Source organism: Teleopsis dalmanni, chromosome 1 (genome assembly GCF_002237135.1).
Source record: "Teleopsis dalmanni isolate 2A chromosome 1, ASM223713v2, whole genome shotgun sequence".
Lineage (NCBI taxonomy): Eukaryota > Metazoa > Arthropoda > Insecta > Diptera > Diopsidae > Teleopsis > Teleopsis dalmanni.
Window position 1 is genome coordinate 114,862,476 of NC_051846.1, and position 144,179 is coordinate 115,006,654.

At 32.0% G+C, this 144,179-nt stretch overlaps 4 protein-coding genes and 1 long non-coding RNA gene across 6 annotated transcripts; 3 read left to right on the forward strand and 2 right to left on the reverse strand.

Annotated features, from left to right (window-relative positions):
• Positions 1-4,579: 4,579 nt before the first annotated feature.
• On the reverse strand, positions 4,580-99,229 carry LOC119665891. Of its 2 annotated transcripts, none has more exons than XM_038075144.1 (8): positions 98,462-99,229; positions 42,162-45,434; positions 41,346-41,728; positions 7,177-9,703; positions 6,984-7,120; positions 6,330-6,927; positions 6,115-6,262; positions 4,580-6,057 (listed from the first exon to the last, which is right to left on the reverse strand). In XM_038075144.1, exons 1-8 carry the CDS (start codon positions 98,821-98,823, stop codon positions 4,705-4,707), a joined length of 8,781 nt encoding a protein of 2,926 aa, XP_037931072.1. In that variant the 5' UTR covers positions 98,824-99,229; the 3' UTR covers positions 4,580-4,704. The 2 variants fall into 2 exon arrangements, with proteins under 2 accessions (XP_037931072.1, XP_037931071.1); XM_038075143.1 differs by having other exon boundaries at positions 42,162-45,443.
• LOC119665892 lies at positions 36,800-38,922 on the forward strand. The gene is made up of 2 exons (XM_038075145.1): positions 36,800-37,299; positions 37,404-38,922. Exons 1-2 carry the CDS (start codon positions 36,863-36,865, stop codon positions 38,890-38,892), a joined length of 1,926 nt encoding a protein of 641 aa, XP_037931073.1. The 5' UTR covers positions 36,800-36,862; the 3' UTR covers positions 38,893-38,922.
• Positions 45,880-47,700, reverse strand: LOC119665893. The gene is made up of 2 exons (XM_038075148.1): positions 46,458-47,700; positions 45,880-46,387 (listed from the first exon to the last, which is right to left on the reverse strand). The coding sequence occupies exons 1-2, from the start codon at positions 47,369-47,371 to the stop codon at positions 46,249-46,251; spliced, it is 1,053 nt and encodes a 350-aa protein (XP_037931076.1). The 5' UTR covers positions 47,372-47,700; the 3' UTR covers positions 45,880-46,248.
• Positions 99,230-116,872: 17,643 nt separating the features above from the next.
• LOC119665896 lies at positions 116,873-119,273 on the forward strand. The gene is made up of 2 exons (XM_038075151.1): positions 116,873-117,294; positions 117,503-119,273. Exons 1-2 carry the CDS (start codon positions 117,120-117,122, stop codon positions 118,096-118,098), a joined length of 771 nt encoding a protein of 256 aa, XP_037931079.1. The 5' UTR covers positions 116,873-117,119; the 3' UTR covers positions 118,099-119,273.
• An 83-nt stretch (positions 119,274-119,356) lies between these two features.
• Positions 119,357-119,745, forward strand: LOC119673303. Its single transcript, XR_005252038.1, has 2 exons — positions 119,357-119,389; positions 119,535-119,745. It is a non-coding gene; the product is annotated as an uncharacterized LOC119673303 (long non-coding RNA).
• Positions 119,746-144,179: the final 24,434 nt, after the last annotated feature.

Consider the following 144,179-nt stretch of genomic DNA (forward strand, 5'->3'; position numbering starts at 1 on the left):
GTGCATTCTGTTCATAGAAGAAAAAAAGAATGACAAACATTAGATGTAGTTCTTGTAAAAAGCCGATTTGTAGAGAGCACAATCGTGATACATGCTTTAAGTGTATTTCTGCATAGGATTAATTATTATTATATAACTAAAATTAGCTGATTTGAACCAAAGTTCCTAATAATTTTAATTATTTTCGTAACATTTATGACGATCTCAATATGACTTGCTATTTGTATAAGCTAACTTTAATTTGTTTATTTTATAAGTATATATAAATTTCATTTACTTTTTTGTTTCTATTATTATTTTTTGATTTATTCTAAGTAAAAATAAAAAAAAAATATTAAGAAATATTGAAAATTTACTCTTAATACATAATGTTGAAAAATGCAATTCCTTTATAAGTGAAAATCATTGGCATATTATATTTATTGTGTTTATTTAAAAAATGTGTTTGAAAGTATTACTGTTTTGTTTTAATTTGAATAAATAAATACTTCTTTAAAAACTTGTAAAAAACTTGCACACATTTAAATTAATATAACGGCAAAATATAAACTCTGAAAATTGTACGTCATTTTTACGTATGATTATTCTTAACGTTAGTAGAATTATGATTATACGTCCAGGGTTAAATCATATGCCGAAAAAATGTAAAACATTTTTTAATTAGACAACTGGTATCACAAAATCAAAATATGAAAATAAAACGGTTTTTAATGTAATATTAAAAAACAATATTAATTTCAATTGTATAAAATAAAGGGAATTTTTAGAGTAATTATTCAAAAAAGCGATTTCTGTCACTTTAAAATGATGCATATTTCAGAGTTTTCTTTAAAGCAAATTTAAAGACTTTTGGATTCGTTTTATCAGTAAGCTTATGTGCAATTTTCTATAACAGAACGCACTGTGACTTTTATTCAAAACCTCAATAATAAGTATTGAATGCCAGTGTAACGAAGAGTACTAATAAATGTTAGCAATCAAAACTAATTCCATTAGTGCGATGAACTCTGTCTTCACACAATTTATCTCTAATAAACGGAAGATAACTAACCTCCTCTTTTAGATGACAAAACCCATAGTCTAGATTGAAACATATTCCATCGTGGATCTTTCATAAAACAATTGCATGAAATAAAAATATAGAATCTGATCTTCACTAACCTTTATAACAAACTAATCTAGGTCGAGGTGTGTTAATTTGGAAGTCCTAAACGTAATTTCACTAGAAATTACTATTTGGCATATTTAAGTAGCAGTTTTGTGTACTGCTTTCCTTCTGATAAGTGACTTAGTAGTTATAAAGCCTCTCCTAGAAGAGATAATGGGTAAGAGCTAATCTATTTTAAATGTTATATAAAAATGTGTTGTTTTTATAGCACGAAACATAAAAGGAATACGTGAGGAATACAAATATGTGAGAAATGATTTGGTAGAGTGAGAATAGGAAGTATTATTTTAAATAACGGATGTAGTTTCAATTGAAGCTAGCCTGAGCCAAAGTTAAGAAACCTAGCTAGTTCAATAGGTCGAAGCCGAAGATCAATAGGGTTTTCATTGGGTCATAAATATCAATCGCATTTAAGTCACCATCTTGTCTATCAAACACAGTTTTTCTAAAATATCTTCCATTCTTGAATGGAACGGTTCTACGCCGTTCAGCATTTATTAAATAACAAAATAAAATGTCAAGTATTTCTTTTTATAATAATTTGTTAATTTATTTTTCTAATAATTTCTTTTCACTTCGATTTTATTTTAATTTTTATTATAATAATAAGGGTAATTTGTTTTTTTTTTATTTTATATAGTAATTAATTAATAAATACACAATTATAATTTATATGCAAATATAGTATTTGTAAAGTCAGTAAGTAGAAAAATGGAGTAAAAAAATGTTTTCATTTTAACAGTTAAAAAAATTTAAAAAACAATATAAATTAAGAAAAATATTTTTTAAATTTTATGATCCACCATTGGAAATACAAAAATATAAACCAAAAATTTCAATTTTATAATTACAAGTTTTATTAAAACGTTTTCTGAAATAAAACTATTTTACTTAAATTGAATAGGAAATTTTAAATTATTACATTTCACTCTTCCTAACTAAACAAAATTTGTTAAGAACTAATTAAAACTATTATTAAGTCTAAATTGAAATTATAATTAAATCAAAGCATTAGAAAAAAAAATATGTAATAATTTATATTTAAACTATATTACTTAATATAATTAACTTTAGCACAGAATAAAATTAAATTAATTTTAAAAATAATATGTATAAGTAAATTAATAAATAACATTTATAATAAATTTATTATAACATAATTAATACAAAAATATAAAAAATTGAAATTATGACAATTCAAAATTTTTACAATATTATATTTATTTTTTAATTTTTTTTAAAATATAATTTATAAACTAAATAACTAATTTTTACACTTAGTTTTTTAATGTTTAATATATAATATATATGCTTGTTTATCAGCGCACATATATGTAATAATATGCGTGCAAGTGCATATATACTGGGTTCTATATTCAAATGTTCTTCAATTTTAAGCATATAACTTAAGGCGAATTAGAACTAAAGATAAATTTTTTATATTTCACATATATAAATATTTGTATTTGTTTATTTTAGTTTTGTATTAAAACATAATTCTAATATATAATATATAAATGTTTGCATAAAACATTTTAAAATTTTTACATCATGAGTCCTTTTACGTATTTCATGTTATGCAAAGAATTGTGTAGATTAATGTTATTTTATTAACTTACTTTATTTATGTTAATTTTATTTTTAATATATATATATACATATGCATATATATATGCATATATATATATATACCAAAACTTAAGCGTTTATATATTGTTTACTATTACTGTTTTCATTTAAATATTATACAGTTTCTCTTATAAGTCTTCTTAGCGTTTTATTGTTGTATGTGTGTATTGTTCTGTATTGGAAATATTAAAAATAAATTAAAATTGGAAATTATCAAGATTTTGTTTTTTATTGATAATTTTTTATTTGATAATTAATTTTAAATAAAATATTAAATCGAATTCTATAAATGTTCGTATATATTATAATTACATATTTTATTTTATTAAATATAGAACTTATATTTAATTTTATTGTTGTAAAAAAGACAAAACAGCCCATTTTTTCAGTTTTGACTCGTGTTTGAGTTTGAAGATTTTTTATGAAAAAAATATTTAGCTTTAAATTATGTATAATATTATTTTAATTAAGTTTGAAGTTTGAAGTTCGAATTTTGAATTTTAAATTTTTGTTTATGCAAGTTTTTTAATGTTCACATGTATCAGTAGATTACTAGAATAATCGAACTCGAATAATCGAACTCGAATAATGCAAAATATAGAGTCCTAATTTGTACAAAATTATTTTAGGAGAATGAAAAATAATTACAAATATCAAATATTTTATGTATGTAAATATCTTTCCATATATGACAAAACTTAAATATTTAAATAAATAGAAAATGTTTATATAATTTACATAAATTACATGAATTAAGAATATCAGAAAAGGTATTGTTACATTCAAAAATAATTCAACTTTCATTTCCAAGTCTTAGAAACTCATTGTCAGTTTCCATTTTTATTTTTTGTCAAATAATTTTTTATTGCATATTAATTTATTTTTACAGTTTCTTTCATGTTAAATTGGAAATTGAAATGAATATATAATGCAACATAGTGTATCGCTAATTGTTTAACATATATCTTCATAAGGACAAAATAAATATGTGATAAGATAACAATTAGGTTTGTATATGTATGTACTTGTATTTGCAATTATAATGTTGAAAGGCTATATATATATATATATATATAAATATGTATAGTATGTGTAGGCGTAGGTGTAGGTATAGGTGTTCACGTCCTCTGTAATGATGACATCACGTGTCTCAATAGTCAATTAAAAGTCAATAGCTGTAAATTTGCAATACTAATTTTAGTGTAACTGGAACCGTAATTTTAATGTACTCTGTAATATATTTCAATTTACAACTGTGTTTTATTTGTATATTATAATTTAATTAATACAATTTGTTAATAAATATTTATGTTCCAATAAATATTTAAGTATAAATATGCATGAATTTTTTAGTTATTTTATATCTAAACTTCAATACTTAAAGGTGAGGGTATTATGTATGTAAATATGTACGTATGTATATTTAAACGCATTCGCGTATTCGCGTTCCTGTCTTATATGCGGTCAGGCGTGTTGTGTATTATTTCACAATGTAATTAAGTCCATGTTTTGCGTTTATGGTTGTGGTTGTTATTGTTGTTGTTGTTATTGTTATTATTATTATTATTGCTTTAAGCTTATTTTTTTTAATAATTTCATTTTGTTCTTTGTATACTTCCGTAATTGAATTAATTATTATAAATTGATTTATTTCAAGACAAGTACGAATCGGTATCTTATTTGCTAACGTTATGCCTACCAAGTAAATATAAAGATTTACCTTCGTTGAATGTTAATTACTTTAAAACGTTTTACATTTAATGGCTTCTTGTATTTGCGTTGTTGTAACTAATATAGCTGTATTGTTGATTTTCATATAGTTGGCATTGTAGTTGTACGTGTTCAGTGTCATACTTCCATTGCGTCTGCTGCTGTGGTATTTTTAAACCAGACGCTTGTAGTCACAACTAATCTTCGTCACTTAATGCTTCATATTGGGCCGATAACAGAGGTTTGGGTTCCGTTGTTGAAGATGAGCTAGATGTTTGTGCATTATTAATTCCAGGTCCAGCACTTTCTGCCGCTGAATGTGTATGCACTTGTTGCTTAGTTATATGAGAAGCGGGTTGATGAGGCACCGCCATTTGTTGAGGAGGTTGCATACCGACGGGTGAGCTGGGTACATTAAGAGCACTGTATGGATAGGCATATGTCGTTGGTGCGAATGTTGTGACTGGTACTTGCTGTTGATATGGACCAAGTCCTGTGCTTGGCGCATGTTGAGAGTCATTATTTGAAGCAATCGAAGAACCCGATCGTCTACCATCCCGATCGTCATACTGATTTGGTGTTTTTCTTGATCCACTTATATTTACAGCAGTCTCATGTAAATTTTTATTACCACCTCGATGATCGTTGTGCTGGTGATGTATTTCCTCTACGCGATGATCATCTTCAGTGCGCATTACTTCAACAATCCTGTTCTGGACATATTTCATTGTATCAAAATGATGATTCTGTACAGAAGTTACATTAGCTGAAATAGATCCAGTGTTTCCACCTGACATTCTTTGATCATGTCCACCTGATGACAAGTTCGAGTTTCCACTACTAGACCGTGAATGTACGCCAATTGATTGCACACTAGTCGGTGGTGGGCCAAGTGGATGATAATAATGAGATGCTGCTTCATGTTGTACGACCCCACCTGTTTGATGCGGCATTATTTCATGAACATATTTACGAGGACTCGGTATTGTATTCCGATCATCTCCTGGTGTATTTGAACGACTCCCAGAACTCCCATTGTTAGCGGCTAAATTACCACTGTTATTAGCATTTTGCGTGGAATTCTTACCCCGTTCAGCTGCTGCTTCTGCTTCTTTTTGTTGTATAAGAAGATATTTCCAACGATCAGGTGCTACCATAGTTTGAGGATCTTGCATATAAGGTATAAAATTAGCTGTAGGTCTCATAGTTTGTCTGATTGGATTTGGGCCAAAATCATTAGTAATAATCGAATCTGTTAACTCAGCAAGTGTTATGCCTTTAGTCATAATGGAAGATTGTTGACTTTGAGTTGAATGAGACTGTGAAGTAGGTGGTGGTGGACCTTGTTGAGATGGTGGACCACGAGAGTTATGAACTTGGCCGCGGGAATTACTGGTAGGTGGATCATATTGTGCACTTCCCATACGATCATTATCAAGATCTATATTTATTATATTTGGTGAATTTGATTTTCCATTATTTTCGACGGCAGCTAATGCAGCAGCTGTTGGAGCATGTTGACGCGTTAGTGGAATATCACGTGAGTTATACTGAAAGAAATAGAACGTGAAATTTAAAGTATTTTACTTAAATAAAATTATAATTACAATTGATGAACGCGCCATATCGCGGTTAATGTTTGTGGGATTTGGTTCAGAGCTTCCTTGGCTAATTTGATGCTTTATAATTGCATCTATTAGAACTTGCGCAGATAATGTTCCATCAGATGGTTGACCAGGATGAATTCTGTGATAACTAATTCAAAATATAAATAGATCAATTCCAGTTTAATATTTTAATATCAATTTCTTTTTATACTTACGGATCTCTTTCATGATCTGGAATGGCTCGAGGCGGTCCGGTGTCGGGGGGTACACGCAAGTAGTGAGGTGGCCCAACTGCAGCTGCTGCGGTGTTTCCGGCATAAATACGTTCCATTCTTCTATCTTCTCGAGTTTGTTCATCTGCTACACGTTGTTGTTCTCTTCGTTCTCTTACGCGTTCCCGATCTCGTTCTCGTTCGCGATCAATGCGTTCACGTTCAGCTTGCATTCGTTCTTGATGTAAACGGTTCATGTCTCGCTCTTGTCGTTTCTGCATATCACGCTCTATTCCGTGCATACGTTGATCGCGCTTCGCTTGATCCATACGACGCTGCAAATCAACAGCAGCATTTGCAGCTACATGGTGATGATATTGCTGTGCAACTGCTGCAGCGTGTTGTATTTGCATTGCCATATGATCACGATTCATTTGATAACGAATTTCATGGCGTGATGGTGGTTGGGAAGAAGGATGTTGATGAGGAGGATGTGTTTGCTGTTCATGACGCGTTGACTTTTCGTCTTTTTGAGACGGGACGGGTAGTTGCGGTTGCTGAACAGCGACATCAACAAACGATGAAAATGCTTCATGACCAGCTAAAAAATGAAACAAAATAAAAAAATTGTTTTCTTTTTTCACATATACAACTTGCCTGGCGGATAATTATGACTCATCACATGCATACTCCTTTGCTGCGAGGCAGCAGGTGATGGAGGCTTAGAGCCAGTGTTATGCCTTTGAATTACTCCTTGACGCTGTGGAGGAGGAGTTCGATGCGGACTAGGAGTGCTGAAATAACATAATTATTTATATATAGTTTTATTTATTTTAAGTATATTCCATACCTATTTATATGATCAGCAGGCGAAGCTCGACTTGAATACTCTGTCCGGCCACGATCTTTGTCATAATATACAAGTCCACTTGTAATACTATTTACGCTATTTCGTGGCGAAGGAGATTCTTTATCAGAACCTGCGCCTCCACCTGCACTGCCACGAGACACATTTCTTTGTTGACCTTGCATCTGTTGTGATGTTATATAATCATGCATAACAATCTGGCGAGTGCTTAAAACAGGTGACTGTTCTACACCGTAAGGAGAACGTACATAAGGCGAGTTTACACCATAATTTTGAGATGGTGGAGCCTGCGGTGAGGATTGTTGCGGTGGAGGTAGGGGACCCGATTGTTGTGCCGGACTTTGACGTTGCGTTGGTTTGTAATATTCATAACCACGTTTGCTTTCTAAATGATGTCCAGGTAAATGTATAGGAGTACCTTGAGTTATTGATCCCAGCTTGCTATCGGTAGTTGAAGGCGGTGTTTGACGAAGTATACCATCAAATTTAGGACTAAGTGCATTTGAAGACGTATGCACAATTATTTGTTGTGAGTTATTAATTGGTGTTCCATGCGTAATAGAGCCTTTCGGTCCTCCAACTAGAATTTGTTGCGTTGAAGGAGGCGGAATATGTTGTGTAGGATGTATAAGCTGAGGACTTAATTTCGGTGCCATTTTTGATGCACATTTGCTACCGATTGTTGCACTTGATGGAAGTTGCATGTGCGCAGAGCTATTTTGCGGGTTTTGCTGAGCGTGAGGTGGCTGCGGTTGTTGTACACCACTATTTTGAGATCGTCCCTGTGTAATAGAAATAGGAATAGGTACTTGTGATACTAAAAATGCCCCTGGAGGTGCTTTGCCTACTGTTGCAGGATGTGGGTGATACGATAAGTACGTAGGATTAGGTGCCAATAAAGGCGTTGGTTCAGGTGCGCGGTATATTGCAGGCGCATTACTAACATGCTTTACAGTACTAAGTGGAGGTTGATGTCTTGATAGACTTTCAGGCAGACCAGATGATATTGAAGATGATGAATGTGGTGAAGGACCATCACGCGAAGGCTTTTTAATAGATAAATCTAACGTTTGAGGTTCAGGTTCATTATTGCGATGCTGTTGAACTGAAGTTGATCCACCATAAATTATTGTATCAGAAGGATGTGGCGGTGTAGAATTTTTGCCTGTTTTAACTACTGGTGTGATTGTAGCTTTTACATCGTGCTGAGGTATCATATTGTGGGGCGGCAAATGTTGTCCAGGTATATGTGAATTAACTACTGACAATGTAGCTAAATTGTCAAGCGGAAGTTGTGCTGCTTGTTGAGATGACCCACTCAAATTAACAGAAGAATTCTGCTGCCTTGAACTTAGGTTTTGTATATTCTGGGACATTGAATGACCATGTGCTTGTTGTTTCACAATAGAGCCATCATTGCGATATTCTCTAACAATTGTTACATCATTGTTAGAGTTATTACTATTGTTACCGCTATTACCAATGTCAGTACGACGGCTTGATTGCTCTACTCCAGATTTACTTAAATGTGGACTTATGTGCTGCTGTGCTGGTAATTTTGAAGGAGGTTGTGCCTTGGCTTTAAGTGAATGCTCTATCATTGTATAGAGGAAATCTTGAACGTTCAGTGCTGATTCTCGACCTGGTAACGGCATTTGCTGAGAAGATGGAGGTAAAGGCTGAGGACCATTTGATTGTGCATTTAATGGTGGAGGTGGAAGTCCTGGTGTTACTACTGTACTGCCACTGCCACCAATGCTGCCACTGTTATTGAGAGTTACTTTTGGACTTTGTCGATTAGCTGGAGAATTTTCATTCTCCTCATCCGCAGTTTCGGTTGCAGACGAATCATATTCCTCAGACGTTTTTTGTTTGCGTGGTGCATGTCCAAGTGGAGGTAACAATCGTTCATCAGATTTTGAGACTGTTATTGTAACTGTTGTTGTATCAGCTGCATTTGTTTTTACACTATTTGCATTTATTGGTGTCAAAGGCTTTTTTAAGTCCTTCGTTAGTGAGTTATGTCTTTGTGGATTTTCCGGACTATCAACTGAAGCTGTATCACTACCCCCTGCTTCACGTTCATCACACGAAGATGTACTAACATCAGACTCATCTCCGTCGGTGGTGCGACGTTCTTCATCAGTTAAATTTATATGCGGGTCAAGCTTGCGACGAATCCGCATCAAACATGCCGAACAACATCGTGAAGCTTGTACAGGTATCTGAAATTCATGTATAATCGGCTCACGAATATCGTTAGTCAGTTCAAATAAACGTGCCGGAATGTTATGTAATCGTTTCGCCCGATCCTTTGGGTTTGGGCAGGTTGGAATTGGACAATTGGGATACCGATTACGCACTGACTTACATTGACACGAATTACAGACACGAGCGCCTACTACAATTGAATCGTCTGCAATTCCATACTGTTGCCCACGACCTTTTTTCAATGGTCGTGTACGTGGACATGCCTCAGCTTTGCATACAAAACAGGTAGCAAGTTTGTCTGAAAAAAAAACAAATACAAAAAAATTTATAAAAATAATATAATAAAATAAATCAAAAACTATTTTAATTTAAATTAAAAATATAATTTTTGGTTGAAAGCTGTTTTGAGTATTTGGCAAAGTTCGAGCCTAATATTAAACATTTCTTTTTAATTATTTTTTAATAGGAGTTAACGATCTAAAATAATATAACAGCACCGTGTCATTAGGTACTAAATTTGTATTTTTATTGGCTTATTACTTATACTTCTTTTTTACATAGGACATATGTGTCAAGATGTATCGATAATATAATACTATTGACGTGAAGTCATATTTTCCAAATAAAGATCCCAAGATAAATATGATCAAAGAGCATTTAATAATTAAAAACTGCAATCCAATGAAAAAGTAAGTAAACGTTTACTTTGAGAAGGTCAAAGAAGCTTAATATATTGATCAATTTGATTGGCCAAATCTAGAATACATAATTTTGTATAAAAAATAACGTCATAAGCTTATTATTAAGTCATTAAGTCCAAAAAAAAAAAAATAACCTCACTAATGAGTCAAAAATTTAGTTCCAACCTTATTACAATTATTTTTAGCCCTATGTTTAGAGAGCTTGCGGGACTGCAATCGATTAAGATGATTGTTCTAATACTCTCCGAAAGGTAGTCTAAGAATTATGAAGACATGGAGCTGAACCAGTAAGACAATGTCTTCTTTTACGATTTCGGTAACATTTAATACTGACTTCTTATATGTTACTGGGTTCTGAAATAATGCATCTTGGATTGCATTATTTCAACATAGTTGATACTTGTTGGAATAATTGTATTATAATTTCTTTAAGTAATTAATTTATGTCACAATTTTTTTTTAATGCATCTTGGATTGCATTATTTCAACATAGTTGATACTTGTTGGAATAATTGAATTATAATTTCTTTAAGTAATTGATTTATGTCACAATTTTTTTAGTTTTTAAGACTAACTGTATTCAGTTACGTTCTTCAATACATTGGAGCATACTACATACGAAGAACTTTGTGATTTTCGCTTTTGAAGATTTTTTCCAGCTTAAAAAGTATCAAAAATAATGTGAAACCTTCGATCGAATGATTAATTATTCTTAAATATTTAGTGTTTTTTTAAACGATACACGAATGCCCACATTTATTTCAGTTTTCCAAACTTTCTTCGTGCCTACTGCCTATGCTTTTTAAACAATGATGAAGAAAGAAGATCGATTGTATGAATAATTTATGGGCACTTTAAGAGAAGACTCAAGTCTCCCCCATTTTTTAAACGCTCAAGCTTTTAGGACACAAGCTAAATCATAGGAGTTACGGGTGGCTTGTGCGGTTTATATTTTAATTTTCATTACTGCCAAATGACTTTACATTTACCTTGTTTTAATATTTTTACAGTTTTAACGATATGTAAATAAGACCAAATAAGGCAACACAATATATAAAAGAAGCATGAAAACGCAAATGCAAATACTGTCACTTTGAATAAAATACTCTAAAATCTCTCGAATGCGCTTTACGTACTGGCGGAATACCTAGCCAAAAAACTGGCTAGCTAGGGTGGTATAGCGGAGGATATAAAATTTCTTGTAATTAAAATTTCAAGGAAAAAACAAACTGAAAATTAAAATTAAAAAAAATAATAATGCTAATTTACCAATAGCTGCTGAAGAGCGCTTTATATACATTTGCGCCATCAAATATGGTATTTTTAGCAATGCCGCAGACAACCGTTTAAAAAGTTTTTATTCATAATAAATAGATTAAAAATAATAGAACTATTATAAGAAAAAGTTGACCGAAATAGGTAGATATTAGTTAATTTATTATCATATCATATCATATCATATCATATTTAACATGAATGACAATTCATGCTCTTCAATTAATAGCATTCCACTTTCATGGTACCACTTCGACTACTGCAGTTATTTCTTCGACTTAGTGCCAGTACTCAACAGAGTATGAATAATGAGACACAAACTGATAACTGGACGTTATATGAAGTCATGGAGGACAATGTGGTTCCATATTTCAGTTTGCAGCAGAATACCGCAGTTATGAAGTAAAAATGTCAAGAAAAATCAAGTCCCCGTGGAATTTTCAAAAGCAAAGAAATATGTTTTGTTTTGTGAAATGCAGCGATTGAAATTTTAATAAACCACTTTAAGTAATTTTGTTTGCTGTAGAGTATATGAAATTGAACAAAAGTAAATATTTCGAAATTCTAAACCTCGCACTTTATGAATAAAATTGAAAGTTAAATGGATGTGGTACTACTCGTAAACAATTAAGTTATTTATTTACAATATCTTTAACTGGTGTGAATAAGCGTACAAAGGTACATACATTCAAAAATTATGTTACCACATATTAATACCAAATAAATAATATATATATACTCCGCTCTGCTCCTGTGCTTAAAAAATTGTCAAAATACAAATCCTACTAAAATAATTATTTTAATTAAAATTAAAGCCAAAACACAAAAAGTAAATACGATTGTAAAAATTGCAAAATCCAATAAAATTAATTAAAATTAGCCTCCGTCGACATTAAAAATGGGTAAGTTTGTAATCTGTGTGTGCAAAATAAGGCAAATTAAATGCCAATTAAACTGACAACAATATCGAGTACAGAAATAATTAAAACGAAAAATAAATAAACAAATAAATACTGACGACCACAAAAAATCGATATATGAATGGAAATTTATTTAAATTTTTAGACAAGAAATGTTGCTAAAAAGTATAACTTCTGGTTTTGGACAGAGAGACAAAGATCAAACCCTTCACAAACTTACGGAACAGCAATACGAATCCAAATAATTATGACTTATTATCAAATGCGTATTGTTTTCAATATCCCCAGAATTTTAAACACAAAGTATTCGACGAAATGCAGTGGTTATACGTTCTAAACATGGATGATGGGTAATAGTCAATTTTTAGCGCCGTTTCAATATTAAATTGTTAACATCAACTGTTTGATGATAGCTGATGATCGACTAATAAACGACTAGTAAATGGACACTATCCGCGAATTGCCAATGACGATCATTTTTCAGTCTCCAATCAAGAAGACATAGGGTGCGTGTAATGATTTATAACCAGCAACGATGTACGATTAAAAATTTAAGGCGAATACTGCCCTAAGTTCGAGTTGGGTTAGATAACTGTGGCAGTTAGTCCAATTGACTAACTTAACGGACCATTCTGATACCACTATTTCACACGGTGTCGAGGTTTGCTAAAGCGTCGTATTTTTTTAATCTTCGAGCGAGCTTCTGAAAGCTTAAATAACCAGTGGCCGGTTATATAAACCACGGTGTTAGATATGTCTCCCATTAGTAGACGTCAGACTGATGCCTTTGTTCGACCAAAACAAATTCATAATGACAATGATAAGTATTCCGCTATCACTTCTGTAAGTGCTTGTCTGATCAGTTTAGCGGCGCTAAAACTTCTGTAATATCGCTATGTCCTAAAACTCATATTAGACGTTCTCTCACTCAAAGCAGTACTGACATCTTTTAAATCTGCGAGGCAATCCTTTTATCTTAATACCACCAAGTATTTAGATTTGATGGCCCCTGTCTAGCCAATTATATTTTTATTTTAACTTGGGTAACAATATCACTGCTAAGCTAAAGTAGTAGACAAGAGCCGACTGTGTGGAAGATCTGTTCCCATTTCCATGGTAACACGATGAGAAACAAGTAGAAATTCAATATGAATAATCACTGCAAAACACCAATTTAATAAAATCCAATCAATTTCATTACTTTAAACGCAATTGAATTGTTATTTCACACATTTTACAAATCAATTCATTGAAGAAATGCTTAATTGCAGTTTGCATGAAATTGTAATTAAATTTTAGTAGAGTATTGACTATTTTTTCTGAAGTGCGGAAATAGCCCAATTAAATCAAATTTTCATTTTTTCATACCGACACTTAAATTGGCAGAACACATTTCCTACGTATGCATTCTCACCCAATCCCCCAACCTTTCGAAAATACGCTGATATCGACAGAAATGATAAACATTTATTCTTGCGTTATTAATGCGTATTAATGGAAAATTGTATTAATTAAATGTGTTTCTTAATTATCAGAAAAACTAGGGAGAAGGGCAATCATAGTTAATACAAAATTTACAAGAGGGCTTATGACATTTTTTTTGTTAATTTTTTATCAACACACGTTGAATTTAATTTGTAAAATGGTATTTTATTTGTGGTGAAAAACTATTGTACCTTTCATTTCATTTACACTGTGTTATTTGCATAACCAATCACACATCAGTTAATTACGTTTAATTTATCTTTATTAATCAAGGTTTATTGAAATCATTTGACAGTTGGAAAATGTCAATTTAAATGCTGCGGTTAGTTGCAACTACGGTTTACTGTTCACATAAACGCCCCTTCGCATTTGCCTGTAAACTCATAGTCGCACTCTATTGGCGATGTTATCGGTTGCGCAAACACCGCTTTACGACAGCAAAATGAAGGGTCAAAGTCGGATTGGAGGGAACCATAAATTAAAAATGATTGTTATTAAATTAAGGAACTAACGTGCAATACCGTGGATAAATAATATTTTGTGTTATTTGCATATTTGTGTTTATTTTAAAATGGTTTATTGCGAGATTGGGAATAGCCCCGAATGAGATAACTTCAAAATAAAAGCAAAATTTTTAATTTTTAACAAATTAACGTAATAAATTGTGGACATTTCACATTACTTAAAGTGCATTGTTGTATTATTTAATTTGTTACGATAAATTATGCTAATTTGATGAAATTAACATGAACATTTCTTTTGATCCCACTGTCTCTTGAAAGGACATCATAAAAAAGTTGTCTTGTAGAATAATATGGAATGTGGTCAGCTAGCACACACACTTACGCTCGTACCTTAACTGGAAAGTACTTACAACTTTATTTATGGTATAATTAATTTCCAAGGATTCTGATAGGTGATATATTAAAATAAGCTTATTTATATTGGAATAACAAAAAAAAACTTTATCTAAATGATTGACTGCTGATCAGATATGTAAACATGTGCACTCGATACACTAATAGTACAATAAAGTATACACCCAAACCCAACATAACTGATACTACTCCAACTTTTGGGTCAGCGAACGCTGTCCCTCTTGACCAACCGTGCAATTCAATTCAGTGATTCCTTTAAGTGCACACAAACTTATCTATATGCATACTCATATTACATATTTATTCGCCCGCTTATTTACCTATTTGCCTATTTATCAGTGAAGTTAAGCAAAAATGCAACATAAACATTTATTAGTGGATTTGACTGCAAAATTCCAAAAACAATATACTATGGTTCTGAGCACCAGTCCGACTATATACATTATACGAAATAATGCATAAGTGATTAGCTGAAAATTATATACAAATGTTTGATTATATATATAAATATATATATATAAACTTCCATTACTCGAAGTTTAATATGCAAATCAAAGGTTCGACTTTTTAATTTATATTTATTACTTTTTAAGATATTTATTTATTTGCAATCAAATAAAGCACAGAAGTTATAGTGAAGTAAAATATTCAGAAATCGGGTTTGGGACTTTAATTTTTTTCTTATTTTCAGTAAAAAGAGATTCCACTTTATTTCAAGCCTTATAGTGATCATCAGTTGTAATATCATTCAACTGATAATGCAAATATATATTCTGAATTTTGAATAAGTCTTCTATTTTATTCTTGGAAGGCTGATGAACAATCACATCCACCGAACCCTCATCATCACTTTCCGTTGCGCTTAGAATTGGGTCCAGAAATTCAGAGCTATAGTGCTTAATAATATCATCACCTGTAGGAAAGCTTAATGTACAAATTTCATTGTCAATATAATCGTTAAGAGTAGGATTGGAAGTTAGTTTATTTACTTTAACCCACAACACTGCCAGCGATTGGCATTTGCACAAAGAAGCAACGTAAGAAAGAAAAAAATTAAAAATTTGGTTTGGAAAATGGGACTTCCCCTAACAGCAAAATACATTTATACTTAAAATAAAAATTCGACTTATAGAATTCACTTTCCTATATTCCTATCGACACGGAACAAAATTTTTGTTCGACTTATAGAGAAATTCGAGTTATGGAAGCAGAATTGTATGTAATTTGCTCTTTAAAACCTTTGTGCACTGTTTTTGGTTGGAGTTATAGAAAATTCGAGTTGTAGAAGTTCGAGTTATGGAAGTTATATACAGTCAGCGACAAAACTCTACATACACCCCCCATTTTTGCTAGCTCGTAAATCCAAGGACATAATAGAAAAAAGTAATAATACAGTTTTGTTTAGAACTGTTTTTTAATAATAATAAACAAAAGAAAATCCATTCATCAATATAAATTAACAAAGTTATTCGAAAAAAACCTAAAAAAATCATTGACAAAAGTCTACATACACTTCATTGATTGTTAGATATAGTCGACAGTAATTTAAATGTTAAACGGGAAAGTACCGTTTTTCATATTTCATGCTTGTGGCATGAGTCATACATCTATATAATGCACTTAGTTGTGCTTTGAGAGTGGTATTTAATTGACACGATGGGTCCACGAAAAGAAATTACAAGTGATATGCGAAATCTGGTTATTAAGCATAGAAATGAAAAAACACCTTATGGTAAAAATATCAAAATTAGTAAATTTGACTCGATCAACAATTCAGACGATAATAAGAAATTATAAAAATACTGGTTCTCCTGAAAATAAACCTCGCAGTGGCCGCCCAAGGATACTCATACGTAGGGATGTCAGCTTGGTTTTAAAAGAAGTTAACAAAAATCCGAAAGTAAGTGCCTTAAAATTAGTCGAACACATTGCTAGTGCAACTAGGAAGCATGCCAATCTACGTCAAAGCTATTTTTCCTACTACAGTTGCAGCTACGGCTTCCCAAAGCATAGCACTGCCACCACCATGCTTTACAGTTGGCATTATATGCTTCGGATTCAGTGCCGTTTTCGCTTTCCTCCAAACTTTAGCTCTCCAATCGCATTCAAATATATTGAATTTCGATTCATCTGTAAATAAAACCTGCTTCCAGAAATCAAAATCCTTTTCTTTATATTGTTTGGCAAACTCTAAGCGCAGCTTTCGGTTTTTTTCAGAAATTAAAAGTTCTTTGCGTGGTATTCTATCATGAAAACCGTAGCTGTTCAACGTTCTTTGTACTATACGTGGATTGACATGCTTTCCAGTTGTACTATACGTGGATTGACATGCTTTCCAGTTGCATTAGCAATGTGTTCGACTAATTTTAAGGGACTTACTTTCGGATTTTTGTTAACTTCTTTTAAAACCAAGCTGACATCCCTACGTATGAGTATCCTTGGGCGGCCACTGCGAGGTTTATTTTCAGGAGAACCAGTATTTTTATAATTTCTTATTATCGTCTGAATTGTTGATCGAGTCAAATTTACTAATTTTGATATTTTTACCATAAGGTGTTTTTTCATTTCTATGCTTAATAACCAGATTTCGCATATCACTTGTAATTTCTTTTCGTGGACCCATCGTGTCAATTAAATACCACTCTCAAAGCACAACTAAGTGCATTATATAGATGTATGACTCATGCCACAAGCATGAAATATGAAAAACGGTACTTTCCCGTTTAACATTTAAATTACTGTCGACTATATCTAACAATCAATGAAGTGTATGTAGACTTTTGTCAATGATTTTTTTAGGTTTTTTTCGAATAACTTTGTTAATTTATATTGATGAATGGATTTTCTTTTGTTTATTATTATTAAAAAACAGTTCTAAACAAAACTGTATCATTACTTTTTTCTATTATGTCCTTGGATTTACGAGCTAGCAAAAATGGAGGGTGTATGTAGAGTTTTGTCGCTGACTGTATATACAGTCAGAGTCATAAGTCTACAAGCACTAAGTATAAGGCGACGTTTTAGTGTAAATTTCTGATTTTTTATGCAATTTAGTAGCTAGTTAGATAACAGTAATGCTTAAGAACTTAAGAACGGTTTTTCTTCGAAGCTACAAGTTTACTGGTGTCCTGAGTTGTTATTTCGCCCCATTTTTTTAGGATTATGTCTTTTAGATGCTGTTTGGTCGAAATTGAACGTTTTTACGAGTTCTTCTTTCCAAAAGTCCCCATAAATTTTCAATTGAATTTAAATCCAATGATTGTGGAGGCATATTAGCAGTTTTGGAGCGTTATGTAGCAAACAAAAACGCACAATTTATGCTGTATGTTTAGGATCATTGTCCTGTTGAAAGTAAAATCCATCTGTAAGTCCCAATTTTACAACACTTGATCGCATATAACTCTTCAAAATGTTTAGATAAATAACTCTACTCATTGTTGTTTCCACAAACTCAACATTTCCCGTACCATTAGCTGTCATACAACCCCAGAGCACCAGTGCTCTTACGCCATATTAATTTACATCCTTGAATGCTAGAATCACAGAAATTGGATTTGTCGGAGTTATGCACATTATTTCAAAACTCCTCCGGCATACCTACAAATTTATTTTAAAAAACAATGCGCTTGTTTCGATTAATTAAAGATATATAAGGCTTCCTTCGTGCTACTCTACCATCAAAACGGGCCCATTTCAAAATTTTGCGTGCGGTAACCACGGAAATATTTTTTGCAAAACGTTCCTTTATATTACGTACAATTTCCAATGCCGTCAAACATGGATTTTTCTTTACCGAATTTAATATTAAACGGATTTTACGGTGAGTGAATTTCGATAAGCGACCAGAACGCAGCATGACTATATTTTTACTAGCATAAGATCGAATTACGCATGCGAAATACTAGGTGAATATAACATTTATAATGTAATCGAAACTTCATATGAAGAAAATGTACCGAAACAACATAAAAGCATTGTCGAAAAATTAGTTTCTGAATATAATCGAAATATAAAGCACAAAGAAAGCCAAGTTATATTACGAATTACGCCAGACAATAGTTTAAAACCGTTTCACCGTGCCACCGATCGAGCAAGCAGCAGTTAAGAAACAAGTAGATGAATGATTACATCAGGGAACAATTCGTAAATCAAAGTCTGAGTTTGCAAGCAGAGTCGTCATTGTAACCAAAAAAAGATGGTACATATCACTTTCGTGTAGACGGTGGTAAAATTTGGCCCGGCAAAGATAAAACCAAGACTATTATGAAATTTCCAGTGCCAAAAGATATTAAAGCAGTACAGTCATTTCTTAGCCTGACCAGATATTTTCGAAAATTCGTTAAAGGGTATGCACAAATTCCTCGCCCACTCACAAGTTTACTTAAGAAGAACACACCATTTATAATGAACGTTGAACAAAATAACGCAGTCGACAAGCTGAAAAAAGCCTAATTCAAGAGGAAGTGCAACTTAATTTCATGGAGGAACGACAGCGGGTTCGCGATCAAGCCAGAACAGATTGTAAAAGCGCAGGCGAGCTATAAATCAAATTTCGATAAAAAGCGCAAAGCAGAAACTGGGTACTCAGTTGGAGACTTAGTAGCTATAAAACGCACCCAATTTATCGCTGGAAGAAAACTTGCGAACGAATTCCTTGGGCCATACGAAGTTACAAAAGTTAAGCGTAATGGCAGATATGATGTACGTAGAGCGGCTGATATGGAAGGTCCTTATATCACATCAACTAGTTGTGATAATATGAAGCTATGGTGTTACGTTGAATCAAAAGAAGATTGCTTGTCATTGGAGACCGATGAGGATAAACAAGATAGCCTATTGTAAGATGGTCGGTCGTCGCAGCAGCAGTTTTGTTCTCTTATTGGTTTTTTTTGATATAATTGTTTATTCTTATTTAATAAAATAGTGATATTAATACTATCCTTTACATATATATATATATATATATATATATATATATATATATATCTTTATATATATAATTCTTCTGTACGTGTGTTGACAGTGAACTCCTCCTAAACGGCTGAACCGATTTAGATGAAATTTTTTGTGTGTGTTTAAGTGGATTCAAGGATGGTTTAGATTCACATTTTGGTCCACTGGATAATGTTTTTTTAATTATTATACTATAATTAATTATTATATTATATTATAATTTTTTAATTATTATACAGTGAAGCTGTTCTCCTGCCACGAATCCCAATGCTCCCTTCAGACTCACCCATTCCATTCAGACGTCTGCAATTTCCAATTCGCTTGGCATTTACCATGACTATTAATAAGTCACAAGGTCAAACAATGTCGATTTGTGGAATAGATCTAGAAAAGCAGGTCTTTTCACATGGCCAATTATATGTGGCGTGTTCTCGCATTGGAAAACCGTCAAGATTATTCATTTATACTCCTCAAGAATTATAAATTTATAATAACATAAAATTTTCTAAAAACAATTCGTAATAATCAATAATGTTTGTTTAATTTCATCTTAATGCGAGTTGATGAACAATATTTTTAGTCAATTCTTGAGGAGTATAAATGAATAATCTTGACGGTTTATATATATATATATATATATATATATATATATATATATATATTTCCGATTAATCGAATAATCAGAGAACTCCGCTTTTTAAAATATTTGAATAATATGAACAGAACTAATATGTACTATATAAAGGCGTATGCAACAATTCATACTGCGTTTAGTTTTTCAGACGCAGGTTCGTTAAGATATATAATTTATATTTAATCTTTATTCGTGTTAAACGCAGATATCCTTCTATACAAAAATTAATCTGAAGCCGTAAAATAAATTACAACTGTCTTGTTTTTAAATGTGGGTGTAAATGGAGCGAAATTCGAATGCAACTCTGCGAAAGAAACAGAACTTTGAACACATGTTGAGATGCGATCAGATAATTAAACAGGATTGTTAAACGAATATGAATAATAATAACGAAACCGTCAAAACTCGCAAACTTTAAAAATATTAAAGAATAAACTAGGTAAGTATATTCATAAATCAATTACACCGGAATTATCCATTTTTATTTCAAAATCTATTGTATTTGTATATTAAAAGCGCTGAATGTTTTGAGAGGAGTTCTGTATTTCGACACCTCACATATGTACACAAAGAACATATGATTAAGTTTAATTAGAACATAGTTAGTTCATATAACTTAGTTTTATTTAATATATAATACCGAAGACATTAAGTCTGTAATAATACGAATAACATAATAATTCATATCTTCGTTCAAGTTTTAAAGTCAATCATCATCATGACCATTATTATGCTATTCATTAGGGTATAAGAAATAATTTGATTTCTTTCTAGATTTTATCAACTACATCGTCAATGTCCTCGGTTTATTTGTTTTGTGTTGCTGTGGTTACGTTTTGCTTTAAAGTGATGAGGAGCAACTCGAAGATGCGGAGCATGAAGAGCACTAAATGCGGGTTTCAATTTTTGTCAAGAAAAAAAAAATTATGATTTTTTCTTACTTTTGCATTTTTATCAATTTTATTAATAATTCAATCAATAGAAAATTTCTACGAAGAACCCGCACAGTCCCCGGCCAAACGAAAACAAAAACTTTTTCATTCTTGTAGGTTTGTACTTCTCTTTGATATCTATTGCAGGCAAAAAATAAAATAATTCCATTAGTACAATTTCTTTTACATCAACAAAGAACAAATATTAAGAAGCAAATTTATTTTTTCCTTATACTTACATTACGTACTCTTATTTGAATTATTTTACTTAATATTTGGATTTTGTGCTTTTTAAACATGGATTCCCCCTTTGCACTGCCCATGACTTCTTCCAAGGTTACTGGCACATCAAATAAAAACTTAGGAAAAAATCGTGAAAAATGTGCCTTCTCAGTTTTTAGAAATAAAACAAAAATTCGTTCTGTAAAAAGTTAAGTACATATTGAGAGTGGGCAAACCATGCGTCTCTCCAACCCAACACCGAAAACAAATCATCTCCAGAAACTATCGAACGTTGCAGAATCTAACTTTCCCTCTTGAATTATCGTCTACCCTTCAAGACTCATTCAATTCAAATAATCAGATTTTTTACTTTAAAAATTATTTAATAAAAACAATTTTATATATATTTGATTTTTTTTTAATTTGTTTTTTTTTTTTTTGTATAAGTTTGTTTGTCGGAACCCTTTCTTTTAATAATATTACTAGGAAAAACACAGTTTCGAATTTTGAAAAATTTTAGAATCGTCCAACTATAGGTCTTTTGTTACATTGATTTATTTTTTATTATTAATATTATAAATTCATTTGTTTCTGTCTTAGAAATGACTCAACTAAAAGATAAAAGTGGAAACTTAACTTATGCTGCCACCCAAATTCCTAATAAACTTGCAGGATTAAGATATACCAAGAAGTTAAATACAATGACAAATAAGAAATAAAAGACAAAAAGCAAGGATGTATCTGCTCAAAAGTACCCGGATTTTGTTATTTGTTAACTACTCCTTAAGTAATAGACCTTTTTCAATATTTTTTTTGTTATGTTGGTACGCCCTTTCTTGACATATAGTACAAATTTGAGCGCCATCTGTCAATTAGTTTGTTTACAGCAGCTGTTAATGTGAAACTACCTCAAGTGCACTTAGCGATTTTTACTATGGAAAATTCTTGTACGCCATTTTTTGACCAAAACACGGCACCACTGTCATCGCTCAAGCACCATATTCGCCAGATCTGGATCCGTGCGTCTTTTTCCTGTTCCCAAACTCAAATTGCCCCTTCGTGGTAAGTGTTTTGAGTCGATTGAATCGGTAAAAGAGATTTCGTCGAAGGAACTCAAAGCCATACCTGCATGGGCCTACGAAAAGTGTATGGAGGATTAGGTTAAGCGTTGGGATATGTGTATCGCTTCAGAAGGAGCATATTTTGTAGGAGATAAAATAAATTTGGAATAAAATTTAAATTTGTGTGTTTTATTTACAAAATCCGAGTACTTTTTTTTGCAGCAGGTATGATGCAACTTTTCAAATCAAATATTGATAAGCAAAATTAGGATAATTCTAAAAACTTCTCTCATAAATCTCGACAATCATAGAAGTGCGAAAATTGAGTAATTAATTTGTAATCGCATCAAACTAATGTAAAAATTTGTTCGAGACCGTTAGAGCGCAGGAGGAATATATATTTTAATAATCTACATACTGATACTATACAAAAAAATATGGTCTGCAAAAAGATGAACTAAAATAGTAATATGTGTAAAGAGTACAAAGATGATGAGACTAATCCAAAAGTGGATAAAAATATTCAGATTTAAGAAGGTTTATAAAAAATTTAAAATCAGAGATAAATTATATGTCTATATAATATATATAATTAAGTATAACCCTAACAACTTCCTAAGCTAAATAGGTTAGATAGAATAGAATAGATTGTTGAAAATATGAAACTTAACGTCATTAGAGTACAGAATATTGTCCACTAACACACAGCACAGTGTCTATGTCTTAAGGAAAAAAAACAAGGTTTTAAAAATTTGTGGATTCGACAAAGACGACAACTAAAGGCAAGACATCAGTGCTTGACAATATATACGATAACAGGAAAAATGTATAAAATTTATTGTATAAATATATTTTCCCCACTTTGTCTTTTAAAAAATTTGCTTTCATTTGTTCACTTTCTCAAAAACGGTTAACGAGTATAAAACCCAACTAAAAGGAAATAGCCAGCGAGACTAGTTATGAGCTAATTAGTACCGTTGGGAATTTATAAGGAATTCGGCACGCGTATATTCTATAGAACTGAGATCAAGAGAATATCAAATTCTTTGTGCAAAGAGGATTCGTCTCGACTGACTGAATGATTGACTGACTGACTAACTTCCCACCAACAAGATGCAAAAGTAAGTGAAGGCGAAAAAAATTTAAACCACAAAAGTAAACACTACGTATAAAAAGAAATTCAAATAAAACAAAAATGTCTTTACTTTACTACTTCATTTTCCAAATGTATGTTGGCATTTCACAGAAAAACGAAAGAAATAATAAATATTTACATTCAAATATTATAATTAATTGTGGTTAAATTCATTATGTACAACACCAAGTAATAAAAGCAAAATATTAATAAATTTTAAAAAACGAAAGATATTTGATGACGTCGCTGGTTTTAACGAGGGATTTATTTTTCTGTTAGTTTATCCATATCTCATTTTTTAGTTTCCGGACTTCATTTGTGTAATTTGCATTCATGCCGCCGCTGTTCCTTGCTACTACTGCTTCCTACAGAGTTGTTGTTGTTGTTGTCGTTGTTGTTGTCGTTGTTGTTGTTGTTGTGATAATCAAAAGGGTGTGCAATTTTAATTGGCCAATTTAATTACAAGTGCAAGCAAAACAAGGCAAGCATATTACAGCACAGCACAGCGCCGAAATGGGCTCAGTAGCGAAAACGCTACTGTTTGCTGTTTGCAGCATGAAAAAGTTTTGTGTTGACTTAAGCGCACAGTAACAGCATTTGAAGCTTACTTCATAATTAGATGCATGCGCTCATGTGAAGACAGCAGAGGTGCTGTTACCTCGACGGCAAAGCAGCTTCAAGTACTCTGCTAAATCTGTTAGTTTTGCTAACTCTTCCAACTTCATCTATGCTGAGCTACGGAGAAGTTGTGATGAACTTATGCACTAGTGAATCGGAAGCAGAGCGATGATATTGCCACGTTTGAGATATCATAAGTAGAATTTCAAATATTTTAACAAGGATTAAATGTGTAATGTGTAATGTGCAATGTGTAATGTGTACTTGTTCATTTGAAACTTTAATTACTTTACTAATTACTCTTTAGATTGAGCGTAAGTACAACTTAGTAGTTATGTTTACACAAGGATTGTTTCGTTTATAACTAAGTAAAAAAAATTTAACCCAAAACAAAAATATTCAATGTCATTAAATGTTTTTATTTGGTCTTTCATTGATTTGATTAATTAGTGTAAATTTACTACAGTGAAAAAGGCAGCAAACAACACAGTTTTTTCATATTTGAACTCGAACCATCAGATGCCGTGATGCCGTGATGCCATGGTGTTGTGTTGCTGTGTTGCTGTGCATACTAAAATTCTCTAATTGTGTCACTGTAATTGCTAACACAAGCCAAGTACTGCATATGGAGCCACACAGATTCGGAAAGAGACAAAGAAGAGAGATTCGCAAGCAATTAGCGTAATTTCAATTTCGTTAAAAATTTCATAAGCAGCAAAATTTTGGGATGCACAAACACAAACGCAAACACAAACACAAGGTAAATAAAACCAAAAAACGCTACCACACACATCCACACATCCGCACATATGTATGTATATGTGGACAAAACATATGCTGGGAGGCGAATTCGAAACCGCCGCTGCCAGTGCTGCCGTTACCACTGCATTTCACTCATAACCAATAATAAAAGGCGATTTGGTTTTGTTGTTTTTTAATACGTTTTGCACTTTGGCGCGAAATATGAAAAGTCAGAACTGAAATGTTGACTATGGGGTATTAATGTGCGCGCGTCTCTGTGTGTATGTGTGTATGTATATGTGTTGAAATGTGTATATCAAGAGTTTGTGTGCGTTGCAGGATTAGCGGTATTTTTGTTCCATTGTCGACAAACGTAAAAAGTCTTTGTTGTGTGTGAGGGAGAGGGGGGGGAGAGAGGAGGAGGTTTGATGCGTTGTTCAATCACTTAAAATGCAATAAACAAATTAATTTGCTTCTGCTTCCATACAACATATACACCATCATTTACTATAAATGTGTTTGCATGCTGCTGCTGCTGCTGCTGCTGTGTGAATATATATGTGTGTGTGCGTGTGAGCATTGAAACAGTTACTTCCTTTAGTGATTTTAATTGCCTAAAAGGAAAACTCAAACAACAAAAAAAAAAGTACTTAAACAAAACGAAAATCTAAAAGCGCGAACCATAAACGATTTGGTATCAAAAGGAATTTTTGAGCAAAATAAATGGAAATTACGTTTCATTGATAATAAAACAAAAAAAAAAAAAAATTAAGTAAATAGTTAAAGTGAATCATTTGTAGGAACTGAGTTTTTTTGACATTACATAACAGAATTACATCCATTTTCTTATAAATTAATAACAAGTTAATTAATGATAAACTAGTCATAACCATATATACAACATCAAGCAAAACGGATATTCTGCAATGATAGCGTACCAGACTCCTTTGATGCTCCAAGTGAACGGAACGCCACCACATGAAGGTAGCGCCACATCACAGGAAGGAACAATTATGCATTTTTAATATTGACATCAAAAATTGGAGACTAAAAAAATGGTGGCTTATTGCCACAATCATTGGTTATTAACTGTTGTTGACCGTCAATTATGTTTTAATTGTCATAAAAGGTTTGCTCTCACCCTGCAACGGTACAGTCAGTGACAGTGAGTTGGGAAACTGTGTGGTTCTCTGCTTACCAATATTAATAACTGGAATATACGCATATGCAAAGGACGAAGAGAACGAGTGAGTGAGTGTATGTGTTCAGCCACATACATAAATAAGGGAATACTATGTGCGGTTGAATTGTACGAGTGTATGTATGTATGTGTGTGTACGAATACAAATCGAGCAACAGTGCAAATAGGAAACAATAAAGACATTTTTTGCAGAAATCAGCAAATTCTGTTCATCTGTGCACAGGAAAAAACACAAGACCGGCGTTCATTCAATAAAGAAAGACTCAGCATTAAAATTCCTATCAAATAGCAATCACTAAGATTTTAATCAAAAATAAATAAAATTGTTGTTGTCAACAGCTTTTTCCACTAATAATAATTACATTTTTTCCTAATCAAAAAATTTGTGGAAATGATCTAAAATTTTAGTCCTTTACCAACGAATAAATGAAGACAATGGACTTATAATTTAAGAAGTCCAAATTACAGTAACCATATTTCAGTTTTGACCCTAGAACTGTTTGTAAATGCATAACAGCATATATTTTAAAAACCTAGTAGTAGCTCAATAAATATATGTCACATTACACCATCCATTCCATTTTCCAAAAAATCGCAAGTGGGTTTTCTTTACTCCAAATGTGATCATTTTGTCATTTACACGTACCCATTTAACGAGTAATCGACTCCATCGATGAAGACAATTTTACAATAAAATAATTGTAAAATTGGACTCAACAACTTCTTGAGTCCAATGAAATTTATGCATAAGCCAAAAACAAATAAATAAATGTAAAAAAGATAAAGATAAAAAAAAAAAAATTTATTGCATACCCAACTCACTAGCATTTAACACTGCTAGAAAGCGATTGAACCCGTCTAGGACCCGACGGATTCATGCTTACTGACGAAAATAATATTGCTAACAACATATCATTATCGCCAGCCAGTTGGTTGAAAATACAGTCAAACTTCCATAACTCGAAATACTATTTTGCAAAGAAAAGGTTCGACTTAGGGAGACTTCGAGTTTTTTTTTTATTTTTGGAAGAAACTAGAATTCAGTAATTCAGAGCTATAATCCTCAATAATATCGTCACCTGTAGGAAAGCTTAATGTACAAATTTCATTGTCAAGCTTAATATAATTGTTAAGAGTAGCATTGAAAGTTATTTTATTTACTTTAACCCACACTGCCAGCGATTGGCATTTGCACAAAGAAGCAACGTAAGAAAGAAAAAAATTAAACATTTGGTTTGGAAAAAGGGACTTCCCCTAACAGCAAAATACATTTATACTTAAAATAAAAATTCGACTTATAGAATTCACTTTCCTATATTCCTATCGACACGGAACAAAATTTTTGTTCGACTTATAGAGAAATTCGAGTTATAGAAGTTCGAGTTATGGAAGCAGAATTGTATGTAATTTGCTCTCTAAAACCTTGGTGCACTCTTTTTAGTTTGAGTTATAGAAAATTCGAGGTATAGTAGTTCGACTTATAGAAGTTTGACTGTATATTCAAACATATATTCAATTAAGAATGCACTGTATATGTGTTATCGTTTGATGAAAAGAACTCCAGATCGCTAGTCGATTATTTAATTAGGCAGTATCTGTTTACATTCTAAGGATATAAACAAAATATTACCAGCAATAGTGATCATGAATTTTCAACCAAGAAATAAAACAGCTCCAGTATTTGTAACTAGATTTTCATGATTTAAATAGTTAAGCCAAAGACAATGTATAAGTAGATATGAAATCCCCTATAGCAAAAATGTACTCATTTTTCCAAGCTCTATAATTGAACTTTTGTTCAGCAACCAAAAAATTGGTAAAGCTTTTGATACATGTTGAAAAGATCAAAGCTGTTTTGTTGAATTGCTTAAATTGAGATTTTTAGCAACATTCTGTTACAAACGTATGTTGATAATGATTTGGTACTATATGCAAAAACAAATTACCTTGTATGAATATTGTTGTTGTTAATATCGTTTATTTTCTTCTTTTTGTTTTCAATATGCCTATAGAGACAAGAGTTTTTGCTTCATTTTAATAAAAAAAAAATGCAATTGTCTTGGAGCCGAATATTGATATGAAATGAAATAATAAACATGCATCAAAATAAGCAATGCTGTTTTTTTTTTTGTTATTAATGCATTGAATCAAAAGTATAGCTGTAGTCCAAAAAAATTCTTATGCATGATTTTGTCATTCTCCTAATATTTAACTCGATTCTAATAGCAATGATAATGATATATATACATATGTACATACATATATATTTGCGTATTGTTTTTGGTAGGACAACAAATTGTAAAATTGTTACTTGCAGAGATTTAAATAAAATTTATTTTGATTTTATTTCGCGGAGTAATTATCTTGTGCGGTCCAATTTTAGATTCTAATTAATACTTAATCATAAGAGTAGTTTTTTTTAAGGTTTAATTTTTAACATTTTTCAATTTGTGTTATTTCAATATATAAACTTATTGTTAGAAATGTCACCTTACAAGCGTATTTGCTGTATAACTTCTTGTAGAAATAGAACACAGAAACAAGGCACAAAAAAGTATGAACAGTGGATAAGTGCATGTCATTGGTCATATGATCATATTATGTCTCTAAAAAAACCATTAATATGTGAACTGCATTTTCAAAAAGAAGTAATTGGAAAAGAAAAACTTTTTTGTCATGCTATTCCCTCCTTGGAACTGGATGAAACCCACAGTTCCATAACGGACGATGAATTATATCAGTGCGACAAAGAACCGTTATGTGTTAGTGCAACAATTGAGCCCGTTTGCAGCTCTTGCCATAAACGTGAGAAAAATTTAGATTATTATAGAAAACAAAACCGCGATTTAAAAAAAAAAATTGAAAAATTAACTGTTATGCGCAAACAATTTGTTAGACAAAATAAAGCCATGAAAAGGAAGATTGAGAATTCAAAGAAAAAAGACAAACAATTAAATTTTCCTCAACTAATTCAATACGTCTATCAAATTATAGATTTTATATCACACGCTTCAGCTTATGCAAAAAATTTTTGTAAAATGATTTTAAAAAGAAAGAAAAAGGTGTACAGTGATGTCGAAAAATACGTGGCGCAATTAATTTTTTTCAAATCTGCTGCTACCTATAATTTTATGAGAGATACGTTAAGATTTGCTTTGCCTTCTCCAAGATCCATTTACAATTGGCTTCCTATTGCTGGTTTACCTCCGGGAGTAAATGAGGAAGTATTTATAAATATAAAAAAAAGTATAAACGCAGGAAATTTTGACTCCAAATCTCGACAAGTAATGTTAATATTTGATGAAATCGCTATTAAAAGAGATTTAAAATACAATGCTAAGTTCGACAAAATTGATGGATTTGTTGATTATGGAAAAAATTCCAGGAGTGCTACAATTGGAAAAAATATTTGCGTATTTATGATAAGAAGTCTATGTGGTCATTGGAAACAAGTATTGAACTATTCTGTATCTGAAAAATGTATTCCCGTTAATACATTGAAAATAATGATATATAAAAATATTGAAGGTTGCCTATCTGCTGGACTAAATGTGAGAGGATTAGTTTGTGATCAAAGCCCAACAAACCAAGCCCTTTATAGAAAACTCGGTATTTCTAAAAATAATCCCTTCTTTGTTTTTGAAGCTGGGAATGATAAAAAAAATATATTTTGTTTCTTTGATATCCCTCACATATTCAAATCGATTCGTAATAATTTATTGAAATATCGTTTAAAAGATGGTGGTGACAATTGTGCCAATTGGGAAGTTTTGAGAGAGCTGTACCGAATTGACTCGCAGTCATCTATTCGAGTGTGTCCAAGACTAAGGTTTAGGCATATAGCCCCGGACAGATTTCAAAAAATGAAGGTGAACTTAGCTGTTCAAGTGCTCAGCGCCAGAACAGTTGCCGGAATTCGCACTGGTTTAGAATTGAATTTATTTAATAAAAATAATTTGACCTCTGACGCAGAAGGAACTGCATATATTTTTGATAAATTCAATAAAATATTTGATTGCCTAAATAGTAAATCATTGCATTCTGCCAACCCTTACCGAAAGGCCTTACAAAAAGAATGTGCAGTGTACAAATTCTTACAAGACGCAAAGAATTATATTGAAAATTTAAAATTTATCAACACTCCGCGTAAAACAAAAATCAATTGCTTAAATTGTTTAATTCAAAGCATTAATGCAACTTTAAGTCTCTATGACGAAATACGTAATGAATTTAAAGATTGGTCTTATTTATGCACTAATAAATTAAATCAGGACTGCATTGAAAATTTGTTTAGTCGGGTGAGGTACAAACAGAAAAATCCATCAGTTAATGAATTCTGCTTTATTATTGGAAGAATAATTTCTGTTAATTTAATATATGGTTCCAAATACTCTAATTGTGAAGAAGATGATGACGAAATGCTTGGCATTGATTGGACTACAATTTCTGTGGGTCATAAAAATTCGATGGAAATGAATGCTGGAACTTTCAATGAAGAAGAGATTGAGGATGAAGCAGATAACGAAAATGGTTCGGAAGAAATAATTTCAATTATAGAAATCAATTCCGAAGATGGTTTGTTGCTTGTGCTTTCTGATAATGCAATTAAATATTTTGCAGGATATATTTTGCATAAGTTTTTTAGAAAAACTACGCTGAAAAATTGCGAAAATTGCAGAATAGATTGTATCAAATCGGATAATGTAATTAATGCGCCTTCTGATTGGCTTCTATACTTCAGAAATTATGGAAGTGATTGTAATTCTTGCTCGCTTTTTGCTCCTTCAAATTTTTTCTACGAATTGTGTAAGCAGCACCTAAAAACTTTTGATTAACATTTTGATACCAACTGTTATAGAGACGGAATCTTAGAGCTGATAATAAATTTTTGTATTCTTGATGATCCATATTGGTACAATTCAGAACATTCATGTTATGAACACAGATTACTTTTGTTAAAACATTTTCTTGTGGTATTAATCCGAGCCGCTTGCAAATGCAAAATTGAAAAGTTTTGCCAAGAAACAAATAAAAGCGTTCAGAAGGAAAGACTGCGAATATTGCACCAATAACGGATACCTGTGTTGTGAATACCTGTTGTATTTATTAAATAAGATTCATATATATTCCTATTATTTATTATTCAACTTTATTTTCAACTTTTGTAAATTAATTTTTTGTTGTAAGAATATACTGTTAAGATAGATGTTAGTGTAAGAAATATAATTCATAAATATAAATTTATTTAACATATTTGAAAAATTATTTTATACATATTAATGTAAATCATAATTAAGAATGATAAATATTATTATTATGCATTTTTATTTCAGAGACAGCAATGTACAACAATGTACAATAATAAAGCTTTTTATGTGATTTATTTACATAAACTAATACATATAAAAATGCATTCAGTCATTTAGTCTCTTGCAGCCAAATTAAGTAAACATTTCTTTTCTTGAATTTGTGTCCAAAATTACTAACAACTTCCATCAGTAAATATAATATGAACATGTTTAGCAACATTATTTCAAGCAATATTGCCCTGAGCAACATTGTTGCTGAATATCAGAGCCATCAGCTCGTTTTATATCAAAGCTTTTAGAACAATTTCTAACAAGGGCATTTCATATCTATATTCTACATTGTCTTTGGTTAAGCTGTATAAAAAATAATGAAAAGGTTGTATTTTGTTCCACTTAAAATCCTATTTTAAAATCCTAAATTTTATGTAAAATGCATTACTATCAAATGTATGCAAAATGCAACCTTACAAATACAATGGGATCTTATTTTTAAATCAGATGTTAAAAACAACTATTTAATATGGCACAAATACGACTTGGTAAGAAACTAAGAATTTCAGAAAAGAGTTAGGATTGATTGTTGATACGCCTATGCAAGGATATGGTTGATAGTAATACTACTCGACAAAGTTTTGAAAATGGAAGTATTTCTGCTACTATAACTAAACTCGACGAATGTCTAATTTACCAATTTCTTACTGCATTACAGGTTAAATCATCTGGTTATAATATAAATGCTGAAATATTTCATCTTTATAATCGAGAAACAGCTAGAAAATCTTTAGAAATGTACAGCTGGTATTATATGTCAATTCATTCACCAGAAATAATATCTCATGCACTATTACCGATAGTGGTAGCCGATAGTGGTAGCAGATGTGTGAAGGACGCTCAAGAATCATCCAATACATACTTTATTCTTGCAAGAGTCAAAAGAATCAAAATCAAAATAATGCATGACATATTTTTTAAATTCTTAGTTACATCTGGTCCAGGGCTGTCCAAAGTACGACCCGCGGCTAATATTTGTGCGACCAAATAAATGAATTTTAATTGATAAATTAATTAAACTAAATTTAACGTTACAACCATAATTATAAAGTTAGAATGTATTTATAATAACAACTATGAACGTAACATATGGTATATATCTGTTTCTGTGGCCCTCCAATCTATACAATAATTTGTATTGGCCTGTGATCGCATCTGGTCTGGACAGCCTTGATGTAAACCATTTTAAAATTTTAAGTCTGATTCAAAATTCTTAACTACCGACCCCTAAAATTATAAAATACAAATTTTAAGGTCACTTACTTTACTTTTTGATGTTTGGCCAGCTCTTCCGCCATCTGCCGTCGACCAATTTTATAACGAATTTTAGAAGAGTACATGCCGTTATAGCTTTTTTCTCGTGATATAATCTTTTAACATGGACCACACATTCAAAAAAACTACTCACGCCATCTAGCGTTAACTCATACCTTCAATTTTTACATGTTTGATTATCTATGTTAAAATGGGATACCTATCGAGATCGTTGTCTGATAATCGAAAAATCTATGACTATTTGAGAATAGTGAGAAATGGCATGATTTATATACACATAGCAGAAAAAGTCTACGGATATTCACAAAATTTTTCTTAAATTACGCATAACTTTTTTAATTTTTACTCAAATTGATTTTCGTTTTCTAATTTATTTTAGTCAAAGAAACAACAATAAAATTCCAATATAAAAAATTAACAGTTATTCTTTAAAAAAAAATTAAATACAATTATATGCAAAAGTAGTAATTTTTAGAGCAGAATAAGTCTACGGATATTTCTTAATATTTACATTAAAACAATAAAATTCACAAAAATCTTAAATTTAATAGTCTGTGGGATAACCTCTGCATTTAATAACCTCTGTTAAGCGTCTTTGCATGGACTCAACCAGCTTTGCAGTATCCTGTGCGTTTATTTCTAGCCATTCTTCCTTGATGACGTTTCTTACCATATCCCTGCTGGAAAACATATACTGGCGAATCTGATTTTTCATATAAACCCACAGATGTTCTATAGGACTAAGGTCTGGTAATTTTGGTAGTGTTTGAAGTTGTCTGAGAGCATGATACAGCAGCAAAATACGTAAGATCGCTGCTGTGTGCTTAGAGTCATTGCCCTGCTGAAACAAAAAGGTTGCCTCAAAGTCCTAACATTCTGACATTTTCTTTCAAATTTGTTTTTAGAATATTTAGATAGCCATATTTTTCCATTGTATCTTGTACAAATTCAAGTCTGACCGCACCATTACTTGCTATACACCCCTAAATCATTACGCCTTCACCACCACGTTTTACTGTTGAAATTGAGTTTTGTTTATCATAGGCTGTGCATAATTTTCTCTTACAAGTTTTCTAACTTTCATTCAAAATATGTAAAATTAAGTCTCATCGGAGAAAATAACTCATATTCAGAACTTTATAGGTTTATTTATATGCTTTCTTGCAAAGCTTAATCATTTCATTCTATTATATCTGGATATGTATGTCTTCTTTCCTGCAACCAGGGTATAATACATGCATTTCTTCAAAATTTTCCGCACAGTTTTAGGACATATTTTGTTTTCAAGTATTTCGGCAATATGTTCAGCTATTCTCTATTTGACAGAATTGAGGGGCGGCGAGGCGAGATTTAGAAACGTAAGTACTGGTCTCTTTGAAGTTATTTGTAATTCTCTGCACAGATGAATATTGACGACCAATATCTTCAGCAATTTTTCTTGGACTTACGTCATCTTTCTAAAATTTAACAGTTATTTGTCGCTCACTAAAACTAATTTCACGTCCTTTATTTTATATTGTATTGCTTATATAAAAAAATATTATTAAATGTTTAATTCTTAGACTTTTAGGAAGTCAACTAATAATTAAATATCATTTAATGACACTTTTATACTTGCAAGCGAATTTAAATTAACGGTAAATGTAAATATTAAGAAATATCCGTAGACTTTTTCTGCTTCAAAAATTGTTGATTTTGCATATAATTGTGTTTTATTTTTTTTTAAAGAATAACTGTTAATTTTTTATATTAGAACTTTATTGTTGTTTCTTTGGTTAAAATAAATTAGGAAATAAAAATGAATTTGAGTAAAAATAAAAAAATTTATGCGTAATATAAGAAAAATTATGTGAATATCCGTAGACTTTTTCTACTATGTGTATAATTTTAACTACTTTGCTTATTAATTTATTTTTAATCAATATACAGTGAAATATATAACATTTTTATTTGTTTCTTTAAGTTATATTTGAAAGGAATGTGGCGATGTAATTTAAAAAGTCTAAACTGTTTAATGCAGGAAATGACATCATTTTGTTCAAGTTATTAAATACATTTTCGGAGATTTTAAATGGATAACCACGAAAGAGATTAGCTTAATGTTCCTATATATTATAGGAACATGACTACAGGATTATCCGCTATCCATCCTCATGAGGCTATATCCTTTTTGCCTGGACAAAAAGGCAAGTTTATAGCATCGACAGCATCCTAAATGTTTTTAATTATTTTACTGAACTGAGTTATTCACAAATGAAATGCAAATGTAGACATATCCAAAAAATTTATAATTTATTTATTGTTTAATTAAATTAAATAAATGATTGAAATTAAATTGAAAGTTTACACTGCAATTTGTGAATAAAAATTTAATGAATTCATTTCAATGGAGTGGAGTGGAGGGAGATTGGCGTTTGTGCAGAAATAGAGCGAAGCTTATCCACCGAATTTAGTAGTTTTCGTTGTAAAGTGGTAAAGTGGTAAATGAGTAAAATCATTGCATGCTTTTTATGTCAAATGTTAATGGAAATATGTTTATTTTATTATTTTGTATTTAACATTTTTGGTTTTTTTTTTCAGGCAAATAATATTTTCATATTAAGGATGAACATATTTAGCATTGCAGACTCTAATTTCCAGAGGATTAAACGGTTCGCATAGAGAAAAAGTACATTCGTCCAGCGTAAGAAAAAAATTTAATCAAAATGAGTTCGATTTAAATAATCTCCATTAGTTCCATATCGTATTCATTATAATTATTTGAATTGCATTTATTCTTACTTCATATTAAGATGAAAAGCATATGGTATGCTGAAGAGTTTACATTTATAATAAATAAGCTAAGCTGCAGTATATAAATGGGCACATACCGCAGTTGCCACATTTTTGTAAATTTACATAGGTAAATATGCACTGATCAGTAATTAAAATAACATAGTCCGGTAAGATGGGACGACAAAAGGAAGCCAACCAAAAAAAGGCCAAAAACTTTGACATCAAAGCATAAAGTCAACATCATGTGCCAAATAAATTGGGATATATGCATGATAGCAATTGAGCAGCAAGTGCATCGAAGCCCAATTTGCACCACTTTGGTAGAGAACGGGCGGAGGTGCAGAAACAAGAACCAATTAAACCAATTGCACAACATCAACAAAAAACAACAAAAAACAACAAAAAACAACACAATACAACAAATAAAACCAATTATAATTAATTCAAATTGAAATCTTGGGAGTCCTTAGCTTTTTGTTCACTTCAGTCAAATCATAAAAGCAATAATCACTTCTGCTTCCGCCGTACAGAGCGACAACAACAACGACAGATTAAATATGTCAAAAAAAATACATGCCGCCAATGACTTGAGCTGTCCGTCACGTTAACAAGCAGAATTAAAATATAAATGGGAGCAATTAAAAGCAAACAGAGAAACGAGATATTAAGAGAAAATCTGTAAACACAACAGAGAGTGCACAACTAGCCAAACAATTGCAGCGAGAGCGCACCTGCGGCTGAAAGCACGTGCCAGTTGTGTAAGAGAGTAAGCAGCCACTTAGTTGCCCTCTCCCGTGACAAATTTGTTTACACAGGAGCGTTATCATAGAATGGCGCAAAGCCTTAATAAACTTCAATTCGGAAAGTATTCACTGGTTTGCGTTACTTTTGCTTTGATTTGATGTAGGTCTCTGTACCAACACACTGCCAAGCTGTCGTAGTAATGTAAAATTTATACTCAACGCACAAAGGACACCAATTAAACATGCCAACATTCGCGCACAGAACGACCAAGCATTTTATTACAAAAGGGACATGAACCAAAGGACTATAAATACACGAACACAATTATGAAATCGTTTCAGTTTTAATCGAGTTATTAACGCGTAACGTGTAACGTGCAATCTATCACTGCAGTCACACTGCTAAAACGATTTATTTGTAAAACAACAAAAAACAACAAAAAAGAACAAAAAAAAAAATAAAAAAATAAAAAAAACTTTTTAACAGGACTAGGCCAATAAATTCTTTTTGTTAAAGTCTATCAAGTTTTAATAGTTAACCACTTGCGATGTTTACAAATTGGCTGACAGGAAGTACAGGCATCGGAACTAATAATAATGTCAATGTAGAAAATAATATAGCATCAGCTGCGGTGGCAACACCTACGATTTCAAATTCAACGGGTACCGGGCTAATGTCGACACCACCAGACGTAGTATTAGAAGTTGGCCCAGCTCCAAGTGTACGATTCGTGGCACACAGTATGGTGCTTGGCATGCACAGTGGATATTTACGTTCTGCAATTAGACTGGATGAGAATGCATCAATTATTGGGCACGCGTCGACTAATGCAATACTATATCTTACCAATGTCACGCCTGACCAGTTTGCACCGCTGCTTACCTATATGTACACAGGTTATTTAGACTTAAATTTAGAAAATATCTTTGGTGTCCTATTGGCTACACATGTTTTACATATGCCACGTGCTTTAGAAATTTGTCGGTAAGTACAAAAAATTCGTTGTAACAAAGATTATTTAATAAATTAATAACCAATAAATAAAGTTCCATTTTGTTAATATCCACCTATGGTGTTTCTGTTTCCAGTACATTTCTAGCTCGTGCACAAACAGAAGGTTATTTAAACAATAGTATTCCAAATTTAGCCAATACTTTATCGACCCTTACTACAGCCAACGACACTGTCAAAATAATACGCCCTATTCCCAGCAAAGCTACAATGCCCAACTATGGATTTTTACCACAACAACTTGTGATGCAATCTGTCAACTCCTCTGTAGGGTTAGCTACTGTAAACGAAAATTCATTTAAAACAATGCCACAATCTTATGTAATGCCTATTCTTCAAGAACAGCAGAAGACATTAAGAGACCAAAACGAAGAAATCGATGTCGATCGAAACTCTAATAGAAATGAACAAGAAAATGATGACGAAGACGAAGAGGTCTTCATTGACAGCAATTCCACAACTGATAACGAAGTGGATACAGAAATAGACTGCACAATATCTGTGGCATCAAAGTCACCTTCATATAACATACATCAATCAATCGCCAAATCTATAAATGCCTGTAAGGAAAAATCGACAATAGCAGTTGAGAGGACAATAAAAAATAACAAAAGTCTTGAATCACAAACTCAATATTCTAACCAGCAAACGAATAAGACCGCTACAAAAATTAACAAACACGTTAAACGTAAGCAAATATTCCAGAAGCCAAGTACCTCATCAGGACTACAAATAGCTAAAGCGCCGATTCCAGCTTCACAATTAGATGCGGCTGAAAATTCAAAAGTTATAATAGATGTTGCAAGCTGTGATGGCCCAGTACGTTTCCGACGCATACTTAATACCGCTTATGGCCATAAGCCAGACACTTGCGCAGTAGTCCCTGAACGCACACAGCAAAGCGTTTCGCTTTCATTTCATCAACAAATGGCCAAGACTATAAGCCAACAGCGACAACTGCTACAAGCTGAAGAGTCGGAAAATAGCGAATCAAGTGGAGGTGGAGGAGGCAGTGCAAAGTGCTCAAACGGCCCTGGTAAAAATAACGCAAAAAACAATACAAGTGAGATTTATGTTTGCGTGTATTGCAAACACACATTTAAGTCCCAGTATTGCTACCAAAAACACGCCAAACGCCACTTAAATCCTCTAAGCTTAAATTGCACCAGCTCCACTGGCACAATCAATGCACTCAATATTGATCATAGCCACAATACTAACTCAATACACACCAACACTTTTGACGCAAATGCATACACGCACAATCAAGTACAATCGGTACCAACCACTGGCATTAAGCAGAACGCCACAGAGCTCTTACGACGTGAAGTACGTCCATTGGATATGAATGTGCAATATTACCCATGCAAGACGTGCGGCAGTAAATTTCCGAGCTACTATTTTGTGCACAAGCATCGCAAAATGTGCCACGCTGATGAGGAACTAACTGAAGGCCCCAACTCGCGAAATGGTGGAGCCAGAGATGATGTAGTTGTCGATGGAGATGGAGATGGGGATGGGGAGGGAGGTGGAAGTAATGTTAGTAATAACCAAAAATTATGCTAAATTAGGAATATTGCTTAAGGAAAAAAACATACAGAACGAATTAAAATATTAAAATAATAAAATTTGTAATTAATTTAATTAAAAATCAAAACAAATACAAATTAATTGCAAAAGTACTAAAAACAGAGCTTGTTGAATTATTAATTCTGATCAAACGTTGAAGTTAAAAACTAACCAAGTCAAGAAAAGAAGGCAAACGAACTGTGAGTTAATATTTTAAATTAATTGTCTAATTGTTTGGTTTTCCATTAATAAAGAAATAAACAAAAAAAACAAAAAAAAAAAACAAAAAAAACAGTAAGAAAAGTGTTTAAATAAAATCACATAAAAATTTAATTAATTTAGCTTTAATTAACTCGCCAGGGAGACATCCCCAGTAACATAAACACACAACTTAAGAGAAGAGAAGTGAATGACGGTGAATGCAGAATAAAAAATTATAAAATAAAGCGAAGCATCGTCACCAGCGAGAACGCCAGCGCGGGTGCGAGCGTGAGCGTCAGCAATACAATTCAATTCTGTCGTGTAGTTCACAGCAACATATCCAACAACAACAACTCTTTCCGGCTGCAGGCAAATTTTTAAATAAAATATTCATTGGTAAAGTTTGAAATGGGGTAGCTGCAGTAGCACCCATTCTTCCCATTCTACCCTTTCTACCCTTTCCACTGCCCATTACCCATTACACATTTTCATTTTTACGTTGAATCCACAATATAAACGCACTACGTATGGCTCAGCAACCAATGCTTCTTGCTTGTTACACGATATTTTCAACAAAAGAAAAAGAAAAAAAACAACAGAAATTATTCAAAAAAAAGCATTGCATATTTTAAGGCAAAATTAAATATTTAGTGAAGATTCTTCAGGTTAAAAATGAGAACAGTTCTACTTTGTGGCACGAAAAACTAATTTACACAACCTTAACGTTTTCTGTCATTCAACAATGATGTATTAAAATTAAAATTAAAATTACAATTAAAATTGAGAAAATTTGTATAATTATTATTAAGTTTAAATTAAATAAAATATTTACAACTGAATATGTATTAAAAATATTATGTTTTATACAATAGCAAATAAAAATCACTTTTAACTAATTTTGGATATGAAAAGCTAATTAATAATAAGTGTTGACAATAGCAACTAAACATTCATATATGTTATTCATTTTTAGCATTAATATATCCTCTTTCTCTCTCGCTCTCGCTCTCGCTCTCCCTCTTTTAATTGGAGTCCAGGCCTATTCGTTCTATCAAGTCGCATTTAGTTCTTACACTGACAACTTCTTAACATATTTATGACATATATATATGGCGTATAGATGTTATATCCAAAAATCGCTTGTCTATCACAGCGAGTTAACAATTTCTCTTTCTATGAAGTATTCTATTTCCCTTATTCACAACATAAATGTACATGCTTCCGATTTGAGAGACATCCTACGTTTCGTTTTTTTTTTACTGAATTGCAGAAAAAAAACTAATAGATCAATGCAGCGTTGTTTTAAAAATAAAAAGCTCGTTGCCGAAAAAACTGGTAACATGAATTTCGCATTTTTTGCTTCCATTTTGCAATGAACGGGAACATGGCAGTTAATGGAGAAAACGAATAAACGCAACCGGAAATGGCGCATACAGCAGTGAGTGAAACGATATCAAGGATTTTTAATAATAAATGAACTTGAAATTATTTGAGTACCATTAAAAAAGAATAAATTAAATAATAATGCTTGGACAGAGACATTTAGACTGTAAGGATTCAGCCATACATTTTCACTGTTTAACACTACTTTACATAAAAAAAACATCTAAATAAATAAATAAAACTCATGTAATTTGTAAATTAAAATACCAACAGTCCATGGGAAACCTGTCAAACAGAATACATTATGTAAGAGAACTGCATCTACCTCTAATACCTTCACGAGATCAAGAACCATCAGGAGGAAAGACTGTTATCATCTGTTATCATTCCGAAACAGCCTTTGTTTAGTAAAAATGTATTGACAACAGGTTCAGACCGTTGTAAAAATGATTATCGTCCTAATTAGTATTTAATAATTTATTTTTTGGCTTTTATTTATATATAAATAATAATTTATTTCAACATTGAATTCATTCTAATTTGCTGAACCCATATTATCTACAAAAAAGCACTACTCACCCCCAGGGGCTCTTCGCCTGCAGAGATTGCGACATAATCACGAAATAATGACAATGGGAAACCGGGAAACTGCGGAAATGCAATTAATAATTTTATATTTATAACAAAATTAAAAACATTTAAATATTAAATATTAACTTTGCTCTTGTTATATTAATTGAAGAAGAAGCAGACAGTGGCATTTTGAGGATTTTCGCCGAGTTTTCAATTTTATATTTTTTTCATATTTTACTTTCGGTTTGTGTACTTAATAAAATTTTTTAATTACGATTGCTCTCTCCACTTACCCTTACTATCGATTATGTTATTAATGCTGGCATCAGTTGTCGCCGTCGTCGTCGTCGTCGTCGTCGTCGTTGCCTGAGTCGTTGCAGATGCAACAGTAGTTGTGATTGTTATAGTTAATGCTGATGTTGCTGATGTTGCTGATGTTGCCGATGTCACCGATGCTGCTGCTGTGGCTGTGGCTGTTAGACTTGGATTTTTGGTCGTTTCATCAGCAACGGTAATTGCTAACGACACAGCGGAGTTTGTAGTTGTGCTACCAACCGTGGTTACATTCAATTCTTTGCCAAGAATATTGCTCGCATTACTGGCAGGACTGCTACTAGATATGAGAGTTGACGAAGACAAAGCATCGGCTATATCCAGACGCTTCTTTTTAGGATCGCTAACATAAAAACATAAAATAAATTATTTCAAATTTTTCCAAATTTATATAGAGGAGAAAAGACTTTTTAAAACGTATTATTTTAACACACCGTAATACTTTTCTTTGCTATTTAGTTGACCAATAAAATAATTTTCATATACTATCCCTCCCATTATCTAAAAGCTTTTATATCCCATAGCCCATATTCAAGAAAATTATAAAACCCTAACCAATATATTTTTCTAATGCATAGTTTTAGAAAATCATTAATGCAAACATTAATTCTTTCATGAAAGTTAATAATAATGCAAAAATATTCTAATAACAAAAGGTTATTAAATATTGATTACTTTTTATTTTAAATATAAGCAACTTTTATTGAACTTCCCCTTTTTACTTCTTTATGCTTTCGCAGGCTTAAAGAGCTTCAAAGCTTTTTATTTTTACTTACCTAACATCCGAGTTACATTCATTGCCCGCACCGATGCCTTCAACCTGTGCAGCTTTCAGCTTTTGCCCTAGAAAGCTGCCAGCAGTCGTCGATGTAAGTGGCGTCACCACGATGCTTTTTTCATCTGGCACAACATCCGTTGCTGTAGCACTTTTATCGGCTACGGCCACAGTTGGTGCACCAACTTTTTGTTCATCAACTGCAACAGCCGCCGCGGCTGCTGCTGCAATGGCTACTACATAAGCAGACTTGATGCCATTGGGAGTGTTAACTTGAGCAGGTGGATGTGCATTTGTAGGACTGCTGGTTGTGTTGATAGTTGTAGGAGTGGCAGTGATGCTTGAAACTGTCGTAGAAAATTTTTCATCCTTACTACATGTTGATTCAATTGGTTTTTCAACGCTATCACTGGTAGCTACTGTTGCTGGATTAGTTTTGGCGTCGCTGCCATTAGCTGTTGATTTTATATCACTTTCAACCTTTTGTTTGTCATTAATGGTTGTTGCCACTGCTATCACTGTGTCTTCTGTTTTCACTTTAACATTAGTGCCGTTAACAGTCGGACTCGTTGCAGAGCTTTCCGCATTAGCTTTTTCAACTGCTGTTGTTATTGGCTTATTATCGCTGCTGCTATTAAATTCTTTACTATTGCTATTACTTATAGCTGTCACAGCAGTGGTCGTTGTTGCTGTTTCTATTACTGTAGCTGCTGTTAGTGGTGAGCCTAAAACAGTACTGCTTTCATTCGATTTATCACTTGATGAACCAGCTTCAGTTTTTGTTGCATCAACCGCTTCTGCTAATTTTGGAAGTATTTCATTATTACTTTCACTCTTTGTCTTGATTACAAGAGCAGCTGCTGTTTTAACTGCATCAGCTGCGGCTTTTTCTGCTGCTCGTTCCCGTTCGGCTGCAGCTGAACGACCACCTGTTTTCTGTTGTTGTTCCCGTTGTAGACGCGTGGTAACGCCTGTTGTCAACGAATCAATTATGCACTGAGTCTGTTGTTGCTGCGTTTTTTGAGGGTTCCTTGAAGAACGTGTACGCTGGCGTGATTTCCGCAACAATTGCTTATAGTTCTCAGTCTTTTTGCTGAGGTAGTAATAGCGAACACAATCTTGCGCCGATTTTCTATCTAAACTTGCCGCAATCGCTCCAAAGTTCTTTGGATGCTGAAGAAATTTTTCCTTAAAAATTTCCTTTTCTCCTGCTGTCCACACATTTATCATTTGCTGTTCTTTATGTACACCAACCATGTCCGTAATAAAGCCGTTCTCATTATGATAAACACAACGCCTTCGTCTTATATCGTACATTAAAGGTGGTATAACAGCATACGATCGCATTTTCTTATCTTCCATTGCTTGCTCCTGCAACCCATCCATAATCTCTTCTAAATCAGCTTCAGATTTAATTCTGGACCCTACTCTATTGAAACGTTCCTTATCTTCACGCTGTTTTCTTAATTCTGTAAACACTTTTTCGAAGAACTCGCGGTTTTTAGCTTCACGCGCCTTCCTCTTAGCACTTGCTTCAGCTTTTTCAATACGTTTTTGCCAATCTGCTGACATTTGTGTATATCTATCTACTAGACCAGTATTATGTAACCATCTTTCATGTTTGATCTTACGTACTTGTTCTAGCAATGGATCTTTGACAGAGATTTGATGGCGTCTCATAATTGTTTGCAATCGTTCAACATCCAGAGGCTGATTGTAAAGCGGTAACATATAACGGGTACCGCAGTTATTAAGAATGGAATGTTGTGCTGCGGCCGTTTTACGGTTCGCCTCATATATTTTCTGAGCCAGTGTTTGTGAACGCCACGCATTTGCAACATCCTCTGCTCCATCCTCTTCTGACTTGTTTTCTTGCTCATTTTCTTGTTTACACACAGCGGCTGTTTCAAGTAACGTTGTTTCCTTCTTTTTAAGCATTTCCATCGTATTTTCAGCACTTTGAATATCAGTATCTACCTTTTGAATTTGCATAAGTAAGTCCTCTTTAGTGGTGCGACCGCGTTCCTCCGCGTTATCAGTTGGCAGTGTAGGTGAGATCGCTTCAACCTGTGGATGATACGCCTCTGACGAAGACGAAGTTGAAGAATTCGTAACTGAAACAACAGTTGCATTTTGCGTTGAAATAAAACTGCCACTTATTGAAGTGGGTGTTGAGCGGTTCGCTAGCGACTTAGACGTACTTTGAAGCTGTGGCGGTTGAGTTTCTACTTTTAGTTGCTGTACCGCGACTGATAGAGGAGGTTGCGCTGGTAATACAGTCAGATGTGTATGAGGCGGTTGCGACAATTGTATGTGACTACTATTACTACTGCGACTACTGTTGGCCTGCGAAAGTGATATTGCAGCGGGAGAAGGTTGCCTTTGCTGCGCATTTGCAATTTGTTGAGATGGCAGGTGATTTGTGTTGGTAACATTTGTCTCACTTAACCGCAGTTTTTTAAATGGTTGCCCTCCAGGATCAGGGGGTGCTTGCGGCTGTTGAGTGTGCTGTTGTTGTGGCTGTTGCTGATGAAGTTGCTGACGATTCACGGCTGCTACAGCAGCTACAGCCGTACTAGGCAGATATTCATTCGGATATTGTGCAGCTTGCGCTTGCGCATGTGCAGGTAACAGAATGCGCTGACGACCCACAATTATGCTACTTGCTCCACCACTATTTGCATTATGTGGTGATGGTGCACCGGTATTGCTACTATTTGCACCACTAGAATTACTGAGCAGTTGTGTCGTTGTAGGACCAGCAGGTGTTTGATGCATAAAATGTAATGTATCCAAATGCGTTCCACTAATATTAATACTACCACTAGGCGGCGGTGGCAAACCTGTCGTCACTTGCACCACGTTAGATGTGCTATTACTAGCAGAAGCAGCTGCAACAGCTGCTGCTGCACGGTGGTATTCCTGCACTTGTGACGACGGTATTTGAGGTATTCGCGTATGAGGGCTATCACGGTACTGTGTACCGGGACCAATACTATACGAACTTTGTTGTATATAACGGTGTGGTGCCTCTCGAACTGCATTAACATCACCAAATTTTGCGTATGTGCTTGCGGTTGCTGCCGATCCTGGTCCTGGCCGTGGAGGTGAAAGAGGACTAGCTGCCGAACGAGAGGATTGTTGCTGTTGCTGATGGTGATGCTGCTGTTGTTGGTGATGGTGCATTTGCGGCTGATGCATTTGTTGCGCAGTATGATGTGAAAGAGATCCCAGGTTACCTCCCTTTTTGTACGACTGAGATGTTTCAATTGGCCTGTAAGATCAAAATTTTGAAGAAAACCGATTATTAGATTTATATGTATAGGTAATAAGTAAGTATAAAATATTTAACTGGGTGTGTATATGTAATATCTTCGAGTAATATAACAAATATCATTAATTTAGTATAATACAGTACTAAAAAAATATGAACTGAGATACCAGATTATTTAAAATCAAATGTAAAAAAACTCAAAACAATAACGATTAATTTATTTATCGTTAAACGTTGAATTGATTATATAATTCGTATTGCTATTTGCACAAGTCATCCAACACCAGTAGCAGAGCAGAGGATACCCTCAGTGGACATACACAATTCTGTTACTTCTCACTAGTTAATTGTTTCAGGATTCGACTACTTTCTGAAAAGTGACGCATTGCACTACACCAACGCAATGCGATGTCCTCTAGTTCAATTGAAATAAATCAATTTTAGATCATTTAAATAAGTTTATTTTATTCCCATAATCAGTAGTTTTCATACACAAAAACGATGCATGACAAGTGCACGTACTTAATTTCTGAATTGATTTTACATAGCAAAGACTTACAAGCATTCTCTGTTTAAATGTTTTTTGAATAATATTTCATTCTAATATTTCAAATAATACATCATGCTTTTAATAATTCATTAACTTTACATTATTTCAACTTTGCAAACTTTATATAATACTAATTTATTTATTATTTATTATTTAAACAACGAAAACGAGATTGAGACACAAAGAATGAAAATAAATAAATTCTAGTGTCGTAGACTTTTGTCTTTCGCGTTATACTTGTGTAAGTAATATTAGTGACTTAATTTAATAATTGCGTTTAACACCACGTGCAAATCCACCCTGCGTGCTGGGAACCTGTTGATTCTTAGCTTGAGCTTCAGCTAGCAATGCTACTTTGCGACGCAAGTCCTCCAATTCAGCTTGCATTTGATCGAAAACAGGCCTGAAAGGATAGCAGAAAAATATACATAAAACCAAATATTTTTTTGTTTATGGTTAATGTGGACACATACTTATCAACTTGTGATGCCGTTGAGCCCGAAGATTTGACAGGCAGTTGCGGAGCACTTTGCAGATTTGCCAATGGAACTGGTGTGATCAATGGCAGATTTGCTGAGGTTGTTGGGGGTTGGGCCTGTGATAATGTGGGAGTCGACAGAGTAGAAACAGTTTCTGCACTTGCAACGGCAGTTATTTTTAGATTTGGGTGCATACGCATTGGTAATTGTATTGACGGTTTCAGTTGCGTTTGCGCTTGTGCAGTTCCTGTGGAATATCCGGCTGTATTTGACGCTCTACTAGATAATGGTTGAATTGAAGCAGAAGCTAGTGGCACTCGGCTTGCAGATGTAACAGGTGTCCCAATCGTTGTTTGACTCTTGCTCACAACCGGAACAGGATCCGCAATATTTGAAGCAGTCGAAACCACAACTGAGGAACCATGACCAGCCATTAATTTACGCAACATTTGATCAGCGCTATTTTTTTGGGAATCTAATAATTTACGCATTGTGGCCGGATCACTGTCGTTAATTTTGCGCAGAGATTCGCCATCTGCATCCACAACAACGTAGTTTACAATATGTGCATGTGTATTTGGAACGACACGAAATATAGTTTTCGGTACCGAGGGATTCGTTGAGCTTGGAATCTTTAAATCACTAAGTTTGGCCGAGCTGCCATCAACCTGAAAAATTGTTGTGAAACCATTTATCAGCAGTGGCTTGTCACTCACAGTTGGTTCCGTGACGAATTGTATATTCTTACGCTTGGGCACCATCGAGACCAACTTCACTACATTGCAATCAGCATTGTCGCAGCGACGTTCAACTGTGTTCGTTGCAGCAGCTGTTGGTACTATATCAGAGGAACTGACATTTCCATTCCCCGGAACAGTAGTTGGAATCAAACTAGCTCCACTTGACATATTTGTATATTTTTAATTATGCGTCAGACACTCACGAATAGTATAAATCCTTAAGTGTTACATTTGTTATCTAAATGTTTAAAGAACTGATTTCAGTATTTATTCATAAAATCCACATCATACGTCCTTTTATAATTTGCATTTGTTCTTGTCTATTAACAAAATAAAAACATGAGACCAACCGAAATGAAAGAAAGCGAATACACAAATGTGCAATTTCCTAACCGTTTCATTAAGTCTCATAATGGCGGTCGGGTCAACTTGTGTTAAATAAGGTGACCATACGCAAATAATTTTAACTCATTTATACAAATATCTCATCTTTGTATCACAGTTGTAATTTAATAACTTGTAGATTATATTAACAATAAATGTAACCTCGAAATGAAAGTATAATTATCGAAAAATTACTAACAACATATACAATACGTATATTTTATGAAACCAAAACTAAAAATATATTTTTAATATATTAACCAAACAGAAAAATTAACTTGGCAGCATTCTTTTTTTTCGAATGAGTGAGATAGATATATGTTTTTAGTATATTTTACTTTTGCAAATTCATAATGGCTGCCGCTGTTACCTAGCAACGAATCAGTAAAATACATGTTGCAAACTTTACCCGATTGAGTTCGATCAAACATCAAACATGCGGAGTCCAACAAATATGGGGTTTGATATAAAACAGAAACTGGAATTAAAGCTCATCCAAACGAACAAAGTTGAAATTAATATAAAAAAATTAATGTGAATAAGTCTAGAATAAAATATATTTTCAATTATTTTTATTATGTATAATGTTATTAATAAAACGTTGTTGTATAAAGTAATTTTTGGAATTTTCTTGCACAACTAGACAAAATTCATTCAGAATATATTTAAATTTTTTCGCAAATTATATATACATATATAAAGCTATATATCTTAAGATAAACATACATACAACAAACTTACAGACGTTTTCCTTTTTGTTTTAACATTAATCAGATATAATAACTTTGCTGCGGAGAAAGAAAAAATTAACTACGTCAGCGACAGAATTGGCGCGCAGTTTCATAGCAAGGTGTACAGTGAGCGAGGAGAGATGACACAATGCATACTATATGTATATAGATGTGTGTGTGTGCGGATGTTATATATGGATATATATACATGTATTTGTATGTATACCCTACGTTAACATTTTTCAATTTCTTTTGCTTGTCTCTTTGACGCTACGTTGAGAGGTCGTTTAGATTTCAGTCGTTTGTCAGTTGCTTATTACTTTTTCTTTTATAAAAACAAAAATTATCTGAGTAGGGAAAACGGCATTGTGTTATTGCCATTAACTTTTTACATCCACAAATATTTATACAAGACACAATTCTTACACACAATATATGCAATAACTATGTATGTTTGTTTGTATAAATTATTAAAGTGTACAAATACTATCCAAAGCGTTGTTGCCACTTTTCGCTAACTCTACGGAAATTTAAATACATTAAAGTCAAAATCAAATCGTCGATGAAACGGAATCGCATAATATCCCAATTTTGTATATTAAAGTTATTTAAAAAAATTTATTTTTTTTTTAAAATACTAATAATGCATCATTTCCAAATTAGAAATTGGAATTATACGAGTTATAACTCGAAAATCTCTAACAATTGAATTCATACTCTATACCGTATTACTAATAATAAATTGAATTTTAAAACACTATATTATATTAATTATAACACCGCACTGCATTATAATATTTAAATTCAGTTTAGTATACAGCTATTATTGGCATTTGGGTAAAAATTTAGAACTAAAGGGAATGGCCTGGCCTGTCTCTGCAATTCAATGGTTGGATTTCAAGAGAGAAAGTAGATGGACATCATTGGGAAATACCAATGTGGCGTTGTTCAAGGATATCCTTAAACGGTAAAAAAATGTATGATATCCAATATACCACTAAACTGTGGCACTGTGGCACTGTGCCATTCCACACTGATTTTTACTCTTTCAAACCACCTATTATAGCATCCCAAAGTGAGACTATGCAAAAACATGAGTATCACGTTTATCCATATATGACCGAAGAGAAGCAAGCTCAGTGGAAATTATCGGACTGCTATCCAAACCAATCAACATATTTAGTGGGCCTCGACAAAAGGATTTTTTCCCAATTTTATGGCAGACATCAACGAGGTAAATAGTAAATGCCTTAAGGAATAGCATGAACCAGGAGGATGCCTAGAGTCTAAAAGTGAAATTTAGGTACTATTAGGTATTATTTATGCACATACCTAAAAATAAACAGATTATTTTGATGTAAAGAATCTTACTAAGAAGAATACTACTAAGAAAGGTTCTGAAAATTCTGAACCTCACCGTGTACTAATAATTAAGGTCATATGCTCAATTATTAAGTTTAAATAAAATGAGGATCGGATGGGCACAAATTATTTAATAATACTCGTATATCTTACATAGAATTATTACTTGTAAAATAAACAAACCTTGATTGAAATTTAAAAAAATATTAAGATGATTTAATAGACTTTGTAGCGGCATGGGCATGTCGTAAACTTTCATTGACAACCTTATTACCCAGTCAATTGTTATTGAATACGGTCCACTGGAGAGAAAGACCATAAACGGGTAGGTCAAGTAAGAAGATAACGTATAACAATCCCATGACTTCTCTTTGAATATGTTACACATATTTTAATATATTCCACATTTAATAGTTTAAAATATAAATTTTTTTTATAAAATTATATTCCCTAATCATCGCCAGGCAACTTGTGATGTTTGTATATATTTTAAGGTAACGGTGAAAATTTGGTTACTTCCATTGAAATTTCATATGCACATATACATACATACATACATACATACATACATACATACATAGATACTCTGTGGCAGATACTAAGTGTGTTCGGAATGAAAGCAACAACGGCAACAACCAGCACATAACTTTTTTAATGATATTAATTTTGCAAAAATCGATACCATTTTTTTATTGCTCTGTGCAGACGTATTTTATATACACGTAGAAATATACTCCACTCCTCTCCATTTTACTTCACTCAGTCGACCCCATCTATCCTTCAGCACTCGTACTATATTGCGCAAACACAGATAAATTGCCAACCATACATACATACAAATATGTGCGGGTACATATGTACTTAGAGTACTTGTATGTTAGACAACCCGGCACATATAATCGCACATAAGAACCTGCTTAAATCGTTGCTTACATATAAACATTTGCATAGCCATGCTAACATCCATGAAGCAAATCTCAAAACAGAACTGTTGGTGTGGCACATGGTTCGCTACAAAAATATTATGCCCGGGTAGCCGTTGTTACTTACACAAAACGTGCCGTCCCGTCTTTACTTATATATTCGTACTAGAAGCAGATAAAAATCAAATAAATAATGCATATATAATATTATATGTATGTAAGCATAGATGTAGGTATCTCTGCACATAACGCGTTATATATACATATATATGTATGTACATAATTTACAACAGCCAGGGAAAGCAAAATATTATAGAGTACATAAAACATTACTATATACATACGAAAACACTACTTACATATATATCTTGATACAAACTTACATACAGGCGTAGAAATTTTTATATATAGTTTTGTAGATTCGTTTGTATATGGAATAAATGGAATTGTCCGTTGCTGGGAAAAACAAAACACGATTGGAAAGAGTTCGACGGTAACATTGTTTTGCTATCGCCCATAAAGCAGGATTTTACTGGAAGATGGTACTTTTTGCTAGGGCTACGAAAATGGTTTAAAATTCAACATTATTGCGTTTTCTTTTACCGACTTGCTCTCCGGTGCGCTCTCACTCTCTTGCAACCCCCTAGTATTGTGCTGAGCAGTACGGAGCTCGACCCTCATAAGAGTTGAAATGAATTACTCAAGTAACCTAAAGGGAATACAATTTTGGTGTAAATGTGAGTTTATGTATAAAAATAATTTTATACGTATAATGGTATTCTTCACATACCCCACCATTTTTCTTGCGCGTTAAAACAGCTGTGGATTGCTTCGTTTCAGAGGCTAACAAGGGTCATTCATTCTGTTTTCTATGTATTTTTTTTTTGGTTTTTCTTTCGCATTTTTGCTTTCTCAAACAGTTAAAGATTTTATTGCGCATTTGATTAAGGTCTGATACTTTTTTTGTATAGGCCACATAACACAGTGCATACCAAACATTCAACCAAACGTAAGGGAAAATATACACATACATCGGTTCGGTTTTATTCGACACATAACACAACTCCCACATACAGATCAGAACTACAGTACCAAGCAAACTTAAGACAAAATGAGAAGAGCATGGATGGGACATTAAGGATTGTAAATATCAATACGATTTAAGATAAGTCCAATTGTTCATTTATCCTCGGTTAATCTCCAGTTTTACATTAATTTAAAAAAAATCCTACAAATCCAACAATTTATAAATCAACTCAAATTCAACTCTTGATATAGTTAAAGATCTGAAAACTTGGCATTCAAATATTTTATTACATCTCCCAAATGGATAGTTAAGAAACGAGCATAACATATTAATAAAACCTTTTTAATTCAAAACGAGACTTATTGAATAGCGTGCTTATGTCATATGTCGTCTTCTTCTATTATTATGGGTGTGAAAGTTTTAGTGGTGCACAGTAACATTTTTGGAGTTACTTAGGATATACTGTCTCAAATTCCTTAAACTACTAGTGAACAATTTGACCTTAAGTTCCTCCCTGTACAACATCATGGTGTTAATGAGAATGCATGGAGACATGACAACTCCAAGGATGTATATGAAGAACAAGAAGCAAAATGGAAAGCAGCAAGAACTATTTTGTGTTGTATGGGCCTGGTACTCCTCTTTAAACCTAGTAGTATGCTTTGAGAGTTTCTACTTTAGAATATGTTGAAAAGGATAAAATAAAAAATAAAAAGAAATAAAGCTGAAATAGAAACAAAAATAAAAAGTTAACCAAGATAAGACCCGAACCTAGAACTTCAGTTTTTAACGGTTTAACCTTAGTCGGCTATACGTCTTAGATGCTCTCTTTGGAAATACGTTACAGAATTCTGATATTAAGTTAAAGTGCTACAACTACAGGAGTATTTTTTATGAGTAATATAGCAAAAAAATATTTGCCAATAAGTTCAATTTTTTAAGAGTAATATAGCAAAAAAATATTTGCCAATAAGTTCATTTTGTAATGACACATTTTCAGTATCTGACTAATAGCTTTAGTAAAAATTGTTGAAATTTTTTCTTTTTCTCTTCTTAGTTTTTTGGGCCAAAAATTATGTTTTTATTAATATATATTTAATACTCTAAATACTTGTTTGTGTAAGAAAGAAAAGAATGCTAAACATAAGTAACAATTGTATACAAATGTTTAAAAATACACAATATCCAAATAAAATATTAAAAAAATTATATTATATAAAATAAAAGAACCTATATAATCTATATAGCAAACTCATAGAATTTCTGAAGCATTGCCGATTAGATGAAAAGGATATCCGAATAATAGCAAACTTATACTGGGAGCAGTACGCAAATGTTTGCATTGAGAGGTACTTAACGCAAGAAGTAGAAATAAAGCGCGGGGTTCGCCAAGGGTGCATTTTGTCACCATTATTGTTCAATATATACTCGGAAACTATTTTCAAAGAAGCACTACAAGATGTGACAGATGGAGTTATGGTTAACGGGGTACTTATAAACAATTTGAGGTACGCAGATGACACAGTGCTTATTGCCGATTCAATAGAGGGCTTACAGAACCTGTTAGACACTGTTGCATTAAAGTGCAGACAATACAGCCTAAAATTAAATTGCAGTAAAACCCAATATATGGTGGTAAGCAAACGTCCTATTCCTGGAGGAAGACTGACAGTATTTGGTTCAGCCATAAAAAGAACCGATAAGTACAACTACTTGGGATGTCAGCTTAATGAGCAATGGGATAATAGTAAAGAAATACGTATCCGAATTGAGAAAGCAAGGTCGTCTTTTATTAGAATTACCGCTTAGAACAAGAATGTTGCTCTATACTCCTCTACGGGACAGAGGCCTGGACGCTGTCTGTTGCATCGATGAATAAACTCGAGGCTTTTGAAATGTGGTGCTAGCGACGTATGCTCAAAATAAGCTGGACAGAAAAAATTACAAATATAGTGGTACTTCGGCGTGTCAACAAAGAGACAGAAATATTAGAGACAGTAAAACGCCGAAAGTTGGAGTTTTTTGGTCATATTTTGAGGCATCCGAAGAAGTACGGACTACTAAAATTAATCATTGAAGACAGAATTGAAGGTAGACGTGGCCCTGGGTGACGAAAGATATCATGGCTGAAGAATTTACGTCAATGGTTTAATAAAAGTACAAGATCACTTTTTCGAGAAACTGTAGATAAAATCAAAATAGCAATCATGTTAGCCAACGTTCGAAGCGGACAAGGCACCTAGAAGAGAAGATATAATCTATATATATTAAACTAAAATATAATATATAATATATAACTATATATAATCCAAGATATAGACTGTATTGTGTGTATTACTTTTGATTAAAATTGAAGTGATGGTATAGTTTCGAGTCAAAATAGAACTTGTCAATCAAAATATTATATACATAAATATTTAAAATTCATTTAATAATCTATAATTCCATTTTTATATTAAAAATCGAAGGTACTGCCAATTTTCTACGCGCTAAACATTTTTCTCAATACAATTTAGTTAAAAATTTTGTATTATTATTATTATTATTATTATATAATAGTTGAGTTGCGATTGAAGAAAAGTTAATAACTTAACGAACACTGCGGGGACCGCATCCGAATCTGAAAGCAACCTCCCGTTTGAAATCCTTACATTATACCAATCCTTTTTCTTTACAGTAATATATAGTAATTTTGTTTGTATCTTATATCTTCTTGCATCTAAATATATATTATTTTATGTTTTTAAATGGAAACTGTAAATGGAAACTTTAAAAACATCTTAATATCACTTAGTCTATACTATAACAGCAATTACAATGATTCCTTTTATTATTATTATTTTATAGACTCAAAGAAAAGGATAGATTAATCAATACAGATTTATGCATAGATTTCTCATTAAGTCTTTATTTCGCCTTATCTTAAGTATCTAGTCAAAATTATAATATATTTTTCATCAAATGAAAATGGTGCATTTGTTTTACAAACAATATAACCTTTGGCTCTTGGATAACCATAAGTATATTTTTTTATTTTGGCAGATCTATCAGGAGTATCAGGATTATGTTATGTAAAAGAGATTCAAAATCTTTTTCCTTCGCATTAATTTTTATTGATTACTATTTAACAAGCATTCTTCCAAGTGCCACAGGTTTTTAAACCAATATTACGACGAGCAAGTTTTGTAATCTATACTTGCAATTATATATTTTGGCTTTCTATCAAAGAATAACAATGATTTTTATCTTACTAAAGTATTATGATAGAAGTTCGGATGGTGTTAAATGAGATGTCTAAAGAAATATTTGAATTGATCTCCCTACAGAAATGTACTGACACATGAACTAAGGATATGTAAGGCCGATAACGCTTCACCTAAACGTGAAGACCAAAGTGGAAAACGAATGGAAGCCTAAGTCATATTATATCTCTTGCATCCCAACTAATTAAATAGAAAATCAAGCCAACTTGATGGAACAAAGCGTTTAAATCTCAAACGTTACGTTCGTGAAATGTTTAAGCTAGCTTGGACCTCAGTGTTTACAATGTTGGAAATTACTTAAATACACTCTAAAACAGTATAAAAAAGAATTCCTTAATACCAAAAGAAAATCCTAAAAGGATTTTGATATATAGATAGAAAAAAAATGCGGACACAGCAAGGCTTAAAGAGCTTCTCTCTATACACCAAACTATGCCCAACCTTGTCAAAAAAAGAGAATGGCACATGGACAACATGCACTCTCCAGGTGATGTTCATGCATGCAACACTGAACTAGTGTGAAAAGCTGTTAACTCTGTTATTCAAAATACCAACGAACGACTGAAGTGGACAATTATCTCATTTGCCTCCAGTAAGTTACCCGATGCGGACAGGATTTTCCCAGCCATGGTGTAAAAAGCTTTAGACTTAGTAGTACCGTGATAAAAACTAAATTATATACAGTGATGTGAAAAATAATAAAAACAGCTTAAATTTCTTTTTCTATCTTACATATCTTTTGTTAAAATATTTATTTTTTCAAGTTTTAAAATTTGTCAAAATGTAGCCGAGGTATATATAATAATTAAATAAAAAAATCAATTTTCTCACAATTCATTATAAAAACAAATGGACACGTCGTTTTTCTCCCTTGGAAAAAAAATAAAAAAAAATTTAGAATCAACAAAATAATTTTTTTTTATTTAATTCTGCTTATTTCACATGATTTGTATAATTTATACTAATATTTAGTTGTGTCACCATTATTTTTTATAACTTCGCCACACCCATAGAATCTACTACATTTGAGCAATTCGATGCCATACCATTCGATTTGCACCTTATTTCACAAATCTTTCCTATTTTTAGGCCTATAGTTGAAAATTCGCTTCTTAAGAACTCTCCACAGATGCGAAGGCCATACTAATTATCGAGATATTTTTGTCCATGAACCAGGTCTTTGCTATACGAGGGGAATATTTAGGGTCGTTATTCTGCATTATATTATTTAATATATTGACAAAATCTGTTACGCACATCTTATCTTTTATCCAGTATATTGGACCAATACCAGATGAGGAGAAATAACTTCATAACATAATGTTGCCACCATCGTGGATTGCTGTTTTAATTATGTACTTGGGATCATGTGCATAATTTTTATTACGTCTTACATATGATTCCCAACCAAATCTAAATAAATTAACTTTGGTTTCGTCGCACAAAATTATTTCGCAATGATGAATAGCTTGATGCAAAGCATGATACAAAACCAAAGTTTGATTGCTGAGTTGGTAAAACCCAAATGAATGCAATCACAATATGCCATTGGAATGCAAACGGCTTAAGCCAACATGCACTAGAAGTATCTAGATTTCTGGTGACTAACAATATCGATATACTGATTATATCCGAAACACATTTAACCTTCAAAAACTGTTTTCGAGTTTATGGATATAAGTTTTATGATACTAAACATCCATGTTAGAAACACAATACAACATTATGAACTCCAAAAGCATCGTTTTAAATATCTACAGGCTACATCAATTTGCATAATTTCTGGTCTAACTAAAATCGTCGTCTTAGCAATCTATTGCCCACCCAAATTTGCTATTAATTCTGATCAATTCCGGAAATTTTTTATTGATCTCGGTCCAAACATTCTAGTTGCTGAGGATTTCAATGCTAAACACACCTTTTGGGGTTCTAGACTGATATCTCTAAGAGGTCGTCAACTGTATGCAGCACTTGGCAACAGCCTTGATGTTGTGTCCTCAGGTCACCCAACATACTGGCCATCAGACAATCGAAAAACACCAGACTTAATCGATTTCGCAGTCATTAATGGTATGAAACGTGAAGATATTGCTGTTAAATCATCTTATGACTTGTTCTCTGACCATTCTCCGGTTATTTTAACTCTAACAAAATTTAATACTAACTTAAATGAGCAGAATAAGAAAACTCTTATAAACTGGAAGAATTATAGAAATTTTATTAATGAGGAAATAAGAAATAACTCAAATTCTAGATCACACAACGAAATTGATAAAGCAGTTAATCACTACACCAAGACATTAAATAATGCTATAATTAAAGCCTCTCAACCAAAAAGGTCAGTCCAGTCAAATATAGTATTTCAATCACACATTAATTAGAAATTTAAAACTCCAATACAAAATGACCCACCGCTTAGAAAACCGGATAGTTTTTGGGCTCGCAATAACGAAGAAAAAGGTTGTATTTTGGCAGAACAACTAAAGGGCGTCTTTCAGCCAAACCCACAAACATCTGATTTCCAACCTAACATCGAATCTCCTTCTATTGTTGAAACTCCCCTTACGTTGTGTTTGGATGACGTCAAGGAAACTATCCGAAGATTTGCAAATCCAAAAAATGCACCTGGATACGATAAAATTACGGGTAAAATGATACAAAAGTTGCCTGATTCAGCAATAACCTTTCTAACGGTGATATTTAACAGCATCCTTGCTTTTGGCTACTACCCGAAGAATGGAAAGTTTCAGAAATAAAAATAAGCAGGAAAGGACCTAACTTTGGTATCATCATATAGACCAATTAGTCTTTTGCCCCAGTTATCCAAAATCTTTGAGAAAATGCTCCTGTTTTATATTATGTCAATAATAACTCAAAACAATGTGATCCCAAACCATCAATTCGGATTTCGAACAGGACATGGCACTGTTGAGCAAGTTTACAGAACTGCTAAAGAAATACATACTGCCGTTCAGCACAAACAATGCTGTTCCGCCGTTTTCTTGGACGTAACCCAAGCTTTTAAAAAGGTTTGGCACGAAGGCCTTATGTATAAAATAAACCATTACCTTCCTGAAGATATGCATAAGCTATTGTATTCATATATATCCTCTAGAAGATTTAGATTGAAATACAATACTTTTATTTCAAGAGAAATCGACATAATGGCTGGAATTCCCCAAGGAAGCGTATTAGGGCCGTTTCTGTATATAATCTACACAACTGTCTCCCACTACTCTCAAATCATGTACTTGCTACTTTCGCGGATGACACTGCAATTCTCAGTTCTAACAGTGACCACATAAGGGCATCCCAAAGTCTCTCGACTCATTTAAGTCTATTGGAGTAGTGGCTAGCAAAATGGCGGACGAAAGTAAACGAAACGAAAAGTGTACATGTCACGTTTACTCTACGAAAGGAAACGTCCCTCCCTGTTAAGTTGAATAACATCTTTATGCCCCAGTCACATGATGTAAAATATCTTGGCATTCATCTTGATAGAAAGCTGACTTGGACTAAGCACATTGAAAGCAAAAAAATTTAAATAAAATTGACAGCACAGCAGCTTCATTGGCTTATTAATAAAAATTCTAAGCAAAGTCTGGAAAATAAAGTCCTGGTCTACAATTCAATCTTAAAACCTATCTGGTCCTATGGCATAGAACTCTGAACTACAGTTTGTGCTTCTAATATCGAAAAAATACAGAGTTCAAAACAAATTACTTAGACAAATAACTGGCGATTCAGTACAAAAAAAAAAGGTGTTCCTACAAAAATTATTCTACGAGATATGTTTGTTTTGCTGACAAAAACTATATCAGTCTATTTTAGATTATTCTACTTGTTACTGTTGTATTTAACTATTTTTTTAGATCTTCCACTGAAAGAAATAGATTTTTTCTATATTGCCGAATCAACAATTGATCAAACCTTTCAGAGGTAGGTCACTTTCTGCTTTGGTTTTATTGTTTTTTTTTTTTGGAAATGCATTGCAGTGTAGTTTTTTTCTTGAGCATTTCATTAATTTTGCAATTTCATTCATAGATTCACCTTTCTTTCTTTAAATTAGGATGACTTCTCGTTCCATCTCTTTGCAATGCCTGTTACGACCCATTTTGACGTAATAACAAGAAAAAACAACAACAAAGATCACAAGAGTGTTACTTATTATCACTACCACTAGCATCAAATAATTCAACTCTGTTTCTATTGATTTTTCCACCACTATAATAGGGTGCCTGGAGCATAACTACGTCTCGACCGAAATCCGGTAAAAGCAGCTATTCTATTCAAAAAACTACTTTTGATACTTTATTTATTTTCAAAACTTTCGAAACAGTGTTAGCAACTCACTTAGGTAAGGTGATAGTTCTCTAGATTGTTGAAAACATAACACCCGTGTGTAGAACCAAATCCCCCAGACTGCAACTCCGCACTAGTAATTAACATTGAGAAAGCACTGGAATATAGAGAACATACCATGGATGTTTTTCTATATATAAGAAATATTGAAGAATGAATTAACATGAATTAATCTTGGTGAATTAAGAATAATAAGAAGAAACTTATGGAAGATAACATCGTAGAAAATGCTGAATGAATGGCTATAGTGACCAGGGATATACGACGAAAAACTCTGGTAATAAAAATAAGACACAGATTCAAAACACAGATTCATATAATTAAACTAAAGCATATGGATTTTTCAGTTTTTATATATCCTAGCTGCAAGATGTAGCGAAAACTAGCTCCAAATAAATATATTATATAAATGTTTTAATTTATAGATTGTTGTGATAAGAATACTTCTCAAATGCGCATAATTATTATTATTTTAATCCACTTCCACCATTTTAATCTGGTGGAAGTAATAGCATTTTTCAAAATTTCCTTCAAATTAAATTGACCTTTGTCTTTACAGTTTTATATATAAATATATATGATTAGGTAAGTTTACTAAGTTCTGGAAGCTGGCCACAGTCATTATCTTCCCTTAACTTGATAAAAACCCACAATTCCCGCAGAACTGGAGACCCATATGCCTGCTATCAACGATAGGAAAGCTAGCCGAAAGGGTAATTTTTGGTAGATTAAATGCTGTAGTGGCTTCACTCAATATACTCTCTGACTAGAAATTTGACTTTAGGAATGACGTGTCCACGGAGCTTCAACTGACTAGAACGACCCAAATGATACAAACAGCGCTTAGTAGAAGAGAGTCAACTGGACTGATCATTTTTAATATTTCTAAAGCTTTTGACAAGGTCTGGCATGGTGGTCTGATAGTTAAAATGTCTCATCTAGGTGTTCCAGGCAGACTAACTAAGATCATCGGCAGCTTCTTACGTGGGAGGTCCTTTCGCACGAAAATCAACAGCTCTCTCTCGTCAGTCCGATCTAAAGAAGAAGGGGTTCCTCAGGGATCCCCACTTTCCCCCACTCTCTACAACATTTATACATCTGATATTCCAATGTTAAGTCCCTCGACTCTGCCGTTATATGCTGACGATACGTGTATGCTATACTCAGATAACTGTGCTCTCAACATAACGAACACACTTCAAGTGCATATAAACCTCATTCTGGAGTATTTTCAAAAATGGAAAATAAAAATCAATAATGAAAAAACTAAGGCTCTGTTTATAACGCGTAAGTGGAGACAGAATCCGTCGAGAGTGAGAGTGGGTGATATGGTGATAAACTGGGAGGATAGCGTTAAATATCTCGGCATCACGTTGGACAAACGATTCACATGGCTTAAACATGTTCAACTGAAAAAAATTAGCTGTGCCAAAATTCTTCATTACCTCCAACCGCTATTTAGAAATGAAAATCTCAATACTAAGAACAGGAAACTGATTTATAACCAAATAATTCGTCCGTCACTTCTATATGGTTGTGTAGCGTTTAGCAAAGCTTTAAACACTACTATTCACCAGCTAAAAATTGCACAAAGCCAGGCTCTGAGAAAACTTTTCAAAGTTCCATGGTACATTAGGACGAATGACATCCTCAGGGACATCAAGATTGATCCCATCAAAAAATACATAAAGGATAGAACCTTGAACTATTTGCGAAATCTGACAGACTTACCAACACCGCGTTTTCCAATCTCAGATTGGTTACAGGCTCCTCGGGGAGGTATGTCGTTCTGAAGTCAATTATTGCTTAGTCTGATAAAGTAATAAACAATAATCAAGTCAAGGCGCAAAGAGGGGTTTTGAAGAAACCTCGCAGTTAATAGAGAGTAAAAGTGCTCAGGTGCACTGACTCAACTAGTCTTAACATAATAATATATGTATATATTTATATTTATTGTCAAATAAATGTTATCCATGACATACCATAATAACATGTTTGAATTTGCCAAAGAGCAAGTGAATTCACTACTACGGTAATATCTGGGTGCTAAGACTACGGTAATATCTGGGTACTAAGACGAAGGGCGAAATCGAATAACAGGCACGATATGTGAAACATAGTACAAAATTGTGAACTATGCAATGCAAGACTTTTGTTCGTGCAGCAAAAATAACAGCAAAAAGTTTTATTGGCACAATCGAATTATTATATTCAAAAAGTCAGATTTTAACCCAATAAACCGATTTGCATGATTTGAAAGTATATCGATGACAGAGTGTTTTATATCACCGACCCCTGGATGGCCTACAGAATTTCGATATTACAAACCTCTGGGATGAATTCTAAGTCCACAAACCTCTTTCCTTTTATCGGCACATGTACTTTTCAAACAGGTTGTATTCGCATAGTACCCAATAAGAAGGATACATAGAATTACCAACAGATGGTCTCAACATAAATATTAAATTTCAAAAAACTCATGCTAACATTGGAACGCATGTTGTGTATTGGCATTTAAAAAAAAATAGTTTTTTGTGTTGCAAAATGTAAGGATTTACCATGAAGACATTGCCTGAGCTATGATGAGTTCAGGCATAGTTTGAATGGAGTGTGACAATGTGACAATGTATTACGGTCAAACAACATTTTTGTCGGCACTTATGTCATTAACTTTGTAAACAGTCATCACCATTTAGCTATTTATTTTAATGCCGATGCCGATAACATACATATTTTGTTACTTCAGTCGCAATAAATCGTTGCATGTAATTGCCACTAGATGGGGTCACTACAAACACCTACTTCAAAATGTTCTGTTTACTTTCAAATGCCCCTTATACATTGTGAAAAGAAAAAATTGGATTTTCTCATCAGTTGTGTTACAAAAAAAAACACGATGTGAGTAACGATTTTGTCAGATATGTGGAACCTAATAAATTTAACTTTTTATATTAAAAGATTTTCGAAATCAAAGGTTATATGTTGATAATCTAAATCGCATAAAATCATGTTCTAATTTGTGAAGTATTGAATTTGTTTTCTGGGTTTATCTTCCTTCTTTCTGTGTTTCACAAGGAATCATATGTGTTGATACTGGAATATCAAATAATGTGCTTATGGTGGCAGTGTTGTAAAGCGTTATAACATCTGCTTGTAGTTACACGAATACTTCGATAAATTCTTCTAAGGACAGCACAATACTTTTACTCAACCTATGCGCAGATGAAACCTGATTTGTGAAAGAAATCTTACTTTCTTTATCAATTTGTTGGTTTCTTAACTAAGACGCCAGGCAATAGTGTGCGTCATTACTTTAAAACCTAGATATATATAATTTTGTTTTCTCATAAATAAATTAATGGAAATAAAGTCCATTGAATTACAAAATATTATTTGTGTGCCGAAATATGTACTCATGATTATTATAACCGAGAACTCTTATCGTCTATGAACTAAAATTGAATTTTATTGATTGCACAGAAGAGCCCAATTTTGAGGTATTTTGATAAAATTATAGATTTTTTACTAAAAGCATTACTCACATTTACATACACAAATTAAAAATACTATATACTTATCATTAATATGCGTATTTAAAGAACAGAAACAATTTAAATAATAAAGATAAAAATTGTTGTAATAAAAATGGGCATTGTAGTCTATCTGCTCATATGTTTAATCAGTAGAAGATTAAAAGAGCAAATACAAATTTTTATCTGTGTAATACTACATGATTCAGAGATTTCTACTTAATAGTGGGCTTTATTTATTGAAGGCTTATCGACATTACTTTTACGAGTACAATAACATCAAATGCATATCAGCTAAATATACGTTTTTTATGTAAAAAGTATGTACATAGGTGAATTAAAGGTGTTCTTAATTTCTCTAACGTGTTTTTAATCGTATGCAATTTATTTCATTTCGTATCTAGGAGCTGATAAAATTCCAAAATATAAAAAACAAATAACTTGCTAAAATTGTTTCGCCTTTGAAAATTTACATCTGAAAGAAAAAATATTTGGAATCCAAATATCGTAAATATCGTAATATGAAGAAGTATGACATAACGAACTTATTTACAAAATCCGTTGTTTATTACCTCCAAATTCGTTCAATTACAGAAATAAATACATAAAAGAGATCGAAAGTTTTTGCTTCTATATTAATAATCCTAATCCAGAATATTGGGCAGAAAAATGGATGAAATGAGAATTCAAAAGTCTCATACAAAGATTCAACCTTAATTATAATACTTAGATAGGCACATCTAATTTTATTTTCATAAAAATCTGTGTTGACAAATGTCGGAACAGAAAGAAAAATAATACGACAGTCAACATAAGGTCTGACAAGCATGCGAACTTACTAGCCTTAAATTGTGTAAAAATTTATTCTCTTGCTACGTTTGTGGTGAGTTCTGGACATAGAATGCATCACTGTTTCTTCAAACAACGTCAAATAATTTGATCTGAGTTATTCTAAGACACCGTCAAAGGTATTTTTGTCTATTAAAAACCTGATTAATGGTTAAAACAACCGGGATTAGCACAATTAACCATCCAAGTCGCGGTGTATAATATTTCCCACTTAATTAAAAATTATATTAACCTTCTTCATAGTTATTAGAGTGTAGAATTTATTTGGTTTAATATTGCACAAGTGTTTGAGTTTATAAAGAATCCAAAACTTAACCTTTTTAAATTTTATTGACATACCACACTTGATACACATACTATGGGACATAATTTAGACATACATGTAAGTACATGTAGGATATAATAAGTTTACTACGATATTTATACCAAAGTGTAGATCTATATGTATGTCGAAGACATATATCGATCTATCGAGCTATATCCCTTTTGGTCTATTTGTTATAATACTTACTAGTATTTTAGTTTTATAAATGGTCTAAAAAAAGTTCTTATACAATTATAGACGAAATCAGATCCAAAAACAAAAACTATGTGAACACAAACTAAAAAAATGCATGTATTTTAATGACTCAGCTAATTTCATCCACAACAAGAAATTTCGTTTGGTGCCAAAGTCAATACTTGGTATGATATCCTGGTATGATATCGCTTTCATCACTTCGTCAAGTCTCTTCGGCATTGAACCTACAAGTTTTTGGGTTGTTTCTAAAGCAATTTTCATCCACTGTTGTATACATAGCTAACAGCTTAGTTCCAGAATGTGTAACCAAGCTCATGGAATGTGCTCATGGAAATGAGGTAACGGTCATGTGGGTTAGACGACACATCGGTATTGAGCTAAACGAGAAGGTAGATAAACTGACAAAGCAAAGATCACGCCATAACTTCTGCGGCCCAGAACCCAGAATACCACTGGGTTACAACATGATGATTACAACTAAGCACGATAAAAATGCTTAGCTATCCGCGAAGCACCCTAAGCTGTCTGACCTCACTAATTACTGGACATGGCAACTTCAAATATCACCTCAAAAATATAACTGTTGCTGTGGAAGACACTTGCAGGCTATGTCTAGAAGAAAAGGAGACAGCGGTGCATATATTGTGCCAATGTCCAGTACTGGCAAGTAGGAGGAAGACTGTGTTGGGACACCATTAGGTTGGTGATGACTTGGCAGGCAACCTCAAGCTAAATGAGCTGCTTGCATTAACAAGAGATGTAGTTATGCGAACGGAATCACTCCAGCTTTAACTCAATAACGACGTCTGAGAATATAAGGACGAAAAAGGACCTAAGTAGTTTCGTGGCGAGTCCTTCGGCTAATCCTTCAGTTCAGTAGGGCCACTTGTTGGACGGTGCGCTGTATCAAAGTCCCACCATATATCCACTGTTGTAAAATAGCCTTTTTAAGACTTCTTTGTTGGAAATAGTATATTGCGAAAGTTTTGTTCCAGTATTGTAAATAAATTTTTAACGACGTTCATGTTTGGGCTCTGCGCCGACGGTTTCATCAGATGTGGGCAGTTCCATATCAATCAAGACTGTACTACACCAAACTTATGTTTTGGGTCGTTGTCTTGATAGATGTGAAATATTTCAGGAATTCCAAGTTTCACGGTACTCTGGAGTAAATTTTTTTTTAAAACGTTAAGGTATATTGTTTTATCCATGTTACCATCAATAAACTCCAGATTCCCAACGCCGGCGACTAACATACAGGTCCAAACCATAGCACTTCAACCGCCATGCTTTACTGTAGCTTTTAATTTTTTTTTTTAGCTCAGTATTAGGTTTCCGCCACACGTAAGTTATGCCATCTGAGCTAGAAATGTTGAATTTAGACTCGTCTAAGAACATGACCCTGTTTCAGAAGTCGAATTTTTTGTGGGCGTGCTCCTTAACATAAGCAAGTCGACTGCTCTGATTTTTTTTTTGCTTATGAAGGGTTTTTTTTAGCTACTTGAACATTAAAATGGGAGTTTCGAAGCACGCGAATTACAGTTTCCGCACTGTACGTCTTGCGTAATTCTATCCGTACCTTTATCCCTATATCAGGAGCATTTAATTTTGGATTTCTCTTGATTTTTCTAACAATATATCGCTCGTCAGCTGAGTTGATAATTTTATTTGATGCACTTCTGCTCATATTTTGAGTCCTATTCTCACGAACAAAACGAATAATGATGCTCTGCACAGTGTAGCGACTCAAATTAAGAAATTCCGCAATTTTTCGCTGAGATTGACCGTCCTTAAAATGAGTAAGCACCAATTCTCTGTGCTCAATTGTAATGCATCGTCCCATTTTTTAAAAATTACTTATTTATCGTTGCACATCCAAAATTACACAAAAAATTTATTAAATTTGATTGGAAATACTTTAAAAATATTACGGAAAAAAAATTCCGTTGCACAGCGGGACTTACTGGCGACTAAGTGCAAATGATAATTTAGATAAAGTAAGCTCTGAACTATAATTCTGCCGATCGCGTATCGTGTTTTTCCCATTTGACTGAAACAAAAACAAATTGTGCCGTTCCTCACTTACATTAAAAACTTGACTGCTTTCTAATTCATTTTTAAGATACAATGTTTTAAAAATTTAAAACAGTGTTTGATGAAATAAGCTGGCAGCCACTGTATGTTGATTTTGAACGTGTCGCCATTGCTGAAAATCTACCCTGTTATTGCAACTGAATAACAAATGCAGCAAAATCAATTCGCAGACAATAAAGTGGTATTGTAGGCAATAATGAATCCAAGGGGAGCTAGAAGAAACATCAGAAGTCCCTATAGAAAAAAATAGGTATAAAAGGAGACCGTAAAATTGAACAAGGAGACACTGCCTTCCCCATTTGGTCCTAACCTCAAACCAAATGGAACTGATTCTTCTCTTTGAAAGAAAAGTTCTTCGAGATGTGTGACCTCTCGGCGCAGATAGTGTGACAAACACTATCCCAATTTCTTCCTCCATAGCTCTGCTAAAATTACTCGTATAGATGAATACTTTCTTTCGCTAGCTCTGCGATATTTAACATGAGGCCGGAATCTCCCTGATATTCTACAGGCAGGTCCAACAGTGCTGCTTGAGACTATGAGGTGCAAGTCTTCCCAATTCCTTGCTCACTATTTTGAGAAAGCGCTACCCACCACTTATTTCGCTCTACAATCCAATTTGCATAAACCCCACCCCTTCATCAATAATACCAACCCTATCCCAGCTATCCCAGCTGTACATATATAAAACGGTATGTTATCATATATGTATGTAGTTATATTATATAAGTTTAAAAAATTTTGTGTGGTTTAATTGCATAATAATTTTATTCATGTTGTGGGCATTATTGGATAGAAAATAAAATATCACTTTAGAAACCTATTTCAAAGAAGGATTTATTTTTCTGGGAAACCTAATTATATTCTTTATCAAGTTAAATTGTTATTAAATTGTCAAGCCGTTTTTTGCGTTGTTAAAATTTTCAATGGCTGGTTATTATTTTGTCAAATTAAAAACGGCCCTCTATTGTACCAGAGACGCAGTTTTAAAGTTAAAAAATAGCTGTTTCTCAGACATCTCCCAAATGTGTTAATATTTAACATATTATCACTACATTTTAAGGTACTTTTTTGTATAGTTTTCCAGATCTATATATAAGTTATCTGTCATTACACAGCGATTTCAAAATTTAATATATTTGTATCTGATTTCCATTGCACAAAACTTTTGTTAGAATAGTTATTGGTAAGGAGACCTAAACACTATGTACAACAATGAATAGAATGTACTAAACAGAGGTGATTTTGAATTACAACATGGAGGACAAATGCGTTATCGAGACAAGTTCATTCATTTCTAAAGCCATATTTAGCCTCCGGTACAGCGTAATATCAGACCCCAGAATCAAAGCTACTCAGGCAATATTTTCAAAAATATTTTTATGATAGCATCGCTTATATATTAAGAGGTAAATGGTAAATAATAATTAAATGAGACATGTAAAGCTTATGCCAAGGATTACAAACTTTAAAATACTTCTGAAAATAATTGCATTCAATAGATTTGACAGAAATTCTAAATTTCTGTATTGATTTGAGAAATTTCTGAAAATGTTTATTTATCTATTAATAGATAACTTAATATGATTCTACTCAATTTTTTCATCAAAAATTGGATAAAGGTAGCAAAATGTTCAACTACATTTAGATAGAAGGATAAATGAGATTTATCTACAGCTGTACATCTTAATTATATTCCTATGACCTTTAAACGTTGTCGAGTGAAATCGTTTTTCTGTATTTTAAAAAACAGGATGGGTATTGGAAATAGTATCTCTAATATCTTCAATCTTACTTTCGATTGATACGGATATGTAGACAGTAAAGTTTGTGAATCTCGATTAATATATTATATGTCCAACAACATACAACATAAACGTTTAATACAGTTTTAGAGATAATGTAGATGCTTTAAAATAATGTATAGAAATATAGAGCAATAAAGGTTAAACTTTTCTTATGAATTATGATTTACACATTGGAGCATGAATTCTATTACCACAAGTATCGCGTGGTTCTGGAATCATTGTTGCACTCTGTGGTGATTAGATGTTGTGATGATATCTCATTGTTTGCGAAACAAGAATTCTAACGACTTAATACTAACACATACAATTATTTTCGAAGCATTTTTACTTTATAATATTTCAAACAAAATCTTTATCTCTGTAAATTACATTTTGTAAATGAATTAAATAAATTAATATATTAAAATTATTCTACTGTATTGTAATACTTTGTAAGTCAATTCATAAAATTTGGAGACGAATACATATATATAACATATATACATTATATGGAGTCCGCCTTATAAGTTAAATGAATTCCCAATTCGGGTTACTGAAAAACCAACAATCACATGTCTTTTCAATATTCATTTTAGCTGAAAGATGTTAATTAAACTTGATTGTTTTTTAATGAAGACGCATATCTACAAATTTTTTGTCAATTGTTTAGTGGTAATTTATAGATAATTAATTAAGAAATTTAACTTAATTCGTATAATGCGGTTTTTAAATGTCTAAGGGTAATACATGTCATCCTATACACTTACATGCAAATTAAATTGTCCAACTTGCAAAAATTAACATAGTTTTTCGCATCAGGTACAACATAGAACTACAGTGTGCTATCGATAATACGAATCATTTCGTTTCAAGGGCTGTCAGAATTACCGAAAAGTCCGAGTAAGTGAGTCTGACCGGTTTCTTTTTTCAACAATGATGTAAGAACTATTATCTATTTTTTATAAATAAATATAAGTAAAATAAATAAAGCATATAAAATAAAATAAGTAAGTACAAAATTAAAACATATCTTGTACTAGATTATATTATTTAGAGTTAAAAATCTCGACCTCCAGCTATGTGTTAAGAAAACATATTATGAGATATTTGACTTTGCACCATCTACTTCAGGTTTGATATAATATTTTGAATATGCTTGCTGACTACTCTCGTGGAGAGAATATAAAAAAAATACTTATATAGACCCACTTACTACAACCGTTACAGTTCCAGTATTGAATCTTCAGCTTTGCGATATTTCATTCAATTCACCATTCTATGCATAAAATAGAAATATTTTAAGATAGCCATCGAATGTGACGCGTTAGCATCTTCATATGGAATACTTGCTGCGTTTTGTACAAGAATGCGAACAACTACTATTAAAGAAATTTCTCTAAATGTCCACAGATAAATATTCGAATAGGAGTTCAACCAGTATAATCCGTGGCACATTCAGTATTAATAATTCTCGTACTATGAAGCAGAGTTCGTATTTGCGTACTCATGAGCGGCTCATTTTGGCTCATTCTGCTCACGGCTCATGAATCGGCAAAAAACTCTTTTCATACGATGGCTCACGCTCACGAGCGAGCCCAACTACAGAGCTCACGCTCACGAGCAAGAGCCGCCATTAAGTTATAAATGGGCTCACGCTCGTGAGCAAGAGTATGAGCTGCTCATGAGTAAGCAAATACGAACCCTGTTATGAAGGCAATGACAACTATTGCAACACAAAAATATTTCTGGTGTCGACGAATATTTTTCAAATACAAAAAGAATCTACCTTAACTTAAGGAATAGGATAGGTACATGCTTAACATGTATTTTTTTAGTCCAATTATTTCGTGCTTGAGTTTTGATCCAGACAATTTTTCAATTTTTCTTCTTCAATTCAAAATTTAAATTCCTATTTAATCAATTACAAATAGTTAAATACAAGATAAATAATGGATTCCAAAGTAAACAAGAGTTTGTGAATATAGATATTTATAATGACATTATCTATTGGTACTTCACTTATGTGAATGATTTTCTTTTATCGGCAGATGCATTTTTCAGAAAAATGTAACAGTTGCAATGACAAATCAGATAAATATCGACATTTTTAGACAAAATAACGGTTGCAATAGTGTCCAGACGCAATAACTTGATTCTATTTCTCTAATGTCAAGAAATTTTTATAATATATATGTAAAGGATCTAGAGTTTACCGATATATGTAATTACGAATATATGGTCTCATATACTCATAAAAGACGGAATCCTGCTTACGTTAGACTTCATATTGTACACTTAAATTGCACTTCAGCTTGCATGCACTACCTTCATGCAAGCTGCAATTTAAATAAGAATTTTCTTTTAAACTTTATTTATCTAAATTATTACCTTGTAAATCAATCAGACAAATTGTGTATATAAATAGAGCATAGGTGAGACTTCAAATTAAAACACAAGATATATTTTTCCAGTTGGGTGTAATATTCTTCTCTAAGCTAAAACCTATGATTGGCTTTCAATTCTTACCTGTAAATAAAGAAAGAATATTAAATTAAATTAAATATTAAATGAAGGATTATTTAAATACACTAAAATTCGTAATAAAATTAATTTAGTATATACATATGTAGTATATACATATATGTACTTTATATTAAATTATATACTTAATAATAAATAGGTAGGCACCTTAAAGTTGATTACTTTCCTAGAACTGATTGTTGGCTTCATTAATACTAATTTTTATACATAGAATAAAATATATTTAATATTCTAAAATAATATGGATATATTCAGAATAATTACCTAAATATTTTATTTTCTCAACCAAAAATGTAAAGTTAATCGTAATGTTTTCAATACATTAAAGAAGACTTCGGCAATCTTATAAAGTATTTAGTAACTATTATTAAATAGTATTTAATACATATGGTTTCAAGTTGACTAAATAATTTAATATTATTGTCACTTTTTATTCGTTTTCCCTGGAACTAGCGGAATTAAATATAATAATTACAATCAGTGTTTGTTATTGTCTTTAAATTATAGACTTAATGATTTCCGTAATTTTCAACTGCTTTGTCGTCGGGATGTTATTCTGTCAAGACCCTTAATAAATCAACAGATTATAAATTTTTATTAAATTTACTAGTTATACCCAGCCATGTAATGCTATAACTTAGCCTTATTGGATGAAAAAGAAAACCACTATTTTCGAATATACACCCATAATTCGGTTAATGGCTTTAACTCGTTCCAAAAAAGTTGGCCGTAAAACTAAATGCCGTTAAATGAAAGAAGTAATTCCATACAAGCGTATGAAAAATAATTAAACTGGTTCCAAAAGGAAAAAACCTATATATAACGACTTTAAAAAAAATTTTTATTTCATCACTAAATCTAATATATATTTATTTATTGATATATATATTTTTAAGATCTTTATGATTGTTTAGGAAACAAATATAATGTTAGCTGTTTAACTTTTATTGTTACTCTTTTAGAACTTTTTCATATGGCGACATAGCGTCATTAACTGTTTTGGGAACGCTCGAGCTTTGCTAGGGAAGTGAATTTGCAATTTTAAAGTCAATCAGTTTTATCAAAACACTTCTTCAGAATTTGGGATGTTAATTCAACACTATTATCTAATATGATTGCCTTTTCCTCATCGAAGTCTTCTGAATCATCTGTGAAACGCAATGTGTGTGTGGATTTAAACCGCATAGTTCTACAGATTGGCCCTGGTCTTGTTGAGAATAGTAACCTCTTAAATACACAATAAATAAATAAATATATAATAGGTGTAATAAAAAGAAATCCTTTTTTTTCCCGATAGATGGCTTTAGTGGATCACTTACGACAACGTCAAGCGAAAACCGTCGTGGTCGAATCCTGGTGGGTTGGTTGAAACGGTGGCCAAGCCAAAATTGACGGCCAGCAAGGTCTTGCTGTGTGTTTAATGAGATTGGTAGGTAAGTATTTATATTAGTATATTAGATGCTCCCCTACGTCAACACTTTTAACTCGGAACTGTGCTGTCAACAATTGGACCGTGTGGAGGAATCAATCTCCCAAATACGGTCAGTTTTGGGCAATGAGTTAAGAATTGTGTTCTATCAGGATAACACCCGTCCATGCGCATCAATAATGAATAGTCAAAAACTTTGAAAGCTTGGTTGGGAAGTTCTTATGAATCCACCTTTTAGTCCATACATATTTGTGGTTAATTTCAACGAATTTATATGCCGTTATAAAGTACGCTATTTATATCATATGCTGGTGTTTATCGAAAAATTATAGATCATGTCTAAATTTTTTTAAGTAATATTATTGCATTACAAATGGGCCCGATGTTTCCATAAAACTTTGTTATGTTCGATTAAAAACTTCAAATAATTTTTATTGTCATTGTTCATTTATATACAACAAAAAAATTGTACCTCTACTATACTTTTTCCATGCCGGATTTTTGGGGAATATTAAAAAGAGAGCGTTCCAATAAAATGCATGTTCAATAGCAATTTCAAAGCGAAGTGAACAGTTCTTCCACCTGGTAGCAATATCGCAAATATTTCAAATGATGTAATTTTAAAGAAACTGTCATTTTAACATTAAATTGTTGTTTGAATTAATCTTATTGGGGATGTTTTATAATGTAATGTATATGTAATGTAAATATATAAAAACATGAGATGTATATGTAATGTAACATATACATATATGAAATATAATCGTATGAGAATATAACTCAGTCTCAAAACCTCAAATCATTCGCTAACAATTTCGGAGCACTATTCTGATTTACCAGGCACCCCGGTTCGTCAATGGATTTTAGTAGAATCAGCTATTCTGAAGTTTTTAAAATATCGGATTTTAAGTTTGAAATTTTTCCATGGAAGCCACCAATAAGTAATAGTTACCAATCGTTTCTGTAATTAATGAAAAATTCGTATATACTAGTTGTATACGCTGTCTTGTTAGTGTAATCAACTCGAGAAGTAAGCTGTAAGTCGTCAAATAGCCATGCTCGCGAAATAGCAATTGCTCCAAATCCAATTTTGGATTTCAAAATGACTATTTTTATAAATGTTCGATTATAACTAAATGAGCTGGCATTTCTTTTGCTAGCTGAGGGCTACCCCCATAATTTAGTATGTATTTGTATTAATAAGAGAAGATAAATAGGAGGTGTGTTATCACGTATGTATCGTCATCGATGCATTATAAAAACCAAAAAAGCATATCCGATAGTTTATATAGACCAGAATTATTTTCATGAAGATAGCATTTCCTTTATAAAAATTATTAAGCGTAAATGCTTTAATGATCTATCTTTCTTCAGGAGCATACATTTTTCATACATACAAAATCTACATTTTCTTTATAAGTAAACATATGTCTGAAACAATATTTCAATTGTTACGAGACGTAACTTCAATCTAATAAACAAAATCAAAATAGGCTGTGACAGGATCATGATATACAGACTGTCATGGTTACATTCAATTAGAAATTGTTGTTTTTAATGTAAATTAAAAAATTGCCTATGAATGGAAGAGCAAATTCGATTTAAACTTGGGCTTTCAAGCAGTGTTGAAAGTGTCAGTGGGCAACATTGTCGTCGTTACCTCTTTAATATAGGCAAAAAAAACGCTACAAAATGGTAGTAAAGGTATAATTGACAGTTGTAGCCATTTGTCGTATGACTGCCTGCATAACATGGCTATTACGTACTAAAACATTTGGATCGATTAAGAATAGTTGTAAAGTATCTACTTCCTTGACCACAAACAGTTTAAATAAATGCCTTTACGTCATGTTTTACTCAATTTTTTTGTTTTACTTATTTTTACGATTTACACGTTATAATAAGTTATGTTCAATAAGGGTTAGGACGAATGAATGGGTGTTAACGATTAACCACTTATAAATTATTGAACTGTGTTACCGACTGGGACACATGTAATTGATGGATTAACGTTACGTGTTGGGCCACGTTTAGATAATAGCTTTCTTTAACCCATTAGGCCATACAGAATCAGTGTTTGATCGTGATCGTTATCTATTAGATCACCCTCAAATGATGAAGTATGATGAATTAGTTATTAGTTATTTATTTGTCCAATTGGATTCTGGATACCCGCCTTAGTTGCGTACTGCACATATTGCATTCAATGCTTGCCTGGTTGCTAAAGTTTTTACTACAAATAATCTGATACTCAATGGTCTGAATTTTAAACTTGCTATTTGGTATATGGAGTTATTGTGTTTGATAGGCCACCACCCCTGTGCTGTGTTTCTCTTCTAATGGTATATGGTACATATTTAAAAACACGTTTCTTAATATGAATAATAATAATAATAATAATTTGTGCTAACAACTCCAAATATTGACTAAATAAAAACGTTCGAACACTTTATATAGATATAACGTAGTTTAAATATCATGTAGAAAATTAAAAATATTATCATAAATTGGAAAATATTATTATTTAGCATGAACAATTAGAAACTATGTTTAAATAATTAAATAGTGTGTAAGTAATTAAATAAATATATACACATAGTAGAAAAAGTCTACGGATATTCACAGAATTTTTCTTAAATTACGCATAACTTTTTTAATTTTTACTAAAATTCATTTTTATTTCCTGATTTATTTTAACCAAAGAAACAACAATAAAGTTCCAATATAAAAACTAAACAGTTATTCTTTAAAAAAAAATTGAACACTATTATATGCAAAAGTAGCAATTTTTGAAGCAGAAAAAGTCTACGGATATTTCTTAATATTTACATTTACCGCCAATTTAAATTCGCTTGCAAGCATAAAAGTGTCATTAAATGATATTTAATTATTAGTCAACTTCCTAAAAGTCTAAGAATTAAACATTTAATAATATTTTTTTATATACAATATAAAATAAAGGACGTGAAATTAGTTTTAGTGAGTGACAAATAACTGTTAAATTTTAGAAAGATGACGTAAGCCAAAGAAAAATTGCTGAAGATATTGGTCGTCAATATTCATCTGTTTCTAGACCTCGCACAAGCCGCCCCTCAATTCTGTCAAATAGAGAATAGCTGAACATATTGCCGAAATACTTGAAAACAAAATATGTCCTAAAACTGTGCGGAAAATTTTGAAGAAATGCATGTATTATACCCTGGTTGCAGGAAAGAAGACATACATATCCAGATATAATAGAATGAAATGATTAAGCTTTGCAAGAAAGCATATAAATAAACCTATAAAGTTCTGAATATGAGTTATTTTCTCCGATGAGAGTTAATTTTACATATTTTGAATCAAAGTTAGATAACTTGTAAGGAGAAAATTATGCACAGCCTATGATAAACAAAACTCAATTTCAACAGTAAAACGTGGTGGTGAAGGCGTAATGATTTAGGGGTGTATAGCAAGTAATGGTGCGGTCAGACTTGAATTTGTACAAGATACAATGGAAAAATATGGCTATCTAAATATTCTAAAAACAAATTTGAAAGAAAATGTCAGAATGTTAGGACTTGAGGCAACCTTTTTGTTTCAGCAGGGCAATGACTCTAAGCACACAGCAGCGATCTTACGTATTTTGCTGCTGTATCATGCTCTCAAGCAACTTCAAACACTACCAGAATCACCAGTCCTTAGTCCTATAGAACATCTGTGGGTTTATTTGGAAAATAAGATTCGCCAGCATATGTTTTCCAGCAAGGATATAGTAAGAAACGTAATCAAGGAAGAATGGCTAGAAATAAACGCACAGGATACTGCAAAGCTGGTTGAGTCCATGCAAAGACGCTTAACAGAGGCTATTAAATTTAAGATTTTTGTGAATTTTATTGTTTTAATGTAAATATTAAGAAATATCCGTAGACTTTTTCTGCTTCAAAATTGCTACTTTTGCATATAATTGTGTTTAATTTTTTTTTAAAGAATAACTGTTAATTTTTTATATTGGAATTTTATTGTTGTTTCCTTGTTTAAAATAAATCAGGAAATAAAAATGAATTTGAGTAAAAATTAAAAAAGTTATGCGTAATTTTAGAAAAATTTTGTGAATATCCGTAGACTTTTTCTACTATGTGTATATAACCAAAGTTAAAAATTCTATTGACTTACAGGACAACAGTCGTTGTTATTATTCTAAAATAGCCAATAGCCAGTTGCTGTGATGAGCTTTTTACGCGTTTGTTACTGTATGAGAATTGCCTGGTAAATGCGACCCGCAACCGCGACGTAACTAATGTCGCGGTCCGCGAACAGGGAGTGTGCTGTGCACAACACTCCTCTATATTATTATGGATCAAAAAGTGGAGTGAAACAAGGTTGTGCATTGTTAATTATACCCTTTATAATATTTTGAATTTGGAATATATTGAAATTAGGAACTAGAACAGTAATCCATTCATTGGATATCCAATTATAATTATAATTGTGAATAAGCAATGTTTACATCTTTTTTCATTGTACATTAGTTAATATAGGGTATATATAATAAAGAATCTTTCCACTCTCACGTAAAATAAGCCACTAATATTCAAAGAAGGGCAATTGCAGAGTCGGCTATTATTGACTGCTAGAAACTAAAGTCTCAGTTTCGAATCCTTGATTGAAATTGCTATTTTTGTTTTTATTTACTATTGTTTTTTTTAATATTTTAATTGGTAAGACAAAATCAAAAATTCGTTTTTTTTTTAATATGTTAATACAATTTAATGTAAAAATATACACTTAATTCTAATTAAACGTTGGTAATTAGTGACATGTATTACACCACTTTGGGAGAGATATCATCATCATCATCATCATCATCATCATCATCATCATCATCATCATCATCATCATCATCATCATCATCATCATCATCAACATCATCATCAACAGTCTATGAGCTTGGACAAGTCCATAACATAAGGTCGTCGTCGTAAAATTTGTAATGGTCCTTGGTCATTCGTATTTGATATTTGCGTTTTGTAGTATTTTTAGTGGTCCTATTTTTGATAAATTAAAGTACTTGGTTCAACATTTTTTAATTTTATTTTATGTGAAGGCACAACTTGAACGCGATTCCATGACTAGATGGGTGTCTAAATATAATCTAAGCTTTTATCGTTCTTAAACATAATTTTGTTGAGTTTATTTCTTTGTTTTACTGTTTAAAATGATAGGATTATTAATACAGTTGAGAACAGTACCCATAGTCATGTTAATTGAACTCAGAAAAAAAAAGAATGTAATTTGACTAATGTGATTCTTCGTTTTATAATTTTCAGTGAAACTAACTTTCGAACCAATATAAAATCAGATTTAATTACGAATTAAAGAAACTCAGATTCCACCTGAAGGCCATATACATTTCTATGTCCGGTCAAACCAAAATATACGAAAGAAAAAATAACTTAATTTCATAATACAACAGTTCATGTGATGCTGTGCCATACTACTCATGTGGTCATAAGTATTTTTTATTGACCATCAGTTAAAGCAATGTTTAGAGCTCTAACTATAACTTCTGGCATAGCAAGCTTAATTTAGCACCTCAAATGAGGAGCATCAGTACTGTATACACGATCAAATTTAAATTCAATCACCCCGTTAAACATAGTCGCAAATATGCTATGAAAATTATTTAACTCGACTCGATTTCTTTCGCTTCTAAACCATTCATATGTTTGATCACTTCTCGAAACGTGATTTTCGCTTTAAGTGTGAAGAGAAATAAAGTCACGACGAATTCCGCACAGAAAAATTACAATTTTCCAGTAGGCTGCGTGTTGTCAAAAAGTAATGTACCGCTGCACTGCGAACGATCCTGGCCTATTTTCTAGCTTATTGATTTTATATATACTGTTTTGTTCTTTTATCCTGTACTATCAAATTTTTTTTGTCTGAAAATAATAGTAATCAAAGGATATACACCCACCACCTTGAAAAGAGTTGTACTGTCTAAAATGAAAAATACTGTCTTTATTTGTTGTTTATCAAATATAGATAAGACATCTACCTATAGTTGCATAAACTTGTTTAGGTTCTTAACCATACAATAGGGAATGTGGACTTCGAACCTGCCGAAGGCCAATTTCATATCTGACTATGATACAGTAAAACCACAACGGATTACTGGGATTTAAGCTTTAAGTTGTACCATATAAACCTCTAGAGGTCAACGTACATTTCAAATATTCAACATCACCAAAGCACTCAAATGTCGTGCCTCGCACAACAATCACACTTTTTTTGGGTCGACAATTAAACTATCATTGGTACTTTATGCAAAACAGTAAGAATAATATCCGTTACTCTTCTTTTCCTGTGGAATTTGATCAACGCTTCAAGAATGATATCGGTACATTTCGACAATAACGCAGAATATATGCATTCGCCACCGATCTTCTTTAAGAGTTACAACAGACTAACACCCCATTTTACCTTGTCCCTGTCAAAGAAAACACCAAATAGTGAAGCATGTGAACAATGTCTTCCCCGTCAAATAAACAAAAAATAAATAAATAAAATACAAAAAACTATAAACAAATACTTTGGACCCTTCTAATATCCTTTTATTTTATTAACACATTCTAATGGGTAAAGTTGAATTTTAAAATCTCGAAAATCCAATCGATTTGTGTATTTCAGTTTCTAGTATGACTTAAAAAATTAATAGTTACTAAGTCATCAGTTTTTTTTAAAATGAATGCATCATAAAATAATATATATAAATAACTTCAATTTAAGAATAAAAAATTACGTTAATGATGAACCAATTTCATTTATTTAGGAAAAAAATTAAAATAAATTACAATTTTTTATGAAGTGAGACGAATATTTATAAATCCAATATTGTTAATTTTGGACCTTGCATAAATAATATATTCTAAAATTTTAGCATCAAGCATTTAACAAATTGCACAACTTACAGACACCAGCACAATAATTTTCCCAAAGATTCTCAAGCCGCAATACAATCCATGGTTATCCATTTTGGGGTTTCAAAAGTAAACATAAATTAAATAAAAATATACTTGTGATTGTTATTTCAATCAAATTTCTATTTCAATATATCGTTTGGATGACTGACACAAAGCTCGTACTAGGTGACACTAATTTGGTGGAGAGATTGTGGGTGCTGTTGCTTGCATACTATTTACAACATAAATAATACATAAGCGATTTGGCCTAAAATCCAATTGTTGTTTGCGAAGCTTTACCTGTGCTTAATATTTTGCTCAGCACTGGAACCAATGGTAATTCCCTCCAGTTTCTGTAGTTTCAGAGAGGTTACATTTTTAGGTATTTTTACTATTATCGACTCCTATTCTAATGGGACTTCTTCATTGTTTCAAATATTTCTAAAATTTTATATCCGTAGTATAATCAACATCGACTTTTAAGGATTCCGGTCGAATGTTGTCTACGCCATCGGATCACTGATGCAATTTCTTTTTTAATTGATTCTTGATTATTTATATCATGCAATAGTCACGCAACACCAAGGATGGCCAATTTGCGGCATATCGCTATTGTGTGCTAACACATTAAAAGACTTAATAAAATGTTCACGCTACATTTTTAATTTTATATATAAAATAATGAATTTAATTATGGACCAATAACTGATAAAATGACGATCAGTGATTGGCTAATAATTTTGTTAACTTAGTATATAATCCACAAGTGGTGATCCCAAAATTTCTGGCTAACGAACGAATGAAGCAATTGTAATTCTTTAAAGTATTCGTTCGAATTTTATCGCACTCAGACTTTAGTATTGATCCACGGGAATTTTAATGAATGCTAACGATTAGTATTCCTCTAGTACGCTTTTTCCAAGACGACTTATAGTTTAACCAAAATTCGAAATAAGTAACATTATCTTAGGTTATCTATAATAGTGTTAAGGGCTTACACTGTTCATTTTGGAAAAGACTGCTTTCTCGGAGTTTTTTAAGGAATTGCAGCATCATTTAGAAAATGTGCAAAGAGTAGAGTACTACCTACAACTATTTTATTACAATCAAAATTCTTAAAATTTGAAAGAAAAAAATGAAAAGCGACACCTATTAAACAGTTGAAAAATCAAAATATATACGCCATTTCGACATTTCATCATTCATCTGACATTTCATCGCACTCAGATGTTTATTTCGGTTCAGTCTCTTTTTACAATATGATTTGGTCATATTGGCAAAAACCGAATATCGGTGCAGTGATAAAGTTTGAACGTAGGCGTACAAATGTTCAAGATGAACTATGTAGTGGGCGTCCATAAAGTGCAATAACAGCAGACATTATTAAGAGAAAGTCAGTTTTTTGAGCAGAATTAGACCTGGATCTACCAATATGATTTCAAACTGAAACAAGATCATGAACCGATGTTTCCTGTGATGCAGAAAACATAACAACATGATATTTTGTTGGATTATCTTGAAAAAAAACAAAACAAATATTTCTGAAAATTATTGCAACCTTTTGCCAAGTTCACACAAGTGTTTTGACAATAGAGGAATTTAAATTACTTATTAAAGTACGAAGCTTGAACACCTACCGAACGTGTTCTCCATATCTGGCATTCTCTGCTTTTTTTTTACCCCTTCCAAACTGGCAAGCAATTCCTTTGAAGAAAGTATTTTTCGTCGAATGAAGCCGTTGAACAGTGCTTTGCTGAGGTAATTCATTACAGAGTTGGTATAAAATTATTGAAGGATCATTGAAATAAATGTATTATTTAAAAAATGCACACTCTTCATTTTTGCTTTCAAAACTTTTCAACCAACCTGTATTATAAAACAGATTATTTTTAGCATAGAAAACTATCATACCAAGATTTTATACAGTGCTGTTAGCCGCCACTGTAAGAAACTGATATACGATATAACGTATTTTTGAATGTACCTTTTTTAAGACATTAAAGGGTCTTAAGTGAAGGTAACATTTTTTTTACACTTCAAAATTTGGTAAAACAGGATGGACAATATTTGAAAAATATATTTTGTGTAGAAATCCACTACATACATATATTGTGAATGATAAAAAAAAGATTTTTGATGTGCAAAGTTAGTAAGAAAGTTCATATGTATTAGTGCTGTTCATATTATTCGGATATATTAAAAACCGAAGTTATTGGATTAATCGGATAGCAATAAAAATATCGAATAATACTAAAAAAAAAAACAATATGCACATAATTTTCTGCGTAATATACCAAAATACACAAAATCGTACAAAAAAAAACAAATTCTATCATCCTTAAAAAAATTTGTGTTTATTTTTGTGATGCACGTTTATTTGCATTTTTTACTCTTCCTTTAACTTTTGCTCCAGAAGTCTCCGAATAATTTTACCACAGTTTATATTTGCCTACCCATGAACGACTCTTTTCTGCTAATTCTACTCACTGCTCATGAGCTGGCAAAGAACTATTTTCTTACGATCGCACACGCACACGAGCGAGTCCTGTTACAGAAGCTCACGCTCATGAACAAGAGTACGAGTTGATGCTCATGAGTTTCTCATGCGCTGCTTACATGAGGGCGCTGCATTCTAGAGCATGAAAAATACATGGCATTCTTGTTGTTGTTTTCGTTACACAATTTGGCACGTGCCACTATTCATTTAAATTTTGTGCGTTTATTTAATTAGTCATTTTATATTAATTCAAAAGTATTAAATTATATTATACTGTGTTTCAGAACATTTGAAAATGAATGTAATAAAACAATTTGCTTACAATGCAAAAAACAAGTGTAATACATTTTATATACCTTAAATGTAATAAAAAATTATTGCCAGTAAGCTGGTTTTTTAGATGAGCTTTTGGCTCGTGAGATGTCATGAGCAGTTCTTTAATATGAGCCAATTGAAGACTCACACTGTTCAATATGAGCAAATTGAGGGCTCAAGCTTATGAGCAAATTTTGTACTCACGTAAGAATTTGCTAATACTCATTAGCATGAGCTTCTCATAAGTGAGCAAAAACGAACTCAGAATATAACTGCGAATAGTAATCGCAGTGTATAACAATCTGGATAATTTGAAGATACCGGATTTACAAAAAAAAACGATTTGTTTTTCAAGTCCAGAGAATAACCGATTAATCGGATTCTCTGAATACTTCATAAAACCAAATAAGACTTATTTAAAAATAAAAAACGGTTACATACAACTTGAGCCAACTATAATATTTTTAATTATTTATCGGGATCCAGCGATCGCGAAAGACCACTTCGAATTGAGAAACGTACGCAACAATATATATATTAATATATATAAGAGATATATATCTTAAAACGATTATAAAACTATTATTCACATCTCACAAAAACATCGATTTATTTGCATATGGGATTCAAAGAAAAATAACAGTAATAGAACTATCGACAATGGTATGTAATTTATAAAGCGTATATGAACCCCACACTCTTCGGCACCTATTCAGCTTCGAAACGTTTCCTACTCATTTCCTTTCCTGTAGTTATTGTTACGTCTAACTATTGTCGTGCGACTGTTGCCACTGAGAGAAAACTTAAGCTATAAACTATTGTTTATGCATAAAGATACATAGATATATCGTTGCATGCTTAAGAATCATATCTATCTGATTGGAGGAACCGTAATCGTTGTCTCTGCTGTTGGGTCGTTAATAAAAATCGTGTTGCTGATAACCACAGCTTTTTAAAAATTTTAGTTACAATATTATAAATAAACATATTTTGTTAAACTAATTTTTTGGGTTCCTACAACCTAATATGTTAAGATTACCCTAAAAGAAAAGGAATGCATTTTTAAAATGTGTGTTTCTGATTTTAAGAATTCCGTCAATAGTGAAGTGGCCGATTACAGCAAGTTGACTGTATTGACAAATCCTAATATTGAACTGGAAAGCAATTGAATTCTTGAACAATTTTTCCAGTTTCAAAACGTCGAGTAACATAATTTTTAAAAATAAAGCCAACACACTGTATGTTCTTACATTTGTGCTCTTCGTAATCACTTGGTGGTAAGACAATACCACCAACATATCTGCAATTTAATAAATAGAGTTGAGAATTATTTCAAAACTTTTTTGGAAATACTGCTTGGGAATACGAACAATTTTAACGATTTCTAGAAATGTAGTCCAATTTTCAACGTCGAGAAAAAATACTAATCGACATCTTGATGTTTTTTAAAAACATCTGAAGGTTTTTAATCCGCAGATATCAAGGAGAAATTTTGGAACAAGCATCGCAAAATAAATACGCAGATTATACAGTTTATAATGCTGACAAACTCGTATAAGTAGAAAATATAACCAAACCACTTCTAACATAGAAGTAACCAACTGGTAATCAAAAACTAAACATCTCGAAACTTATTGTCTCTACTAAAGTAATCGATTCACTTATACAAAATGTGATTAGAGAAAGTTTTAGATATTTAGTGATGAAATCACTTATGTAAATATTTATTTATTTATTTGTTGCACTTATTTATTATTTTTGGTTAAAAGTTTTCAAATTTATTTATTTATAAGCTTATAAAATTTTCACAATGGTAACACCTAATTTTTATCTAATTTACCCTACTCGAAATTCTGGTAAATACCAACATTCGCTGCCATACCGACATAATTCACTATTTCCCCCAATATACCATCAATTTACTCAAACTCGCACACGGCCTAAGTAGTATACCAATGGACGTCCGTTTAACGTCCATTGATTTAATGTCAAATGTAATTATGTACTTTAAAGAATTCGAAAACTGTGATGGGTCAATACTACAATGTTTTATTTTAATTTTACGAGTTTTTTTTTCATTTTTATTATAATAGGTATACTTTTAAAACCACATAAATAATAAGAGAAAAAAAATAAATAATTAAACTTAACAAAATATAATAGATGTGAACCGGTAAAATTAACATTTGTCAAGTTAACAAACTAAACGTGAAGCAAATGCGATGCGTTCAACTTACTCAATAAACGTTTAACCTTGACCGTTAAGAGACAAATACAACTACATAAAATTAAAAATAAGCAAATTATATAAAAATAGCCACCACACTTTTCTCACTTCTTCAAAACTTCGAATAATTTGTATTTTCATACATTGTAATATTTCAAGTACATTTGACTTCTAGTACATTTGGTTTGAATTAAGTTTAGATTTGCGAAGTACCCGACTTTTAAAAACCTATCTGGGAAGTTAGTAGTAAAAAATAACTAGTAATTTAAATGTATGTATGTAATTTTATGTCCAAATAGACCATGAGATTATATTTAACAGCCAACCACCGATTTCAGGTACTCGGTTCAGTCAACATGAGCTATACTTGAATGATCATATATAAACTCAGAAAATCATTGACAAATCTTGATTACCCCAGTTCAGATCTACCATAACGCATTTTAAGCCATGAATTTGCATTACATTCTTCCATTGAAAAGCGATGTTTTAGTAATGCATAACTTCAATTCGTCCATTGTGTTTGAAATTCCTTTGTTACATATCTTATTTTGTCAATTTAATTAATGTCAGACTCGTGAAATTTTAACACATACCATTTAAAGGTATTCAACATGACGTTTTGAAATAGTTCCATTGAATTTTTTCTTCGTATAAACCTATTATATCACTATAAAAAGCACTGTTATACGGCGTTTACATTGTAAGATTAAGAGTAGGTTAAAGCAATAATCGAGATTAAAATACTAATCTCGAGATTTAGAAATGGTGATTATTTTTCTGTGCAAAAATCTGAGTAAATTTTTAACAAATTTATTTAATAATAGTTTTGTACATAATTATAACTAGAATTTGTTAAATTATTGTTTTAAAACTTTTTATTAAATTTATATTACAATTTTTTTGTACAAAATTGTAATTAAATAATTTATTTTAACAAAAGAATCGTTAAATTAATGTCCAATGTATAATGTGAACGGTGGGGATTAAAAGTGCAAATTAACTTAATCTCGTTCTCTTAACCTCATAATGTAAACGTAGTATAAATAATTTATCTCGTTTGTTTAAGAAAATTGATTACAGTCTAATAGTCTGAGAACTAATTAATATAACAAATAAAAATAAGTGAGTAATAAGTCAGGAAATTCCAATTCAAAAACTTAATATTTATATTTTTATATTTTTTGCTTTTCTTTTCTGTTTGAGTCATTGAAAATACTAGAGGTCTGTAATATACAATAGGTTCTTTGCTGTTTTAAGTATATCAAAAAAACAAAAAAAAAAAAAAACAACCGCTTATTTTAATAAGAACATATGAAAAATCAACATTAGACCTTTTCTTTTGTAAGCATATCACAAAAGAACGACTGCTTATTTTAAAAATAACATAAACAACAACAACGCTGGCTTATTTAGTCCAACCTTTTTGAAATCGCTTAACTAACAAGCAGCTCATATCCCATGGTTGCCAACACTAAAAATTCATCTATTGTGAACGATTTTTGGAAGTACATACGAAATTTCCAGTTATCTGTCAACGAATGATTTCGTAAATATTCGTATTTCATGTCGTTATTCGTAATTGTTGGTAACAAATATGTCATATTTTCTATTTATTAATTTACTGTTGAAAGGCGCGAAAAATTATATTTTATTCAGAATCATGTATAAAAAAATATTCTCATCAATAATTGCAAAGAATTATTATTCATTTTCGAAATTTCAACTTTAAATTTTATTACATGTTTTGTCCAGAGTTGCCATCGAAAATAGTGCTTATTTTATTAGTTTTTTTGTGACATGCTTACAAAAGAAAACACCTACTGCTGACTTATTTTGTCTAAATTCTTTGAAATCGCTTAACTAATAAACAGCTCAAATCGCATGATTGCCAAGACTAAAAATTCGTCCATTGTTTATGATTTTTGGAAGTTCGTACAAAATTTCCAGTTAACTGTTAACATTTGTTTTTGTTAATTATTCGTATATCGTAATTGTTCAACTTATAATTTTAGTGTTAAAAAATAATTATCCATTTCCGAAACTTCAACTTTAAATTTACGTGTTTTGCAAATATGTATGTGTATTTGCATATATAAGCCGTCAGGTACCAAAAGAAAAGTTTCAGTTTTTCCAGACTTGCCACCAAAAGTAGTGTTTATTTCATGTTGTTTTTTTTTTTGCGACATTCTTACAAAATAATAGACCTAATAGAAAGAAGAGAGAAAAGAGAGAGACAAGTCTATAGAAATAATCTCTATCTCTATAATCTGTAGTTTTGAATAACTCAATAACCATTTATTCAAATATCTTAATTCATAAGCACTAACTCTTGGTCCATTATATTCTCTTCAATTTATATCATACTAGCACTGCAACATTATTGCTTATGCGGATAATATTGCGATAATGGTCACTGGAAATTATGCTACCATTCTTAGGGATATTTTGCAAAATGGTCTCAATATCCTAAACCAATAAACGGAAAAATGTGGCTTTGGGGTCAATTGCAACAAAACCGAAATCGTAGTTTTCACCAGAAAGCATAAGGTCTGAAATCTTTCTCCACCAACTTTACGAGGTTTTAAAATACATTTTAAGGAGGAAGCTAAATTTCTTGGTATTATTATCGATAGAAAACTTACATGGAAGTAAAATATCTTAGAGCGCGCTAGGAAAGCCAATGCTGCTGTTATTAGAATTATACTGGTACTGCTATATGGCATCAGGATACGGTAAAAAGCTGTTGACAAATCTTCGTACTGTGCGCTACTTGTCAGAGTTCAGCGAAGAGCTGCACCTCACCATCCATTGCACTAGATCTGATGCTTCATTTACTGCCACTAGTATATGTAAACAAATGACAGATTCATCTACTCTTATACTCAAAGCTACCTCATAATGGAGAGCCAGTGAATATGGATACACCTCCGTTCTTAATCTTTTCAATGTCACTCGTAGCATCATTAACTACATCTCTCCTATTCTCAATTTCGACAAAAAATTCAATGTCGAATATCCATCTAGAGACTGATCGACGTAAGGTGGTCCCTCTTTAGATGAGGATTTAATCATTTTTACTGACGGACCTAAAACAAGTAGTGGTATAGGCAGTGGAGTTTCTCAGAGGAACCTTATAAATCTTCTTACTTTAGGCTTCAGTATCACTGTAATTTCTTTCAGGCAGAAATGATCGTCATTAGGGAAGCTATAGCTTGTTTGAAAGTGGATAATATATTTGACAGGAATGTTTACATACTATCAGACAGTCAAGCTGCTTTAAAATCCTTGAGTATTAATTTATATCTAGGACGATATTTGACTGCTGCACATATCTATACGAAATATCGACGCAGCTCAATATTTCTCCAATCTGTGTCGCCGGTCATAGGAAAATTTTCGGCAATTGCAGAGTAAACGAGCTAGTCAGAAAAGATGCACCTAAAGGAACACCTAAGTAATCTGACTCAACGATATATAGGCATATGTATAAAATCTGGGTACTTTTCACTAAAAGGAAATTAAATATTTATTTGAGATGCCCCGTAGAGGTCTCAGTCTTATGGAAGGTTTACTTACAGGTCACTGCGGACTAGGGAACCATGCTAGAACATTGAATCTCCCTTTTAATCACACATGTCGCAGCTGTGGGGAAGACGATGAAAGTGCCTTTCATCTAATCTACTTTTGCCCGGCTCATGCACGGTGGCGACTTAACACTTTAGGAGCCACCTTTCTTGAGGGTCTTGATCAATCCCAAAACCTCGAACTAAACAGCATTCTAAGTTTCGCCAAAGGTTCTAGGTGATTTTAAACACTGAGTTTCCTCTATACACAGTAACACAATGGCCTAATAGGCCTAAGTGGATCTCCTAGGGATTGCCGGTACAACTTAATCTATAACCTAATGGCACACAAGTGATTAGTTGTTCTTTTCTAACTTTATAATAAATTTCAAACCAAATAAATCATATAATTCTTATGACATCTAAAAGAATATATGAGATTTGTTTTTACGTTCTATCTTACAATTTTTAATGTTATCCGCTATCATAGAAAATTGAATAAAAAAAAATATTTTCAAGTAATACCTAAATTATATATTAAATGCCGCCTATCACAAAAGTTTTAACAGGCGTAGTAAGTAGTATCAGGATTCCCTTTTTTTACTGATGCCTAATACATCCTACATGCAACTTTTGAAGGATTAGAAGTTGATATTACTTTTCCAATCATGCAAATAGAAGTGATTGCTGTTCTTTTTTATATTTTCTAATATAAAATTTGCAAAAAAAAATATTTCTGTTTTCAAATACCAAATATTATGATATTTAACCTGCTTCATGAATATATTGTAGATGTGGATGCTACTATAGGAGTTTCAAATTCAAGACGTAACACCGAATTTTGTATTGCTATTTAAAGTGAAGAAAGCTTTGTATACAATATTGATTGTACAAATTCAGTTTACAGTAGATATTTCAAGTCCCAAATTTCATTACGTTCCATAATAACAATTGACACTTTGATCTTGTCATTTCTTCATTCGTTTTTAATCAATATAGAACAATTTACACATAGCCAATAAAGTCTGCGTACACCTTACGAATTTTGTTGGTGATAATGAAACACAACATAAATAAATATTTTAAATTAAAATTTTTACATATATTTATTTTTTGAAATCTAAAGTTTAAATAGCAAACGACAAAAATTGCATTCGTCTGCTCATTCTTGAAATAACGGGATAAAAGTGTCCTTCCCTGCATGCAAATATAGGCACCAAAAAGTCTGCGTACAGTTTGTTTAGTAAATACCGTTAATTTTTAAGCAGTTTGTTGTTATTTTTGCTCATTTGGTATTATTTAGCATTTGAATGTAACATTTAGCGAGCTCAGTGATCAATTAATTTTTAAGTAATAACCAGGGTTCATATTTGCTCACTCATGAGCAGCTCAGGCTCACGAGCAAGAGCCAATTCTTATGTGAGCCCAAAATTGGCTCATGAGCGTGAGCCCAAAATTGGCTCATATTGAAGAGCTGCTCACCAGCGAGAGCCTTCAAGTTGCTCATATTAAAGAGCTGCTCATGATTTATTAGTTTATTTGCTTTATTTATTTTTATAAACATTATATGTGAAAATATAAAATTTGAAATTAACTTAGCTTATTATTATTTATATTAAAACAATATAATGAAACAATAATTTGAATTTGAAAAACAAATTTATAAAATATTATTATTTTCCACAAATAAACAATACAAATATATTTATTGTTTATTTTAAGAACTTAGATTATTTCCATATTATAGTTAGTTTAATGTTATTAATATTTTAAATCTTTTTTAATGTCATGTTTTCACAAAAAAAAAATAATAGCAAAATCTTAAATTGGGCGCATGAGATCTCATGAGCCGCAGCTCATACTCTTGCTCACGAGCGTGAGCCCATTTATAACTTAATGGCGGCTCTTGCTCGTGAGCGTGAGCTCTGTAGTTGGGCTCGCTCGTGAGCGTGACCCATCGTATGAAAAGAGTTTTTTGCCGGCTCATGAGCCGTGAGCAGAATGAGCCAAAATGAGCCGCTCATGGGTACGCAAATACGAACTCTGGTAATAACTATTTTAAAGTATGGAAACAAGGGGGAAAGAAATCAGTGTATATGAAAAAAAAAATTATTAAACTATGGAAAGATGGAAAAAGTTTCCGCAAAATTGGTAAACTATTGAAAGAACGCATTCATCAGTTCAACGCATAGTGGACAACCTTAAAAAAAACGGGAATTTTAACATCTAAACCGCGTCCTGGCCGTCCAAAAGTTTTATCAGTCCGAGAAAAGCGAAAAATAGTCCATATGATAAATATCAACCCTCGTATTTCTTCTTCGAAAATTGTGAAATATGTAACTCAATCATTTAAAAAAAGTATTTGTGCGGAGACTGCTAGAATACCTAGTATTACATAAAGCTGGATATCGTGGTATAGTCGCTAAAAAGAAAATGTATTTTTCAAAAAATATTTCGAAAGAAACCACATAAACAGACAAAAGCGCGTTGAATATGCAAAGAAATACATAAATAAACTTCCTTTGGTATAATATCTTAATTTTAATAATTTTAAAATATGGCGCTCATTGCGGTTGCATATAGTTATGATCAGAACAAAATAAAGTTGCACTTGGAAAAAAAAAGTGGAAGTACTTAATAAATTAAACTCACTCTCGATCTGGCTACCGAATGAGTAATACATTACAAATAACTTTAATAAAACATAATTTAATATAAATATTAATAAAATGAATTTATAAATTTAATATTTGAGTTTTATATAATATTTAATATAAGAACAGATACAGAGAAGGAAATTTAAGTCGATTCATTTTAATATTGTGTATACAGTTCATTTATATAATATAATTTTTAAACTTAAACATTATTTTACTTAGTATTATTTCTTGTTTAATTGGTACTATTAAAAAAATCTCGAGTGGAATGTCAATCGAAAAAAATTCAAAGAAATAATGAAAAAAATAGTTTTAAATCCGCTAGAAACACTGGACAAATATGCACAATTTCGTTTCATCAATGTTTCGCGGGTCTGCGTGAGAAGGGGACTTCTGAAGTAAGTCAGTTACAAAAAATGGTCCCCAAAGACCTGGTTTCGAAACTTGATTTAATCTAAAAGGATAGTACCATAACGGAGTCTGTAGAAGAGTCATTAACTCCCTCATGGAAACCCACTTTCCAGGAAAGTTCAAATATGATGAAGGCCAGTGCCCTCTCCCAAAAAGAGAATGACAGTCCTAAAAGATGTGAAGCAGAAAGGATAGTGACCACAAATGCAGTTAGGAATGCCATCTTGACATTCGCTCCATTCAAGTCACTGGGGTTGGGTGGCATATTTTCAGCACTACTGCCTTGGGGAATTGACCTGCTCGCAGATACGCTCACGAAGATATTCAGGACGTCACTGGCAACAAGGTACGTCCCTTAGGCTTGAAGAGAGAATGACTTTTCTACCCAAGACAGAAAAAAGGGCTTACACAGAAGCCCTTAGTCTTCATACAAAGTCAAGCAAAGACATACAATTGCAAAATAAAAATATTATAAGAAAAAAAAAATGAGAACATTTTAAAATATATAAAACGATTTTTTTTAACTGATTAACAACTTAAGTTTTGCTTATAAAAATGCTAAGGATAAAGGAAATGATTACAGTTTGTCATATAGACATTTACTAAAGCAACAATAGTTTTAATTTTATGTTATATATATATAAAAAAAGGCTTTGAAAGCACTTCACTTTAAATTGTCAAGGTTTAAGCATTTGTTCGACAATATTTTCATATTTGTTAGTTTAATATCACAAATCATTAAAATACGTAAATTCTGTTTACAATAATTTATGCTTTTCCAGCGCAGTTAGTTTTGAAATTAAAACTTAAATATTACTGTGGTCATTTAGACCAGTCAGCCTTACCTAGTTCATGCTTAAAGCTATGGAAAAGGTAATAGTGGACTATCTAGAATGCACTACGATATTGAAATATCCCTAAAGCAGATATCAACATGCCTATAGGACGCGGAGATCTACAAAGTCTGCCCTGCACGAGCTCGTAAGGGCAGTTGAGAGAGAACTAACTTCAAAAGGCATATCGATGGCCATTCGTGATGTTTCCAAACGCCATTAGAAACGTAATGAGAAAAGCTCACAAATGCGTCGAATAATTGTGTAGATTTTGTTATGTGAACGGAAGCCATCCCAACGTCCCACAATATATATTGTATACAATACAAATCAAATAACTAGGAATTTAAATTTTAACAGACGTGCACATGTATTTGAATAAACATCGATTTCAGATTTATAAATAAATAAAACTACAATCTGCCATATCGTTGGAGAGTCAAAAATTGGGATTCAATTTTTATAGGATATAAAGATTTTTATTAAACAACGGCTAACTGTAACCTGGCTTGATTTTTCTTAAGCATAGGCATTTCTCCAAATTGGTTTCCTAAAACACAGTTTTAGGGGTCCAAAAAACATAGTGGAATACCTGAATTTAATTCTTTTAAATCACTTTCTTAATATTAATATATTGTGTGTATATTATTATATCCCTTTATATTAGTGTTTAGTTTGTAAGTTCAGTTATTATTTTCTTTAATATTATTAATAAAAATTATGATAATTGTTATAATTATTTAACAATATTTATTAATTTAAAAAGAAAAAATTACTATATTTTTTACATTATGTATTATACTTCAGAGAGTCATACAACATTATTTCTTACAACAAACGCCATTCTACATAGGAATACACACATAGCAGAAAAAGTCTACGGATATTTCTTAATATTTACATTTACCGCTAATTTAAATTCGCTTGCAAGCATAAAAGTGTCATTAAATGATATTTAATTATTAGTCGACTTCCTAAAAGTCTAAGAATTAAACATTTAATAATATTTTTTTATATACAATATAAAATAAAGGACGTGAAATTAGTTTTAGTGAGTGACAAATAACTGTTAAATTTTAGAAAGATGACGTAAGCCAAAGAAAAATTGCTGAAGATATTGGTCGTCAATATTCATCTGTTTCTAGACCTCGCACAAGCCGCCCCTCAATTCTGTCAAATAGAGAATAGCTGAACATATTGCCGAAATACTTGAAAACAAAATATGTCCTAAAACTGTGCGGAAAATTTTGAAGAAATGCATGTATTATACCCTGGTTGCAGGAAAGAAGACATACATATCCAGATATAATAGAATGAAATGATTAAGCTTTGCAAGAAAGCATATAAATAAACCTATAAAGTTCTGAATATGAGTTATTTTCTCCGATGAGAGTTAATTTTACATATTTTGAATCAAAGTTAGATAACTTGTAAGGAGAAAATTATGCACAGCCTATGATAAACAAAACTCAATTTCAACAGTAAAACGTGGTGGTGAAGGCGTAATGATTTAGGGGTGTATAGCAAGTAATGGTGCGGTCAGACTTGAATTTGTACAAGATACAATGGAAAAATATGGCTATCTAAATATTCTAAAAACAAATTTGAAAGAAAATGTCAGAATGTTAGGACTTGAGGCAACCTTTTTGTTTCAGCAGGGCAATGACTCTAAGCACACAGCAGCGATCTTACGTATTTTGCTGCTGTATCATGCTCTCAAGCAACTTCAAACACTACCAGAATCACCAGTCCTTAGTCCTATAGAACATCTGTGGGTTTATTTGGAAAATAAGATTCGCCAGCATATGTTTTCCAGCAAGGATATAGTAAGAAACGTAATCAAGGAAGAATGGCTAGAAATAAACGCACAGGATACTGCAAAGCTGGTTGAGTCCATGCAAAGACGCTTAACAGAGGTTATTAAATGCAGAGGTTATCCCACAGGCTATTAAATTTAAGATTTTTGTGAATTTTATTGTTTTAATGTAAATATTAAGAAATATCCGTAGACTTTTTCTGCTTCAAAATTGCTACTTTTGCATATAATTGTGTTTAATTTTTTTTTAAAGAATAACTGTTAATTTTTTATATTGGAATTTTATTGTTGTTTCCTTGTTTAAAATAAATCAGGAAATAAAAATGAATTTGAGTAAAAATTAAAAAAGTTATGCGTAATTTTAGAAAAATTTTGTGAATATCCGTAGACTTTTTCTGCTATGTGTATCTATTAACAGTCTCCGATTATCACTCTTTAAGAACGGTTGTGACATTTGGTTACAGTACGGTTAAATTCAGCTATTGTGATTTTGATAATACAGTGAAATTTGAATTGTGACTTCAACAATTTCCATAAACTAACTTTCCATTCACCATCAATAATTAATCTTCAGGAAACCTATCACTTTTCAAAGCAACGTACACACATCTGGACTACCATCTATTTTCCAAACATAGCTTGGTTCTCTTCCTGGAAGTCTTTGATTGATCTGCATGGAAGCTATCATTATCTTATTAACATTGGCATTGACCTAGCACTTTAGTTCCCCAAAAATGAAACTAAAGGTCAAGTTTGATAAAACTGATGGGACTAGCAATAGTATGCTCTAATTTGAAAAACAAATACATTTAATGATATTATGTGAACAAAGGAGAACCGAGTATTTAAAAAAGTATTCGCCCCGCTGCTTACTTTTCTATTCCGCTAACAAGTAAGTGACAATTAGAGTCATTGTGAATCATTACAGTCATCACTCTTCAATACCATAAACGAAAAGCATAGTACTACTGTAAAAGTTTGAAGAAAGCAAAACGCGAATATTAACAAATTAACAAATTTGAAAAATTCTTCTGTCAGCTCAACTGAAATTTGGACCAAAGTGAGAATGTTCACGGGAGTTGTCCTCCATTAATTTAATGTACACACAAACTGGTCCCATCTTATCGCGCAAAAATAATATTTCATAAGAAATATGAAGTTAATTTCGAAGGCACGCATCATCACTCCCTATATATGAAACCTCGTGAGGATCCTCCGAAATGCTCAAACTGCGGTGGTGATCATCCGGCAAATTATAGAGGATCCCCGTGTGCTCCGAAAATATTCCTCAATAAGGTCATTAATGACGTATGCGGATGTTGTAGAATCTAGAAATTTCTCCCAACAAATCCCCACCAAGCCACATCCACCGGCTGCTCAACAGGAAAAGTTAATGGACAACTTCCAGGAACAACTAAACTCGATTATGAAGAATATGATGCAGGTCATCCTACAAAGCCAACCTTAACTTTAAGAAGAGGAGGGGACACTGCTATCCTCATAAGGAAAAACATCAAATACCACTTCGGAATTAACAACCTACAAACGCTCAAAGCTACTTCAGTTGAGGTTGAATGTCCGGCGGGTAATATCATCTTTACCTCAGTTTATAGGTCGCCAAGCGTGAAAACCTACTTGGGAGATCTAGCAACAATGATCAGTAACAACTTACCCACATTCCTAGCGGGAGACTTGAATGGTTACCACAGAAACTGAGGTGATAGAAGTACGAATAGGGCCGAAAGGGAAATTGTTCAGTTTGTTAATGACAATATGCTAAACTCCATGCGCCTAACGAGCCAACTCATTACGACGGCGGAGCAGGCCATATAATAGACCTTGACATGTCCAACCTTGATTATACCGTGCTTATGGAAGTTTTAGATGAGCTGGATTCCGAACATAAACAGGTTGTGTTCATTCTTGAAAACTACCCCATGAATATAATGACCCGACGTTCTCCACCACTGACTGGAATGCGTTCAAGAACTTAGTAGACGTTAGCTGCATCAACATCCATCCAGAAACATCAGCGGAATTTGATAACTGTATACAGAACTTGACCCAACTATTAAAGCAGGCCTTGGATAGCTGCTCCACCCTCAAACCATGCAGTTATTTTAACTTGCCGCAGTATATTAAAAACATCATTAAAAATCGAAATAGAGTCCTAAAATTTGCTCAAATAACGGGTGACCCAGAGAGCAGAAGGAAAGCCAACCGTCTCTCAAATGAAATCAGGAAAAAAATCTATGTATTTAAAAACGTGAAACGGAGTGAATTTCTGATGGGTCTTGAATGAAGCCTTCTGGGCCATGAATAAGTACTTCAGGCTGAAGCGTAAATCAGTAATACCACCCACCCATCCATGGAGTGACAGGTTTGGCATACACAGATTTAGAAAAAGCCGAGACCTTCGCGGACACCCTTTAGCTTCAATTCCAGCCTAATGAAGACTTAAACTGTGACTCAGAGGAAGAAGAACGTATCCCGAAGAGGCAAATAATATTTTGGATCAGGAGCTAGATAATAGCATTGCAATATGCACTTACCAAGAAATCCCTAAATTATAGCGAAATTAAATATTAGAAAGGCGCCTGGCCATGATATAATTAACAACAGATGCCTACGTAACCTGCCGGAGAACGCAATCCAGCTTATCAACATAATTAATTACATGCTCAAGCTAGGTGAGTTTCCTTACACCTGGAAGCTGGCCACAAATGATTATCTTCCCTAAACCTGATAAAAACCCACAATTACAGCAGCACTGGAGACCCATATGCCTGCTATCAACGATAGGAAAGCTAGCCGAAAGGGTAATTCTTGGTAGATTAAATGCTGTAGTGGCTTCACTCAATATACTCTCTGACTAGAAATTTGACTTTAGGAATGACCTGTCCATGGAGCTTCAACTGGCTAGAACGGCCCAAATGATCTAAACAGCCCTCAGTAGAAGAGAGTCAACTGGAATGATCATTTTTAATATTTCTAAAGCTTTTGACAAGATCTGGCATGATAGCTTGATAGTAAAAATGTCTCTTCTAGGTGTTCCAGACAGGCTAACAAAGGTCATCGGTGTCTTGGGAGGTTCTTTCGCACGAAAAACAACAGCGCCCTCTCGTCAGTCCGAACTATAGAAGCAGGGGTTCCTCAGGGTTCCCCACTTTCCCCCACTATCTACAAAATTTATACATCTGATATCCCAATGTTAGGTCCCTCGACTTTGGCGTTGTATGCTGACGACACGTGTATGCTATACTCGGATAAATGTGCTCTCAACATAACCAACACACCTCAGGAGCAAATAAACCTCATCCTGAGGTATTTCCAGAAATGGAAAATAAAAATCAAAAATTAAAAAACTAAGGCTCTGTTTATTACGAGTCAGTGGAGACAGAACCCGTCGAAAGTGAGAGTGGGAAATATGGTAATAAACTGCGAGAATAGCATTAAATATCTAGACATTACGGTGGATAAACGATTTACATGGCATAAATATGTTCAATTAAAAAGAATTAGCTGTTCCAAAATTCTTCATCACCTTCAATCATTATTCAAAAATGAAACTTTCAATACTAAGAACAGGAAGCTGTTATATAAGAAGAAACCTCTCTGTTAATTGAGAATAAAAGTGCTCAAGTACACTTACTCAACTAGCTTCAACATAATAATGAAATTATATAACAACATTGCACCGCATATAATGGTTTATATTATTCCCAGTTCTAAACCCTACAAATCTAATCTAAAATTCTCGTAAGCCTTCTAAATCATTAGATTTAGAAAAAATTAATTCTTGCTGGTCTTGTTCCCATTCTTTTATGAGCGGCTTTCCACAGGGATCTCCTCTATCAGGAGTGTTATTTATTTTCACATTTGAAGAGGTCAAGTGGGATTCTGGCTGAAAAAAGCATCAGTATACAAAAACACCTGAGTTAAATATGTTAATAAAAAGTCAAAGTTTATAATTTCTAATTAAATAAACTTTCACAATTATAAACAAAGAGAAATAGCTGAATCATAACTTATTTGTTGACGTGGTGTTAATATTTAATCAAAAATATTTAAACTCAGTTAAAAATATATTTAATAATAATTGAATTTTATCCATTTGGTTGAAGTACTCTGGAGCTCGTATCCCCTGTGATAATATATTTTTCATATGTGTCGAAAGCAGAGCTTTTGTAGTATTAAGATTAATTTTAATCATTATTTTATCTCTAATATGTATATGTATAAACTTTAGATGAAATATTTGACTAGAAAAATATGTTTAGAGAACAGTACATCCATATAAAAAGATAAATACTTTCCAGATTAAACATGATAAAATATTTATCTTCCAAACACTCCCACCCCCACCGATCTACTCTTCTTAGTATTATAAAAGCAACAATATTATCAAAAATTGACTATCAACTAAATTTATTCATTTATGGTAACTGCCGAAAACAGCATCAAGATTCTTAATGTCCCTTATCATATGCAACCCATCCATATAACTAATCTCAGTACTTGCATGCCAAAAAAAAACCCTTTATTAAAGAGAGAGAGAGAACCCAACTTCTAGTTAAAACCACGATTTAGATTACCGCTCCGCTATTAGTTTTCAGCCCTTCCTCCCTATTTTAAATTTACAAAAATTCCACAAAAGCTGTTATTATAGAATATTTATAAAAACCACCTTCTCATATTTACAGAATGGATCGACTCCAATCTAACAAATTTTATGGACTTCAAGGAATGAACTGTAAAAGGTGTGAAATATCTGAAGGCGAGTGAATATTAAAGAAATTAAGTAAATACATTTGGCATTCGAATTTGCACAAAATGGCAACCATATGCCTAAAGCACCTCAGACATGCGTTTCCCAAAGTGCAAAAATAAAATATGTCATTTCAGAATGTTTATTAACTACTAATTACTACAGTTATAGTATATAACAGGACATATAAATTAAATGTGTAAATTACATATATCGAATCAATAAAGCAGTTAGTATGCAACGAATCATGAAGTTGATCATTACATTATGTTATGATATAATGATATATTTCTATATAAATTTCATTTAATTTTTAAAATTCTGGAAAAATTTGGTTTCTAATTATATGAATCTGTTTGTTTAAGTTCTTACAAATGTGTATATACATGCCATAAGATGAACTTAAACTCATTGAAACTCACCTATGAATCGGAGAGGCCCCCGATGATATCCTTGGCTGATAAGCGGACATGTTTGATTGTTGTTGTTGTTGGTGTTGTTGTTGTTGTTGTTGTTGTTGTTGTTGCTGCTGTTGTTGTTGTTGTTGGTGGTGGTGGTGGTGGTGTTGTTGTTGTTGATGTTGCTGAGCGCTATTAGTGGTGTTTCCTTGTTGTTGTTGGTTGGATGACGAAGTTTGTTGTTGATGAATATGATGATGTAGTTGATGTGACGATGGTCCATTATCATTCGTTTGCTGACTGCTACCACCGCGTTGTTGCTGCTGACCACTATTTGAGGGCGGTGGACCACCGACCTGCACTGATGCACGAATGGCTGCTTCCATTTCATGCCGAACTGTTAATATTTCTGCTCCTGCAAATGTTACACATCACAACGGCATTTTTAACATGAATGCAACGATATAAGCAATTCACATGAAACCCGAGCTGGACGAGCAAACATAATTGCACAATCGAACGACACAGCTTCAAAATTTAAACTTTAATTGGTAATTGGTATTTTGTTATTTGCTTACACAATGGTTTTATATATGTATACATAGGCTTCAGATTTTTCAATAGCTGGAATATGCTCTGAACGAATAATCTTTCTATTCGCTCATATTATTTTTTATATAACTTTTTAATCATTTCTATTATTTTATATTTCTTGTAGTATACAACACATGCTTTAAGCCTTTTAGAAATACTTGGACTGCACCCAAACTTATTTATAAATAATTTTTTTAAGCTTTAAGCTTTAAACATACATATATTTATGTGTAATTAATATTTAATGCAATAACATAATTATTATTCATATTACATTCAAAACACTGCACTTTATATTTTGTTGGATAATTTATAACTATTTTAAAAAATTTTATTTTATATATACATTTCTTATTATTATAAATTTTTATTTCATATTTTATATTTTTAATAAAAATATAAAAACATATATATTCTTACTAGAACACAAGTTTTCTCCAGAAATATTTTAAACATTTACGTGGAGAAGTTAATTTTCACATCCTGTAAATGAACAACAAAATGAAATTATTATTTTATTTTATTTTATTTATAACCGGAAACGGAAACGGATACGCCCGTTTTTGCTTTAGTAGCTACGTGAAATATTCAATTTTCAAGCTAGCAACCTTTTTATTAATTAAATTTTCCGTCGTCACCCTTTAAAATTGCATTTCTATTTTCTTAAAATTTATTATTTGTTTCAATTTATTTTACACAGTAACCCTATACCATATATAATAATTAATGGAAAAGTGTGGATGATTTCACAGATTTATGGTTTTGTATTTTTTTATATTTTAAATTAATTTTATTTTTATGATAAGGTTTCGAACACAAGATGCAATCTGCAAATAAAAAAGAAAATTTTCTTAAATATTTATACTTATCTTATTATCTATATTGTGAAACAGGTAAATATACTAAAGTTATACATAGTTTTTAAATATTTACAAACAACAATTCTTCATATTAAATTATTCCAATTATATTATTTTGATTACATAACAGTTATGTGTAATAATATTATATAATATAATTTCGAATAATTCAATTTATGAAGAGACTTTATCTATACATATGTACATATTAAAGTTCCCAACATAGAAAGCTATACTGAAGCTATACCGGTTTTTGTCACACCTATTGCAAAATTTTAACCGATAAATATTAATAGCAATATGTAAACTAAGTTGTAAAAATTAACATCCACATTTTGTGAGGTTGTTTCTCCAATAAAATCAGGATTCCCAACTGTTGAGTTCAGATTGTATTTCATCTGAACTCAACAAATTTAAATCAATCCGATGCGAAGGTGACATATTCGTTAGCTATTACCCATATATGTTTTTATATGAATATTTTATATATTTCAAAAATATACCATCATCAATAATCTAAAAAAATTGGTTCCGTTTATTGATTATAATTCACTGCATATAAAAAATACTGCTCTGCAGTATGATTAGATGACCAACAAGCCTTTGACAGTGTCTAGCATGTGAACCTACTTCTCATAATCAAGAAATACTTATATGCTCATATCTATTTGATACCGAAAATTTAAGTATTTGTATTTGATAGATATTTTTAAATTGTAAAATGTCAATACAAGCGCTCCAAAATCTTTTCAGTTGGTTGGCTGCTACACTCTAAAAATCAAACTATCCGTAGTTTATCTCGAATAAATCAATACATCAATAAGGACCATTTCAGCATGCTTAGTGAAATATATTTTAACGGACAATTAAAATAAAGCTAGAAGATTACAAACCGATATAATGTACAAATAGGGACTAATATTACAAATACAGCAGAGATATTATATTATGTCTATTATACATATACATATGTATATCTGTATTCTCTGTATTAGCTATTTCTGTTAGGTAACAACAAAACTCATTTGTTGAACATCTATGTTAGACTGCAAATAAAGTTTAAAAAAAAAAAAAAAAAAAAAATCATTAATCTGCAAAAGTTATATGACTACTATTCAAATTGATTCATCTCGTGGAACGAGTCGAATATGTATGTACGATATACGATATATATGTACATAACTTTTTTTGGTCTCCAATGTATAAAACTTTGCGTTTTAAAGATTCTACTTTCATTAGTAGAAATTATTAACACACTAAGTGCTCATACAGTTAACTTCACAAAAGCACTAGTATTTGGAGAACGTAGATTGGTTTAACATGTGACTAATACGCGAATCGATATCTCTACTTGGCAAGTTCAAAGTTCTAAGCCATATATTATATATATATAATATATACATTGTGACCGAAAAGTTTTCGGGAAATTTTAAATAAAACGCAAAATTCTTAATCTTCATCAATATTTATTTTATCTCCTTCAAAATATGCTCCATTAGAAGCAATACACAAATGCCAACGTTTCTTCCAATCATCAAAACATTTTTTATAGGCGCTTTCCGGTATGGCTTTGAGTTCCCTCTGCGAATTCTGTTTTACGTCTTCTATGGATTCAAAACGCGTTCCTCTGAGTGGTAATTTGAGGTTGGGAAACAGGAAAAAGTCACACGGTGCAAGATCAGGTGAATACGGTGGCTGTTCGATGGTATTTATTGAATGTTTGGCCTTAAAATCGTTGATAATGTTGAACAAATTGAGGTGAATCGGAACAAGCCGGGCGTTGACACGTCGCATACACAAATTGTCCACCAAAATCAAACGAGCCATCTCACGACCGATGCCTAGCTCTCGTGCTATCTCTCTAACACTCACATGAGGATTTTTGAACACGATTTCCTTTGCCTTTTCAATGTTTTCGTCGGTGGTAGAGGTCGAAGGTCGTCCAGAACGCGGCATGTCTTCGACGGTCGTACGACAGTCCTGAAAGGCTTTGTACCACTCATAAACTTGAGTTTTCGATAAAACTGATTCCCCATAAGCCTTTTGTAGCATTCGCAACGATTCTGCACACGAAATTTCGTTCGAAAAACAAAATTTGATGCAAACTCTTTGTTCAATATTTTTTTCCATTGTTTTTTTCGCAACGCACTACTGAGGTGAACTGGTTTCAACAGCTGCCGTAAACGAACTGTCTGACAGATCGCGCTCATTTTTGGCATAATAATTAAGGACAGTGCTGCCAAACTACATAAACTTAAAATATCGAAAAATATACAGCGCGCGAATTTTAAATGAGAATTTCCGAAAACTTTTCGGTCACAATGTATATACATATACTGCAACTTTTGATTCATGTGATTGAATTCACAAAAGGCTTACTTCATAGCTCGAATATGATTATCCTAATATACCGCGAACGGTTTCAGGATAACAAGTCTTTCCTAAGTCTTTTTTGTCTACATCTTCCAACTTTGGAGCGTCTGTTGTTGTATTTTTCGAATTTAGTTTACTAATCATCTCGATTCTTTTACTGCAAAAATTGTGATTGGGAGCTTTTCGTTCTATATTTTCTACACGATTTTTATGTAATAAGTGTTCAATTATGTGCTGAACTGTTGAAGAGCTTAGATATACCATTTCAGCTATATTACGTTGGGAAATTTCCTTTTTTAAATGCTCCAATGCCAAATCTCGCTTTTCAATTGATGTACGCCATCCCATGGTTAATAAAATACATACACTTTCATTTTTTAAGTATTTTCCCTCAAAACTATGATTACAAATGATCGCAAAATAAGAATATTTTATTTTCGTCTGAAATGACGACGATATTAACGGTACTATTAACTGCATCGTTTAAGCTGTAACATGAATTTTTCATTTGTTTTTAGTTTTTGTTGCATTACTAAGGAATGGAAATAGATTTTTGGGTTTTTTGGAAATGAATTAAAAGACTATAAACAATAACTCTGTGTACTTTGTTTTTTTAATTTTGCAAAATATTTCGAAAAAAAATAAAAGTTTTCAAAAAATTTTGGTCTGCATCTAATAAGCTGTGAGCCACTATATAAAAAAAATTCAAATTCAAAAAAAATTTATATGAAATTCTTGTGTCAAAAAGAGTAGTCCTACATTAACGAGAACGAAATTTAAACTGAGGTTTAAAATTTGAAAGGAGGAAATCACACTTGAATATTGATTTTCGACTTGAACGCATATCTTTAAAATACTCGCTTTAGTTTACAGAACTTATTCAGAAATAGCATCTATTGCTGCTAAATAGATGAAGCTAGATTAGGTTGAAAGGGTAGTCTTGTGCACCAAACTCATCACTTGACAAAAATAATGGTCCCTTGTGATACCATGCCAGCGTGATAAATGGAGAAGAATGGCAAAATATATTCGAAATAAGCTGTGTAATAACTCAAAGACCCTAAATACCTAGTCCTATCTGAGTTCGTTTTGTAATTTCGCAAAATAAACAATAACCGCATAGACAGACCCTACCTGGAGATTCATGTTGTGGCAAAAATAAGGCAAATTTACTGATTTCATATCTGAGTAGGTAATTACTCTACCAGTAATAATATAAATAAAGAAATGTTCTATCATATTGTCATTTCAGAAAACTGCACTTAAGTTTTAGATAACAATTCAGAAGTAATTACTTGAACATACTTAGGTGAATGCGAATAGGGATCTCATATGCAAGCATCAAACGAAATGTACTCGTTATAAACAATAAATCGGTCCTGATATTGGATTTAAACAGAGAAAAAATTTAAATTTAGAAAATATTGCATTTCTGTATGCATATCTTTATACCTATATGAGAGTTTACATATAAATATAGAAACGTAATAAAAGCACCACACTGATAAGAATCACAAACGAAGATAATGCGGACAAAAATTATTCTTAATTAATTATTCTATACAGCAAACAAGTCTCATTAAAAAATAAAAGATTTCATAGAAATAAAAGAAGGCTTATAAAATTCTTTTTGCAAAAGCACAAAAAAATCTAATGGTATAAATCAGTCATATGAAAGACAAAACTAAAATATAATGAAAATGGCATTTGTGGAAATAACCTGAAATTTATTTTAATGCGCTGTTGCCAAGTTTATCAGAATCTGCAACCAGTAATAAATTGTTCAGTACACACGTAGTATACATATTCATTCGTACATACATATATAATACCATATAAAATACCATCAGAAAAAAATAAAGTGCGCAGCAGCGGTGTTGTCAAGTTTCACTAAAAGCGCGCTGTATGTACAAAAAGCAACATACACCAACAACAATAATAACAACACAATAAAGAGGCTTAAAATTAAAATAAAAAAAAGAAATGAAAAAATGTTGCCGGGCATGTTAAAAATAATGACATGTGCAGTCAGGCAGGGGAAAAGGGAACACAGAAACGAGCACAACGAAACTGTTTGCTAGTATGGCAAATAAAGAGAATAAAGAGGGAATTATTATTATAGCAACAATGTTTTATAAAAAAATAATCATAATAAAAATAAAGTAAAAAAAAAAAACAAGTGTATGATAAAGTAAAAAAGATAAAACGAAAGAGAAAGAAAAGCGGAGGCGAGCGAAAACACAAAAATAAAAATAATAACGAGAGCGACAATCTAACAAACTAACAAACCGACATAATGTCGAAAACGAAATGAAAAAACGAACACAGAATATTATCAAAAACGAGAAAGGTCGGTTTTGGTCCACAACATATGATTAATGGCTCTTGGTCTGAAACGAGAATGGAGTGTAAAGGGGAGGAAAATACAGAAGTACGAGTTCAAAAAATAATGCTTAGTTGTGTTGGTGGTCAATGCTGTTGTTGTTTAGTAATTTTTTGTTGTAAAGTATTGATTTCTGTCTCTCTACTGCTGTGTGCTAATCATATCTTTCTTCTTTTGTTTTTTTTGTTGATATTTTTAATGGATATTATTTCTTTCATATGTTTTGTTATTATATTTTATATTAAAATTATCTATAGTAAATACTGAAAACGTGTTTCTAAATTAATAAATTTTCCAATTTTGTTAATTATATTAAACAAACGAAGTTAAATTATAAACGATTCTGTATAACAAGCTGAGTAAGATAAAAATGGAGCTGTAATAATTGTAATATAAACCTAAATATGTAACTGATATATACCTGGATGCAAATTGGTTATATATAGATATACATATGCGATCTATGAAGATAATATGATTGTTTCTTTTCGGAAATATTCAATCTTATCTATCTGACAGAGCATATCAAAATGTCGAATCTCATTTCCGATATTAATATCGATTTTATTTTTTAAAATTCTATAATTAACATTCTTCAGTTATTCTTTGTACATATATTTGTGTATTCTAGACTACAAAAGTTTAAATTGGTATAATATTCATGATCAGGGTATTATATTCATTATATTACTTGTTAATACAAAAACACAATACGAAAACTCGGTTATTCCTTATAAACAATGTTGCCTATAATGTGGTTTTAATAAATAGCAATAGACCTAGTTTTTACGACATTTGAATGTTTAAACCAAACCATCTTATCTCCTGAATAGTCGTACCCTTCATAAGGTGTTCTTGGGACCTATCTTTTAATTTGCTGAAATCAGCGCTTATATATATAACTCTAATTGTATAAAATCTTTCCAAGAAAATAACACAATTAGAGTTTTATCATAATGAACAAACTGCTTTAAATATTTATTTATTTGAAAATACTAGGGATTTTTGTTGTATTTTAAGACTGATGCGTAACACTTCACCATTGTAGACAAGTAATTCCGCAATGTAGAACCGACCTTATAACCAATATAATAAATAATATTATTCCACAAATTTGACTTTTTGAAATCATAGATCCATTATTACATAACATATTTGAAAGTCCTACTCAGAAATAGCAATATACGTTTCATACATATCAAACTCAATTAATAAATATTTAATAGCAGATGCCTTGCAGGAGAGAAGCTAAATTGCTTATTATGGTTTAAATACTAATTTCATATAAACGCAAATATATTTTCGCTAAAATTTTAATTATTCCAATTTTAATACAAAAGCAATTGATAATTTGGAAGCGATTAAATACAGTTAGGTAACCCACTATTGCCATTACCTAGATTTTTTCTAACAAAATGACACTTCTTCACTTTCGAATTGAAATAAATACGTATGTATAAAAGTAGTCCTTGAATTTTGATCTTTTCTTATATAATGACAAAACCATTCGAATAGATTACGTAAGATTTGCGTTATAACTTACGGAGAAGATTGCAATATATTCATCCTTAAAATCACTTAAAATTCGCCGTTTTATAGTTCAAAATGTAAATGTATGTATATCGAAAGAACATATTGAAGTACACTGCCAAACTAAATAATCCAGTTGAACCATAAGGTAATGCTATTTTTTAATTCTTTTTTTTTTGAGTTTACATGATTTCGATGTAGGTGTATAATATTAATATGGATACATCACTCTAAGACTGGTATGCTCCCAGAATCGAAATATGGAAGCTGTATTTCTGTCCTACTTTGAAAGCCAATTGTTGGAATTATTTTAATATTATTTTTGATTTTGGGAGACCTAAAACTCTAGGACTGATTTGTAGCTTAATATTATGCAAACTAATTAGAACTATCTTTAAAAACTTAATAAATATTTTGACGTCATCATTATTTAAAACCTGTAAAATACTAATATTTTTTTTGCCAATTAAAAAAAAAATTGGATTAATTAATTTTTAATCACTAATAGTCCATACCTTAGGTTTTAATTTTAGCAGTTAGTTTCCAAATATTGTCTCCCTAGTATACACCCCATAATTTAGGTAATATTGCTAGTAGAGACATTATTTACAAAAAATACGAAATACATTTTTAATTGGAACATTAAATAGTGCTGAAAGCATATTCGATTTCGAATTTTTTTAAGACATTCAATTACCTGAAGATGTTTTATCCACACTAAAGGACCACTGAAGAGTCTTGTATGTAAGTTCTCAACTTTAAAAATCCAATAAATTCACTTAGTAAAAGGAAGTCTGCGTATTTTATTATTTTTAGATAATTTCTTTTTTTTGTAATTTAAGCGCGATATGTTTTTTTACAGCAAATTTGGATACTGAATTAAGGGACCTTCGCGGCGTTATCCAAAAACACGTTGGGAGCTCCAGTTTAATCTATTCTCTAATTTGTATTCCATCAATGCGAATAACATAAAACGTGGATGGAGGTGTTACAGCAATTTTATAAAAAAATTAATTTTAATTTTGTATTAAAAAATTAAAAAATTTTAATAGCCAACCAACTAAAATTTTTCACAGCATATAATCTATTTTTATCATATACATATATATATATATATATATATATAACTGTGCATATGGAATAAAAATTATTAATTACAACCTACAAAATGCTCATACATACACATGTGTTTATAACTGCGTATGCATGTATGTAGGTATGTGGGTATGCATATATGTAATATATTTTTCCTTAAAAACGGTTTCGCACAATTCACATATGTATTTAATTATAATACTACATTCGATTTACATGAGGCGAGGCAATCAATTCTTATATTCTCTATCTGGATTTATTCAAATAAAATTGCAATTTTAGTTGGGTCTTAATTGTGTGCTAGCGATTGAAATTATATATTGAATTATTCACGCTTATTTCAATAACACGAATTTTTACCTTTTTGAAATAAATTCGCAAATTTTAACGAAATATTTGCAATTTTTTCCCCGGATCACAAAACACACGGCCGTCAACGAAATCTAAAAAATTTTATATTTTAACTTCACAACGACAACGACACCACCGTACCAATATGTTGGCTTGTTGTTTTGTTCGTTCGGATATGTTCGAACTGTTCGAATAGAAACACGTAATAACACAGATTTTGAACCTCTTCATCATTCTGACTACACTGTGTTAAGAAGCATTAATGCTTAAGACTACGATGAACGCTTCTTTTGCAGCACATATAAAAATTAAAAGTCATTTTAAAACAAAGCAAAAAGTTGTAAATAAATATTGCACTTAGTAATACACAAATATTCAAGCATAAGCACGTCAATTTCAACGTGATTCCATATCCATTTAGTTTTGTGGTTATGATAACACTGAAATTGAACCTTCCCAGAATAAAACTGTTCAAACTGTTCGAGTGTAAACATGTTCGAACGTTACTTTTCTTGAAACTGTTATACAAAAAAGCGCATGTAAACTTGTACATCTGTTGAAAAACCATTGCTGGATAATTTCACCACTTTTTTCCAGGTTTCTTTCATTTTTCGCTCATATTTTCTTTACTCTATTTGCAGAAAAGGGTACTATTTTGTTTTCAATTCATTTGCTTTGATATAAAAATAAATGTAAATATCTGCTATTGTTCTTTTGCAAATTTTACTTATTTCGTACTAGTGTGCGATGTTGTCATGTTTCTACTTTTATAACCTATAGTGGAATATTATAAAATATAATTATTGAGAATTGTTAGTGTTTTTTTTTTTGAGCTATAATATACAGGTTTTTCTTAGTATTTTCATATTTTAAAATAAGTACTTCTATTTTATTATTATTTTGCATTTTAACCATTTTACCAAATAACATACCAACTATAGTGTTTTGCATTTTTAACATTATTTGCAAACACCTCTCATAATGTGCATCCATATTAAAAGAAAAAAATCAAAACTATTATTAAAAAGCAATAATGTCTCATATGATTATAGACACTAAGCAATATTTAGTTTTACAGATTTTTTGAAAAATATACAAACATACATATGTATGTATATATGGCGTACATATGTACATATTTTTATGTGTTACTTATGTTGGGAACCCAAACATATGTATGTATATACGGAAATTGGTTTATAAATCATAAGATTTATACCAATATAACCAGTGCTAAGATAGTACATTTCTACCTAAAATGTACAAAAAACGGAAATTAATAGAAATATCTGTGTCAGTTTTTTTTGATAAAACCATAAAATATTTCACATTTAAGACAGGTTACTTAGCTTCATACATACATACATATGTATGTATGTATATTAAGATTGAATATTTATTTTTAAGTATTTCTTTACAATATTATTTTTAATATAAAACTTGTTTTGTATTAAAGCGGTTTAAAAAGTGTATTTATTTTAAAACGTTAAAGAAATATAACCTTTTTTGAAACATTTTTTAATTTGAACGTTTTTATCAAAATCGGTTATAGTAAACTCTTCTCACAAAATGCACATGTTTCCATGTAATCAAATTTGAGGATGATGTTAAATTTGGCAACATTGTACTTATTCATTCTCATCTGCAAAATTTCTTGTAAGAGATCAACTTAAAATCCCATCCAAACAACTTTTTTACAATAAAAATGCTGGAAAGCAGTGTCGTACATCAATGTTTTTTTACACCATTTCATTCGCTTCTTTGGCTGACTTCGTTTAGTTCATTTTAGACTTTTGTCAATTCCTTTATAATGTCGCAATTCGCCATTATTTGCTATTAAATAACAAAAAATATAAAAACCACACAAGACCAAAAACCGCTGCTTCTTGTTATAATCGCATTTACTTGTCTGTCTATTGATCTGTCTTTTACGTCTTTCCACCATTCGTTTATTTACACATTTTTTCTTAGCTCTATTCGTCAGTTGTTTCGCTAAAAGAATGCTGTGGTATGTTTGCACAGTGAATAAGCAATTTTTATTTCATTTATTTTTTGTTCACATTTCTTTGGGTGGTGGGGTGAGGAGTTGAGTTGCAACGATATTTTTATTTTCATAGTTAATAAACATTAACGTAAATACATTTCTTTTTCTGTTTGTTTTTTTTTTCACAGAAGCACGAAGTTTTTTGCATTTTCGTATAGAATTGTAGATACGCCATATCCGTCTACCCAACGTATTTCTTTAAATAAAGTATGTTTTTTACGTTTGAATATGTCGTTAAAATATATAATACTCTGGACTCCGAACAATTCTTAATACATACATACACACGTACATATATATGTATGTATATACATATAGATGAGTATTAAAATTTTATTTTATGCTGTAAACAATGTGTCAAATTTACATACATATATGTATGTATTTATATACATTTGTATGTATGTATATGTATGCGTCTTCACATAGTTTTTTTAAATATATAATTATATAATTAAAAATTATAATTATAATTATAATTATTATAAAGTTGAAGTTATTTAAAGTGAAATATGAGAAAAAAATCATTCTTGTTTTTCAATTCTATAAATTTACAATTTTTATATAAAAAATAACTTTTAGCAAAAAGTAAAATCAAGCTACAGAGTAAGAATGGCCACCAGTATGGAGTCTATAGGGCAATGCCACTAGAAATGCTAGAATCTTTTCAGTCTAACCGTGTTTCAGATAGTGTATTACGTGCTACGTATCAATAAGACGATTGCTTACGTACATATAACTACAACACTCTGCAGATAAGACAACTAAGATCCGCGCACAAACACTCCTATTAGCGATATTCTTAAAATAGTGAGTAACCATAGCCATCACAAATTCATGAAACGATAAGATAACTGCGATTCGCAAAATAGTAGGTTAATGACTACCATCAAACCGCTATTTAAGCCGTCATGAACCACTTACAAAGCGATAAATGTTAATGGGAACACCACTCTTGGAAAGTGGTTCCCTGTTCTCTTTACCCATATGTGAGTAAAGGTTCAGGACATTTAACTTATATTTGAAATTACTGGATTAACTCACACGTAATGTCCAGTATATGGAAAACTTGTAAAATAATTTTTCCGTGAATGACCGTTTATGTACATATGCAAATAATATACAAATTTACTTAACAATGACATGTAATAGAGATAAAAACAATTCAAAAATTAAATTATTATAATATTGTATTTTACATATGTATGCACATACATATGTTAATAATCCTCATCAATTAAAGGCTTAATGCCAAGTTGTAAAATATCCTTTCTAGAAAGCTTTCTAAAATGAAGAACAATAACTAGCTAAGCATGTGACAGCTCCCACCGAATTTCGCTAATTTATTGTCTTTGTGGTTAGTTTTGCAATACTTTTTAATACAAAAGGTGCTCATAAAAAAACAGCTGATTTTTTGACTCACTTATTTGTCATTATTCTGTGGAAAGTTTTCAAATTGCAAAGAAAAAGAACAGCAACTGCTCTCTGTGTGTTGTTTTACACACACATACACGTTCAATTGCATGAGTGTCAGTTTCCTAGAATTTTGTCCACGTTTTTAATTTTTCTTAGTTATATTATGATTTACAAAAAACATATGAACAACGTCACAGGCCTAGATAATTAGTCTGAAAGAGTGCGCGGGAAGGGATATAAATGGTATGTGCTTTTTATAAAATAAACAAGAACAACTGAAGTTTAAAGGCAATCAAATCGGTTACGGCACACACAGGCGCTCACATACGGAAGGTTTCTAGGCAATGTGGGATATTACGTGTGTGCATGCATTCAAATCTAAACTTATTACAAATACATGTATTAATATAAAATAATAATAATGACATAAAGACACGTAGTGAGCGCCTACTTAAAGTTCACATGTAATTCGTAACATACAGTTTTACTTTACAGGGTAAGGCAAATAAAAATCAAGAAAATTAACTTTCCATTTTTTTATATTAATAATATGTAAAACGCGTGGATACTTGGAAACTTGTCTCTAACGTATACTTTTATACGATTTCAGATTTTGTACACATACACATAAGATTTATTTTACACAATACCGAAATTTTTCTGTGTATTTCATTTGTAAACAAAAGAAAGTTATTTAATAGCTTTTTTGACAAATAAAAGTTCTATCAGCTGAATAAATGAGCTCGTTATAGTGTGAACGCTTCCTAATTTACATAAATGAGCAGGTACCTAAATGAGACAGTGTGAATGGAGTGGGTTTACATTACGAACTTTGCTAGTGGAAATCGACTTTAAGCGCAAAACCAGCAACCAATATCGATTTTGCCATATAAAAATGGGTGAAACAAACTTCGAATTTTGATTGAAGTTAAAATTGACTTAATTTAATACCTTTTCCTAAATACAAAAATGGCGAAATAACACGACTTACTCGTAGTAAAACTCAACTAAAACACAAGTAAAGTAAAAGTACAAACTGAGAGCGTAACACAAAAAAAGTGCCAAATTTCGCTCTTTACACAGATTTTCATGGAACAGCTTTGTATAAAGTCTGGTGAGAACACCAGTGCCGCGCCAATAAACAATACAAAAAATTTAAATTCAACCAAAACTAAAACACCAGATTCACTCATTACACAAATTTTATTTGAAATAAAATGTACGAGAAAGTCTATGTAGCATTTTCAAATTTCGACAGGGATGTTACGCTCGCTCAGATGCTCAAATTTACTCGAATTTTCGCTAGTGGAACGCATTTGTTTATACACAGTGTTACTCAAAGTTAGTACGAGTAGCACGCGGCTAGTGCAAGGTTAGCAACATTGCTGTGGAAGCTGGGTTGTTATTTATGAATAAATTTTTAAAAATGATTTGCTTGTTGAACTTTTTCAGAGATATTTAATATTTGAGTTGAAATATTCAAATCATATATGTTTATTCTATTTCATGAGCATATTTTCAATACCATTTCAATACCAGGCAAAAATCAAATCAACAGGCAAGTTGAAAAATCAGCTGTTTGAAATGAAAACAAATGAATTACAAGGAATAAAAACATGTTCAAATGGTTTATTCGAAATGAGCCATTTTCGGCCAGTGTAAACGACATATAATACACGCTGTATAGAATATTATTATTAACTATCTAAGTGTAAACATCCAAATTTTAACACAAATGTTTTGTTTTAATATTTGTGGAACCTTAGCAGCCCTACCCTGTATAGTGTAAAAATCCAAATGTCTACAAACATATTTTTTTTTCATATTTGTGCTGTGGAATATCAGCATTGGCCGATGTACAACATGTGAGTATGAATATTTGCGTTTCGATTTTACTTTGTACTCTTTTCTTGTTTAAAACGCTTTGTTCTACACACAAGCATACACACATTCGAAGGCACATGCACACATACATTTCAATATGTAATCCTAACCGGTTTTATTTTAAGCTCATTTTTATTACTATGTATATTTTTCTTATTACTTTCGGGGTCTGTCTATTTTATAACTTTATTTGAAATTTATTTTTTGAAATATTATTTGTGAGGTTGTGTTGTTTAGCACGATATTGTTTGGTTAAGCTATCTTCGGTCGCTCTTCATTTGTATTATTAATTTATTTTATAGTTTTCTTTTTGTAGCCCTCCTTTGGTCTGCTTCATACACATACATACATATGTGACTATGAATATGTGCCCAAGGGAACAAAAGTATAAGAATAGTATATTTTGTTGTTAGTGCAGAATCCGGTATTACTATTAGTATTGATGTAGTGTATTTTGGCCCGACAGTTCAGCGAAACAAGTTAAATGTATGACGTACAAGTAAGTACTCATGTTTGTTTGCATGTTTTAACAGATGAGTGAAGCGAAAATACAAGCATACATGTGAAGCGTGGTCATGGATTGATGATGAGTAAATTTAATAAATGAGTACTCTAGTTTAATCTATTAATTTTCTACATTTCTATTTATTTTAGTTATACTCATTTCATTAAACATAATAAAATTACACACACGTCACACAATAAAAAACAATATCAGAGCATATTCTTTTTGTCTTGTCTGAGACCTAAGAGTACTATGAGTACACATACATATACATATGTACATACATACATACACATGTAACTGTTCATCAATAAGTTAATCGTACTTGCACAGTTTATTTACTTCTAATTATTATCACTATAATTCAATTAATTGTTATCAAAATTATTATTTTAAAAAAATTAAAAACGGTTATAAGAGAAAAATTATGATTATGAGTTAAATTCCTTCAGGTAGTGGATAAGGTATTATATTTCATAAACACCTCTATATTATATATATATAAATATATATATATATATATATATATATATATATATAATATATATGTATATAAACGGCTATGATAATAAATTAGGTTTCTTTAGTTAGCTGACATAAAGCATTAAAAGCAATATTAATGACTTTTTTAAACTTCTCTGAAAGAAATATATATCTCGAAATATAGAAATATATATATCTACAAATATATATATATCTCGTCTGTTGCGTAACGAGTTTTTAACTTCGAGACATTTTTCGGGACGTGTATCTATGCGTTAACACATGGAATTTGGTACTCTCCCGGAACATCTGGTACGCATCATCGTCCTGGTCAAACAACACTTATCAAAATTCAAAGCATCTAAAATTCATATGCAAATGGTCAAAAAAACTGGGAGGAGTTTTGGCTTCTGAAAAGAATTCCTGGATATACAAATTATTGTTAAAGTATTCCTTTTATTTCACAATAGGCTTAATTTCTGCAAGTCGTTCTTGAGTGGGTGCCTACCACTACGTTGTCAATCCAAAAAAAAATCGTTAGATTATTAACGGTAAACTCTGATGATAATGGTGTAACTAACACCGTGAATGAGAACCACATGTGTAGAGTCGATAATAATTGCTGGAAATGCTTTATTACAAATATTGAACTTTTATTTTGTTTTGAAATCAGATTTACAGTTAAAGGGATTAACACAGCATCCACGTTTCTCTCTATCCCTCAAGCCTACGTATGTTTGTTAGGAAAAGTCATCATACAATGGACTTTTGTATTAACTATATTGCAAATTCCAGAAAATGCAGGTGTAAACAAAGCATGCTGGCAATCTCCTCAGATATAAATGCTTTCGGCCATGATGGCGCACTTAACGAAATGAGAATAAACTTACGATCCTGGTGATACCATGTTTACGTTTTATAGTGCTAGTAATCTTTGCATAATGCTGTTAAAATAATATAATAAGGTAAATTTAAGATACATGCGGTTCACGAACATAACTATGCTTTATATGGACAATGCCATGCTATTGAATGTTCTTAGAAATACCTTAGAAGGATAATCATATCTAATTTGTGATATGGCTGCATTTACCACGAAATACTGTTTATAGTAGGTCTGTAATGTATTCAAAACCCGTTGTATGCTTTATGAGACTGAGGGTTTTTTGTCAAGTGAGCAATTTAGCTCAATCAGGAGATTTTTCTCATCAGAGAAAACAATATTCGGTAACTAGTAGCCGTGCAATCTTAACAACTGATTTGACGCATCTATTTTTTTTAGCATTGACAAACTGTTGTCAATTTTCAAATGTGCAAGTATCAAACATACATATTTTAATCTGATTTTTGAGTACTTGTTGCATTATATGTATTTTTGATATATTTAATTAAGTAGTTAAGTAACCTTGTATTGCGGGTCTGATTTCTGTCAATATGTACCTTTACTTACCAAATCAGATCTGTTATATTATCGCACTATTACGTTTGAATTACGCGACTGACAAAAAATTTGCCAGCCAGAAATTCAATTAATTAAAATAATAATAATAAATTTTTTTTATTGTAGTTCACTACTGTTCGAAAAACCTCTTTATGAAATATAATAAGTTTCTATTAAAATATAATAGTCACTTTCGTGTGGAAAATTTGACGTTAAATTACAACTTACATATATTCACAAAATATTGGGCTCGCCCGTGCGACTAGTGGAGTAACATTAGCATGACTTTCTTAGCATTACGTTCCTAGATTAGGTTTTATACATAAGAAAGAAGAAATCATACAATAAATAATGCCTGTACGAACAGAATAGTATTGAAATTTAACAATTGAAAATAAAAATATAATTATTTAATTAATTGAATTATTCTACAGCTGGTTTATGATTTCGTTCTAATATAAACACAGCAAGTAAAATTGTTAATAAGAAACTTTCATAGTAAAAGTAATAAAACTCCAGAAAAATATGCGAACAAAAAAGTCAAGTACGGCTTTAGATCAGTTGGTTAAGGTGCGCTGATTCTGAGCTTCATATTTGGCAGGACCCGAGTTCGATTCTTGGTACTTGCAGTCTCAAAAATAATTATTTACGAATAATTAAACACAAGAATTGTTTCTAAGACCACTGATGATGGGTATTTGGCAATATTCGAAACAGCTGTATGGTCAGCCAAAAATTCAATTAATTAAAATAATATAAAAAGTAAATTTTTGTTATTGTAGTTCACTACTGTTCGAAAAACCTCTTTACAAAAAATTTTTCTAAAAAACTAATAACGCTGGGTCATACGCTGGTACACAATCAGCTGACAATCAGCTGACAACTGTCATTTAACAAGATGAGAACACAGTGTTGTCATTATATCGAAACTAATAGCAGTTTAGAGTTGTTTAGAGATCAATTAATCAATGAAAGCTCCACCAGCCGAAACCATTTTATTTTCGTCCTAACAGTTGGATAAATTATCATGTGATTTTTTCACACTAATGTATTCCTGCTATATATATGTATGTATATATATTATGCGATAATGTATATAAATATTCGATATAAAAATAACTTTGATCATGGGGGTACGCAAAGGGGAGGGGGGTTGTTGTGTTAGACCTTAATATTTTATTATTGTTTTGAATAAAAATTAAATATTGCTTATAAGAAATGTGTAAAATTCGCCTTGTTAATCTTTTCTAATTTACATATGTATATATGTATATTTGACATACATATATTTCTTAAAGAATAGTTTTCCAGATTATGTTTGCATAAATTATATGATGTAATATCAGCATAACAGCCCCCTAACTTCGGCTCTGGGTAGACCCTTGACTGTGAAATATAAATGAAAAACCGCATTTATATAATAGAATATTTATCAATTTATATTGCGGACTATAATACTTCAAGTACGCGTTGCACACAAAGCCGAACCGTTTGCCGAATGTAATAAGAAGAATAATAATACATGCACACAAACGAGTTTGGCTTTACGTGAGGGGTGGAAAAGTATTCTTTAATGGTTACAAAGCAGATTCCAAACATGAACGAGTCGTTCACAATTGTGTAGCCGAATCGGCTCAAAAGTCGTCGTAAACAGAGATGAGTTCGAACGCAGTCGTTGGCAACGTTCAGTACATTTGTGCATGCGGACGCGAGCGGTTACGGAATGCAGAAAAAAATAAATATTAAGAAGCTAATAAAAGAAGTAGAAGTTCGACCAGCGTTATGGAATATGAATAAAAAAGAATATAGTGATAAAGTTAAGAGGAAGGAATGTTGGGAACAAATTGCAGCTATTTTCTCTGATCCTGTAATGACAACGGACGAAAAGAAAAAATTAGGTTGGTTTACATTGTCTGATAGCAAGTACTCGAAATTACACTTTTCACCCGAATTATTGATATGTATCTACAAATGCAAGTTTGTATGTATGTGTACGTATATGTATAGAATTTTTAATTTATTTTATTATTACAAATGTTTAGCAATAAAAGCCAGTAGCTTATCGATATACTTATGAGCGAATAAAATGTTGCATTCTAATTTCAGAGGAATTGTTGCACAAAAAATGGAAGAATATTAGAGACAGATTTGCACGAGACATTTCGAGCAAGAAAAGGAAGTATAGAGATAAATCTGAATGTAAATCGCCTTATATGTTTACAGAACAGTTGCAATTTTTAAGAGAGGTTGTTATTTCTAAAAGAAAAGCAAAGTCCCACACGACACAGAACGAGGATGAGGAACATATAGTTAATACACATCCAAAAAATCCAAACCAATATTCCCTTGAAGAAAGTGCTTTCAGTACTGAAGAAAACAAACACAAAGAATTGCAAAAAGATGACAACTATCATTTTTTACTGTCTTTGTTGCCGAGTCTCTCCGGGTTGACAAAAGCTCTAAATCTGAATTGCAGGATTGAACTAATGCAGATTGTCGCTAAGTATGTCTCTGTGTCTCGGGAAACAGTGCCTGGAATAGCGAGATATGGACCAATAATTGAAAGTAGTTCACAACGCAATCACAACCATTTGATGCAATTTAAGGCATTACAAGCAACACATTCTGGAACCGAAGACTTAGATGATGATGCAGAATCGGATATATATGACATTAATATTAAAAACGAAACCAATTTATAGTCCTAACTTATATAAGTATGTATGTAAAAACTTATAGTATTTCAAATTCTTTAAATAAGTTTAACACAGACACTGCAAAAATACATATTCAATTTATTTGTTAACCTTTCTTAATAACTAAATAGATGGTTGTAATTGTAGACTACGAATATGATTAAATATTGTTTAACATTATGATATGATTACACTTATACTTGTCGAACTTCTTTAGGATATTTTATATGGGTATTGTATAGATTTTTTACGGAAAATGTAACATTTTGCTACATATAAGTCGAGTTAAGTATAACAGTCTAAAAATAGTATTAAGTATACAAACAAAAGGTTTAATAATTAAAAAAAAAATTAGTAATTGTTGCAGTATGGTATGCAGGTACCCATGTAAAATCACTACTTATTTTGTTACCAAACCCATATTTTTTTCACATTTTCCACTACGTTATCGGTACAACTGCAGGGCCACAATAATGTACGAAAGGCGTTCACATAATATTCTCGTACATCACACAATTGGAACTGTGTTGTCCAGGTATTTTTGCCCAGCTTTGCGAGATGCATTTGGATTATTTACAGTTGTGTCAAAATTCAGTGCAGTCCATTTTAAATAGCTGCAATCATATGTCCTGTATATATGGTCTTAATATAAAGTCTAAAATGCTTTATATGAGAGAGAATAGTTAGATACTGTTTAAATATTTTTGACTAATTCTTTTTCGAGTCATATTTGTATTTTAACAAAGTTTTCAACAGTTCTCCATCGGATTCCTGTAGAGATGAAAGGCCACTTCCACGTGCAACAAGAAATCCTCAAATCGTGGAAAAATTTGTCATTCTGATTTGGGATAGTTTCTTCTCTGAACTATCGCTGCTTATATCCACTTTATTTTTCACCGTTTGAAAGAAAGACAATTCAAATACGCTTTACGACAGTTGGCAAAACTACAAACTTACCTGCAAGGATTACTTTACAAGTGTGAATATAAAATTGTAATTAGTTAAGTTCGTCAAACGACAAACAAATCTACAACCAGTTTGATTGAACTATAATAACCTTATAATAGTACGTTTCCACTACGTACTTAGTAAGCTTCATTTACTGAGTAAATTGCATTAGCCATACAAAGAGTTTCCGTGCTTTTTCATTTACTATAAAATATAGTAAACAAAATTCGACCAAAATTATACCAAATATCACGAATGCAACATTGGAAATGATTGAAATTTGACATATTTGACACATGAAACAAAATGTTAACATAAACAAACAATCAAAATTCAAAACAAACAACAGGTAAGAATTTTTTAAACATTTGTTTCTTTATAAACAAAATATATAATTAATACATAAAAATATAAAAATAAGTTTATTTATCAAATATATATTTAATATAATTATAAAATTTCATATATTATTTATTAAAAATTATTTATTTCAGGTTAACATCAGGAAAGCAATAATTGAGATCTCACAAGTTTGATTTATAAATTTGAAATTGTGTTTAATGTAAAACAAAAAAATATTACCCGGAATGCGTGTGGAACCGTAGAACTATGGGAAGAAAATCTTCTTCCCTAAAAAAGTGAAACAGGTTTTATGGTAACCGCGTCCGAAGTGCAAACGAAAGTGCACTTCACCCAACATTTTAGGCAAGTGTTCAATAAGTGAAATTTCTATCATATCATTACTTTTTTGTAATTAAAACCACATAATCCTTTACGATTAATATTAGATGTTTTATTTAATAGTTAATGTTATGTTAACTATTTTTCTCATTTATTTTAAAACAGAAAGAATCAGCAATGTATTGTGGTTTCAACGGAGGCTCCGTCATCGTGGAAGTTTGTCAATAACGTGTATGGTATATAATTTTGGAGAACTTGCCTATTGACAACACCATCAAATTAATTTCTGATAGTCATCCTCACCGTTACTGTCAGCGTCGTCAACATTATCGTCAACATCTTTGAAGCCAAAAAAGAACACACCTACAAAGAAAAGCAAAATCAATGATAACCAACTATATTTTTTTATTTTTATTTTTAATATATTTTAAATTATTAAAATTATAAGTGTAATAATATAAATTTTTTATAAATTTTATAAGTATATATAAACTAATTATATGAAAAATATATAAGTACATATTTTTTGTTGTTTTTATTTTTAATTTATAAGTTATTAGTGTTAAGGTTATGGACAACTAATAGGTATTAGTTAAAATAAAACTTATTGAAAATTTTAACTAAACATCGCCTTATTTCTTTTCTATTAAGATTGTGGTTGTTTAGTGTTCAAACTTGTTTTGAAGCCCTCTGTTGTCTTCTCAGCAACTTAGTAAAATTTTATTCTTTATTTAATAATATTTACTGCCCGTACTTTCCAAAGTCTTTTTTGCAACTTCCTTTTTTTCTAGTAATCATTGAAGAAAGCACTATCATTTGTTGATTTTGAATTATTTGTAATTTTTTAAAAACTATTGTATGTTCTTTTGTATGTGCAGCAACTGCCGCTTTTATATTGTGAACAACATTACAAGCATCAGGGCCTGTTTACACTATCATGAACGTGAGATGAACTTGACGACAACATGAACTGTCAGTTACATTGTCATGAGCGTGAAATTTGTTTTGTTTTGTGTAAACGTATAAAATGCTTGTGTAAGTAGTGCAGAGTACAGAAATTGAGAGTATTCAATATCCCAGCGGGACTTTCAGCGCTGAGGCAATCGCATACTTCAGCGCTGAATGTCACAGCCTTGCCGATATACATCAGGTCCTAAGCGGAAAGGACAGTTCTAAGAGTGAAGAAAGGAAATATAACAGATAGAAAGAACTTCGAAAATCTTGCCAAGCAGCGTCTGTAACTTTCAATGCCATAGGACACGATAAATCTTAAGTTCAGCATTTTAAAACTGAACTAAGCAACAAAAAAGTTGAGAAGGCATCAGTCAAATCTACCAACTAACGAATAGCACAATTGCATGGTTCACTGACGGCTCGCTTACGGAGAAAAGTGCCGGAGTGGGCATAGTCGCACCAGGAGCGGGCATACGCGGATAAACTGGCCAGGAAAGGAGCAGCCACACCGATGATGGGGCCGAAACCTTTTTGTGGACCAGGATATAATAAGCTCCTTTGTCTCATAAAAATAAAGAAGAGCTAGAATAAAAAGGATTACTGGGATAATATACCAGGATTAAAACAATCCAAATCACTCACAGGAAACAGGGCACTGTAAACTAAAACACTACCTTACAAATGCACAAACGCAACAGGCTCCTAGGAATGTATATTCTTATGGAAGAGGCAATAAAACTTTGTAAAGTAGGTTCTACACTACTTTTTATTGACGCCACAGGGTTTAAAGACCTACTCTAACCCCAGAAGGGGGCACAATAGACCCGATAGTCGGAGTGCCACATCCCCTTACAATAATAATAATTTTAATTTCGTTTTTTTTTAAACGCAGCTAGAGTTCATAAAATGATTTTTTTCTCCTTACACAATTTGTTTGATCTTGAATATGGGTTTGCAGATATATGAACATATATATATAGATAGAGAGACCTGCTTTTATTGATTCCTTATCGATTTTTTGGTTCATTTAAATTCTTGTTTCTGCTTTCTGCACAATAGCGTGAATCATTCTTTGGACTTTCGGTTGGAAAAAGACACGTCATTCAACCTATAATATTCTTAACTGTGCTGATTTGTTTTATTTAAGAAAATTCTATATTATTTGTTTGATATTTATTAGATTTTAGTGTTAATAATAAGTAAATAATTAAATTGAAATACAGATGAAATTGGCGAATTTCATGAGGTAAGAAACCTAATAACGTCCGGTCATCTGAAACTCTCAATTGGGCTCAGTGATATTTGAAAACATGAGCGTATTGTTTAACAATTCAATCTTTCTGGAAATTTAAATCAAGGTTCAAAAAGGTTCAGAGCAGTCGTCTGATATACCAAATACCTAATTTAACTTAGTGCTTTTATGTAGAGAAAATATATACATATGTATGTGTACATATAAAAATTATGATTTTATAAGATCGTAAAAGGACTCATATGAAAATCAACGAAGAGAATTGAAAAATAGTAACTGAACTACTGAAAGCTATATATCTTCATTCAATGCGGGCTGTGAAAAAACTAATTGTTGAATTCGTCGTCTATTGTGTTGACCTTCTCTCTTCACAAAATTTATACTAATACTGATCAATATTCTAAATAAAAATCGGATACAGTTACGGCGTACAGTGGAGCAGAATGGGAGATAGCCAGATAGTCGTATGCCAATTGATACTGTCATTTAATTAAAGATGAAAAACTACATTTGTAGGTACATAAGCTTTGTTTGGAAATTTGGATTTGAAAAATCGAAATTGAATTATTAGGAAGAGGATAGATTAATAAATTGTGTCCGAATTTATGTCATCCGATTTAGAATGAGATGAAATACATTAAAACTACTTCAAAATATCTATTCAAAAATATTTTTACTATATATACATATGTATGTGTATGTTGAGGAGCCTTATGTCGAGGAGCCAACTTGAAACACGTTAATATTTCGAAAACAGATATAAACTTATTAACTTGATTAGAATAAGAATGAAAAAATTATTTAAAATTAGTTCAAAATATTTGTTTGAAACTTTTTTATAAAATATAAACAATGCTGCAAAGATTGTAAAAGATCTTTAACTCTAAATCGGATTAACTTATGAATTTTGAATTAATTTCAGGGAATTTAGAATATGTACATAAATACACTTAAATTGATTCAAGATATCTGTTGGGAAATATTTTTTATTATATATTTTTTGAAAGGTCTTGACAAAGGTTGACAAATTCGAAAAATTTTCATATTTCCTTAAGACGAAATACATTAATATTTGTTTATAATATTTATTTGAACATTTATAAGTAATATATGAATGTATATTTTCAAAAAGTCTATTAATTAGCAAATAATTGCTTCTTTGTTCATCTATAATTTTCTTGAAATTTACGGTTTGGATATTTTATCAAATAATTTTTGATTCGGTGCTCTAAGCCTAGTACTAAGTCCAGACCATTTCGAACGAAAATTTTTAATAAAATCTTTCTAAAAAATGTTTGCCAAATTTTGGACATTATGGATAATTTTTTATGTCGTTATTTACATATGAACATACATATGTAAATTTTTCTTATCAAATGGATATTGTACTTGGTTCATGCGAGAGTTTTATTTGTAATTTTAGCTGTCAATTGTTGTTGCTTTCAATGCAAAATGAAAATTTTCGACAGCTAAAATGACAAACATTAGTACTTCGTTTTACAGAAAAGTGCTGAACATATTTAGAAATTTCTTTTCGCAAAATTATTATCTTAAATAAAAACTGTTTTCTGCAGTCCAAACTACAATTTTGCAATTGTGTTGAATTGTGGAATGTGTGTGGAATGAGCGAATCTCCGAAAATTTCACATTTCCCACAGCTACAACAACAAATTATATTGAGCGTAAAATTACACATTTGCCACAGCCGAACTCTTTCTTAAATTTTGTGTGCAAATGTTGAATTATATAGAGTTGCCATTACGGCAAAATTTGTGGATAAATCATTAAAATATTTAGAATATTTAGAACGTGTACGAGTTAGGCTAATTTGGTGCTAAACCAAATGGGAGATTTTTTGGTATTTTTTGCACTGCACACATTTAGCCATTTATCAACACGTATCGACACATCACTACATTATCGGCACAACTTAGAATTTTCCTCATTTAGAACGCAACTTAGCCTAACTCGCATACGTCCTTAATGCAGAAATTCTGCTGGTGGCCAGCGGTAGCATCGTTTAGTCAATGGTTTTACTTCGGCATTCACTTGTGACGTAAAGACACTTTTGCAAGCAGATTATTGGAATGAAGTGTTCTTGCTCGATAATATAATGCATATTGAGGATTTTATTAAGATTTGCACTTTCCACACACAACAAAATCGCATCAAATTGATGTTACCACGAGTACTTTGACTAGTAGTATGTAGCAAAAGTTCAGACGCAAATGAAATCAGCCAATTTATGCAAATATGAGGTCCGATTTAACAGTCATCATTTACGTTTGACTTAATCTACCAAAGTCGATGTCTTAGCACAACTTAAAGATTGGAGGTATCAATCTTCAATACACATGCAGACGATTTAGTTATAATTTGGTTATAATTTAAATTTAGTTCAAAAGAAAGAAAATATATAATGCATTTTTTATGTAAGGTGGTTATTTTTGTAACTTCGTACAAAATGTATTGGATCGATCGGTTTTCAAGTATGTCTCCATACCTTGCAGATATGATCGATAACGGATCGATCCGCTTTGAACTGCAAAATAATTTTTTGATTCCGTGAATAATGTTTGAAAAATTTCAATTTTAATTAATTAATTAATTATTATTTAATTAATTTATTAGTAATTAATTTATTAGTTCTCCGTTTCTGGGAGGAAATGTAAAAGAAATAAATAAATTTTGTTCACACTGTTTTATGAGTCGGAGTTTCGCTCCACCATTACTGACTTCCTATGAAAGGATGGGATGGAATGCGCCGGTATGAAGTTTATTTCCTAAAGTAAGCATTTTAAATTTAACAAGTGTACTCGATCCATGCTATCATAGAGCAGAGGTCAGACTGAACATCTTCTTATGTTTGGGTTCGCACACGTCCTATGTAGAAAATTTGAAGGAAAGTAATTTATATAAATTGAAATATTTATGGCCTTTTACACATTTTTAGAATTTAACTTGAGTTGTTGTTATAGCGATCATCTTGAAAAATGATAAAAAAAGATACCTATTTATATAAAAAACTTGTTGATATAATGCTATTTAGGACGTGTGCAAGTTAGGCTAAGTTGATGCTAAACCAAATGGGAGATTTTTTGGAATTTTTTGCACTGTACACATTTAGCCATATATCAACACGTATCGACACATCACTAGATTATCGGCACAACTTAGTATTTCCCTCATTTAGAATGCAACTTAGCCTAACTCGCACACGACCTTAATTGATGCTGGCTAAAGACTTTTTTGGAAAAATGGGAAGAGGCGGTGGTAATTGTATAAGAAATTTATTTTTTACTAATTCATATACTTTTTAGAAGAACATTTTTTATTGGGATATTTTAAATTAAACATGGCTGCGTACCAGCATGTACATACATATATCTTATGTGTGAAAGAAACTCAATTATTTAATTAAATTAATGTGATTAGGATTACTCTAACGCCGCAATTTGACTATGAATTTTTGGAAGCTTCACTCCTCTGGCAATTTTTTCCACTAAGCTAATTTTAAGGTATTGAGCTATGAAATTGTAGACGTTTTACAAACACCAACTAAGTTTGCCATCTATCGGCAACTAGTACATGCAACTTTTATTTTGCGCAAACTAAGATTTACAACTAGACGCGCCATCTACTTGTGTATTTTTATATAAAACGTTTCAACTTTAAAGTACTAAACTTAAAAAACCGTTCTATATTAAGCTAAAACGTATTGGAAACATAATCTGTTGTCAATCAAGGCACTTGGAAAGCCCTCATCGTATCTATAAATGTATCAAAATATATATACATATATAGTTAATAATCTTTAGAACTGGAAAAGTTAGCTGATTAGTCTGAATTCTTCAGAAACCTGGCAAATACAAAGGAAGCAGAAGCATTAAATTTAGAGTATGAAAGCGCCATGAACCTCATGTAAACAATTTCATATACCAAATGTGCTTATTCAGATACCCCACCTCCAAACCAAACCATAACAAAACGCGGCTGCTGAAATTAAGCAGAAAGGAGCAAAAGTTATTTAACTATAATTTAACATGTGAAAATATAATACTAACGAGAAACATATGTACATATATATCTGGGTGCTTACACATTCATTCCTACAAGTAAAAATATGAAAACAAGTATTTTTATTATTCGATCGCTTGTCTGGGTTTATTTACATGACTATTACCATATATAAAAATATACAGACACATATTTACATACAAAATACAAGTTTTGCTTTCCGCTCGCATACTACACAAGAACACAACAACACAACAACAATAATTAATTTAAAAAACGAGCACAAATCAACATAACACCACCAAAAGCAAAAAACAACCGGCACAGCACATTCAACTCGCAGAACTCTAACGGCACAATATACACAAAACATATGCACGCATACATACAAGCACACACAACTGAACTGGACTGCGTACATTCCTCGCTGCCACATTTGTGTCAAATTCGGTTTACCACAATTGTAGAATGATTGAGATGTTTGGAGGAAAGGGACTATTCGCGGTGCAGTGTCTGTGTGTTTAGAGTTATGTAAGTGACTGCAAAGAGCAGAGCAACAGGTAAGCTCGACAAAACTGTTGCGAAATCGAAGTTGGGGGCATTTCATTGCCAAAAGACACTGCACATTTCTAGGTTTTATTTATCAAAATTGATTTTTTGCCTGTGTCAAAGACAATAAAGTATGTGTGTACAGAAGTGTGCAATAATTTCGTGTACATTCGCTGACCATTTCGAAGAAGTTCAATAAAATGGCAAAGAAATTCAAGTTTCACTGAAACAGAAAATTTGCTTTCGTTGAGTGTGAACAGAACACTTAAGTATCATCCTAAATTATCAGTAAATTATGGTTAAAATTTGTGTTGAAACATGCACATTATACATACATATGTATATATGTACGTAATAAATATATTCACAGCAATTATATGTACACAATACTTCTGAAAGCTAGTCTTCAACAATTACCTTTTTATATTTCTAATTATAAAGAAAGACAGAAGTAGAATTATTCATAAACAAGTGTAGAATAAAAATTTGCACTGTACGTATATAAAAAGTTTTTCCAACCATACTGTACGTAAACGTTTAGCGAACGTTTCGTAATCGTTTTTGTACTGTACTTTTGTAATTACCAAAACATTGTACACTACGAGTTTCCATAACCCGATTGATTGTAGTGTACATTTTTCTTCGTCTAAACAGGGTTGTCCAAAGCATGGTTTGTGCGGCCCGCGACATGTGTTGAATCTGCATTGAAACAATTCCGAAATTTTCTTTTGGTGCACTGTTAAAACTACATTATTTTATTTTTATAGTATATGTAACAAAAATATGAATTTAAATTGATAAATTAATAAAAATAATTTTAACATTATAACCGCATTTTTATTTTTGTCGAAAACGACTATGAACGTATGTATGTATGTATTTGTGTCTGCGGCCCTCCAATCTGTACAGTGATTTATATTGGACAGCGATCGCATCTGGTCTTAAACGTACAAAATGAATGAATGCAAGCTACGATAACCTGGTACTTTGTTTTCGTTTCCGGTGTGCTAAATGTATATCAAACAAACTTTATGTTGGCTTTAAGCAAATTGGTTTTACTTTTTAATTCAGTTGGGCGGACATCGCTTTAAAGCAGGATTTTCCATTCTAAAACAATAACGTCTTCAGCAGTAGAATTACCACAGTATGTTTGCATGAACAGACATGTCGATGATTGCTAAGTCGGCAATCAAAGGATAAACTAGCAAAACTGTCGTGCCTCTTTTATCAAATAGAAAAAAATGATTTTTTAGTCCGTAAAAAATTCATAGACTGGATTGTTGAAAATTTTCGCAAATAAATACCAAATTTTCATTTTATTATTATTAAAGGCTTGCTCGACGGCAAACAATTGATTTCGAACTGGTTTTGATACTGGGTGTAGGCCATCTATAAGTAGTTTCCATTGCTTCCTTTGCAAAGCGATGTTCCTGATCGCGCTGACGCTGCTATAGTTTCTGCTTTGTGTGTTTGTGTTGATTTCAATCAGCAAAAAAGCTGGACTTCCATGTAGATCAAGGTCGCCCCTTGCGACTGTTGGCTTGGGGATTATATTGTAGGGCCATGTTTGCGATATCGTCTAGAGGTTTGCGTAGTGTATGGCCAATCCATCGAAATTTTCTTCTCCGAATATCAAAATTTATATCTTTCATATTTCTTCTCACCACAGCTTCTCGTTGGTGGTAGTATTTAACCAGAAGACACTGAGAATTCTGCGAAAATAGCGGTTGACAAAGCACTCTTTCTCTTACAAACCACGTTTCGCAGCCATATATTTCTATATTTTTTAATATTTACTATTAAGAGTATAAATATTTATAACTTCCTCTTTTCATTTAATTTACGGTCAGTGGCGTAATTACAGGGAAGCAACTGGAAGCAACGCTTTCGGGCCCCCGAATTTAGGGGGCCCCACTATAAATTTTTGTATTCATTGTATTTATTTTTAATAAATTCTCAAAAGTGGGACGAAACGTTTTTTGTTGGATTAACTTCATATTGCATTTTATAAAAGATACGTAAATTTTAAATTTAAAGTACATAATATGTATGTACTTCAAATAAAATATTAAACCTATTTATAAAATAAAAAAATTTTTCTAAGAAAAATATGTGTCTTAATCGAGAGACTTATATGGAAGCTATATCTAGATTTAAACCTATTTGAAAATAATTTTGTACGTTGTCTTTTGCAAATATCAGTACTGTATACACCAAATTTCATTTGAATACCTTTATTAAAAATGGAGAAACCTCATATCCGATTGTTAAGTTTATATCACAGATACAAGAAATAGACGTCCAATTTCAATCAAACCAAATGGCTCCCGAAAAGTATGTGTGTAAAGTTTCGTTCGAAGAGTTCAAAAGCTGAGAGAGTAGTTTGAACTGAAAAAGTATATATATATTGTACTGATATATACTTAATGATATTTCCGACGTTTCCTTTAATGCGTTACGAAAATCTTGACAAACCTTATATATCCTTTTCACATTTTTTCGTGTAAAGAGTATAAAAAGAGGGGCGTCTTAGTATGTTGGTAGGGGCCCCTTAGTTAGAATTTGCTTACAGGCCTAAAAAATGTAGTTACGCCACTGTTTACGGTCCATAGAGGTCACAGTGAGTGTCGCTGTTGCTTAAAACGACAAATAGATTTTTTGTAAAAGTCGGGTGGACATATCCCAAAACTGCCAATATTATGGCTAGTAATGAAATATATTTCCCTAATCTTGGTTCTGGGTACTATACCAAATGGTATAGCCTAAACAAAACTTTTTGGTGCAATATGTGTTGCGCACATATACATAAACTAACAGTACTTTAACTCAGATGGACTAAACTTACCCCACTTTGTTAAAAATAAATAACCTATTGCAAGGCTAGTTCACTACAAATAACACCTGTACTAGCTCCTTTTTATTAGTTTAAAATAAATAAATAAAAATAAAAATAATTATATATTGCTGTCAAAAACAAACGTTCGTATTATAGAGAAATACTATAAGGTTTCTTATATAGGAACAAAAGTCACCGTCCACTGTCAGTTTCCACTGACGCACGCTTCGTCTGGTAACTACCCAGACTCATCAGAGTGGCTTGAAAATTATGTATGTATCGTCAGTTAATAAAATTCAGTTTTAACGTAAGCAAAAATCTATATAAATAGACTTACTGTATATTTGAATAACTTCTATGGTCGCTTTCATTGCACAACCCCCCATGAGAGCAGTTATAGTTTCAGTAGTAAAATTTATGTGCGTTTAATTCGTATTATTCAGTGCAATTTTCCATTTCGCTGTCCAGTTAGCATTTCGCTGATTTTGCTTCGGTATTTTTAATAGCCAGAATGGCACTGTCCTGATACCCAGCATGATATACAGCAAAGCAAGCATTTTTATCTTCTATGCGTTTGTTCAATTAGTGAGTGTTGAGCTCGGAAACCACATTGATGTCATGGAATAAGATTTGGTCGTTCAATTATAGGTTTTAGATGTTACAGCAGAGATCTTTTAAATACTTCTATTATCGTGAGTAACAGGTAATAGAATAGGTCTTTATGATGAAGCTTTATGGAGTGGATTGTTTTATTTGGGAATCACTACAGGTCGGTTCCTTTTCAACGGTTTTGCATATATTTTAGCGCAAAACATGCTTTAATTAATAAGATTAAACAACCAGCTGCAAGTTTGTTTTTTTTTCACTGTTGTGAATTTGGTGCTCTGCTTCTTGCATAATATGTTGAAGAAATCGCTCTAGTGTTAGCTTATTTAATGTAATGAACTAGTTTTGTTTCCGAAAGCGTTTTTTGACCATCGGATGTTCTAAAACACTTCCACAACAAATATCCTGAAGTCCGGTTGGTACTGAGGTTACTTACGCAATCTTTGAATCACATTTTTGAATAACGAGTTTTCTTGTTTCACGGGGATAATTGTTCCAATCGGTTTTCTCTTAAAAGACAGAGTAAAAGATAAAAGCTAATAATCACTTCAATTGCGATTTAATTTTTTTTTTTATATTCAAAATTTATTTATATTTGCCATGTTGGCATGGCATGGACATGGTCTATTTTGTATGTTATATACCAAAGTCTGATTTTCAATGAAAATAAGTCAACGATAAAACAAGTCTTCCGTTATAAGATCCTTAAGTCTTGGAGGAAAAAATTGAATGTCTTCGTTAATAAAAGTGGATAACTAATAGGCAAAATATATGTTACGATGTATGAAATAAATATATAAAGATAATCAAATATTCCATTGCTTTACTAGATTACGCTATTTTACTTAGTAAAAGTTTAGATAAATAGAAAGCAAAGTATTTTGTGATCAAAATGGAGTTCGCTATATAGTATCCCGATCCTAGTCGCATAATAAACGTTGAACGTTTCATTAAGGTCTTCCTTATATTATGTAGATGAAGATTTGAGCTTCCGCTTAGTATTATTCTATTCATCCAATTTAAAGTTGAGTATAATATCCCTACAGATTCGTTCTCTGCCTTATTAAAATAGACAATTTTATCCTTAGATAGACCCACTGATTTTTGAATGACTTGTGTAAATTTAAGTACTCAAATTTCTAGGTCATTCACACTGTTAATATTAGTTTCATAGTAAATATATTCATCTAGTTTTAAATGAGTTTTAACGTAGCTTCGATTTGTATTATTGTTATTTAACAATATCTTTTTTATTATGATTAAATCAGTTAACGTTAGTTGGAATTATGTTTTTCAGGAATCTTTCGGTTCAGCTCGATTTCATGTTGATCATGAACTTTTTACAATTCTTTAGCAATTGTGAACTTTTATTTTGCAGTACCATGTTTGCAGTAATAGTTTTTTTAGTAATAGTTGTGTCTATACGACTGACGATTTTTGCATAATGGCATCCAATTGCAAAATCTCTGTCACCCCAAACAGGAAATGTTAAGACACAAATCAGAAGCATTAAAGCTAGTCACCAACAGAGAAAACTCAGGCAAAATAATGTCACTGAATAATTTCAAATTAATTTTCACCATACTAAAACTGCTGAGGAAGTCTTAATTATTGAACCACCAAAACCTTATGCCCTAGTATAACCCTAGTGCAAGAATGGTCGACAAGCATCAGCAACAATATTCTGTGGCTAACCCAAAGCAGCTAAATTGCGTTTGAATAATAATTAAGAGAGACCCACAACATGTATAGTTTTTAAAAAAATTTCTTTTTTTCTGTGGACAGGAAAAGTTACTATACTATACAAAACGAAATGGCCACGAGACTTGGCAAAACAGTTATCATAAAAGTAATAATATAGTACTTCTGCTTGGATGCGATATGAACGCCCTTCACACCTTCGTGCTTTGATTTCAGACATATAGTAACTGCTTACGTAGAAAATTGCCTCGTGAAAAGAATAATTTTGAGAAGCAAATTTCTCGATGTTAAGGAAAGGATGTCCCAAAGCTCTTTAATAAAACTAAAAGAAGTGGGCAGTGACCTTAAGCATTACTAAACTATGATAAAGAAATAAAAAGGCCAAAACGGAATCACTCACGTGATGTTATTTTTGTTGCAAGGTCTGAATATTAGTTAACAGATACTTGATTGAAGAAATTTTAATCAATGATCCTCTGAACACCTATCAACATGCAACAGAAATTTGATTGGAAACACACTAGATGACAAAGAAATCTGTCCACTTTCTTTCCCAGAATCCCAGATGTGAAAATTGCCTTCAACAAAACTATCTATGAATCAATAAACTATGCACTTACATGCTACAATGTACCTGCCTAGCAGGTATAACTATTATAGCAAAAATTACAAGAGTTTGTCATTAAGATGGTATTACAATTGGTCTATGATCATAGATAGTGTAATACAGTATCTTATAAATATAGATCCATAGAAACTCTTTGCCTATGCTGATGACTAAACAAAAGCGGTTAATAGAAGAGATTAGCTAATCCTATTTGACCTACAAACCGCACTAACAATAGTTTTAAACTAGGGCAACAGACAGGGATTGTCAGTGACTCCGGAAAAAGACCATTGTTCGGTTTATTAGAAAAGGAAAATTTAATTCAAGCAATAATTGATTTACGCCGATACCATTAAGTTTTGCAGATAGAAAAATGAAGTGTGATGCAAACCTAAATAGTTCCAAAAGGTACAACAGCTTTCTGGTAATGACTGGAGTCTGTGAAAGTAATTAAATTATCTGTCGATATAATTGAGCAGACTATACTCCCTCGTGATTTTACCTATAATTACCTGTAAAGCGCTATTAAGGTGAACGAAAACTTTGATAACCACCACTGCATACGTATTAATACAATGCGCCAGCAACATTTCCTTGAGAGGCAGCGAGGCCTCTCAAATTTATCGGCTGTTCTTTAGATCTCAGTACTTGGTTGGAAAATACAACTCGAAATATAAAGTAAATGAATACAGTTATTCTACCTGCGTAAATTTGGTTCTTAACTACAGCCACCATGATACCGTCATTATAGGGGTCAGGATAGTCGTGGTTCAGGCATTGACACTCGCGGTATCACTTTATATCTTTGGAAATTGGATATGCTGTAGTTGTACAGCATATACAAAAGTTTTCGATTCAGAAAAAGTTGCAATAATTTAGAGAATATCAAAAATAAAGCTGAATCTATTTAGCATTTATCAATAGCCTGATTGACAGCTGTGTTGTTGATAAACTATTAAATAAATACAATTCTTGTAAATAATATAAGAAAAAAAAACTAGCAAAATGATCAGTTTTACCAAAAAACTAAATAAAGAATTGCAAGCTAACAGACAGAAGCAAGGAGGAAAGCAAATGAATTGCATATATATTTACTTAATTTATATTGGTGCCAAATAAGAATCGAGAATTGGAATTAAAATACAACAAGATCCTCAATTTATCTCGTAAACGAGGTAAGAGGAGTTAACGAAATAACATTTCGGTACTCTGCTAAAAGTATACCAGAAATGCATGCGTTCCCAATACAAATGCTTCGATTAGAATGGCCACAATTAAGGGGAGCAGCACTGACCTAAAGAGTGACGTACGTGTTGTCCTTTTTGTTATTTACGAACGTACGATTCTTCGTATAAAGCTAGGGCTCACCTTGTTAAGCAACTATCCACTGGGGCTGCAAGTTTTGGAATTCGCGTTTCATAACTGAACCTACTGATCCAGGAGAAATTCCGATAATGACAATTATGATATAGCCAGCAATATTTTTTCTGAAAACGGAGGTAACTTTCTTTTTCGGCGTCTGAAGAGGTAGGTAAATTGATGAGCAAGATCGCGTTTTTACGCGATATCTGTCGAATGTCAGATGCGGAAGACGCAACCAGCGTCAGATTAATAGTGAGCACCATAAAACTGTTTTAATCGCACATGTTCTTTGCAATAACTGGAAAAGGGGAAGGGCAATTTGATGAATGGTCACCGCAATTTTACGCTCTTTTTGGTCTTGACCAATAGGTGTGCTTACTTTTGCTATTACTTTTGTACTTTACCGTTGTACCTAAATTTAAAAGAATTTGTAGACTTTTATGTTTACTTTTTTGTTGACTGAATTTCAAAAAGGCAATAAGGAAAAAGTATTGCATGTAATATAAAACAAATTAATTACTAGGAAATAGCTATAAAACAAATGTAACAAATGAACTGCGCTTCTTGGACATTAATGCATACAACAACTTTCACAGGATGCTCAACAATACACAGGATGAATACAAACGTTCGTAACACAGTAGAAGTAATTGTTCCAAAAGAGGAACAATTGAGTCTACAAACTCAAAATTTTTGGTAACTGGAGAAAGCTATGAGAGAATAGAGTATCAAACAAGGTTATCCTATTCATATATACATATATATATATATATATATATATATGTGGAATAGTTTAAAAGACATTCATTTAAAGGTAAAGATTTTGTTTTGTACACAATAGGTTCAATATATAAATACTAAACTAATATATACAATGTGTAATTAATGTATTCAAAATAGAGTATATATTTCATTTTACCGTATCTCGATTATCGGAAATTCTTTCCAGAGCTCCAGCCAATATGGTATATCTTTTCTATCTTCTTTTTATTTTCTACGAGATCTTTCTTTGCAAACATCATAATATCCTGCTGTATTTTTGCGATAGATTCTATTGCGATGTTTTGATCCATGTTGTTTAAAGCAAACACCATCTGCTTGCCTAACCATTCAAATTTTCTCTCCCTCTTGTTTTCTAACTTTTTTAGGAGGATGTTTAGGAGGATTTTTAGGAGGATTTTTTAGTAAGATGTCTTTCAGACACAAGCATAATATCAATTGCATTACTAATTAAAAAATATTGAATTTCAAGTTTATGGTTGTTTATACCGTTTGCATTCCAGTGACATATTCTAATGGAGTTGCTCATTTCTTCATTATCAGAGCTTGCATTAGAGCACTTTCATTTTTTATAAATCATCATGCTTTGCATACTACACATAAAAAGATTAAGATTTTGGATCATTGTATTTAGCGTTGCTTCTAAATTACTGCCAGTTTCACCAATTGTTGTTTTAATATATTTGCATAACTTTTGCCTTGAGGTATTATTACTTCTGGATTGCTTATTTGCTCTTGGAAGTAATTTTTGGGTGGCACAGTACTTGATTGATTTTTGGGAAGAGTTCTCTGCTTAACTTCAACAAATACAGTACAACCCCTATAATTTGCTGTATGGTTTTTGCCACAATTGCTGCATTTTTTTGCATTTGCATCTTCCTTAGGTTTTGGGCATATGGAGGATTTGTGTAGATCTCCACATATTACACATATACTGGGTAAGGTGCTGGGTATGACCAAATTCTTGATAGTAAGTACATTGTATTGGAACTTTTCTTTTGAAGGGTTCTTCTACTATTATCCTTCGATGTAAAAGATAACGAAGATTGTAAATTGGATGCACTTCTTTTTTGGCGAGTTTTGATGCGTTTGGCTCAAGTTCTACTTTAAATATTGGTTGAGGTATTTTATTTTTAATATTAAAGATGGACTTTGTTTCAAATCCGGCTTCTGCCAAGGCTGCTTTTATATCATATTCCGGTACGAAATGTTCTATAACTTTAATTACCACACATAAACCTTTACTACTTTTTAATTGATAGGTGTAGTAGCTTTTGTTTATAGGTAATTTTTCTATAGTTAAATTCGTCATTTATTTGGATTTTTGTTTCATGGACATTTCCTTTCAAGAGTGGAATCACGTAGAAATGTTTATCGCCGATAATGGATGTCATCTTCTTTAAGAGCTCATTCGAATTTTTTCCCTTAAGTAGATTGGAGGTGGTTTATATTTTTTGGTATTATTTCCAGTATTCTCGCTGTCATCAGTAGATAAAATTTCAAATTTATTTTTATTTGAGGAGGCGCGGTTTTCAACTAATTTTGTTTATTTAGCTGCTTGACTAGTTGGTTTTGTTATAGGGCTGCGTTTCCGCTTAGTAAGAAGAATGTATCTATCTATTCCTGTCTTAATTTTATTGCCGCTGTCTTGTTTAGCAGCATTTTGCATATTATTTTTATCTTGAATATTGATGGACTCATGCTCGTAATTATTTGTTGCGCTATTTGGCGATTTTTGATTACAAACATTTTTCTGCAACATTTTCTCTGTTACATGTTTTTCATTGACATTAAAAATCCACATTCAGCACTCCATGAAAATGTTTTTGACTGCACATGCGGTATAGGAAGATCACTTTTGCGTGCAGAAGAAGACGGCAATAAATTAGTAAATTTATTTGATTGTATACTTACTCCCACAATAACTTGTTTATTTCCTCGCTCAGGGGGAGAACGCTGAACACTCATTTAAGACTTCTTTCAGTTTGGCACAATCTATTTGTTGTTTTTAATTTATATCGAAATTAAAAACTGAAATAATTAAATATTCATTTCCAAGCTCAAACACAAGCAGTGGGATTTAAAGCGAATTTAAGCAAATTTTAGATTTAAAGACCCGCGCTTTCTATATTTAAACTATTTGAAAGAAGACAAACAAAAACACGTCCAAACTTTTTAACGGGAAAGCTTTTTCTTCATATTGGTTTTATGAAGCTTTTTTTTGTTGACAGTAGGTCAACATAATTCTGCAAGCGAAGTAAAAACACAATTTTTGTATTTTTATGAATGATGAATGTAGTATCTGCATTACTGCTGAGCGCGCTTTAAGTGTAATTTTCAAACGAGATCTTCAAGCTAAAAGTGCGTTTGTAGTTGAAAGACTCATGCGCCACAAAACAATCAAACCAAGATATCATACAGCGAATTAGAGTTATTTTGGAGTTTTCACCTCCCATTTTGAAAGAAGCCATTTTTCGCTGGCTTCTCTGAACAATTCAACAGTCATAATCGTATTGTGACAGCACCAGACTCAACTTAATGTCCCGAATGCTACTGTATGCGAAGACTAAAACTATGCTTCTCTTTGCACAGCTCTTCTACGTATACTGTACTTGAGGCAATTCCCCCAGTAGAACAGGAGAACGGTACGGAACAACTTTGGTAAATTAAGGCTGAAGAAGAGCACTCCTATTGGTACACAATTCGTTCGTGTTTGGACTACCAACTGGAAAGGTCAACATTCGGAAACAACCAAAGTAGTGAAAACTGGACGTGATGGCAGCACATTAGTTCTTTTCAGAACTATTCCAAAACCAGGTCTTAATATGTCGGTACAAGAAGAAGACAACAACTGTAATGACACGTTTTGGTCGTTCCTTTTGCCGGGGTAATACTCAGAGGTAGGTCCTGGGTCGTTAAAATAAATTTGTAAATAATGAGAGAAAGTGTTTATTTTTAATCTTTAATTGTTATGATGTTTTCTTAAATCTAACAATGTTTAGTTGATTATATTTATATTGAAGTTTATGTTTACTTTATTTATATTGAAATTATATTGAAATTAATATACGGTTGCAGTACAGTATTATATATATAGTATTTTATAAAAATAGTATTATATAGTATATAGCCGGTGTATTCTCTCCAATACTGGCTGTAGAAAAATGGTTATTAGTTATAGATGTTATTATATATGGACGTGTTCACGCCTACATAAGCTTTAGTATATTATATAAAATGTGTTCACGCTTTATATTAAAATTTTTAGCAACATATGAACGTGTTCACGCTTATAAATGCTACAATGGAAGGATATTAACGTGTTCACACTTATGTACGGTTGCTATAGGAAGAATAAAACATGTTCACCCTTTATATTAGGACTTTTAGTAAGATATGAGCGTGTTCACATTTATATATGCTACAGTGAAAGGATATAAAAGTGTTTACGCTTATATAAGGTTGCAGTAGGCAGGATACACATATCAAAGGCAAATTATTATATAAGTGTTTTATATACTTAGCTCTGCGGGCGACTTCGTGTGCACTGCTAGTCCGTTGTTTCCTAGTTCGTAAAGTAGTTCACGTAGTAATGTAGTTCATGTGGAGTAAGCTCCACATGAATGGTGATAGTACCCCACCTTGTGGACATCCTCGTTTGGTATTCATCCTTATTCGGCCCGTACTAGTGCGTATTTCTACCTTCCTAGTTCGAAGCATGTTGCTCATCCACCGTGCCAAAATAGAGTTTATTTCTCTGTTTATTAGTGATCTCTTTATAGCGTCATGTGAGGTATTGTCAAAGGCATCTTCTATATCTAGAAATGCACACATTGCTGTTTCCTTCTTCTCAATACTATTCCCTAGCATATTTGTCAACTCAAACAATGCGGTTCCAGTGGATCTTCCAGCCCTGTAAACATATTGGCATGGATGTAATGGAGTAGTTACAAGTGCTGTCGTTCTGATGAAGTTATCCACAACTTTTTCTAATGTTTTTAGTATGAAGAATGTGAGACAAATGAGTCTGAAGGATTTTGAATGGAGTGGATCCTTCTTACTTGTCTTTGGTATGAAAACTACCTTTGCCTTTTCCAATCGTTTGGTATATACGCAATGCTAACCCTTGTTATTTTCGTCAGCGAGGTTAGCAGGTATTTTATTCCTTGTTGAATAAGTGCCGGAAATATACAAGCTATGCCAGGTGATTTAAATGGTTCAAAAGTTTTCACCGCCCATTTGATCCTACCTTTCGTACATATTTCCTTGGCAATAGCATAGGCTCTTTTATCTGCTGTTTGGCAAGCTTGCTGATTGGTATTCTCAGTTTCTTGTTCCTCCGTGCTGAAGGATCCTGGGAAGTGAGTCTCGAGAAGTAATTGGATCTTTCTCTCCTCACCTATCGTGTACGTATTGTCATCTCTTTTCAGATTAGTTGAGGAGAGTGTTTTCTCTCTGGCCAATACTTTGCAAAGTCTTGCTGCCTTTGTAGTGTGTTCTATGCTGTTAGAAAACATCTTACATCTTTTAGCTCTCATAATTTCCTTATTGTAGGGAGTTAGAGTGTTTCTATACTCGCTCCAGCACCCAGTGCTCTTGGATCGGTTGAATAGCCTTCGAGCCGTTGTTCTCAATGTCGTTAGTTTATTGTTCAACCAAGGTACGTCCTTGGTTGATTTTATTGAGCTTATCGGACAGTTACTTTCGTATGCATCACTAATGGGATTGCTGACGTTTCCAGTTTCCAGTTGGGTTGCATGCTGGATATTTCTCCCTATATCTAACTCACTTAGGTTAACTCCTAGGTTGTTCTGGTATTTTTCTCAGTCTGTTTTCTAGGGTTCCTAGTTATTCTATTGATATGGGGTGCTCCTTCAATGTCAAATCTTATAATTCTATGATCTGACATCGACGGTTCATTAGAAACTATCCAATTCTTAAGTAGTTCGCTACATAGAGTATTTCCTAGCTTTACATATAGAACCTCTTCGCGTACCCTAGTTACAAAAGTTGGTGTAATATATTAATATTGGGAATACCCTATAATTATAACTTCTAAAAGCACAACTTACTATTACAACATATGCCTCAAAAGACGCAGTTGGGAGCGTCCTCTTACGTTGCTAGAACTGATAACGTGGTAGCAGACTTTCTATCTCAAATTACAGCGGTCTAGTGTGAAACAGAAGAAGTCACCGTTGACCAAGTAACAGCTCCGAACTGCAGGCATTACTAAACAACCAGTCTACTCTCAAAATTGTCCAAGCCAAATACGTGTCGCCTGGTGTAGCAAGGAAACAGCAATTTTTGTGATACTTGCCAAAAATCTAAAGTCCAAAGCTATACCCGCACAGCTGTCCCGATTTCAACACATTCATATTGACAGAGGGGGCCCATTGAAATGTGACAAATGATTAATACAATAAAAAGATATTGGTACTGGATTTATGTATAATCTCGAGATTGCTGTTTAGTTAGCCATGGTATCGATAAAACAAATGTTGAGATATTGTTGAATATGTACTAATAAATTCGGATTTGTTGATTGGATAAGATGTTCATACTAATAAATGTCAGTTTCAACGCAAAAACGGAAAATCGGTTTTCGAAATTAGACGAATGATGGCGTAGATTTTTAAATATGTATTTGATGTGACAACATTAAGCGAATCAGCTTGGTTATTCAATGTACAGATACAAAACGCCAACATTCGAGGAATAGTTTACGGTAAATAAACGCGCAAAAATAAAAAGAACGATGAATATGTAGAGCACCACTTTCGATTATTTCGTAAGGTATAAGACAAGCTGTTTTGGGTGTACATTTTTAAAAGATTTATCAATGGTTGTATAGAACGTACCTACAACATACATCGAGGAGGTAAAATCGAGTTGAGGAAGCGAATATCATTATGATGATATATAGCTTATAGCATTTATACCGATACACATTGACCATTTGGGATCTTCTTGTAAAAGTACAAAAAGTAATAAACATCTTATAGTTATCGAGGACTCATTTTCTAAGTTTGTCATTTTATGAGCTGTTCTAAATCTACGGCCATCAGGTATATTTAAGATATATTAGAGGCAAGGCGTTTACTTCAAAAGAAATACTGTCATGAAAATGATATTAAAAATATTTTGAATGTAGTTTGCACTCCCTGGGCTAATGGTTGTACTAAACAAATTTACGGTGCTATATTGTTCATTTTTTCAGGTTCGAATGAAATTTTTAAATTCTGAGATCAGATCAGATTAATTATATCCAATGGGCGAAGAGTATAATGAAAAATCAAACGACTGGTTGTTTTCTTCAGGAACTACTATACATACATACATATATTCAACCTAAAGATATATTAAAACACAAAATTTACTCGCTCTTCACGAGGGTGAAGTACTTGATGTTGAACAATTGCAACGCCTTTGAAAAGTAGCACTTGAACAAGTCAACATTAAGCGCGCTCAGCAAAAATACATTATGATGCAATACGATCGAAGCCAAAAATGTAACAACATTGCGATCTTATTGTTGTTGAAAATTGACCAGCTACTGCTGGATTTTCGGTGAAGTTGGATGCTAGAGGAACGACAGTTCATAGTCCGGAACAATCACAAGCCATTAACTTTTGAATTCGGTCAGAAAGTGGAGAAATCGCCTCACCAAGTGCAACACCTAAGTTATATTACTGATTTTATATTTGAGATAACAAACCTAAGTTCTAACAACCTACCAGCTGATTCACTATCACAAGTAAGTATATTACTGATTTTATATTTGAGATAACAAACCTAAGTTCTAACAACCTACCAGCTGATTCACTATCACAAGTATGCGTAATAGTAATGCCTTAAACATGTCATTTACAACGTATCAGTCGGGCTCAAACCAATGATGAAAAGTTAAAACAAATATTTGAAACCAATACTTTGTTGCAGTTGAAGAATCCAAGTCTGTGGTCAAATATAGAAAATTTGTTAAACATCCTGACGGTTCATGTAAGACCTTCCTTTTCCAAGTCACTAAAGAGACACGTTATCCTTATGACGTGGCGTAGCTACAACTACGGGTATACTAATGGATATTCACAGTCAACTGACACCTGTCCAATGAATTGGTTGATAGGTGTACAACCAAGATCTACCTTTAGATTTAAGATAGTTTGTGTAGTCCATGTAGTTTATGTTTTACGTAGTATTGTTTGTGCTTGTTTTATGTAGTAGTTTACTGTTTTTCTGTGTAGTTTTATGTGGGCTGACTGGCGTTGTCCGAATAGCTATTTTAACATCTAAGCGTCTCAGGGAGTAGGTGGGTTTTTGGCATTTTGGTGCTACTTGCTAAGTTCGTCAGTCAATCGATCGGCCTTTAATAGAAGTGTAATTGTTCGTAGGATCGTTGTTTTGCACATATTTGCTAATAAGTCTTGATTTAATAAACGATGCCTTCAAACATTAAGATGTGGTAATCATCGGCGCACAATTCGATACAAATAAAGAGCAAATGAGTGAGCGTAAATAATAAAAATTTATATATGCGAATAATATTCAAAAGGAAATTAAAAAAACAAAACCGATTTTCCTCATTTCTTTTTACTGTTCGCTAAACGCCTAAAGTTTCTGGTAAAAAATGTTGACGCATGTTAAATAAACTGAAATATAAATTGGCTATTAACATACATTTTCATTTGAGTGGAAAAACTATTATCAAAATCGTTTCATCTAAAGACGCACATATGTATGTCTGTCTATTTATTGGCTCAATCTATTTGAAAGCCAATTTTTTTCTTATCAATTTACAAGCTTGTGTACTGTTTCGTTGTTTTTATAGCTATGGCAGAATTAATATTTTTTGTAAGAGGGGATGGAGTTTAAATGAATCCGGTTAAAGACTCTATATTTTGAATTTAGACTAATCAATAAATAACTGTATAAACTGTACAGTTCTCATGTTAATTTATAAACTCATATACTCATAAAATAATATAATATTGGATTTATTGGATTTCATACATATATATATACATATGTCTTTCAGTGTTCTGTACTTTATTGGAACTGTGCTCCAAACAAAATACCTCTGAATTCGGTATGTAAGTTTACACATGGAGTTACTCGTATATATAAAATATTTGATATATATGTTGGCAAGGCTATACGTCCTATTTTGCAAATAAAATGCCTGTTCTATCGATCTATTAATGACAGTATTACTATTTATTTCTTTATTTTAAAGTTAAAGTTTTAGGTTATTGTTAAATTAAATTTAACAAATTTATTTTTTATTCAATTATTAAATTTCACCGAAATTATACCAAATTTTTGTGGTATATACAGATATCATTGTTATATATATTTAAGTGAAAAAATATCCGGTCCATTTTTTTTGTATTCATATTAAAATATTTAAATATTTTTAACTCCGCTCATGCGATCGAAGAATCTAAAACCAAATATTTGTGATTATTCTGAAATCCAAACCTTGACTGTTGGACTATTAATTGTTTTGTTTGTTTTTTTTTTTTTTTTTGATAGGGGAACGTTAATACGTTAATATATATTTTAAGCTTGTCAATATATCGCTTCAAAGCCTTTTGTGGCGCGAGCATTGATATATTTGCGTGTATTAGTAATTTAAAGCCCAAAATATGGACAATATTGATGAGAACATAAATTTAAACAATATTTCTGACATATTTCGAAGCAGTTAATTTCATTAAAAGAGATTTTTAATATATGGGGCTCTTACAGATTTCTGCGTCAGATATATAAACTCAACAAAATTAAATAAATTTTAGTCTTTTAATAAATTTGGTGAAGCCAATTCCTGAATTTTTAAAACGGAAATGTCTGTAAAACTATCTCTGTTTGTTATATTGGCTTTATTTTCGGTAAACTTTTCAAAAATACTATATTTGATAGGTGTTTAACAGATTTAATATTCGTTAAAGATTGTGTCTGCACGAGTAATTCGTCAGGCCCCAGATGAGAATAAGGTTTTCTCTGATGCTGTTCAATCAATTGGAACACAATTTAGCAGTTTGCAAGAGGCAATCTTCAAAGCTTTGGTGTAAAAAGTGGGAAGAATTCATAACAAGAATCTTTTTTAGTTTACCGATTTTAAAGCTTTTAAAATTTCATGGCAAAGGCTGAGCATTGCGTTACAGAATTCGCTAATATTTTAAGAAAAAAATTCAACAATGCTTAAAGAACATTTAACAATAAGTATTTGGAATAGTTTTAATAAAAAAATATTACATACTTTTACAGTACTATTACATACTCGTACCAAATTTCATATATTTCGAGTTGATGTCTGTAATCAAATTGTTTTTGTTTGTAAGTTTTTACTCTTTATAAACTGAATTCACATCCAGCAAGTAGTTCTCATATAATGAAACCTTTACGTAAAAATATTTGGCTTAAATTATTTTAAAAATAGAAATATAAAGTAAAATACTTGAACATGGTTCTGTAACAATCTCTTCTGGAAGGTGTTTTTCAAACGAAAGATAAGGTACTTCTAAATACAACAATACAACAAACACAAATAAAAAACTGATCTTCCACATTTGTTTGTCACCTCTTGCAGCGCCATCCGAGAGGCGTCACGAATAAATAAAGTATACAAATAAAATATTTGTATATAGAGTCCTTTTTCTTAAATATGGCAAAATTATTTCTATTACCTTGATTTAGTCAAATCTCAATAGTCGAATACTGCATCTTCAAAGATTTATATCTCGTGTTTGAGAAACATAAATATATCGATATATTTTTCAGCGTAATGATTT

What these genes read in the sequence shown, in the direction of transcription:
- LOC119665891 (XM_038075143.1), bottom strand. Translation starts at nt 98,823, where the DNA reads ATGGAAGCAGCCATTCGTGCATCAGTGCAGGTCGGTGGTCCACCGCCC. An exon ending in CCTGCTGATCATATAAATAG is followed by an intron (nt 7,121 to 7,176) that starts GTATGGAATATA and finishes ATGTTATTTCAG; the next exon opens with CACTCCTAGTCCGCATCGAA. An exon ending in CCAGATCATGAAAGAGATCC is followed by an intron (nt 6,263 to 6,329) that starts GTAAGTATAAAA and finishes ATTTTGAATTAG; the next exon opens with TTATCACAGAATTCATCCTG.
- LOC119665893 (XM_038075148.1), bottom strand. Translation starts at nt 47,371, where the DNA reads ATGTCAAGTGGAGCTAGTTTGATTCCAACTACTGTTCCGGGGAATGGA. An exon ending in ACGGCATCACAAGTTGATAA is followed by an intron (nt 46,388 to 46,457) that starts GTATGTGTCCAC and finishes CTATCCTTTCAG; the next exon opens with GCCTGTTTTCGATCAAATGC.
- LOC119665892 (XM_038075145.1), top strand. Translation starts at nt 36,863, where the DNA reads ATGTTTACAAATTGGCTGACAGGAAGTACAGGCATCGGAACTAATAAT. An exon ending in CGTGCTTTAGAAATTTGTCG is followed by an intron (nt 37,300 to 37,403) that starts GTAAGTACAAAA and finishes TTCTGTTTCCAG; the next exon opens with TACATTTCTAGCTCGTGCAC.
- LOC119665896 (XM_038075151.1), top strand. Translation starts at nt 117,120, where the DNA reads ATGCAGAAAAAAATAAATATTAAGAAGCTAATAAAAGAAGTAGAAGTT. An exon ending in GGACGAAAAGAAAAAATTAG is followed by an intron (nt 117,295 to 117,502) that starts GTTGGTTTACAT and finishes TTCTAATTTCAG; the next exon opens with AGGAATTGTTGCACAAAAAA.